The 144179-nt window shown below is 35.3% G+C and overlaps 3 protein-coding genes and 2 non-coding genes across 6 annotated transcripts; 1 reads left to right on the top strand and 4 right to left on the bottom strand.

The window, feature by feature from the left end:
• The first annotated feature begins 39164 nt into the window (after positions 1-39164).
• On the top strand, positions 39165-104430 carry LOC149578345 (tRNA (guanine(26)-N(2))-dimethyltransferase 2-like). Of its 2 annotated transcripts, XM_089828349.1 has the most exons (14): positions 39165-39355; positions 39440-39487; positions 39655-39776; positions 58197-58568; positions 70071-70158; positions 70838-70959; positions 101349-101488; positions 101590-101662; positions 101758-101846; positions 102047-102152; positions 102395-102607; positions 102851-103045; positions 103472-103549; positions 103635-104430. In XM_089828349.1, exons 1-14 carry the CDS (start codon positions 39214-39216, stop codon positions 103875-103877), a joined length of 2031 nt encoding a protein of 676 aa, XP_089684475.1. In that variant the 5' UTR covers positions 39165-39213; the 3' UTR covers positions 103878-104430. The 2 variants fall into 2 exon arrangements, with proteins under 2 accessions (XP_089684475.1, XP_089684476.1); XM_089828350.1 differs by lacking the exon at positions 39440-39487 and having other exon boundaries at positions 39167-39355.
• On the bottom strand, positions 50460-51470 carry LOC149578347 (uncharacterized). The gene is made up of 2 exons (XM_089828352.1): positions 51062-51470; positions 50460-50954 (listed from the first exon to the last, which is right to left on the bottom strand). Exons 1-2 carry the CDS (start codon positions 51446-51448, stop codon positions 50613-50615), a joined length of 729 nt encoding a protein of 242 aa, XP_089684478.1. The 5' UTR covers positions 51449-51470; the 3' UTR covers positions 50460-50612.
• On the bottom strand, positions 51514-52320 carry LOC149578346 (uncharacterized). Its single transcript, XM_089828353.1, has 2 exons — positions 52094-52320; positions 51514-51965 (listed from the first exon to the last, which is right to left on the bottom strand). Exons 1-2 carry the CDS (start codon positions 52226-52228, stop codon positions 51606-51608), a joined length of 495 nt encoding a protein of 164 aa, XP_089684479.1. The 5' UTR covers positions 52229-52320; the 3' UTR covers positions 51514-51605.
• A 29356-nt stretch (positions 104431-133786) lies between the features above and the next one.
• TRNAP-UGG (transfer RNA proline (anticodon UGG)) lies at positions 133787-133858 on the bottom strand. Its single transcript has one exon. It is a non-coding gene; the product is annotated as a tRNA-Pro (tRNA).
• A 124-nt stretch (positions 133859-133982) lies between these two features.
• On the bottom strand, positions 133983-134054 carry TRNAQ-CUG (transfer RNA glutamine (anticodon CUG)). Its single transcript has one exon. It is a non-coding gene; the product is annotated as a tRNA-Gln (tRNA).
• Between the last annotated feature and the right edge of the window lie 10125 nt (positions 134055-144179).

The raw sequence follows: 144179 nt of genomic DNA, 5'->3' as shown, positions 1-144179 counted from the left end.
TCTGCACAACATTCAGAATAACACCAACAAATTGGATATAGTAATAAACCAAGATTTTTGGCTAATGGATGAAGTGCACACCTAGGCCAATGATTTGGAGGCATTGAAAACTATTAAAGGGAAATGATATTGAATATTGATGGAAGTATCTATGGTGGAGGAGTTAGATAAAATAGATGACTGGATAGAAAAGGTGTCGGCAGGCAATAAGGTTATGGGAGGATTATATGATGATATTCAAGAGATAAAGAATAAAGTTTCAGAGGTAGTTTTTGGAAGTGGATAAGTATTATAATTCCATCAGCTTAGAGATTTATGGGGATGAGTCAAGGACTCAACTTTCTTCAGTAGAAATAGTCATGCAACAATTTAGATCATTATTTGAGGTAGCTTCATCCAAAGATGATGTTGGACAAATCTTCAAGGCATAAGAAGCATTACTAAAGTTGGATTCCAAATTGGAAGATTTTGAGGATATTAGGCTAGAAATCAATAATTACTGCAAGGTGGTGCATAATAAATATGAATCCTTGGATTTACTAGAAGCTTAAGAGATTACAACTATTATCCAAAAGTTTAGAAGGAAACATCCAAACATCATTTTGGTCCAGAGGGAAGAAAATCTAGATGCTTGAAATTGAGTTTTGACACTTGGAAAATTCTTGGTAATTTTGATCCTATCAGAAGGTGCACTTTTCACAAGGTGTGCCAACAATTTTGAAGATGAAGTAGTGTGCCGATAGTTAACTACTAGTTGTTATTTTTGAGTATTCCATGCATTAGAAACACATTTTGATGACAGTTCAACTCCCAGAAGTACCTAGAGAAGGCCAAGCTTGCATTTTTAGAAGTCCCAGTGGCTCTCAAATCATCTCATGACTTCTCTCTTTTTATCTTCTTCTTATTTTATTGTTTTAATTCATGGCTCATGCACCCATTAATTGATATAAACCAGGGTGGAGACCTAGTTAGTACCATTTAGAGAGTCAGTTTGTATGTAATTAGCTTTATTTTATTAGTTTTTAGCATAATATTAACATTAGAAGAGCTCTCACTCCTAACACAAAAGGAGGAGAGGGTTTATTTTAAGTACATGGATATAAAATGTACTCTAGGCTGATATTTTGATGCAATAATAAATGTTATTTGTGCTCTCATAATAAGTGTAGTAAATATTGTTGGAGTGTGTTGTTTTTTTCAGAATTCATGTTTATGAATGATAATGGAGATAATGGTTTTATTGTGTTGTTATAATTGTGTGATCTTTTAGTTCTGGTGTTTGCCTTATGTTAACAAATTTTGTAGTTGTGATGAATTGGAGAAATGATTACTATTGTTCTTTTAGAGCTTTTTGTCTCATCTACACGCTCTTTCTGTGGCTGCATGATTTGATGAATCGTGAAACATCTTTTGGTATTCATTAAAGTTCCCATCGATGATTGCATCAGTGGAGTTGAGGAAGTGTTGTTCCTAATTTCATTAGTTTCTTACCAGATCCTTTTGACAATTTAATTCACAGACATGTTGTTACTTTGGCTTATGTCCATTAGGAATTTCCCTTTTAGTATTTTGTTTTAATATCTCATTACTCAATCTTTGTTATTTTATTTTCAAATACATGGTTAAAATAGGAATTCATATAATTGTATTGATTAGAAATTTCATTCATCATAAAATAGAATATACAAAAATATATTGGTTTTGTGGTTATATTTTAGCAAATTTGTGCAAAATTGGTGGATAACAGTAGAGGCCTCCTTGTGAGCATTCACGTTTATCTTTAATTGAGCTACCTAGCAGGTTGAAAAATAACCATCTAGAAACTTGGAGTTGTTCATTGATCAGTTTTTCAGGAGAGATATTCAAGATAATTTCTATCATTAGTATCATGCAAAATGACTGCTCAACAAGGCTCACCAACCTCTTGCTATGCATCCAAGTTCACTATAATTGATTCTCCTTTTTCCTTCTCATGATCGACCAGTTCTTTTGCCTCCTTCCTCTAACACCTCAAGTGGATGATCCTTGTTGATGATTGAACTTGAATTGGAACATTCTTCTATACAAGAGGAAATTACAAAATTTCATCAATACGCTTGAGGGGTAAGGATGAACTAGAAGTTATTGAGTCTATTTGGGGATTTTTCCCTATTTCTTTGATTTTCAAGATCTTATTTTCTCTTAGTCATTCATTTGTCATGTTCACAACATCTAGGGGTAGTATTTGGAGTTCATTCTCCTCCTTCTTGCTCCAATTGATTTGGGTATGGGAAGATCCTCACTTTGTTCAGTAAATGTTGGGATCAACCACTTTTTAACCCTCAACTTCTTCTATTCTAGAGATATCCATAGGCAAGTAAAAATCACCAATTTGCCTCAAGGTGAACCTTGACCATAACCTCTTCCTCACTTCATAGTTATCTTCATAGTCAACCCAATGATCCTCCATCTGAGGCTCATGTGTAAACACAAGATCCAATTCAAAATGGGTTTGAGCAAAACCTTTGCTATCAAATTTGGGTCTAGCTTGGTAAAGCATTAAATTCATAGCTTTTATTTTAGGTTCTAACTTGAAGGCATCTTGAATGTGTTTACAATGGTAGTGACCCAAGTCAATAGGGAAAAACATACCCAAAACCCCTTCTGGCTTTGCATCTTTTATCTACATAAGTATTTTGTCTGGATATCTCAATTAACACATACCTATTCAAGAAATACCTTGGAAACTTCAAAACTTCACCTTGAAACCCACCAATCCTTAGTTATGGGAACTTAGGAAATTGTATGAAGAAGCTTCCATCAATTATGACTAATGGAATGACTTCTTTAGATAGTATCTTGCTTTCTTTTCCTTGCAACTCAAAAACAAGCCTTGTCAAGAATGTGTCCTACAATTTTCTAAAATTCTCAAAACTCTTCTTATTTTGTAGTAGAGGATAGTAATCATAGATGGCCATATTTTTGGACAAAAGCTAGCATAGAAAACTACCCCATTCTCTGTAATAGGATAGGATATGGAACAAATAGGAGGACATATAGAAACCAACCATCCCACAAACTTGTGAAAGTTCTTCATGAAGCTTGTTTGTGATCATTTTTGCCCAATCAATATAGTTGCCTTCATCTAGGATGTTTTGGATGAAAATTTACATCTAATTCTCCCATAAGAATGTGTGATGGTTTCCTTTCACCCTATTCATCAAAACAATGATATCCTTTACTTTTGGGATCATATGTTCTCTAGTTAGGGTACATGGTAGGTGGGAACCTCCTTTCTCAGGTTTTAATAGCCAATTCTTTGCATGATATTGTTGAAATCCCTTGTATTGGTAGTGAATAGAAAGAAAGAAAGGTTTAAAGTCTAGTCTTCATAGATCTCATTTAGTGGAATCCTAAGAGCACCCATGCCAGTAGTACAATTCACATAAACTAGGATTTCACCATTGTGTGTTCTAATACATCTTTTTGTACCATCATACTTCTCTCAGCACTCAAGAACTAGCTCTAGACACAATTTAGCTTTAGGGAAACCATTGATTTTTATTAAACCATTCCTAGCCACTTTGTCTTCCATAGACCTAGGTTGAGCATTATCAATCATTATAACTACCCATTCAATATTTTCATCCACTAGTGCAGTATCCCCTAATTTTGGTAAGAAGCTCATTAAAGGAACATGTTTCTTTTCTTTGGGTATTTTAGGATGAGAACTAGTTGTTAGCATGAATGTTGATGATATTCCTCTGGGAGAGTATCCTAGAATTTTAGGAACATTAGGGAGATTATTAGCATGATTGTATGTTGCATTCATGGCAAAATTTTTCATTGATGTCAACATATTGGTAATTATGTGAAGAATGATAGAGAAATTGATAAAGATCTAGGCCATGAGGTTTGAGGCATGCAAATGAGATATAGCATAGTTAAGGACATGTTCTACAACTTGTCCTAATGATGTGGTTAAGTGCACATGCAGAAATTCAATGTTTGGTGACATTTATTCAAGATTTACTAAAGATAGTATCCAAACAGAGTTTATGAGAAGTGGTTTCTGGTAATTAGATTATATATCCTAGCTAGGATAGAATATAGTTAAGAATGGTTAGACTAAGGTAGAATACATCATGATGATGATGTGGTTGAGTGTGTGAAGTCTGAGGTTACATGTGTGAAAATTTGTGAAGATTGTAGGATGACAGTGCTATGTAATTATGAAAAGATGTAATCTAACATGTATAGTTTTATCTTAATGAGGTCCTATTATACTTGTAAATTGAGAAAGCCTCAAGGCCGACTCAATAAAATATTTTGAGGACTTAGTATAAATGAAAGTTGTTTTCCTTGTGGTTATGAATGATGTGAGTGAATGTAAACAAATTGTAAGTGTAAATTACATGCAAGTGAGCGATCTAAGAGATTTATGTGATTCAAGTATGTAGATCTGGTATTGAGATTAGAGAAGTGTTTGGTACAAAAGAGGCACAATGAAAGAGCAAAGTGATTACATTTAGTAGAGAGTTTTGGTGGACAATTAATCATTTGGTATTTTTCTGAAAGGAATAATACAAAGACCAGTTGGAGAGTGAGTTCAGTGGTCTTGTCCCTAAAGTTGTTTGGATAGTGGGTCCTTATGCCTTCCACAACTCCTAACAAGGATTCAAAGTCTCCTAATTAGAACTAATATGTACTAAATGCATTTCATTAATTCCTAATAGGGTTCATCCTTTTGCAAGGAACTTATGTATTAACACATCATTTTTTAGGTACCATCCCTACCAAGATTTTCCCTCTGATCAAGGGTTTCCCTAGTGAACAAATATGGTGTTGTTGTGTATGGTTATCTTCTTATGGTTATTGCATTTGTTGATTATATGTTTCAAATTTAATAAAGTTAATAAGAATTATTTTAATTGGATAACTGATTCGTCCTCCCCCGCTCTTAGTTATCTTGGTGGACTTTAGTTTCTCACAATTGGCATTAGAGCATCAGGTCCTTGAAGGAAAATCTTAATGACTTGGAGATCTAAGGTGAGTCATTTTAGAAAGGATATTCTGAAGTTTGATGGAACCAACTATGACGCTTAGAAAAAGAAGATGAAGACACATATTCTAGGCATGGCTTCGAGATATTGGCTCATTTCAAAGAATGAGAAAGAAGTGATCGAAGAATAAAATCTTGAAGATTATACTGAAAGATAGAGATAATTGTTCATGTGTAACATGCTTGCTAGGGAAGCACCTTTGACAAACCATCTTGATAATGAGTACATTGAGATAAAATCTTTCAGATTATCATATGAAATTTGGAAAGCTTTGGAATCTACTTATGAAGGTGATAAGCATGTTAATTAGATATGTTTATTTCAAGAAGCTAAAATGATGGAAGATGAATCTGTAAGTGTACACTGAAAAGGTGTCACACTCTAAACCCTTCTATCCAAGTGATTCCATGAGATCAAAATGCTTGGATGTTGGCTTAGAGCTCCCAATCCACAGAGTGCAAGAAGGTATGTTTCAAGTTTATGAGAGCTCCCAATTGAGCCTTAGAGATACTTTTCTTGCTGGTAAACCATGCAACGGGAGGTTTCTTTGAGACAAGATACAAGAATACAAGTGTCCACAAAGGGATTCCTCAAATATGCAATGCAAGCATGAATTTACATGAGAATGAAATGAACAAATGCAGCTAGATTAAGCAAATGAGATGTTTACAAAACCATCCTAATTATGCTATGTGAGCTAGATTGTAGTAAAGGAAACTAAGCTATATGATATTCCACTAAAATGCCATGGATGATAGAAAGTAGACAATAAGTAGAAATTCTCCACAAAAGCTCTCAAGGATTTGAATGGTAAACCTATAGCATAATAGTACTCAAGAGTGTGGATCCTTTAAGAAGGGGAGAGCTCTTTCTTTTAAAGATGTACAGACAGTGGAGATCAAGATCAAATGATGGATGATCAAGGGTGGAGTTTGAAAATGAGATTGATCCACGTGCACACACAAGTCAACCAATAAACAAAGAGTTGAATTTGCATGTGAGACAAAAAGAGTCATTTCCTTTAATTTGCAAAATAGAAATAATGCTTTATGTGTGCACATTGAGTGGGTTAGAAGAATGGGGGCTTTTATTTAATTAAAAGGGGACATGTTCTCTTACTCAAATAATGAACTTAAGATAGTATAGTTAAACTATAGGTTATAATCAAATTAATTGATTTCTAGCAATTTGGTTTAGACAAATGATTAATTAATTAAGTGTAAATGCTAAGAAGGGGGCTAGTAGTCTAGTCGACCATTTTTAGGTGATTATATTTGCCCCACTTTGACTAATGTGTGATCAATATGGGAACACATTACATTAAAGAAAATAAAAGCCAAGTAGGTAGCAATAGATATAGATATATGATTCTAAAGAATGAAATACAGAAAGAGATAACATCCTGAATGTACAACTTGATAGCACTAGTACTGAACACTAGGAAAGAGACAATGTCAAAAATAAAGAAGAGTGCTAACACCAAGAAAAGTAGATAGATCAAGAGCAAATGAAAAGATCAAACATATGCTCCTAAGAAATAGATAGATGTACCAAGCGATGATAGAGTATTTCTACCCCCTCAGGATCGAAATCAAAATGAGGTAAGGGCGATGTAGAAATGAGCTAGATATGAGAAAATTGAGATATAGAAAGTCCATGATGACAGATATGTGATTATAACCAAAGAGTGACCATACAACGGTGATAAAATGCCCCAATTTGACCAGATTTGATCACAAACGATAAAGTATGAAAATTAGATCAAATCAGGAAAAAGTATGATTTAGAAGTGAAATGTGTGAATTAAAGTAGAGATGAAGTGTAGAAATGATGAAGATATGAAGAAATTAAGATGCCCAGTGTAGATTCAAAGATTAGACCTTAAAAGGTCAACTAACTGCATAGAAGAAGGTAGAATTTTGAAATGCAATTTGGACTATCAAGATGAACTCAAATTTCAATTTTGATCCCAAAAATGGATCCAGAACGTTGAAATTAGCTAGGGTGCAATTTTCACAAAATTTTGAGGAGTTTGAAAAATGAGCCAACACGAGTTTGGAAGGCTATATAAGGTGTCCAAGTGTCATTTAAAATTCATTTGTCTTTTGTGATTTTGAGAAATTTTGAGTGGTCTGGAGAGAGAAACATGGTGTTAGTGAACATTCTGATCCACACACACCATTTCGAGCACAACCAGCTACACAACTATCCCCTTGGTTACAAGGCATTAGTAAGTTATCAACATTTTGATGCTTTTGATTCATTTATTGCCTTTTTTCACACATTTTAAGGCCATATTAAAAAATATTGTACAATATTTTTTAAAAGTCTCACAAAGTTACTTTAAAAAATATCGCAAGATATTTCGCACAAAAAAAAAGTATCGCATGGTTTGAAAAGTTCTACCATATGGGCTATACCCAAATCTCATGTGAGCCAGTGCAAAATATCGCCCAAGCGAAAAGTATCACCCGAGTATAATAAAAAGTGTTGCATGATACTTTTTCAGCAAAAAGTATCACCAGCATATAACTAGAAGTATCGCACAACTTGTATGTTTAGTACTTTGAGTTGTATTTTGCATTTTTTCATCAATTTTTCAATGTTACTGATGTTCTCTTGACCTTGTTTGGTAGATTGTGTTCCCCACATTGATTATCAAGGCCCCCAAAGTGATGGGGTTGTGTGTTTTAGGAAACCTTACTAAGGATGTGAAAGTCACCATAGTGAGTATAGGGCTGAAGTGGGTCACTTGAATGCCCCATTTGTAGGTGAACCATAGGTTGTTGAATGCACTAGCTGAGTGATGGCATAACGAGCACAAAACCTTCCACCTGCCTATTAGAGAGGTGACCATCACCTTGGAGGATGTGTACCACATCCTTCAAATACCATGTTACGATGATCTAGTAAGTTTTTATGTTTTATCTCTTGTTTGCATTGTAAGTTTATGGTATCCATGTGAGGCGTACTGACATGAGTTTTATATGCCATAGGTGTACTATGATCAAACCCTAATGAAGGGTAGAGATGTTGTGCAGGAGATGTTCCAGAATGTCACCATCCTAGATTGACATTTCAGTTGGGAGTGACTCATTGATGAGTATAGTGATGAGTATCCACTATAGTGCTTATTATGTTCATTAGTTTCCCAAGCTCTAGTTACCGATAGGGATCAGAAAGGTTTCTTGCTAGGATGGGGCACATTGGTAGGGGATCTGATTGGGCATCCCCAGAGGATGGAATGGGGACCAGTCATCCATACATATATGTATCATGAGCTACATGAGGTGGCATACTATGACATACATTCTTGGGCATGCAGGGTAGTGCTAGCACAGATATAGGCGTGGGAGCACATTGTCATCATTTGACTGCGAGTTTAGTTGCGAGAGTGCAACCAACCCTTTATCTTCAGATATATAAGGTTCATACCATAGAGCCATGATGGAGATGTCACTTAATATCGGCAAGTTTTGGATGAGCTTACCTCTTTTGTGTGGCGGTCATATCAACAGTGCCATGGATATTTTGACTCTTGGGAGTTAGAGTATATGCGTTATAGTTGACCACTAGTTAGGAGATATGCAGACATAGTGGAGCAATTTGTGATTAGCCAGGCATGGTACCAATTTGCAAAGCAATAGGTGGTCTCATTAGAGACTACTACCTATGTGTGGTACCATGGGGAGGAGGCAGATGGATGGTTGCATATGCTAGATTATCAGACAACCCTCTTGGGGACAACAACCTTGGTGTGTGAGCCTTGGGATTATATGCCAGAGGTAGCAAATGTAGATATAGACCCAACATATTTATATGAGATGTAGAGGCATCCATTCCCACATTTTACATGACCAGATGCCCCACTCACAGCAACAAGATAGGGAGGAGATGGCAGTGGAGGCAGAGGCAGAGGCAAATGAATAAAGGTTGGGAGCAGTTCTCGAGCTAGGAGGAGGTGGATGTAGGCCTAGGTCACGGGGGAGGAGGAGGAGGAATTTCCACTAAGACATAGGAGAGTTGAGCTAATGGAGGTACAGGCGAAACAGCCAGCTGTAGATGATGATCAAGATGCTAGATTTTGGGCTATGGAGGCAGAGTTGTAGGCAGCTCAAGTGATTATTGTTGTATGTGACAAACAATTGTTGGATGTACAGTAGAGGCAAATAGGCAAGATTGAGCTCTAAGAGATGATTTAGTAGAGGCCTAGCGAGAGGTGGAGCGATAGATAACTAGGGTAGCCTACTACCAAGGGGTATACAATGTTGTAGTTCCTACGGATCAACGAGTACGTATGTACTCAAAGAGACATGGTAGATTGGATCAACCACCCTTGATGGCACTAGTGGCTCCTCCCCTAGCATAGCTGACTCATGAGGGGGGAAGTTAGTCATAGGTCTAGGTTGATGTGTCATGACAGTTTTTTATTGTACCTCATATATTTTGATCTAGATATCCAGATTTTGGATCTTACATTGTATACGTATATGTGACACATTTTGATATATATGAAATACTATATTGGATTGATAGTCTTGTGTACTTGTCTCATTTTATGGATGCTTATGGATGTTTCAACATTTTACGTTTCCATGTGATGTTTTAGTTTCTTGCTCGTGTATGTGTTTTTTTATGCTCATGTTGATATGCTTGTGGATTTCTCTCATGTTTAGCTCTCATGTGTATGATATAGACTTATGCTTTGAAAAATGTAACACTTGGATAAATTAGATGTGATTTTTAGATTAACCCTAATGATGACATGATAGCAAAGAGGCGAAGTGAAAGATCAAGAAGATGAAAAGAAATGATTAAGAAGAACAAAAAGAAGGTATGAAAGTAGTTAGCTGACATGTCCAAAAAAAGATGAAGAGAGAGCTCTCCCCATATGCAGGAATGCAAGACTAAGCCAGAAAATGAACCTATAATGAAAACTAAAATGCATTAGTTTACCAGAAAGGAATGCATAACATTTAGACTCTAATTTCATCATTGAGCATTTATTAGGGACATCATTAGATCATTCAACCATCACTAGTATAACTATGAGGATATGAATATGATCGATATCATATAGGAATGTGGAAATCCCATCTAAGCATCAAAGACATGTAAGTCAAGATGGCTACGTGATTAGATTCCCTAAGCTTAATTTAGCAAGATTATGCCTATATCAAGGCATAAGTGCCAGGATAACCCCTTAGTGTGGTATTGCAAAAATAGTCAAAGATGATACATTGTAAGTCAAAGTGTCAAGTAGGACAAGCATGAATGCTCTAAACATTGTAGACTAACAAAGTATACCCACAAGCAAAAAGCAAGTAAACATGCCCCATGCCCCCAGTCTTCTAGTCCATGACATCCTCGAAAGACTATTAGTGAGGGAACACATAGCAAAGAAATCATCATAGACAATACACAAAGAAGATAAAGTTCATCATAGCTCAGTCGTTTAAATGTTTAAGTGTGTGTGTGTGTAAGTCACTTGGCCATTTCTTCATGGCTTGATTCTGATAGTGATAAATATTGTGACATCTAAGACTGTAGATAGACTATCTAAAAAGTGTTGAGAAACACTTGATGTCAAAGTGGGGTAGTGTTGAGCAACATTGTTGTGTGAGTTGCCAAAGAAACCCTCATGCACAAGGAGACGTCAATAGGCTAAGTAGTTGTGCCCCCAAGATGAGGACAAGGGACAATTCCAAACTAGGAGATGTGTTGCAGAGTGGGTGATTGGGACTGATAGACATAGGTGCAAGGGTCTCAAGTAGTGCCTATTTCCAGGTTTTCACCAGTTGGCAGATTTTTTCAGGACTTTTTTCAAATTTTTTTGTATTTTTTATATTCTTTATTTTTTTGGTTATATATCAAAGCACCTATTGCTAGGTTTTCACTAAGATGATCATTTTTTCCAGACGTTTTTTGATTTTATGGATTTTTTGAAAATCAATAGATATGTACAAATAGTTGAGCGATGAGCCTTTAAGCATAGAATTTTTTCAAATGTAGGACATTGATAGGCTTCACCAATTGTTCCCCTTCTGAAGTAGAAAGATGATAAGCACCAGACCCAAATGTTGCTATGATAATGTAAGGGTCCAACTAGTTAGGTTCGAACTTCCCTTTTTGTTCTTGGTTTTGCTAGTTTTGAGCGTTTTCTCTACGTACAAGCTCACCCACTTATAACTTATAGGGATGAAATTTCTTGTTATATTGAATAGACATCCACTTCTGATAAGCCCTCATATGATCAATGTTAGAGTAATAAGATATTGACTTATTAATCAAATCATTTTGATTTAATTATTAAGTCACTTATTCTCTCTAGTTTACTTAAGCTAAACTTTAGGCATATAATAATTAATCATTTTATAAATTATTATCATGCAACCTAGGTTTTACTCTATTAGGGTTTTAATCTCCTTTTATAAGGATTGACCTCTTTGTAATTTATTCATTCACTTTTGATAATAGCAATTTCTCTTTTTCCTCATCAAGAATGTCTCATCTATGGATCTGGCAATTTCAACCTCCATAGCTTTTTGCTTCTCTCTTTCTCTGTGATAGGTGTTGCATGCAGGTGATTCTTGGGAGTTGTGGGGTTGATCTTTCATCAACTTCAACATGGTGTTAGAGCTCCAGATCTTCATGCCCCTATTCTATTTATGAGAAGTTTTTATTGGCTTTTAGATATGTGCTTTTTGTTTAGAGGGTTTCATCTTTTTAGAGTTTTTTTGTAATGAATTTGGGGGTCACCATTTTTCGGTTCACTTTGAGCCCAAACGGATATCACCGTTGAGCTCTGAGCGCCCAAAAATCATTATTTTCATATAATATTTGTCCAATTTTGACATAGTTGGAATTTGAGGCTAAAATTTTTTCTTACAAATTATACACATTTCTTGACGTGATGATTTTCTATTTTGGCACGTTTCTTGAGGCAGCAATTTTTAGATTTTCTAGCACACAAACTAAGATTTTGGCACATTTCGTGAGGTGATGATTTTGTGTTTTTTGTTGGGGCACACAAATCAAGATCTTTTGAAATTTGATATTTTGGCACATTTCCTGAGGTGATGATTTTGTGATTTTTGCACAAAAATCACTATTTTAAGGTACACAAATTGAGACAATTTTGGTACAAAATTGGCACGCTTTCTAATGTAATTTTGTACTATTGGGTACAATTTTTGAGACATTTTGGCATGGATCCCAAGGCAAAAAAATTTTTTTAACTTTTCTAGTGCTTTTTTGACCTGCATGTGGTTTTTTGGCCATAACTTGCTCATGTGGACTCCATTTTTCAATCCAAAAGAAGCATCGAAAAGTTGATTCTAAGCCTATCATGATGGTGCAGCTTATTTGGATTTTTGATGCTATTTGATGCTTAATTTTGGCTGTCAAATTCACATGTTCTATTTTGCACTCTGAGAGACATTTTATTTTCCAGATTCTACTCCAGGCACATCCCATTCAGTTTTTTGTTTTTCTGCATTCTAATGGATATCTTGGTTGTTTCAAGTCTGGGGATCAATTTTGTTGTTTCAGATGATTTTTCATGGGTTGTACTCTCTTGTATCAACCTTATGTCTTTTTAAAAAAAATATTTTTTGGCATCCTTTTGTAGTTTTTTGCAAACACACTGAGATAAAATGTCACTCTATTGCATTTCAGGATTTTGGACATCTTTGTGTTTTGTTGTACTTGCACAACATTATAAAGTGTCTTGAGGGGTTTTATGTTGGTCATATTCATCATCTTCCTTTTTCAAGTGAATGTTCCTTTCATGACATTAGCCTCATGATGTGTCGAAGACACGTGCTCGTATAGGTGTTTGTACTTCTTTTGCACTCTTGATGTTCCTAGTTCTTCTTTCTCCATGAGATATTGGATTCAATTTCAGTATTCATGTCTTACCTCTCAGCATTAGAGGGGGGTTATGTTGGTTCTATCACTTTCTTGGTTCAATAGAGTGAGCTACGTATTTAGTATTTGATTCTATGTATTAGGCAATTGCAGTGGCTAAATACGTATGGATTTTGGTGAGATGGATTATTTACCATCTAGACATTCTTTCATTCCTATTTTTGGAGGTCATGAAAATACCTTCCATCTTCGATTGATTAGCTCTTCAAACTTAGTCTTCTCTACCTGGTCATGTTCTATATAGTGGAGGTTCTTCATATCAACAATTTGGCAGTGTTTGTAGCTTCATGCTTCAGTGGTGTTCTTCATGATCATCTTTTGTTCCTATCTTCTGAAAAATTCTTTCCATCTCTTTTTTGAGTAAGGTTTTTCCCATGTGGTTTTCTCTATTTCTCCTCTTTTCAAAGATTTGGTTGTACCTCATTAGGCCTTGTGTCAGGACCCAATTTCCTTTCAATAGTAGTTTATAGGTTTTTAGCTACTCCCTAAGTTTATCTTAAGGGTGGTGTTAAAGTAATAAGATATTGCCTTATTAATTAAATCATTTTGATTTAATTGTTAAGTCATAAGCTAAACTTTAGGCATCTAATAATTAATTATTTTATTAATTATTATCATGCAACCTAGGTTTTACCCTGTTAGAGTTTTGATCTCCTTTTATAAGGATTGATCTCTTTGTAATTTATTCATTCACTTTTGATAATAGAAATTTCTCTTTTTGCTCATCAAGAATGTTTCATCTATGGATCTAGCAATTCCAGCCTCCATAGCTTTTTGCTTCTCTCTTTCTCTGTGATAAATGTTTGTGTGCAGGTGAATTTTGGGACTTATGGGGTTGATCTTTCATCAACTTTAACAATCAAAATTAGCCTTGTGGCATTCATCAAGAGTATCCAATTCCTATACTTGCATAGCCTTATGGTCTTCATTGGTTATCAACCCATGTAAGCAGACTCGCAATGAGGGGATCTCAACTTCTAAGGGGAGGACAGCCTTAGAGCAATAAACAAAAGAAAAGGGTTTAGCCCTTGTAGGAGTACGTATGGTAGTTCTGCAGGCCCATAGTGCTGAATTGATCTATAGGTGCTAGTCCTTCCCTGATTTGTGAATTTTTCTATGCAATATTTTCAACAATGTTTTGATAGAGGCCTCAGTTTGGTCGTTCCATTGAGGGTTGTATATTGAGGACCAATGTTGTTTGATTCTAAATTTCTTGCACAGTTGTTTAAGGTCCTTGTTCTTGAATTGTCCTCCATTATCAGTAATGATGGAGGAATGAATGCCATAGTGGCAAATGATGTGGTTGAGTATAAACAAGGTAACATGTTTTCTTGTAGTAGCAGATAGTGGCACAACCTCAACCCATTTAGTGAAATACATAGTCGTTGTGATAATGAACTTGTGGCCACTAGATGAACTTGGGTGAATTTTGCCTACCAAATCAAAGGCAAGTTGTTGAAATGGCCAGTATGTCATAGAGGGAATAAGCTCACATCTAGAAGCATGAATCAAGTTGCCATGAAGCTGAAATTTCTTACAAGACTTAGCATAATGAACATTGTCAGCTTGCATGGTTGGCCAGTAATAACCCACCCTAAGCAATTTCTGAGAAACTGCAAGACCATTGGAATGTGCCCCACAAATGTTGTTGTGGAATTTGGCTAGTAACTTTTTGGACTCTTCTAGCTCTAAACACCTAAGCAGCATTTTGTCTAGACTCTTCCTATACAAGTCACCAGAGACCAAAATGTAATGTGAAGCATTGTGAAGGAGTTGACATTTTTGGTTACATGTGAGGGTTTAAGGAATAACCTGATCATGCAAGTAGGAGAAGATAGTAGCATATAAGGAGGAATCATGACCTACAATAGTGCAAATTGTATGGTTATCTAAGGAATCATAGGTAGGATGACATAGTTCTTCCACCAGGAACTCAAATCATGATTCATGTTCTTATAACTAGAACATAGATGCTAGAGAGCCATAGCATCAATAGCCTCGTTTTCTACTCTAGGAATTTGTCAAAATGTCACAAAAGTGAAATATTTCCTTAGAGCATCAATCAACTTCTTGTAAAGTACCAATTTGTCATGTTTTGTTTGATATTCATTGTTTACTTGATTTATGACAAGTTGGGAATCTCCATAGATGTGCACTTCAATGATTCTCCAGTCAAGAGCCATTTTAATCCCATTTTTTAAGGCATCATATTCTGCAATGTTGTTAGTGCAAGGGAATAAGGGTTTGTAGGATTTTGGGATTATATAACCATGTGTTGAAATAAACAAGATGCTTGCCCCAACCCCATTCTATGTATGAGGACTGTCAAAGAATATTTTCCAAGTTCTCTCAGTGATGTACATAATTGAGGCTTCTAGAAACTCAATCTACATAGGCATTGTATCTTCTAGTGGAAAATCAGCCAATTGGTTAGCTATGGCCTACCCCTTGATAGCTTTGTGTTCAACATACTGAATGTCAAATTTTGAAAGAATCATCATCCATTCAGCCAAGCGGCCGGTAAGCACAGATTTACTTAACAAGTATTTTAAGGGATCAATTTTAGTAATCAGGTGAACTATATGTGCCAACATATAATGTCTGAGTTTTTGAGAAGCAAAGACAACTGCAAGGGAAGCCTTCTCAATGTTGTTGTAGTTTATCTCATAGGCCACCAAAGTGTGGCTGATGTAATATATTGCATGTTCTTTTCTTGTCTCATCACTCTATGCCAATAATGCTCTTAGAGAGGAAGTTGTAGCTGAGATATACTAAATCAAAGGTTTTCTCAGTATGGGTGGCATTAATATGGGAGGTTTAGCCAAGTACCCTTTGATTTGGTCTAGAATTTGTTGACAATCTATGTTCTAGATATGAGTAGAGCCTTTATGCGAATTCTTGTTAAAAGATTGAGCTTTGTCAACCAACTGAGAAATGAATCTTCTAATAGATTGTAGATGTCCTTGCAGACTTCTAAGTTGACTGATATTCCTTGGAGGAGGCATTTTTGTGATTGCTTGTACTTTTTCAAGATCAACCTCAATGCCTTTTGCTGATATAATATAGCCTAGTAGTTTTCCAAATGTGACACCAAAGGCACACTTTTTTGGATTTAGCCTAAGTTGAAATTATTCGATACGGTCCAATATCAAACTAAGGTCATCAAGATGTCTGTCTCTTTTTTTAGATTTTACTAGGGTGTCATCAACATAATCGTCCATATTCTTATGCATCACATCATGGAAGATAGTGGTCATTGTGCATTGATAGGTAGCACTAGCATTTTTTAGCCCAAAGGGCATGACATTCTGGTAGAAAGGTATTCCATGCACATGCAAAGTCTATCTTTTCTTGATCAACTGGAGCAATCTTAATTTGGTTATACTTGGAAAAGCCATCCATTAAGGAGTACATTTCATAACCCATCACCATATCCACTATCATGTCTATGTTGGGTAGTGGAAAGTCATCCTTAGGGCATGCCTTGTTTAGATCTCTGAAATAGTACAAGCTCAAATGGATTTGTCATGTTTAGACATAGATACAAAATTGGAAATCCACTTCACATAATCAACAGCTCTAATGAAGTTTGCACTTGGGAGTTTTTCCAACTCTTCCTTGACCAAGAGGGCTACATGTGGATGCATCTTTCTCATTTTTTTGTTTATAGGTTTTACACTAAGAGAGATAGATGAATTATGCATGATTATATCTGTGCCAAGTCCTAGCATAACTGAGTATGTCCATGCAAAATTGATCTTCTTTTCTTGAAAGAACTTGGCAAAACTCTCCTTTTCTTCAATTGAAAATGACTAAGCTACATGGATAATTTTGGAGATTCTTCTGTACCCAAGTTGATAGGCTATGCAAGTTCAATGAGAACTGAAGATTTGTCCTGAAAATAGCTTGGAAAACTACCAAGTACCTCATCTGCAAGCACCTCAAGGAGGTTTTCACCATTGGATACATCTTTATTTTTACTTTATTTAGGTTTAGATACTACCACATGATTTTTTCCATCTAACCATTTTCTTTTCTTTTAAGTTTGTGACTGAGGTACTTGATATTTTCTTCTATCATGTTGATCACAAGTTCACTGGTGGAAGAAGTCATGGGTTCAATGGTGTTAAGATAGCAAGTGATCTCATAGTCATTCTAGAAAGATGGTATTTCAAGTCTTTGATGTTGAACTAATCAATTTATGAGATTAGGAAGAATCAAGGAGAGGGATGTGGAAGCTTCAAGGTTGTTGATATGAAAGGAGTCATTTTTGGTGATATGAGAAGTCAAGCCTATAGTGAACATTGCAAAGGGATCCAAATCGAGAATAAACCTAGAGGGACCAGCATGGTCCACTAAAGTAGTTTATGAACCAAACTAGTCTAACCCTACACTAGACTCTTCAACTATATTTGGTTGGGTTGCATAGGTGTGAATGACATCCACCCCTAATTCACAAGATGCATCTAATATACTTTCCCATTCATACTCACGGGAGTCTGTACTATAATCCCTAGCAATTAAGTGAGCAATATTTTGTCTAATATGTCATTTGTTTAAGTCTTCATGGTCGAATTCATCTTGTTCATGTTGTCTAGAAGTAGAAGCTTCAACATCATTGTGAGTAAGTTAGTGTTTCTTCTCCCTAAAGGAGAGAAGTGAGAGGCATTAAATTATCATCTTGCAAAGTGGGAGCAACAAAGGAGGATCATCATCCTTTGAGTCGCTAGACATGGGAGCTCTTCTATCAAATGTTGGTATTTCATCTTCTAGTCCAAAACCTAGTCCAATAGTATCTCGAGTCTTGCGACCCTTAGTATGACTTAAAGGTTCTACTAAAGATTTTTTGTTACCAGCTAAGGACCCGCGACCCTAATAGTCCATATTTGTGAGAATTTTATATCATTTGTCATAACATTTAGGAGAGATGGGAGTAGTGACCATGACTTCCTCCTCATCTTCCTCTTCCCTATATATTCAATTTTTGATTGCTTGTTCTTCTTTATATACTTCTAGGGGAACTGAGGATTGAACAAAGATGCCAAAAATAGTCATTTCAAAAGTTGAAGGCTTTATTTTGGCAGAAGGTTTCCCATAAGACTAGGGGAAATAGGTAAAGAAACAATAAAGTACAGGGTGTATTTTCCCATGCTTGGGCTCATCATTTTAGTTTCTATTCACACTCTGTAAAGGATGGAATTAGCTCGTGAGAAGAGTGATTATGTGGAACCAATGTTTCTACAACAAATAATGTATTGATAGACATTAAGTTATCTTCGGGGACAACTATCTAGATATCATTGAAAGGGAACTTGATACATTGATGATACATGGAGGATAATGCTTGCATTACATGAATCCATGATTGTCCCAGCAACAAATTATATTTGAGTAGTATGTCTAGGACTTGGAAAAATCACATCTTTTTCAACTGGACCAACTCGAATTGGAAGCATAATGAGACCTTTGGAAGGTCTTTTGAACTCATCATAGGCTTTGATAGTGATCTTGTGCCTGGGTTCAATGGCAAATTTAGACATGCCCAATTGTTGGATTACATTGAACAAGATGATGTTCAACCCTGCACCATTAGCTATTAGGACTCAATTAATGTGAGTATAGAAGATTTGGACTTCAATGTAGAGGATGAGATTATGGGGATGTCTGAGAGCTCTGTCATCTTCTTCAAAAAAGGTGAGATATTGAGGTGAAGAAATATGGTTCACCATAGCTTGAAATCACTTTGCATCAATATCCGTGGGGACATTGGCATAATGTAAGGCTTTTTCAAGGATGTCCTTGTGCAAAGCCGATAATTCTAACAACTCAAAAAAGGATATTTGAGTCGGGGTATGTTGTAGCTAGCTAATAAGGTCATAATTGGAGATCCCTGAGGTAGTTGCTTTTTTGGATGATGAAGCATTCTTAGGATCATTAGAAACTTTTAGAATGACTTTAGATTTCCCCTTAGTGACAGTGTTAAGTGGCGCACTCTAGGAGGAAGAAGATTCTGCCACTCGAAGGACCACCTCAGGTTGGGTATTCCTATGTTGTTGAGGAGCATTTCTTGTTTTGAGGAAAACCTTAGATCTTTCATCCTCAGCATTATAGTTGGGTTGATTGTTAGAATTATAATTCATTATACAAAGATACTCAATAGGTTCAATCATATTTATAACATCATCAGCATTACCATAGGCATAGTTGATCTTAGCATCATGATTTTTCTTAGAAGCCTTGGAAGATTTGTCTTTCTCATATTTAGGCAAGGGTTGCTTGAAATCTTTGTGGTCAAAATTTTTGATGAGACCATTTGTGACAACTTTACTAGCCTCTATGAGATCTTGAATAACGTCTTTGAGCTTAAAACAATGTTCAGTATTATGGCCTTTGCTTCTATGATAACTGCAAATAAGATCCTCTCTCCACCAAGGAGGTCTGACGGGTGGGTCATAGGGGTGGGAATTTTCTGGTAGCATAACTGTTTGTTTGCAATTAAGGTCTTTAAGACCACTTTGTAAGGTTCAACCATCATAGTATAAAAATGCCTTTTCTTGACAAACTTGGTGTTCTTGTTAGATGTTTGTGGTTTCGAATCCTCTTATAGTGTAAATAGAATTGGAAAGGATGAATGCAATTTCCTTTGTCTTAGGAGCATCACTACTCCATCATTGACAATATATTTGTCTTTGTTCCAAGGTTTTTTTTTGTCCTTGCCATTTTATGTTTGTTCACAACAATATCACCCCTCTTGATAGCAACATCCTCAATACAATATGCACTCTTAACCATTGCATTGAAGGATGTGAACAACTATTTTCTTAAGTCAAAGTATAGTTCTAGTACAAGTGTGTTGAGAATGATGTCAATTTTTTCAACCTCAAGAACTTGTCGAGGGTACGTAGAGTATGGGGTTTTCCATCTTTGAACATATGTTGCAAAAAGTTCTCCCTATTTTTGTTAGATGTTGTACAAGTCCAACATAGTTTTGAGATGTTGAATGTTATAAGATTATTTTTGGATAAAATGCTATGCAAGTTTGTCACATGTCTTGAGAGAAGGAGTCAATTTTGTGAATCACTCCATAGCTTGCCCTCTTAGACTCCTAGGAAACAATCACATAAGATAGGTGTCTTCATGCATGAAATCCATGCTGAAAGCATAAAACTGCCTCATATGATTGTGAGGGTCACCATTTTCATCGTATTTGTCATAATTAGGAACCTCTATATCCTTAGGAAATGGAAGCATGTATAAACTCCTATCAAATGGGAGAGTACATATTGATTCAACAAATGAAGTTTTAGGTGGCTCTTTGGAAGTTTGTAATTGTGAAAGTTGTTTCCTCAATTCTTGCATTTCTTCTCTCAATATTTCAACCTCAGTTGGCTCTCACTTTTTTATTGTTCATTGCACATCAAAATCTTGAGGGGGTTTCCATCCCTTTATTGTCATATACTAGAAGTATTGGTCCCCATTTTACTCCAAAGCCTTGAGCATCACTTTTTGAGCAAGCTCATCTTGTTGAAATCTTATGACATCTTCACTAGTGATCTCATCATCACTTTCATGATGTGATTGTGATTGTCTAGGTGGTGATGGGCATGCTCTTGTGTTGACTTTAGGAGTCCTTGGGGGTGTGTTGTTGCCATCATTGCCACCGAGGGGAATGTGATCAAATGGATTGCGATAATAGCCTCTTCTAGTTTCCTCATTTTGTGCATGAGTGTTAGGCTCAACTTGTTGATAAGCTCTTTTTCTAACATGTATGGCATCCATAAGTCTTTCATTTTTATGTGCTTGCTCTTCTAAGTGGTGTTTGATCTCTTTGGGATGCATATTGGTCAGAATGTTGTCTTCACCCATAGGCGTGTCAAAGGGTGTACCAAATAGGTTTTCAAAGTTGTAAAGCAGATTGTGCTAGATATTGGTTGTTTACATTTGATTGGAGTTAAGATCTTCCACAGAAGGTTGTTCGTGAGGACATCTAGGTGGAGTTTCCATTGTGCGGAAATGACAGAGTGACAACTACCATTACCAACTTGGAATCTAGTTGTGACCAACATGTAAGGATGTATCTTTGCTTAATATGATGAGAGAAGTGTTTCAGACTTGAAGCTAGTACAATCAAGAATAATCACTTATCAAAGTAAAATAGATGCCTTGTCAAGAGTGTTTAAGAATTTACAATACTAGTGACTTGAGCCGAGAGAGCTAGCAAGAAGCTCAGTAGAAAATAGCTAGCATAAAATAGTAATTAGATTTCGACAAGTGATCATAAATGACATTTTGAGACTTACATCTAATGGGCTGAACTCATCTTTTCAACTTCGGACAGTACCTAACAGATTTGAGACCAGACCCAAGAATGAATGAAGTGACAAAACCCTAGATTAATTAAAATGCACTACAAGCTTTGTTTTCCAAGTAGAATAACCCAAGTGATATTTTCTAGAAGCCAAGCGATAGTGGGACAACAATTTGTATCATACAATAAAATTTATAGTAATCGGGTGACACTTTTGTCTTGAGCGACATTTTTTCTTAAGCAGGGTGATAAAACTCAGTATAACCAAACAATAGACCTTAAAGTAGCCAAGCGATACAATTTTGGGAAAAAAAGTATCGCGTGATATTTCTTCAAAGGTAGTGCGACAATTTTCTAGTGAAATGTGAAAAGAGACAATTTTGACTCAAAAAATTTGCATTTTGGTTTGATGGTCAAATAGTTTTCAGATCAAACATTTTAAGACTTCAATTTGTGTTAAAGAACAACAAGGTTTGCAAACAGTATTTGTATTTAGCATCTCTTAAACAATTGAACAATGGTCAAAACAACCTTACCAATATGCATTTGTGATAACATAACGACCTTCCTACCAAATTTATCGAGATGTTTGATTTGTGAGAACATTTACACAGGTTAGCACATTCAAAAACAATTGCCAAAAAATCTACCTAAAAGTCATGGTTCATTACTCAACAACTTGGCCCATGCTAAGTGCTCCCTTGCCTCACACAAAGTGGTTGCCCACAAGAGATATTGGCTTTGTCATGGAAGTGCCATAAGCACAACCAAGGGAACATAGATGGTGAGTGTAAAATCTTGGGGTGATCCAGGTAGTCCACTAGGGTCGATCCTTATACCAAGAAGTTGAGAGAAAAAAAAAGGTAGCTACTAACTTAGAGTGTTTAGAAAGAGCTTTCATTCATAATGTTCCTCTTTCACCCAATTAAGGGACACCCCACCTTGTGGTGGGTAACAAACCTCATGGCCACACGAGAACCTTAAGCATTTTTGCTTAGCATACTAAGAAAAAGATAAACAATACATCTACCAAGGTCTTATGTCCTTGATAACCTTGAGTTTATAGTGGGTTGGAATAACTGGGTTCACTTGTTCCCACTTGGTTCGTTCCTCTTGGTTGCCTAAGAGCAGGCCCTCTAAAGGATTCTAACTATAAAAAGATTGGATCCACTTTCAAGAGTCAAGTTTTTGGATTCACTGCGAGGGTGAAGAACATACTCTCCTATCTTAATCATTTCCCCCAAACATGCCAAGAAGCTTCAATTACCCCTTTGCTTTCAAAATTCAAAGGCAAGTCAAGATTTTTGATTCACCATAAAGGTGAAGAGCATACTCTCCTATCACCAAAGAAATCCAATCACTAGTTTAATGTACCTATAAAATGAAAGAAACTAGTATAGTGTCGCACATGGAATAAAAGAAATACAAGCAAGTTTGGTTTTTATGCTTTGGGCGGCCCTGCAAACAAGTGTTAGTAGCCCTTGTGCATTTGAAACTTTGACATGTGTTCTTTTTAAGGTAATTACACAAGCATTTCAAGGCAATAACCTATAAACACAACCATTAGTCCCAAAATAACATAAAATCTGCAAATGAACCTTTGTCAAACAGCCACAGACTTGTAAAATCCAACAAACAACAAGCAACAACTAAGAAACTAACCTAATCACCCAAACAACAAGAAAATTAAAGCAAGGTGATAGTTTTTGCTGGAAGACTGTCGTATGATACGTCACAAGATATTTGTGCGACAATTTTCTTTTATATGATATTTCTTCTTAAGCCAAACGATACAACTTACTATGTGGGGGTGATAAAGTGCAGTAAGAGCGTGCAATACTTTTACTAGAAAAGTATTGCACGAGTGTACAAACAAATGTTGCATGATACAAGAAGAGTATCACCCAAAATCTACAACTGTAAAAAAAGATAATACAAACATAATGTGGAAAATGCAAGAAATGCAACAAGATAAAGAGCAAAACTAGGACGTTCTGCCCCACAGTGGGCACCAAAAAGTGTACACTCAAAAGGTGTCACACTCTATACCTTTCTTTCCAAGTGATTTCATGAGATCAGAATGCTTGAATATTGGCTTAGAACTCCCTATCCATGAAGTGCAAGAAAGTATGTTTCAATTATACAAGAGCTCTTACCTGAGCCTTAGAGATACTTTTCTTGCTAGTAAACCATGCAACGAGAGGTTTCTTTGAGAAAAGATGCAAAAATGCAAGTGTCCACAAAGGGATTCCTCAAATATGAAATGCAAGCATAAATCTACACTAGAATGAAATGAATAGATGCAGCTAGATTAAGAAAATGAAATGTGTTACAAAACCAACCTAGTTATGCTAAGTGAGCTAGATTATAGTAAAAGAAACTAAGATGCCATGGATGATAGAAAGTAGAAAAGAAGTAGAAATTCTTTGCAAAATATCTCAAGGATTCGAATGGTAAACCTGTAGCATAACAATACTCAAGAGTGTGGATCCTTTGAGAAGGGGAGAGCTCTTTCTTTATAAGATGTACAAACAATGGAGATCAAGATCAAATGATGGATGATCAAGGGTGGAGTTTATAAATGAGATTGATCCATGTGCGTACACAAGTCAATCAGTAAAGAAAGAGTTGAATTTGCATGTGAGACAAAAAGAGTCCTTTCCTTTAATTTGCAAAATAGAAATAATGTTTTACATGTGCACATTGAGTGGGTTAGAGTAATGGGGGCTTTTATTTAATTAAAAGGGGACATGTTCTTTTAATCAAATAATGAACTTAGGATAGCATAGTCAAACTATAGATTATAATCAAATTAATTGTTCTTTAGCAATTTGGCCTAGACAAATGATCAAATAATTTAGCCAAAATGTTGAGAAGAGGGCTAATAGTCCAAACGACCATTTTTAGGTGATTACAGTAAGAAGTTATTTTGGTAGAATATAAAAAATTGTTGCAAGAATTAAGGCCTGTGATCGGAAAAAGGATGAAGATGAAATTATATGGAAGATCTTGAAAACTTTGACACCTACATATAGGTAGATAGCATGGATGATCGAACAAGTTATACCTTGCACATAGAAGTTCATGAGAGAGACTCTTCTTCAAAGACTGGAATCAACAGAGATAAGCCTAAGACAGAGTAGAGATTTGCCTAGAATTGAGACTGCATTTAGTGCACTAAGTGTTCGACCTACACTGACAAGGAGCACAAGTACTAGTGAATATTATGCTAGCAACAACAAAGGAATACTTGAGGAAGACAAAAAGATTGACGAAAAAATTGCCTTACTTGTGAAAAGGGAACCTGAAGGTAAGAAAATCTTTCAATGTTGGACTTGTAATGAATATGGTAATTTTAATCTAAATGCCCAAAGAGAGTAAAGAAGTATAAAATAAATTTCAAGCCTAGGAGGCCTAGAGAATGTATTTATACAAATGATGAAGATCTTGAAGCTAGTGTGGAAATATTCTTGAGTGAAAGTGATACTGATAGTGATAAACTAGGATGTGTTGCAATTAAAGAAGAAAGTCTTGAAAAGAAGAAGTTAGAGAAGAAAAGGCATTAGTGTCACAAGTTGAAAGAAGAAATCTTATTGTATCATAAATAGTGGTTGTTCACATCATATGACTGGTGATATGAATAAATTTGTTGAGTTCAACATTGCACTGGAGGAATTGTCAAAGTTGGAAACAATACAACTTGTCATATAAAGGGAATAGGATCTATTACTCTTGATGGTAAAAATAACACTGATGATGTTTATTTTGTTGATGGTTTGAAAATTAATCTTCTAGGTGTTGGATAGTTGGTTGACAAGGGATATTAGTTGTAGTTCATAGAATGAACATGAATTATCAAGGATAAACATGGTAAGCTAATTGTTACTAGTACAAGATCAAGAGGTAACATTTTTCAGTTAAATCCAACCGAGATGACATGCTTGGCTTCTAAAGTAGATAACAGTTGGTTATGACACAAGAGGTTTTGTCATGTAAATTTTGATAACATTGTGAAAGTGAGCACTACACTTGTTGTTAGAGATCTACCTAAAATAGTGAAGTCTACTACCATGGAATGCAAGGAATGTTTTATGGAAAAGTAGAAGAAAAGTTCTTTTCTGAGCAAGAAGTTTACTATATCAACCAAGTTGGAGATAGTATACACTGACTTGAGTGGTCCTACAAAGACAAGAGTGTTTATGGTGAAAGGTACTTCATGATTATTGTTGATGATTTTACTAGGATGATGTGGGTAGCATTTCTTAGAGATAAATATGAAGCAAGTGAGAAATTTTTTGGTGAGATGAAGAAGGAGTTTAAGATAAGCATGATTGGTGAGATGAAGTATTTCTGGAGTTTGTAGATTGTGCAGAACAATGATGGTATCTTCTTATCACAAACTAAGTATTTGAAAGACTTGTTGAAAAGATTTAGTTTGGAAAGATGTAAACCTATTGGGAGATTTCAGGTTGATCCTAAAGAATCACATTGTGCAGAAATAAAGAGGGTTTTCAGATATTTGAAGGGTACACCTGATTTTGGATTATGGTATGACAAATTAAATGACTTTATCTTATGTGCACATACTGATGCAGATTGGTCTAAGAAAGAAACACGATTGTATCTCATAGAGCACAATAGTAGCAAATTATGTAGCATAAACAAATAATTGCAATCTGATCATGTGGATGAAGTAGGTATTGAAGGACATTGGAGTTGAGTTTACAAAGCGTATTATCATACATTGCGATAATACAAGTACAATGAGTATGTATAAGAATCATGTGTTGCATTCTAAGATAAAGCACATATCTACTAAGTATATGTTTTGAGAGAGAAAGTTGTAGAGAAGAAAATAAAACCAGAGTATATTAGTACAAAGGAGCATATAGAAAATATATTTACAAAGCCTTTGCCAAAGGATACATGTGAATATTTGAGAGGTATGTTTGGGGTTATGCCCCTACCTACTTCTAATTACATGATGGAGAGATTGCATCAATCTAGTGGTACAAAGCATTATTATTCATCTAGACTGGATGTTGGATGCTTCCTCTATGTGTCATGCCCTAAAATACTGGGGGCGAAAACACACAATTTTTTTTTTTAAATTAATAATAATTAGGTTCACTAAGGTTTAAGAGTTGATTCGCAAGTGAAGGAATAGGTTTACTACATTTCATCTTAAGTTTATAATCATGAGAAGGAAAACATTGTTAAAGTTAAATACTCGTTATTAAATTGGTATCAACATTTGATTCGTTATTACATTACTTTTACAATGTTATATTTAAAATTATTGATAACAATTTAAATAATCACCAAACTAACTATTTTGAAATATTTGAACTCAAAAAGAACTTCTAATTAAAATAACATTACATCCTCTGATAAACTTTAATTAACATTTCAAAAATTATATAAATCTATAATATAATAGAATTAAAAAAATTCCTAATTATAACACAAAATGAATTAAACTAAATGATACCATAAAAAAAAAAAATGCCTTACCTATTAATTCAACATATATTCACTACCATAAAAAAAACTAAATTAATCTATAACATTAATAACATTTTAATTCATAACATCTTAATTAAACTTAAACTAACTTAAAATTTAAGCAATCCTTAATTTAAAACTAAATTAATGCAAACTTGATCTTAAAATAAATATTAACTAAAACAAAACTTAACTAAATTAAATCTTAATAACACAAACTAACTTACAATAACTAATATTAACTATACCATTATTTAAAATAAATACTAACATTTTTTTTTTAAAGATGCTAATATTAATTAAAAACTTAAACTAAATTAAATCTAAAATTAACTTAAATTAACACTAACTTAAATTAAAACTTTAAAAAAAAAAAACAACTAAACTAATATCTAAACCATACTAACTTTAATACTAAACTAACAACGAAATAAATTCCGACATTTTTTTAAAAATTACTAAAATTAATTATAACCTAAACTAAATTACATTTAAACTACTTAAAATTAAAACCTTTAAAAGAAACCAAACTAAACTAAATATAAAAAAAAAACAAATACTAACCTATAAAAAAAAAAACTAAACTACTTACCCTCCATAAAATCACATGCACATATGTATATACGTATCAGGGAAATCACATAAATTAAAACATTCATCTTTCAAATAATAAGGGGTTTCTCTCGTTCTACTCATATTCTCAATCATTAAAATTGCATACTCAAAGTGTTAATTCTGCATTTACTTACTTCATCAACATACATGTTCATAAGCATTAAATGACGAAATTAGATATCTGAAAGTAAAACATCACACGACATGAAATAATATAATATGTTCAAAATATCTTATAGTGTCTCAACATATCCAATCATGAGTATCAAAATAATAATGTATCACTGTGCTACGATGGGTCGAGGTGAGGCCTCACACTATGGGGGAGTATCTGTGTTTGGGTTGAGTCGTGAATGACTCTTGGAGGCTAGTATTTAACAATGTCTTTGGACACTTGAGCTTGATAAAGATATTTTTGTAGTAGAATTGACATAATGATGCCTTTGTCATTGATGTCAATAGTGTAGAAGTTATACATGAAAAACATCCCATAATACAAGGGAGAAGATGGAAACAAGGGAAAAAGATGGAGAGAGTATTGATGTTAATAAGAGAAGTACATATATGGGAGAGTAGAAGTACTAATGGAGAATCGTTCCTAAGATTCAGATTTGATTGATAAAGAGGATTTGAAAAGAAAGAGTACACCAACAAAGTTGTATGTTTGGTATTCTTGGAACTTAGATGTTTTTCATCTATATTACCATCAATGCCAAAGGGGGAGATTGTTACCATGAATGTTGATGAGATTCCAATGGGGGAGTATCCTATCATTGTTGGAGTATTTGGGAGATTGTTAGCATGATTATATATTGCATTTGTGGAAGTGTTTGTCATTAATGTCAATATATTGGTAATTTTGTGAAGAGTGATAGAGCAACAGAAAAAGATTGAGGTTACAAGGTTCGAGGCCTATAGATAAGATATAGCACAGTTGAGGAGATGTTCTACAGGTTATCCTGATGATATGGTTAAGTGCACATGCAAAAAGTCAATGACTCGTGATAGTTATTCGAGATTTATTGAAGACAATTAATAGACAAAGTTCCTCAGAAGCAGTTTCTGGTAATTGGATTATATCTCCTAATAGGGATAGAATCTAGTTAAGCAAACTAAGGTAGAAGACATCACAATGATGATGTGGTTGAGTGCACGAAGTTTGAGGTTACACATGTGGATATTTGTGAAGATTGTGAGCCGAAAATGTTATGTAATTATGAAAACATGTAATGTAACATGTATTATTTTATCTTAATGAGGTCCTATTGTAATTGTAAATTGAGAAAGCCTCAAGGCCGACTCAATAAATCAATTTGAGGACTTGGTATAAAGGAAAGTTGTTTTCCTTGTGGTTATGAATAATGTGAGTGAATGTAAGTGAATCGTAACTGTGAATTACATGTGAGTGAGCAATCTAAGGGATTTATGTAATGTAAGTATGTGGATCTAGTATTGAGATCAGAGAAGTGTTTAGTGCAATAGAGGCATGATGAAAGAGTGAAATGATTACATTTGGCAGAGAGTGCTAGTGAATAGTTGATCATTTGATATTATTCTAAAAGGAATAATACAAAGACCAGTTGGATAGTGAGTTCGATGGTCTTGCCCATGAAGCTATTTGGAATTTGGGTCCTTCTGCCTTCTACAACTCCTAATAAGGTTGGAATCTCCTCACAGGGATTCAAAGTTTCCCAATCGAGACTAATATAACTGAATGTATTTCATTGACTCCTAATAGGGTCTACCCTTTTGCAAGGAACTTATATATTAGTACATCATTTTGTGGGTACCATCCCCACCAAGGTTTTCCCTTTGATCAAGGGTTTCCTTAGTTACCAAATCTAGCGTTGTTGTGTATTGTTATCTTCCTATGGCTATTGCATTTACTGATACATGTTTTCTATTTAATAAGGTTAATAATAGTTGTTTTAATTGGATAACTATTTCATCGCACCCACCCCCCCACTCAGTTATCTTGGTGGACTTTACTTTCTAATAGTAGCCATAGACACATTTGTAATGTCCCCGTTTAGGACATTAGATTATAATTCTAATATTTTATACATCTTTCCTTTGATTAATATGTATTTCCCAATCTCTAGATATATTCCACTTCATTTCCTGATCAATCAATGATTTTCCCCTTTGTATTTGTAGTCATTTATATATTTCATAGTGCAAATGGATGTGTTTATTAGTTTTATTATATATTAATACTTTAATATAAAAATATTATTATCATATTATAATTATAATGAAATATCATATTATATGATAATAATGTTATTCATATTATATTATTATTACTATTTCATTTATTAATAATATGACCTTATTATTTTATTAGTATTACATTAGTAATATATTATTATTGAATATATATTTTTATAATTATATTTATTCATCATGAAATTATAATAATATTACTCTAATAATTTAATATATTTATTTATTTATAATAATTAAAACTATTTTATTTCGTTCACCTATATTACTCTAATTAGGGGACATGACAGTCCACCCTTCCTCAAATTGCTTGTCCTCAAGCAATGACCATTTACACTAAACCTTCCTTGTGAAGTCAATATACAAGTTATACACTAAGATGAAAGAATACATAAGGTATGCATGTAGTGAATGTTGTAATGCGTGAAGTAAATATATGAGTACTTGTAGACACAAGGCATACATGAAGAAAGCACATTAATGCATGAAGACACAAAGCATACATGATGAAGACACACAATACACATGTTATGCAATTCCTTGATCGTGAACCTACAACCACAAAGTCATTAATACACATTCATATACCTGTGCCAAGGAATACAAGTTAGTACGTATAAGAATACTTTCAAACTAGTTGCTAGTTTTAATTAGGAAAAATAGCTCTATTGTAATGTTCCTACTTGTAAGGGCTTATAATATTGTCCTGGTTTTCCAAGGAATCAATTATTGCATTATTTAATCAAAAAAATTCTTCATATATGTCCATATTCATGTCTTGTTGATTATATTGTATGTATAGGCTAGGTCACTCGGGGATTGGATAAGGAAATCACATTAAAGGCTTGACAAGACCTTGGTCCTCGCCTTTCAAATGGATACCTTCCATCCCTCACCGTGCCTAGATGCTATACCATATCATAGTCCTTGAAACATCATGGTGGGGTCCCATAGCTCAATAAACCTAAACCCAAGAGTTGGTATATACCCATCTAGCCTTAGGACTCAGCCCTACCCTCTTACCCACCTAGTCTCTTACTATTTAACATAATCTTGGGATCATTTTAGAATCATTATTTCTTAATGATTGCCTTACTAGAGTACTTGGGTATTGTAGTGGGGTCCCATAGGTCGATAAGCCTAAACCCAAGAGTGGAATACATCCCTCTCTTACCTTAGAAATCAGCCCTACCCTCTTACCTACCTAATCCTTTCCTCATCAACATACATTTTCAATCTATCATTAACCATTATCTTAATAGTTAATTAACAAACTATTATTTCATGCTATCCCAATATATATTTGTATAATTTTGATCCAAACATAGTAATTACATTTCCTTACAATATGATTGCCATTTATATTTCCCTCTATATGGCTTGGTTCACTAATTTAATATTTATATTTAAAATAAATGATTCTTACCTTTTCTTACCTTGACTCATGGGCGGTTGCTTTACTCCACATTCATTGTCATTGATATTGTATTATTCCCAATCTCCATTTAAATAAATTATTTAGTATAATTTGATAATTTGACGAGTGGAAGCTTTATTAATTTTCACCAACTTTGTTTTGTTGTTGTTCCTTTCTAGCCCTTTATCACTATCTTCCACCATATATAATCTGTTGTGCTTCTCTTTCTTACCCAGGTCTATGGTGGTTATACTAACATGAGTACTATTTGCCCCACCTAATAGCCCGTGGCTCAATGGTACTGCACTTTGGTTATTTCATCTTCATATGCAGTTGTTTATCCTTATTCAATAAGGAATATTCCTCTATTATAGGGACCACCTTAGGGATTCAGTGCCAATTGTATAGTTTTGTTGATTGTTTTGATATCTGATTATCTCTTCATCTCGTTGGTTGCTGATCCATTCGTAAGTTTTTATCATATCTAAATTTTGGTAATGAAAAGATTATTGATTGTATAAAATATTTTTCCCTGTCTTATTGGCTAACTAGGATGCTTGAATTGAACCTATATAATGTTGATTGTCGTCTCTTTCCTTTTAGTGCAACGTTGTTGTCAGTTCTTTATTTTATAACTATAGCACTTGATATTGACCTTTGTATCATGTTTCATTTTTCATATATTGTCTTATTTCTCCATTGTACTCCATGCTCTGGACTGAGATACTAATGGAATACTTCGATAGCTTGTAATGTGATAAATTTATTTCTCTGTCTGATAATCTGGATTGGGATAGTTAGCATCATTTCACTCTTATGTGGTTTGTATGGGAGGATAGTTAGAGAAAGTACTCCATTCTTCCCATTCGATGGTTTATATAGTCTAGTTTTTGCATACACGTGGGCATCCTTCTATTAATCATTCTTCTATCCTACAGGATGGCAGAATAATCACAATAGCCATTATGATTGTGAACCGTACATTTGGGATGAATGGGAACCCACAAAGAATGAAGTATGTTTTCTTCTCATCCAAACTCTATAATGTTTACAAGTTTTTATTGTCTACTGGTAGTGTTGAGATCACATTATGTCGCCATCTGGAGGTTCTCCAAGGGACAAATTTCCTAATGAATGTGTGTTCCACTTTACATCGCCAAAAGATCAAAGTTTTGTCACAAAGTAAATAGCATTGCATTTCTGATGATCCCATTCTAATCACATTTGACCCGTAGTTCTAGTTGGCAATGTGTCTAAGATTAGGGTTCCGTATTTAGAAGCTTCATTATATACTTCCAATCATTTCTAATTCTTTACTGTAGACAAATGCTTCATTAATTTGATGCGTATATTGTCTGTATGCTGAAGGCAGTTGTCCATTACTCTTTAATTCACTATCTACTAATGTTATTTCCATTAGGATGGTAGGAACATGCTCTGATACCACTATAATGTGCTTGTTTAAGACATTAGATTATAATTCTGACTCTACATATATTTTATATATCTTTTTTATTAATCTGTATTTCCCAATCTCTAGATATATTTCACTTCATTTCCTGATCAATTAATGATTTTCCCCTTTATATTTGTAGTCATTTATATATTTCATAGTGCAAAGGGATGTGTCTATTAGTTTTATTATATATTAATACTTTAACATAAAAATATTATTATCATATTATAATTATAATGAAATATCATATTATATGATAATAATGTTATTGATATTATATTATTATTACTATTTCATTTATTAATAATTTAACCTTATTATTTTATTACTATTACATTAGTAATATATTATTATTAAATATATAATTTTATAATTATATTTATTCATCATGAAATTATAATAATATTACTCTAATAATTTAATATATTTATTTATTTATAATAATTAAAACTATTTTATTTCGTTCACCTATATTACTCTAATTAGGGGACATGACAACATTGCAAGGTTTTAACTTGTAATTCACACAAGGACACAAAGAGGAGAAACCAGAAATGTATCTAATTACTAAAAAGAGAAAATGAAAATAGGAAATTCAAAAATGAATTTTACACTCCACTATGCTTCGTCTCTTTAAAAACCTCTAAAAAGAAATGTTACTTTGCCACCTTTCCTGTCACCCCCAAGAAATTTATAGGCAATTTACAGCATGTATGCAATTGCGTCTATTTAAAGGAAAACATGGTTTATTTAAAATCAAACATGAGGGGCATGCTATGCTAAGTGATAGGAAAAGTATTGATTTGGTGACATGTCATAATTTTAATGAATAACCTAATCTATTGCACATAACAAATCTATTCCACCGTCACTTTTTCTAATCATCATTTAATGGGCGTCCTTAAATATTTTGCAGGAGGCATTCCAAGCTATCATCTCGCCACGTATTTTTCAACAATTTTATTTATGTTGGAAATTGTAAACCTTGAACCACAAAGTTTAGATTCGAAGTTTCAACTGTTAGAGAGAAAGGTTAATTTCATTTCATTTATTCAATTACCTTTTCTCCCTTATTAAGATTTCACCTTTATGCACCTTTTGCATTCTCATTTAATAATTAATTAGTAATTGTTAAATAACATTTACCTTTTAGGTTACCCTTTTCGAGTTTCGATCTCCTTCTATAAGGATAGATCATTTGTAATTATCTTACATCTTTTTCATTTCTAAGAATACAATTTGCATATTTTCAAAGCAAATCCTTGCCTCTTCTTGTTTTTTTCTTCTTTGTCACAAGTTTTTATGTGTAGGTATTCTTCAAGTTTTGTGGATTTCTATTGCGTATTACTCAAACCCTTCGTGGTATCAGAGCTAGATCTATTGTAGCTTTCTCAATATTTGGAGAAAAAAGAGAAAGGAGAAAAAGGGTTTGACAAAACATATCTGACATCTTTTAGGCATTTTTCTTTGATTTTTAGAGGTGCGATGGCGGCGATTAAAAAATAATAATTACAGAGGTGATTTTCAAATAGCAATATCTCCCTCATACGAAATGCTTTTTCCAAGCAATTTTTTTGTTTTGGGGTAGAATTTTGTGATCTACACAATTGATACAGGTTGTTTGTGATCTCTGTTTTTTATTTTTTCTGAAAATTACAAATCTTGATTTTTACAACTTCAAAGGTTTCGTTCGAGCTCATACAAACACATATTTCAATGCTATTTAAAAAAAAAAGTGTATGATTTATTGTCTACTTTCCAAATCTGGTATCAATTTGGAGTAATATTGAGTGGAAATAGTACTTTCAACATTTGGTCATTTTTTGGCCTACAAAAAATAGGTATTTGTGATTCATATCTGAAGCTTTTTTGCTCTTTTCTCGTTTATGCTTTCCTTCTAGCAATTGGGGTTCAATTTTTGCATTATGGAGGGTGTTTGGTCATATTGTTTCTATTATTTACTTATGTAAACCATAACTAAATTAAAAAACAATTCAACACCTTCTAAAAACAATGGTCAAGACCTCTTCTTGTCTAGAACTTTTGACCCCTCGTAATTATCACACATGGAAGATCTTGATGACACGGCTTCTCTGGTCAAAAGGGTTGTGGTCTTGTTTAGATGGAGTGCAACCAGTTTTATAGAGACCTTTTGAGGTCATGTAGCACATGAACATGATGGATGAGGCTATAGGATTGATTACTTTATAGGTCTCTGATAGTCTATAGTTTCATCTTGATGGGTGCAATACCCCTCTAGCTATGTGGACCAAGCTTGAAGGCTTGTTTGGTACAGTGAATGAGTTTAGGGAACTTCAAATTGAGGCAGAGCTTACCTCACTCATACCGGATTCTTTTCCCTCCATTGAGGACTTCTTGATGAAATTCAAGCAACTAAGATCTTTATTGCAGGGGTGTGGGAAAATGACGACTAAGACTGAGTGTATCTACCTGATTCTTTCTAAGCTTCGTGGAAACTTTTAGATTTTTTCTTCTACCTTCTATTCCACCAAAGATGCTTTGGGTAATAGATTTACCATGCCATCCTTTGAGCTTTTTTGTGATCGGTTGACTCAAGAGCAAGCTAAGCTCTCTCAGTTGGATTCTCTTACAAGCTCACATATTCATGCATTGGTAGCTTGACCATCTTCAGGGATGAAGGAGAAGACTCAAAAATCTCATTCTATAGAGTTTTAGATTAATTCCAACACTCACAGTTCATTAGGGCTACCTCCTCCTAAAGGGGGTAAATCAAAGCCAAAAGACCAAAATGTGCTTATTGTAATAAGTCTAATCATGATGAGTCACATTGCTATGAGAAGAAGTTAGATGGCTATGCCAAATAGGTTTTAGATTTGACAACTCTCCTTCAGAAGAGTGACATTGATATTCCTTCTACTTGTCACATACCTTCTTCATCATCATCATTTAAGTCAGATGGTAAAGATGTGGGAAAGGGTCATGCACTATGTGCAACTACTATCCCTCTTTCTTCTGGTTGGTTACTGGATTCAGGTGCTTCACACCATATGGCATCTTCTTAGGATTTGTTCTCTTCTTTTGAGGCTTCTCCTACTCCACACATTTTGATGGGGAATAATACTATTATGACACTATGTAGGAAAGGTTCTATTGACATTGATGATGGTACAATTCATGATGTACTTTGTGTTCCATCTTTGTCCTCTAACCTTCTCTCTATTTATTAGATTACACATAGTGCAACAGGGAAGACAGTTGAGTTTGCACATGATTCAGTATACATCAGATATAGTGAGACATGCCATATTATTGCTAAAGGGATTGTTGATCATGCTTCCCACCTATATTCCTTCTCGCATTTTGGTCCACCATCTCCACTATCAAAGACTCACTCTCTTTTTTCACGAGAGTCTACTGAGGTGAAGTCAAGTTGCTTGAACTTATGTGTTGTTCTTGAGACCAGTGTTGTGACTTCTACACCTCCACCTCCTATTTAGATTCCATCTCTTTCACATGACTACTCTTCAACATTTCCTACTACTGCAGCTCCATTCATCAAGCCACCTATCGCAACTATTGAGGATATATCAGAGGACACACATCCCCTCTCAGATGATAGATTCAACACACTTGTTTTTCCACCTCCATTTCAGGATTCTCATGCTTTCTCCTTTAAGTATCAACTAGGACTTCTAGCTGCACCTTACATACATGGGTTTTATCATCCTTGTCTACTGCCTTTGTTTCCTTTAGATAGGAGTTCTGCCATTCTGGGGGGCTATGGAATCTCAAGATTCTATCATGGAGGTTTTTATTGTACTTATGGTATTGAGAGATTCTCTTGAGATGTTTCATATGTGCATTATTTTCTATCTCTTTTTGCAGTAGAGTTTTTCGCACTCAGTTTTCTCTATTTCTCCGTTTCATAGAGATTTGATTGTGATTGGGTACCTCATTAGGCCTTGTTGCTAGGACCCAAGTTTGCTTTTAGCATTGCATTGCAGTTTCCTTTCTCTTTGTGCATTGTTTGTAGTTGCATTATTGCTCATCTTAAGGGAGGGTGTTAGAGAAAAAGGTTAATTTAATTTAATTTATTAAATTACCTTTTCTCCCTTCTTAAGATTTCACCTTTAAGCACCTTTTGCATTCTCATTTAATAATTAATTAGTAATTATTAAATAGCATTTACCTTTTAGGTTACCCTTTTCGGGTTTTCATCTCCTTCTATAAGGATAGATAATTTGTAATTATCTTACATCTTTTTCATTTTTGAGAATACAAATTGCATATTTTTAGAGCAAACCTTGCCTCTTCTTGTCTTTTTCTTCTCAGGTTTTTACATGTAGGTATTCTTCAAGTTTTGTGGATTTGTATTGCGTATTGTTGAAATCCTTCATCAACTTCCCTTGCCTTAAAATATAAGATGAAATATTCTAAAGACTAACACTTTTGACACACATGTTTAATGAACCATGAACCCTGAACCATTAAGAATGTGGTTTAAGGTTCAACTTTGTCGCAAAACAATACCATCCATTGCACCTTGGTTGAAAATAAGGGCGCGACGTGCCTATAAGTTTATACACGATGCTACATGAACTTTGAACCTTGAACTTTGCAGTTTGACTATTCAAGTTTATGAGGTAGGCGGGGTAACTGCACGACACAACATGAAAAGTGATAGCAAGGGAGAACTAAATAATCTTTGCCCGACTTTGGACTGTTGAGGCTCAAGCTCAAGGTTCAATGACTAAGAAGATACTTAGTAATTCAAACATTTAAGTAAAATTTGACAAGACTAAAACATGGGTAACACAATGTAACCTTTTTCAATAGGACTTGTGTGTTGAAGCACATAAATAAACCACATTAAGGTTATTATAATCAAATCCTTAACACATAATTTTTAGACCCACTTTTTCCATCCTTTAAGAGAATCAAATCTTTAACAAACTATTTGTATATGTAGACTGGGGTTATTGTAATCTAATCCTTAACATATAATTTGTAGATCCACAACAATTTTGATAATACAAAGTCAACCACAAAAGAGACACTTAAAATACATCTTTTTTTAAGAACACAATACACCTAGAAGCTTCAAAGACCCAAAACTAATATATAAATTTAATAAACCATTATGTACATTTTAAACAAATTGGGGTTTAATTATCCAAAATAGTCATATTCAATTGTTATTTATCTAATAAAGGAACTCAGGTTTGCAAAATTGAATAAACTTATTAAGTGAATCAAGAATCCGAATAGATTTTTGTTGAAATAAAATGTAAAAAACCTTAGAAAGAGAAAGAAACCATTACCAACAAAGGAATATACGAATGCAACAAAATAGCTCACTAATGTGAAGGAATGAATGGAAAATGTGAAAGATGTTAATTTAATTGCAAATGAAACTGACAAATGCAAACGAAACCCATTCATATACCTCCATGCAATAAAAAAATCATATGAAACTGACAAATGTGAAACCGTTACCAATCATGCAGAACTCTTGTTATAACAGTGGTTAAAAAAAGCCATGCATGAAACTTGCTAAATGAACAACCCTTATTTGATTGTGACATAGAAGCAGAGGAGTATGTTTCCCTTTTGGACATTAAATTGTGTACAAACATTGTATAATGTGTTCATAAACACGAAGACCCAATATAATTTTTGCAGATAGATAGAAAATGCAAATTATAAAAACTCAATAAACAAAAGCAAGAACCTAAATTAAATAGCCTTTTCATATCAATGGGTGAACTTAGTGAGGAAATAATCCTCACCTGAATCAAATAACATCCATTTGAAGCACCCTCTGTAGTCCTCATGGTCACATACCACAAATGCCAAAAAATGACATGCTTCTATGAAGGAATGAACATAAAACGTGAAAGAAGAGAAGTTAACTGCAAATGAAACTGAGAAATGCAAAAGACACATTCATATACCTCCATGCAACTGAAAAACCATCTGAAAATGATATATGTGAAAGCAATTAAAATTTTTACGTTTAAAATTTTGATTGACTGTAGCATCAATTATAGAAACTAACAGGTGCATGAGAAAGTTTCAGGGTCTAGTTCTACTTATGTTTCAGTCCCAAATGGGTAGAACTCCCTAGAAAAGGTGAGATATAAAGAGATGAAATATAAGCACAATTCGCGAGGATGCATGTATTGTAAATAGTTTGTGCATTGTTTAACATAACAAGGTTGGTGGAATAAAGGAGAGGTGACACATTAAATATGGTGGGACGTTCAAGTGTTATGAGCTAGTGATAAGATAAGGTGGTGCATACAAGTGGATTTATGTGATTAGCGAACATGAAACCGCCATGACAAATACTAATGGAAAGGCAAACACTTTGTTGTTGAGCCCACACCCATCCCAATCAATGTACCAGAAGGGCCCATTTTCAACATGTTGACGTAAATTGACTAATTGACATTGTAGAGGGATGACCAACACCACAAAAAACTGATTTGAGGTTGCTAATGAGATGAAGGAAAAAAATAAAAATTAAATTTTACTGTACACCTTGTAGCTCCCCTCCCCTAGTTTTACCATTTCAGATATAATAATCATTAAAATAGAAATGTGTTATATAATATAATCCAATACCTAATAATCATTAAAAGAGAAATGTATTATGTAATATAATCCAATGGGATGTTCAGAAATGTGTTTGTAAGAATTAGGCATTTAGCTTAAAATCTTGAAACCTTTCATGTTTAGTTTATACTTGCTTGCTCATTCTTACTGCGCTCGAATTCGACGACTCGATAAGCTATCGACGTTGGGGTTTAGGTCGTCTGCAGGATTTATTCAATTTTGTTTACTACAATCACACTCTCTCAACACTGCTTCAGGTGAGCTTATCTGCTTCTTTATTGGAGAAGCTTTAGGCATCCTATATTTTTTCACAGGTTTTTAACTTCTTTAATTTGTAAAAGCTTTCGGAACTTTATTCATTGCTGTTCGGCAGAGGAGCTGCGCGCTGCGTAAGTTTGAGGAGAGCCTCAATACGTATTGTATCAGTTTTAAATGTGGGCTTTTTTGTAGTATCGAACTGTCTCTGTTTCCTTATATATTTTGATTGTAAATGCTCATCCAGATCATCAGAGAAATGATAAGGTAGCTTGATAAAATAGTAATGTTTTTTTGGCAGAGGAAGACATGGGAAAGCAGAAGCAGGAGTTGCCCTCAGATCCAAGCCAGTACACCATCCTCACGGAAGGACAGGCCGATATTCTCATGCACGGCAATGATGTTTTTTACAACAAAACTCAGGTATATATCTAGCCCTTGTCATCTTATATAACTGTTTTTTGAGATTGCCTTGTTTATCCATTGTCCACATTTAGGTCATTCTAGCTACCGAGTGAACGACGTACAGGGTTAAGAGCCCTTTTCAAAGTCTAATATGGTCCAGGTTATGAATAACAGCATGACATGAAAAGCTTGAAATTTTAAGACCCGACACATGTGATGCCCTACAAATAGAGGCTAGAGAAGGATATTCAGATCATATAAACTGAATTTTGATCCATCATTTGACCTTTTTGTCATTCCAACTGTCTTAGATTAATGTCAACATGAATTTTTCTTTCTCGAGGAATATCAATTACTGGAAGAAGACATTACTTTTATTTTTCTTTAGGTACCGTGTGGCACAGCTTTTGAATATGGAAACATTTTAAGGGAGTGAATGTCATACGTGGACCCTGGAAACAATTTGTTCTACAGTGACCGGGGATGAGAGAAACGAATTTTCTTACAGTTCTTGATTCAATTGGTTATTTTTGTTGAGCACAAATTCATTGGAAACATACAAATCAATCATTCTGGTAATCTGCGCTAAGTTTCCCCGACCATTGCCTTTGAAATATCCAAAGACATACTCCCATAATTTTTGAACTTACAATATAAAATATTTATTGTAGAGTGTCAGATCTTTTTTCTCATTACAGCAAGGATACAATGAAATAAAACATAGAGTCCAAAATATAAATCCTCTGCTGTACCTGCAATCTCTCTTAATGAAATTATGTCAGCTCTATCTGGGGATGCATTTCTTCCGGCATAATTTGACCTGTCCTGGGAACGAGGAGGTTCTGAAAACCCAGAAACTTTAAGGAACCAGTCCCTGGCCGTCCCATATAATTAATGTTTCAATTTTGATAATTTGTGAACTCTTAATTTATATTATTTAACACAAATGTTATATGTTAAGGTTCTCTATTGTATATAAATATCTAAAACTTCCCTATATATTTTAAATTCTCCCTAGTTTTTATATAGCTGTCTCCACTGCCTTCCCCTTGTGTCCCCTGATCCTAGAAAAGAAATGATTGTCCCTGAAGCTCTCTTCCTGGAACCCTGTTCCCCATCCCCCCTCCCCTGTCCTGGAAATCGGGGATAACATAGATTTGTGCTCAGTTTTTGGCAAGTTCAAGACTTTGAACCATGACGCTGGCAATGGGAAGAGTAAGGTATAACAATGTATCCATTTAAGTGAAGGCATCTATTGCCAGGGCTTTAAATATTCAACAAAAGCTGTGCTTGTTTGAGCATGAATGGTAGAGTATCTTTCTGTGTAATAAATACAATTTTACAAAAGAAATGACATCGTAAGGATATAATCGAAATGAAATGATGTGCTCAGTGCTAGATCTCAAATGGATATTTATAGCTGTGAGTAGCAAAAAAAAAGAACAATGCGATATTTTATTTAAGTCAATTCACTTCACAGAAAGGAAAAGTTTCTTAACTACTACAAAACTCAGAAGGCTTAATAATTGATGCTGACACATTTCCATTTCCTGTCCAAAAATGCAAAATGTGAACAATCAAGCCCATTACCAATGTAAAGTTGTCCTTAAGTACAGTTAATTTTGCACATGTAGAATGCTTTACTTGTAATGACATTGCATAATCTTTAATATTTATATGTATAACACATGAAAATGTGAGCTGTATGATAACTAAGACACTTTCTAAACATTGTAACAAATAGGAAAGACTTACAAAACTGTGGTGAATCTCCTGCTGTGTCCAAGACAGATTTTGCATCTTTTTATTTATCGGGAAAAAGATAACTAAAATCTCTAGGTAAAAATAATTAAACTGACATATTTAGAGTTGTTTGTTGAAATCATTATCTGCTGTATACGGATTTGTAGATATTTCAGAATGTTTTTCTGCTGTTTGCAGAGTTTCCAATTTTTCTTAATTACCCACTATATCACAAGTTCAGAACTCCATTATTTATGATTCTGAAAACTCATTAATTGCCATGAATACCCATGCCAAAACTTTTGTACCATTTCCAGAAACTTGTGTACTGGTAGGCATAGGAAAATCAAATATCAGAACTGATTGAGAGTATCTATTCAGGTATTATTCTTGAGTTCTTTCTAATATGTTATTTAGGAAGGAAAGGAAAATGACATCTTTTCCTTTTCTGAAGTCTATATAACATATCTTCTACCGCAACAATCGTTTACTTTTTCAAAACTATCAACCCGTATAACAGCAGACTCCAATTTTTTAAAATTTGATAAATCAGCATAACGGCAGTCTTTTACCTTTCAAAACTTAATCATCCATAACAATAACACCTGCAGGATCTAGCAATAAGGAACACAAGACAAATACATGACTGGCATTAAGAAACACAAGACATATACATGATTTGAATGAAAACTCTTGGAGGAGAAAACAATGGCAAAATACTGCTTATGTAGAACACTTCTTACAAACTTTGTAGTCACCAACCCACAGGAGATGCCAATCTCCTCTTTTAGGTTTTTAGGCACCAACTCACTGGAGACACCAATCCCCACCACTGAACACCAACTCGGCAAGAGAGTCCAATTTCTTCTTTTGGGAAGCACCAACTTCCAAATGGGTAAGTTCCACCTTTAGGATGTTACTTCTTCAGTGGATGATGAGCATCTGATTTGCTCTTCCCGCTCTTTACAATTTTGATCCATCACTTTCTGATATTCTCCTTCTTAAATTGGCATAAATCTCTTCCCAACTGCGCTCTACATTGTCTTACAACTTACAACTCTGCTTCATATTCCTTAACAACTCTGCCCCAGTTTCCTTTACAACTATGCTCTGAAGTCCTTTTAAATCTGTTCTATATTTATTATCAAGTCACTTTCAATTACTTAATAAATCTGCATGAAATCCTCTTGGAAGTCTGCAATAATTCTGCTATAAATCCTCTATAAATTCTTTTGCAAGTCTACAATAATTCTACTCAAAATCTGTTGCACATCACCTTTAGTTCTGCTCACGAACTTTTTAATCTCCGCCTGTTGACTTATTTAAAATCTGCTTCTGAAGACTGATTTTTTCTGTTCTTGTATCTGCTATGAAATTTGAGAGATATTCGTTATGTTTTAATCCTCAAAACATCTTGTATATATTCCTTGAAATAACACCCCTTCACCAAATGAGGAGACTCCTCCGAGGAGGTTGGCCAAGGCAGCAATAATATATATATTTATTTTATTTGCTTGCACAAGATGGGCACTCATGTCAAGGAGGTCTGCATTCTTGTAAATTTATTTATTTTATTTTAATGCCACAAGCAAATGGGTGCCACATTTGGGGGAGAAAGGCCCCACAGAAAAAAGGTAATAATTTTCTTTTTAAATCCAAATGTAGATACCGTAAATTGCAGGTCAGCCAGCATATAAAAGTTTTAGTTCATAAGCAAAACATAATAACCCTTGTTTCCATATATAGTACGAGATTGGCTATCATTAATGGCTTCTTTTTTCCAAACATATAATCATTGCTTTATATGTATCACTTCTCTTTTTAAATAATTTAAGTCACTCCCTTAATTTGGTAGTGGCTGCTTATTTTCATGTCTTTAATTGCTGCAACCCCAGTGACTCCTTTACTCATGATCAATGTATTTACTTTCTCTATGATATTAATGACAATGGTATGATGACAACAAATGACAATACTGCGAACACATCAAACAGTGGTAAGGTGAACAAGTCAGTAACTTTGAGTCTACCATTCGAGTGGGTAACCATAAGGTGCTTCAGGATAGAGTGTGAATCCAGACAAATGGTTGCAGTACAAGCAATTGGTGATATATTGTACCACATAAATGTACCCTATTGTAGCAGGCTCTTGCAACCCAGGCCAAGTGGAAGAGTGCCTCATCTTTAAATTTGAAGAGAGGGTCATGGGCTAGAAATTCCTAACCCACCTCTTAACCTCATCTTCAGAGTCCTTTGCCTCTAAGGTTTGCAGAATCCAAATGGAGGGTCCATCATGCACCCTTCAGAAATTGCTGCGCCATCATGCCCAGGAAACACGTATATAAATTAAGAGATCTTCAGGCCAAACAATTAAAATTTGGCTTCAAGGATCAGTCCAAAACAACCCTGCAAAGAAAGGGGTTAAAATACTTTTTCCCATGAACTAAAATAACTGAGGTTAGAAGAGAACACTACAGAAATCCATTAGAACCATAACCAACCATAATAGGAAAATGAAGGCATAGAATACTGAGTATCACTTTGATATATATAGGCTTGCAGCCAAGAGGGAGATGAGCGTTAGCTATAAAGGAGAACTCCACGAGCCAACTCACTTCCATTGGCAAGTGCTTTGCTATGTTATATGAGATGCACACGCAATCCTTCATTTTATATGAGCTGATATAATAATCAGGCATGGGAAGTGAGCCAACAATGAATGATGAAAGCAAGGGGGAACATTTAACATGATTATGTATTTATGAGAATAGGGGGCCTACTGTAATTCGCGCCTAGATATTTTATTATGAAGTAATTGGAAACTATTTGCTTGTTAGTAATAGTGATCAAGAGATCAATTTATACAAGAGACTGAATGATGTTTTCTTAAGAAACAATCGTGAAGAATAGAAACATTCTACTCTAGAAACATAAAACTAAATATTAGAAACATTCTAATATTTACAGAAGATTACAATAGATAACCACTAGATACTAAACAGAGATAATAGAAACTATCTATTATCGTAATACCCTCCCTTAATGGTTAATCTATCCAGAGCACGAAGCTGTCAAAAAGCGTAAAAGGCAAATTTTGTCTGCTCAAGGTGCTCTACACTATTCGCTATGGGCTGCGAACTAGATTGCTTAGATAGGGCAGCTAAGTGCTTTCAACATTCAACCTTCATGTGCCCAAACTTGTGGCAATAGTTGCATTGAATGTTTTTCTTCTGGGAGCCTTCTGAATCTAGAGCAGAGGATGTCTGTTGAGAAGACTGTTGATGGTACTTTGGGTAATGCTCCAAAACTTTGTAGATGAGCATAATGATACCCAAACTGCAAAAAGCCATGATTTTTAGGAGAAAATCAAAAGAACTAAATACGATTTTTGGGGTGAAAAATCAATTAAAACCCAACATGATTTCTGAGGTGAAAAATCAATCAAAACCTAATAATACAAAGCTTCATTTTTTAGGAAAAAAGGTAAAACCCAACAAATAATTTTGAGGAAAAAATTTCAAACCCACAAAGGAATCCCACACAACTTTGGGAATTACAAAATCAGAAAATTTTAAGGGAAAATTTATAGAAACCCATAAGAATTTGTTTTTTAGGGAAAAAATTATGAAAACCCATCAGATTTTTTTTTATGAGGAAAAAAATTATGAAAACCCACCAAATTTTTTAAGGGAGGCAAAACACGAGACTTTGCATAGTAAAGCAGCACATGCAAACAACATGCAAGTACAAGTACATGCAACCCTCAAAAAGTGGAGACCCCCAAAATTTGAAAGGTGACCTAGAAGAGAGCTCGAAAAACTCAGAAAGAATATGTTGTTGGTTTTGGGATTGACTGCCTCAAAAATCGAGGCACCTAGAGAAATCTGATGGCAACCCAGTTGAGCTCTTGAAAGACCCATCAAGAATCTGGAATCTGAAATTTTTTCCGAACCCAAAAATTAGGGTTTTGAACAAAAACGGCCCTACTGCGAAAAAAAAACAAAAAATGGTAGAAATGAGCAGAAAAAATAGACGGATCTGGACAAAAACGGGTTGCAGAACTGAACCAGAAGTTGGCCGATTCAGATCTCTCAGAACAGAAACCCTAGTCGGATTATAGAGAGAGTTGGAAGCAAATATGTATGTAAATAATTTCAAAAATAAAAGGCAGATAATTTCAACCAAGAAATTATAATTATTTTTGAAAAAATTTAGAGTATTGGCTCTGATACCATATTACGAAGTAATTGGAAAATATTTGCTTGTTGTTAATAGTGATCAAGAGATCAATTTATACAAGAGATTGAATGATGTTTTCTTAAGAAACAATTTTAAAGAATATAAATATACTATTCTAGAAACAAAAAACTAAATATTAAAAACATTCTAATATTTACAAAACATTACAATAGATAACCATTAGATATTAAACATATATAATAGAAACTATCTATTATCGTAATATATTTAACCCTAAATTTCTTGCAAATAATTTCAGAATTATTAACAGATAGATCTATTCAACAGTTCTCAAAGTAATTAGTAAATAACACTTTTAGAATTGTTATTGCATTTTAATAACCAGCAATACAATAACATAATATAATTCAAAGGAACTTGTAAATCTATAAATGAACTCTGTCGTGAATTTGCCACAAATGATGAGCCAGGTTTGGGTCCAATCCACCAAGAGCCTAAAGGTTTCTGTCCTCAAGTTCTGAACATGAAAGCTGAAAGCTTTGCAAGTTTCTCCAAGAGAAAACTGAAATCCCAAACAATATCCAAGTGTACCAAATGAGTCTCCATTCCTTCTTTTAATGCATCAAGCTGTGATTCTCAATTTCCCTTCTCTGTGTTTCATCCTCTTCCCCTTTTGTCACCTTTTCCCCTTTTAATTAAAATGACCTTTTAAATAATTTGTAGCTAGCTCGAAATAAGTCACTTTTTAATTATTTAATGAAGTGGATTTGTAATTTCCTAACGTCCCAAAAAGGGCAAGTATAGTCTTCCCTCCTTAAGTTTGCTTGTCCTCAAACAATCATGAAATTTTAAATCAGTATCAGGATCCCATATCAATCTGTAAGCCACTCTATAGCTCATATTGGTATCTTTGAAATCAAGACATGCCATGCTGTGAAGCCAAAAATAAGGATGCAAATCATCCATTAGTAAGATCGCTAGATCCCAAGTCAACCTGAAAAACACTGCTGTACCTGCCTGCTGCGTTACTCTAAACACATCTGCACCAAGTCTCAAACAATGAAGCAACTCGTCATAATCCACGAAATGCAAAGCACTCACCCCCGTCAACTCCTAGATCCCAAATTAGCCTATCAAATCGGTCCTGGGAGCAGAAGTAGATGTCCATCAATCCACCATCCACCTGAATCAGCCAACTGAACAAGTAGATCACTCCAACAATGCCAAATACATCTCCATTGTGCACAAAGATCAGCACATAAGACCACCATATGTTGCTGCTATAAGATATGATGGCATCAAGAATGGTGCTGAAGGCATTGCTATTCCTGTGTATAGAAAATAATTCCATCTTATTTGCACTATCTAACACATTCATATCATTACAAATGTCCGTGCGATTCAATGACTTCTGTAGACTAAGATAAATCTGAAAATGTCATAGTAGACCAAGCAGGGCAGTAAACCATGAATAAATGGAAAGGGGTAAAAATAAAGTCACCAGTCAAAGGATGACTGCCATATTATAAAAACTGTGTGTCAAATCTCTAGCCGAACTGTAGAAGCTCTCAGTATGCATTGGGGACAACTCTGAAATTTGTGATTCACCGCAAGTGTTATCAATCAAATCTTCACTTCCATCAACAAAAGGATCACCATCACATGAAATTTTGAAACTACTATTACTCGGTTAATCTTTATCCTCATGACATTGTGAAGGTATATAACTGCTGATGTGAAGATCTTAACTCTGGTGGTTCCTTTGTGTCATATCTACACTCATCTCTAACTTCTTTCCGCTGAAAATGTTATGGCCACTACTTGTACTAAAGCTACCATCACTAGTAGACCCCTGATTATTTTCAATTTTTTATGTGTTAAAGCTGCAATTTCATGTGAGCATGGCGATAAACCTTTGCAGTCCCATATCAAAAGTTTAGACTTCTCTTGTAAACTTTCTTTGGGCTCATTACAAATCCTGTTACCTTGGCTTGCCGTATGTCTTTCCCGAGTGATCAAAGGTGGTGATGCATCACTTAAATCTCCTTCATCAGATGTCACAAGGCTGCAAGGTGTTTCTTTGTTGATTAGTCCATTCATCAAAATTTTGGATGTCTCTAGTATGTAGTTTGCTGATAACATTGTCTCCTTTCTTCCCTCAAGCGTTCATCAACACTCTCTACTATTTGTTTGATCTCCATCTCCCTTGTGTCCGCTTCTTGGCCTTTGTTTGTAGATGAAACAAACTGATTTTCTGATTGGTATAGAGAGAAACAAGCCATGTTAAGCTGGTAAAAAAGATCATGAACCTCATTTTCCTTGTCTTCCCCAAATTTGATGGCAAGATTGCTATGCATTAACAGCTGCAAGTAGTCTATTTTCATTCCTTTGAATGCTTCTTTGATAGTGTAACACCTAAAAACTCTTCACAATCAGCTGAATTTCTCAGAAGACCATCATTATAGGGTGCTATAGGAGTAGTTATTCGTGTAATCTCACCAAGACATGTAGCAACTGCAAGCCTAACATCTTTATCCAGATTTTCCATAAACTTTTGCTGACCCAAAGTGAGCATTGAGGGCTGCAAAACCCAATTAATAAGCCTCTAATCTGATTGGTCTACTTTGGATAAATATTTCTCTAATTCCTCCAGCATGGAGAGAACACCATCTAGGAATTTCACCAACTCCAATTGTAATCCAATCATGTACAACCAATTACCCACTCGCTTTTATTTCTGCAAGTCCCTTAGTTGCTCACTATTAAATGTGTCATTAAATTCTATTGAGAAAAGATTACTTTTCATATCTGTCATCGTCTTCATTTTTTTCTGGAATTTCACCAAACTGATGCATGCCTCACAGGCTGGCAGATTCAGTACACGTATGTCTTGCCCCAAATTGCAACCAAAAGTTTTACAAATTCCCAATCTTCTATGTATAGGTATTTCATCAAACATTTCGCATACCATTCTGAATTTTCCGAGTTTTGCGTCATAGGACAGCTTGTCTCAAAGTTTTGATCATAAACTCACCATGGTAGTTACAAAAGTTTGCACCCAGACTGCTGTATAACGAGATGTTTGTATGTGTTTTGGGTTTTCATTCATTTAAATTGCAATATAACGTATAACATACCCAATCTGTAGCTACTCATTAAACATTACAGGAATCTCTCCTCAATAAGTTGAGACTCCAAAAGATTTACAAAACTTCTAACCTCATAACTGGTGAGAGAAGACTTAATAATCTGCTAACCTGCTACCATTTTGACTGGATATATATGTTGCAGAAGTTCAAGTTGCAGTACTAAACTATTGACGTAATTTTCATCCCTTCAACACCTGGGCAGTTGTTGGAATGGACAGATTATTCCTTGTAGCACCAATGCACAGAAATACAGGACATACCCTCAGCTAACGCCAAATCTCAGAAATCTGGAAAAGAATTTTCCCAGAAGTGAAGAATAGGCTCTTCTTAATCCTCAGACCCACTCTTTAGCAATTAAAGCCTTGGAGTTCTTACCACTTTCCTTTGCATAGACTCAACAATAGTTTTCTCTAATTATTCCACCTATTGGAGTGTTGTCATCTACAGAACCTGATGCCTCCAATTTTCCCTTCCAACTTCAAAGTCAAAATAATAACCACGCTTAGACAGAGGACTTCCACCTCTGTAAACAGCCAGATACTAACTTGCTTGAGCAAAAGTTGTTTGTGATTAACAACCATAATCGCATAGCCAGTCTTATCTATCATTGATTATGGCAGTTTGAAAGCCTGCGGATTGTCTCAACTCTAAGAGATTTAAATACCTGCAGCTGCCCTCTTTGAACCAACCAGTCTATATGATCACAGAAAAACTCTTCAACAAAAGACATGATAGAATGGTGCCCTTAAGAATTCCGTTCAGACTCCTTGGGTTTGACTTTCACTTCAGCGGCGAACTCTAGGCTCATGCTCAATCAATAAGATGTGGAGGACAACCTTGTAGCTAATCTCGTGTCTCTAAGTTTCTAACAGGCCATTCAAATTGGGCGACGTCTAAAACACAATCTAAAACATAAATCTTACCAAGGGAGACACTTGTTTTCTTTTTGCTTTTCAAACTTTCAATTGTTCCCTTGGCAAGACTTATGTTTTAGCCAATACCTTCAAATTGCACCAACGGACTGTGAACCTCAGACCTTCAACCCTGCAGTAAGATGATGGCACACCACAACAAAGTTCGATTCTACTCTCTCTGCAACCATGAACTTGAGAAGCACATAGGGAACTCCACATCTTTGAGCCTGTAAATAACATTGGAAAAATTCTTTTCAAGTGTGATGGTGGACTCCTTGGGTTTGACTTTCACTTCAGCAGCTAACTCTAGGTTCGTGCTTAGTCAATAAGATGGCGAAGACAACCTTGTAGCTAATCTTGTCTCTATAACAGACCATTCAAATTGCACCAACAGACCGTGAACTCCAGACCTTCAACCCTGCAGTAATATGATGACATGTTGTGGCTTAGTTGCCGATTCGTGACACGAATCCGATTCGGGCACGTGAATCGGATCCGTGGATTCGGGATTTTTTTTTTTTTCCCAATTATGATTCGTGGAGGATTCGTGCATATATATATACTAAAAAATAAGAGAAATATACATAATTCTAAAACTAAATCATTTCATCGTATGAATCTAGTATACTTGATCAATGACATTGATAATTAATCTATTTTCACGATTATAAAGAAAATCAACACATTCACATTGAATTATTGAAAGTGAAAGCTTGTAACATTCAAAATATAGATCATTAAACTTAAAGTTTATAACATGATTTACTCATAAAAGAGTCAAGAGTCAACACTAAAGTTTTTTATTTAATCATCAAATGGATTTTCAAGAAAATCCGCATCAGAGGGGTACTAGTGAGCTGCAAGTGCTGCATCTGTATTAGTAGAGGAACCCAAACCACTAGTAGTAGAGGGGATTGTTAACTCATAATCCTCCTCCTCATCATCCACATCAATCAAAGTGGATCTAGCAAGATCTCGGATGGTCATATCTAAATCAGGAGTCTCGGGTGCTACATCCCAAAGCTTTTCGGGCCCCTTCTTGTACTTAGGATCCTTCCGTGACAACAAGCGCAAATTGTTGTGAATGAACACAAGGTCTTCTGATTTTTTTGGAGCCAACCAGTTGCGTTTGATTGAGTGGATAAAGGAGTAAGTACTCCAATTCCGCTCAGCGGCAGAAGAGCTGGCAACCTAAAGAGAAATTAAAAATTATCAATACAACAATCAAGATAAATAAATTAAATAATAAATTCAAGGAATTGAGAATGTTAACCTTAAGCTTAATTTTACAAACTTACTTGGGATAGGACCTTTATGGCAAGAGGTTGGAGGTATGTGAAGGCTTGCCCATGAAGGTACCACCATTTGATGGCACCCATCCTGCTTTGGTCTGCTATGGCAATAGGGTCGAAATCCTCACCTGAGTTGAAAGCAGCAAATTCACTCCTCACAATTGCCCCAATCTCTGGATCTTGGAATATCTTAGCTAGTGCCCTCTTATACCCATCTGCAACCTCTGCATCTCTAAATGGTGGCACTCTACCTGGAAGGCGAAGTACATCTGCACTATAGTACCTGGGGATAACAAAAGACAATTGAACACTATCAAATATCAATAGCACAAACATTGGATAAAATAAGCACAAACATTTGATAAGAACTACAGTACCTCGGGGATAGAGCATATGCAAAGAGGTGCAAAGGTGTGGTCATCTTGTTCCATCGATGATGAACAATTTTTTCCACCTTCTTGTAAAGGGTGTCCTCAGGATCATTCTCTCTCCTCTGTATGACCTAAGATATGAAATATGAATAATAATTATAATTAGTGAATATGTCAATTTAAACTTTAGAATTTAGATATCTCTCAAATAAAAAATTGTTGTAAAAGAGCGTAAAACTTACCATTTTAATTTTTTCCAGCATACTATCCATGGAATCATAAATATCCCCAAGGCATGGCTCATCACTATCTGCGAAGCGAAGCATTGCCATTATTGGATCGGTGATTTCCAACACATAACTCACAAGACCCCACCAATCCTCATCTAGTATCATTCTTCTCACATTTAAAGCCCTTGCTGTATTGGAATTCTTCCAAATGCCCCATTGGGGGCTAATGACCATATGCTTCAATGCTTCTTTTACCTTCACAAGTCGTCTCAAGACGATTGTGTGAGAGGCAAAGCGGGTTTCAGCAACCTAAGAACATGTTAAACTCAAGTTAGTAAAACATTTAAAAATTAAAACATGTTAATGTAAACAACAACAAAAATTAATAATTGTGGAATCCAATAATATTCAATTATATATTAAATATAAAAATTTACCTTCAATAACTCCAAGTCCGAGAAACTCCTAAAAATTGCTTGTGACATGTGGTGATTTGTCACAAACATTTGAATCTCTTCAGCTTCCTCATATATCCTTTTCACCCAATCTATTTCGGTGCCAATTGCTTTCATCACTAAATTGAGAGAGTGGACGGTGCATGGTGTCCAAAAGATATGATCATATCTAGACTCTACAATTATTCCTGCAGCCCTGCAAACTTTTGCATTGTCCGTGACCACTTGAACAACATTATCAGGACCTACTGACTCTATGGCATCAATGAGAATGCGTGAAATAAATTCTGCATCTTTCACTTGCCCTTCACAATCAACTGCCTTCAAGAACATTGCCCTCTTAGGGCATACAGCAATAACATTGATCAATGGACGGTTTCTACAATCTTTCCAACCATCCGAAATAATAGACACACCCAATTGAACCCAAAAATCTCTTATTGGTTGAAGTTGAGCCTCTACATTTTTCCTCTCATCATGTAATATGGTAGTGCGCAACTTCTCATAACCAGGCGGTTTGTAACCATGGGGTGCATCATTTATTGCTTCCACCATCTCCCTAAAATAAGGTGATCTAGCAAAATTAAATGAAACACCATTTGCAATTAAACAACGTCCAATTTTGTGATCAGCAATGTCTCTCTTTTCAATTTGGAATGCCCTATCTAGTGGGCCTCTCTTGCGGGTGAGTGGAGATGGGTCTTCATCTTCATCATTTGTAGTTGGCATAGACAAAAAAGGATGTGTTCTTGTGTTTGTTTGATCAAATGATGGTGTTGGTATATTTGTTTTTTGGGAAGCACCACGTTTTGCTTTTGCAACTGCTCTATCAACATCATCTTGCTCTTTTGCTAATGCTGCTATTTGTGCAGCTGGTAATCCCTTCTTATCACTACCTTGACACATGTGAATTCCTTCACCCGTAGGGCCCAAAAAATGTAGTTTCACTCGGGAATAGGAGCTTCTATGTTGTATGTTGCAAAAATTACATTTCCATATGTATGCCCCACCCCCAGGACATTGTGCAACTCTTGTTGTGTGTCTCCATAAAGGAGACCCCTTATCAATTTTGAAGCTTGGTGATGCAGCCCCACCCCCACCCACTGAGCTTTGACTACTCATTGTTCTATTCTTGCAATCTAGAAAAAGTGAAAGAAAACCATGCTTCACACTTGCACAAAAACTTGAAAATTTGGAAAACTAAAAATAAATCAATAATCTATGAAAGAATTCAAAAATATGGTTGAAATGCATACCTTAAACACTTCTTGCAAGGTATTTGAAGCTCCACAACTGATCTCCTTCGAATCCAAGCACTTCACTTCAAACTAGCAAGTATGAGAGAGCAAAAGAGAGCAAAATAGAGAGCAAATGAACTTGCATTGTGATTTAGAGGGTCGTTTTTAGGGTTTAGGGCCTTTAGGGCAAAAAAAAAATATTAAAAAATGATAATGGGCCCACGTTTTTGCATACTCCTCCTGTCATTGCCGCGGATTCACGCGGATCCGTGCGTGGATCCTCGAGGATCCGGGCAGGATTCGTAATCCTGCCTGTGGATCTGTAAGGATCTGCAGGCCGCAGATCCTTACGGATCCACAGGCAGGATTACGAATCCTGCCCGGATCCTCATGGATCCATACGTGGATCCGGATCCGAATCGGACTCGAGCCCGGATCCGGCCTTTTCCAGGCGAATCCGGTAACTAAGGCCACATCGCGGATCCTTACGGATCCACAGGCAGGATTACGAATCCTACCCGGATCCTCACGGATCCATACGTGGATCCGGATCCGACTCGGACCCGAGCCCGGATCCGGCCTTTTCCAGGCGAATCCGGTAACTAAGGCCACAACATAGTTCAATTCTATTCTCTATCTGCAACTGTGAACTTGAGAAGCAGACAAGGAACTTCTCATCTTTGAGCCTGTAAATAACGTTGGAAGAATTCTTTCCAAATGTGATTAGACCAATTATGGATATATTGAATGATGCATTTGTTGGCACATACACCTCTGGATGACATTCCACTGAAATATTTAATCTGCCGTGGCCCTAGGAAATTTATATATCTCAACACAACAAAGTTCAAAATTGCCTAATGTGAGCTGTCTGTTTCAATATATATATGTTGAACTTTATGAAAGAAAACCCCTCAGCATGAAGTGGGGGCTTCCACGGTAATGACAAAATAATAAATACCAACCTTTGAGTCCTGTATTTTTTCAATATACAACAATTATTTAAAGAAACTGGGCTCTCTATCGTGCAAATATGAATCTACTTCATCAATATTTATCTACAATATTGAGTAATAACATTATGATTTATTGGCTGTTAAACAACCTTATTATTCAGAAACCGTTTAAATTCGCAATGATCAGAATCAATGTATAATTATAAACTTAATGAAACCCCCAATATTCCAAGGTTCTGAACACAATAATTCTCCTCTTCATCCACACGGTAGCATGAGATAATGAAATATATATTAGGCTTATGTCTTAGTTTGTATATTATTGCCCACAAATTATTTCCACGCCATATATTTTGACCACTAAATAGTTTGTCGCCAAAACATTAAAGCCTAATAATATTTGGAATCGAATTATCTTTTATCAAGGGAGCCCAAAACATTAACTCACGACACCGCATTTTTTATTAACTTCTGCAAGGCCAGTATTGATGGCCATGTAATCGGGAACAAATCTGAGATTTGTCTTTTATTTATTGATTTGCAGAAAATATATCCTGAAGCTCTCACAATCTTCACAAATTGTTCTTGATAATTCTCCGAACATAATCATGCTGCACTTCTGTCACTCATGAAATCTCATAAGCTGGCAGGAGAACCAGCTCTGATACTACTATAATATTCTGCCTGGATATGTAACCCCAAATTTCTCACAAATAATTCCAAAATTATAAACATATAAATTTATGCAACTATAATTCAACTTATCTTGTCAATAACACTCACATAATTGTTCTTGCATTATAACAACTAGAATAACATAAGATAATCCAATCTTAGAAATAACAACAATAGTCAGATTGGAAAAACACTAGAAAGGAACATGTAAATCCATATGTGAACCTGTTGAGAAGTCACTACAAATGATGAACAGGGTTTGCATTCAATCCACCAAGAGCTTGAAGATTTCCACCTTCAGGGTCTGAACATGAAAGCTGAAAGCTTCCCAAGTTTGTCTAAGAGAAATCTGAAATCCCAATCAATATCCAAGCATACCAAATGAGTCTCCGTTCCTTCTTTTAACACATTAAGCTGTAACTTCAGTTTCCTTTCTCTGTCTTTTGTCCTCTTCCCCGTTGTTACCATTTTCCCCTTTTAATTTAAAATGACCCTGTTAATAATTTGCAGTTGGCTCCAAATAAGTCACTTTTTAATTGTTTAATGAAGTAGACTCGTAATTTCCTAATGTCTTAAAAAGGGACGTTACACGTACTGTACATAGATGACCCCAAGAGTTGATGACGAGGAAAGCCCATCCAGTCTGATCAATTTTTGAAAAGATAACCCAAATCATCCCAAGCTTCATATGGTCAGACAGAAGGCAAGAGATATGAGAGAGGTCAACATTTGTTTTAGCTAGCATATCCACTGCCTTGTTACTCTCATGATAGCTGTGGGTGAATAACTTATTAATGAAACTTTTATGAATAGCTAGAGCTTTCTCGAAGGACAACTTAGCCTTCCAGTTTGGACAATCCAGTCTAGACAACACCTGAATGACCACCGAAGAATCCCCTTCTACTAGCAACTTCTAACATTGCAATTCTTTTGTTAGATGAAGAATTTCCACTATAGCCGACCATTGTGCTTCATTGTTAGTGGGAGCACTTGGAAGAAATGAACCAGCTTTAACAAATGTGCTTTGATTGTCCATTAGGATGACCCGTATTTGCAGCATTTGGATTCACCTTGGACGTGCCAACAATGTAAGCTTTAGGAATCCACTAGGGTTTTTGCTTCACTAAGCATGTTACCTAACATCTTATCTCCTACTCCTTTAACATGGTAGTTTTTTCTGATCACTGTTGCTTATGTTATTTGCCATGATGCTAATGCATTTGTCGTAGAGAATTTTACAAGCTCAACCCAGAATTATGAGTTTCATTGTCAGCATCTACATGTAAATAAAAATGCCAACTTCAACTTCGGCTGCCTAGTTGAACAGGTTTGTAATTAAGAGCATTAAAGTTTTACTGATACTAACTGGTAAAGAAGAGATTGTTTGTCTAATTTTATAGTTTACTTTGGTCCATGACCTGGTTTTCTCCACCTTTTTCAAATGGTGTATCAACAAAGCTGAATCTTGCTATTGGCCAACTCACAGGCCAAACGAAAAAGTATAAAAATGTGTAAATGAACCCTTTTTAGCTCACCATGGTTGATGGTTTGGATTAGCCTATCAGTGGCCCTTGTAGGCTAAGTCGGTTAAACAACTCACAGGCCAAACGGAAAAGTACGAAAGTGTGTAGATGACCCCTTTTAGCTCACCATGGTTGGTGGTTTGGACTAGCCTATCAGTAGCCCTCATAGGCTAAGTCATTCAGTTGAAAGGTCCATGTCAGCAGTTCAGTAGGCCAATTCCCTTCCAAAAGTTAAAGGTGTCCAGGATTGCTCTTCGATTGGGTCAGTTTAGTATATTTGCTATTTATAATAAGTCATTTATCAGACATTTTTGTATGTGGCATGGCACCTGGATTGGCCTTATTTGCAGTGATGACCTTTCGGCATCTTTGTTGATCAGGCATTCAAGGATCTGCCAAATATAGAAAATCAGGGGTTGTTAGAGGTGGATCCTTACTATTTTTAGTAAGGAAGTTGGATGCATAGTGGGAACAATGGTGGATATCCTGGTTTTGACAAAATCAAGTAATAATGAGTATTTTCGGAGTTATAACACTTTAATTATTATAAAGTAGTACTTTATTAATAATTAATCAAAAAGTGCACATCACTAAATGTTATTTGATTTTATTATTAAAAGAATTATCTAATGATTATAAAGTCAAATTATAAAGTGTATATGAGGAATAATATGAAGTGCCAATTTAGAGGGAGATAGTGTTTATTAAGATATACTTTATATTATTTTGTTGTGCACCCAATCGAGGGAAATGTAATAAATAATTATATTTTGAACTTTGTAGCAAAAAGCACATAATATTTTAGAATATTTGCACAGTTTGGTACTGCAGGGAAGAAACGTGTGCTTGTAACTTGGCCCTTAATACCCAGTAACAGGGCAGCATTGGAACTCTATGACCTTAGCAGTAGATTAGCATTCTGCTCATTACAATATGTTTCTACGAGAGAGAGAGAGAGAGAGAGAGAGAGAGAGAGAGAGAGAGAGAGAGAGAGAGAGATTGTTATATTTAAATTTCTATGCATATGTAAATGGATCAATACAGACAATCATTGGGTTTCAGGTTTTATTAGTGAAGCATCTGCAAGAGCTAAATAGAGAATATACCTTTTTGTAGATTGTTATGTTTATTTTCTATGAATATGTAATGGATCAATTCAAATAATTCATTGTGTTTCAGGTTGTGAACAGAGATTTGTCAATTGCAGTACTGCGGACTTTTGTGGCTGTTTATTAAGATATACTTTATATTATTTTGTTGTGCACCCAATCGAGGGGAATGTAATAAATAATTATATTTCGAACTTTGTAGCAAAAAGCACATAATATTTTAGAATATTTGCACAGTTTGGTACTGCAGGGAAGAAACGTGTGCTTGTAACTTGGCCCTTAATACCCAGTAACAGGGCAGCATTGGAACTCTATGACCTTAGCAGTAGATTAGCATTCTGCTCATTACAATATGTTTCTACGAGAGAGAGAGAGAGAGAGAGAGAGAGAGAGAGAGAGAGAGATTGTTATATTTAAATTTCTATGCATATGTAAATGGATCAATACAGACAATCATTGGGTTTCAGGTTTTATTAGTGAAGCATCTGCAAGAGCTAAATAGAGAATAAACCTTTTTGTAGATTGTTATGGTTATTTTCTATGAATATGTAATGGATCAATTCAAATAATTCATTGTGTTTCAGGTTGTGAACAGAGATTTGTCAATTGCAGTACTGCGGACTTTTGTGGCTAAATGTAATGAAGAGTATGCTGAAATATGTGCTAAGAAAAAGGGCAGAAAAATGGGTGCAAGTAGCACTCAGGCTGCTCCTGAACTCGCAGCATGTGGTTCTTCTGAACCTGTGGCATCTACACCTGCTGTTGATGATGTAATAGGTGAGCCAGCTACTGTTGTGAACACAGCCCATTTGGAAAAAGACAACGGAGTATATAATTTCTCAAATGGAGGGGTTCAATCAGAAATCACAGATAAAGTACATGAAGTTTCAGATGAAAGAGCTAATCCAGTCATAAAGAGAGTACGTGAGGAACCAAGGCCGCTTCGCATTCTTGAGGTCAGTGTACATATATCTGAAATAAAACTCTAGTTTTAGCTTTGCTGTTAAGATTTCAAGAATTAACTATCAGGAACTAATTTGGCCAGTGTTATAGTTTTGAAAGTTAGCCATTGCTTATGATTCTGTCCTTAGTTTCGTTCTTTATGTCAGTAGCAGCATGGGAAAGAAATCCTGGTTGCATGAACATTTATACGATACTGTTTAGATATCAGACTAGAGGGATGAAACCTTATGAGGGGTTTTACATTATTGGTTATGAATCTTGTTGTTCATATGGCATTTTTTATGGATATGGGAATGGTGAGATATAGTCATAGTAGTAAGATCAATGCACTTGCTTGTTGAAGGACCCTCTCTCACTTGTGAAGTAATGGTCATGTTCTTTATTAGAAATTTGAGAAGAATAAAGGCGAAGGCATTGTTTCAACAGCTCACACTTCTTGGGGCAGCATATGCCATTGCACAATATAATCTTTGTACTATAGTTCATCCTTGCATTGTTCCTTTGCCTCCCCAGGGGAGTCATTAGCAAATCTATCTAAGATTCTAATTTTGGAGGCATTGTTTTTTACTTCCAGGTTATTGCTGTTATTGTTCTCGTTCAAATTTATATTATCATATTGTGTTGGCTATGAAGTGGTCCTGGGAGGAGATAGACATACTCTCAAAAGTTTTCTTGCTGTTCATCTCTGATTGTTGGCAAAGATTACTAAACGGTACTTAAGAATGACGAACTTAATTTTGAAACTGGTTGGATCTGTGGTCAGCTATTTCTGTCTGATGACTTTCAAAATTAGGTTCAATCCTCACATATCCTTCAATTTTTTGTAGCAACCTTGGTTTTTTTCAGTTGGACATATCTGACCCCAGCCTAACCATTCTTCGTAGGGAAGTAAACTTTATTTGACGTAGTTTCTTACTCTTCTCTGACTAGTCTAAGAAACTCGGCACTGAACGTCAATGTTATTCTAACGATGGCCAAAGGTGGTTTTTGGTGATAGCTTGTGATGGGGACACAACCCAAGAACAAAATGGACACAACAGAAAAGGGAAATTATATTAACTGAGAAAATAAGCTAGTACAAATAGTACAGAGAAAATAAACTTCAGAACATGCCCTAAGGGCTTACAATAGCATAAATCTGGAGAATATTTCTCCTTTTAGCACCTCCTCTCAAACTCCACTCCGAACTGCCTTTTACAATGCCAGAAATCTCCTTAAATAGACCCCGAAGGGTTAAGGACTAGGAGTACATTCTAGAAAGTGCTAGTAGGCATCCACCGATGAAATAGAAGGTTCCGGAAGCTGCGTTAGAAGTCGGTGCAAATCTAGAAGAATCCAGAAACGGTAACCGAACTTCCGGGAGGCATAACTTTTGAACTGTAGCTCCGATTGACGAACCGTTTACATTTTCGGAAAGCTCTCGAAGCGCTCTATAGCCTTATGGACCAGCTTCGCTCGTCCCCCATTTTTCGACCCTTTTCGAGGTCATTTAATGCCCCAAACCTGACTTTGAAGCATTCTTAGGTCTCCAAAAATCGAAAAACTGCAATAACTTTCAAACCGTGGGGCCTATTGACCTGATTCTTTTTCTGGAATGCTCTAAATCATGATTACATTCATCTGGCCAATTCACACCTTCTAGTTTACCGAAATGATGGCCCAAATACATGCTCCTATTTTTTCGGGATTTTCAGACGCACTGATAGTTGAACTATGAGAGTTGGAACCTTTATTTGAGCCAAATGGGTATCCAAAAATGTAAAGACATGAAACATAAACTAAGTCTAAGTACATCTTTTTGGGTGACACAGGATTGCCCTTATACCTCTGGATGCTCCTGCATCAGACACCCAGGGTAGATTGAAAAGTGACCCTGTCACTTTATGGATGGTAGAGGAAATCCCAAATGGGAAACCTCAGCTGTTGAAATCCAAGTTGAGTCTTCGATCGGCCGTCCTTTCCATTTGACCAAATACTCTTCATACTGCCTGTTTCTGGTACTCCTACCCACACGATGATCTAGAATGTCTTCTATCTACTCCTTCTTAGAAGCAGGAATTGGACATGGCTCTAAAACCAGCTCCTCATCTGCACCATCATCATGATACTCTGTTAAATCTGCAATGTTGAAAATGGGAGAAATGTGAATACCATCTGGCAGCTCCACCTCATATGCATTTCCTGAGTCATGTTTCTTCAAAACTTTGCAGGGGCCAAATTTCTTCATTTTCAGCTTGTTGTAAGTACCAACTGGAAATCTTTCTTTTCGTAAGTGCACCATGACTAGATCCCCTACTTGAAATTCCTTATGTCTTCTCCTTTGATCAGCCCTAGCTTTATACTCTTGATTCATCTTGATAATGTGTGCTTGAACCTCCTCATGTAGACGCTTGATGTGTTCAGCAAATTCCTCAGCTTCAGCACTTGTCCTCTCCCCTTGTTCTATCTTCCTCAATTCTGGTGCAGTCCTTGGGCTATTCCCATATACAATTTGAAATGGTGATTTTCCAGTACTCCTATTTACAGAGTTATTATAAGCAAACTCTGCCTGTGGTAGAATCAAATCCCATCCCTTGGGCTTATTTCCAACTAAACATCTCAGCAAATAGCCCAGACTTCTATTTACCACTTCTGTTTGGCCATCAGTCTGTGGGTGATGCGTGGAACTGAATTTCAAGTCTGTTCTCAACTTCTTCCACAATGTCCTTCAGAAATACCCCACAAATTTAGTATCTCTGTCAGAAACTATACTCCTTGGAAGACCATGTAGTCTTACCACCTCTTTGAAAAACAAGTCTGCAATATGGACAGCATCATGAGTTTTGTGGCATGGAATGAAATGTGCCATTTTGGAGAACCTATCAACCACCACGAATACTGAGTCATTACCCCTTTGTGTCCTTGGCAATCCAAGAACAAAATCCATACTTATATCCTCCCATGGCCTTGATGGAACAGGCAATAGCTGATATAGGCCATTATTTTGACTAAACCCCTTGGCAACTTGACAAACCTGGCAACTCTGTACAAACTTCTTCACATCCTGTGTAATTTGAGGCCAAAAATAATGTTCTCTAAGAATGGCAATGGTCTTATCCCGACCAAAATGTCCTGCCATCCCTCCACTGTGTTTCTCCTTAATCAGATTTTCCCTCATGGAACTCCTTGGAATGCACAATTGACTACCTTTGAACAACATGCCATCCTGAATCAAATAATCTAACCACTTTGTTCTATCTACAGCAACAGGCTCTTTACAAGCTTTCCATGCTTCAGCAAAATCAAGATCCTCGGGGTACAAATTCTTGAGTTCATCAAACCCAACTACTTCAACCTGCATTACTGTAAGCAGTGACTGTCTCCTACTTAGTGCATCTGCAACCCTGTTAGATTTTCCACTTCTATGCTTCAACACAAATGTATAACTCTGCAAGAATTCTACCCACTTCATATGCCTCTGATTCAATTTACCTTGGCTATTTAGGTATTGTAATGCCTGATGATCAGTATACAAAACAAATTCCTTTGGCAATAAATAATGCCTCCATTTCTTTAAGGCCTGAACTATTGCATAGAATTCTTGATCATAAACAGAATACTTCTTCTTTGCATCATTCAATTTTTCACTAAAATATGCAATAGGCTTACCTTCTTGGCTTAATAAAGCCCCAATAGCGCTGCCATTAGCATCACAATCCACCTGGAACACTTTTCTAAAATCTGGAAGTGCCAACACAGGCTGTTCTATCACCTTCTTTTTCAGCAATTCAAAACTTCTCGCAGCTGCTGCAGTCCATTTGAACTCTTTTCTATCCCCTCTTATTGTATCAGTTAGGGGTGCACATATGCTACTGAAATTCTTAATAAATTTCCTGTAAAAACTAACCAGACCATGAAATGATCTTACCTCAGTAGCAGACCTTGGAGTAGGCCATTCCAAGATGGCTTTTACCTTCTCTGGATCCATTTTGAGACTTTCAGGTGATATAACAAATCCCAAATAGACTAACTCCCTTTTTGCAAAGACACACTTCTTTAGATTAATTAACAGTTTCTCTTCCCTTAGCCTTTCAAGGACAGTACGAATATGCAGTAAATGTTCTTCCAAAGTCTTGCTGAAAATTAAAATATCATCCAAATAGACAATAACAAATTTTCTCAAGAACTTCTTAAGTACCTCATTCATGAGCCGCATGAAGGTGCTTGGGGCGTTCGTCAATCCAAAGGGCATGACTAACCACTCATAAAGACCCTCCTTGGTCTTGAAGGCTGTTTTCCACTCATCTCCTTCTTGAATCCGTATCTGATGATAGCCACTCTTCAGATCTATCTTTGTGAAGTACTGAGCTCCACTCAAGCAGTCCATAAGATCATCCATCCTTGGTAAAGGAAACCGGTACTTGATGGTTATCCTATTTATAGCTCAAGAATCTGTACACATCCTCCACTCTCCATCCTTCTTTGGTGCAAGTATTGCAGGTACTGCACATGGACTCAGGCTCTCTCGAATCAAGCCCTTTCTCAACAACTCCTGAACCTGTCTATTTAGCTCCTCTGTTTCAGTAGGAGTCATCCTGTGAGCAGCCTTGTTAGGCAAACTAGCTCCTGGAATCAGATCTATCTGATGACTGATTTGCCTTACTGGTGGCAATCCATCTGGAACATTATCAGAGATAATATCTCCAAATTCCTCTAGTAAATCTGAAACTTCAAATGGTATTTCACTACTACCTTCTTTATCTTTCCTAGGAATCAAAGCATAGCACATATGCTGATGTTTCATGCCATCTAAAAACTTCCTTCCATCAACAAGACAAATCCTAGCACTGCTACATACCTTTTCACCTTCCTTTTTCATGGTCTTCAATTTGTGGCGAACTCCATCCTTTGTCAGAGAGTATGTGTTTGCATGTCCATCATGTATTGCATGTCTATCAAACTGCCATGGTCTACCCAACAATAGATGGCAAACATCCATCGAAATAACATCACAGAGAACTTCATCATGGTAACTCCCAATTTTGAATTTTACTAAACATTGTTCACTTACCAGGACCTTATGATCATCTTTTACCCAAGAAATCCGATAGGGTTGGGGATGTTTCTCCCTCTTGAGCTTTAGCTTAGAGACCATCTCTTCTGATACCAGGTTATCAGTGCTACCACCATCAATGATCACGTCACAACATTTATCCTCACACTTGCATTTGGTACGAAACAAACTCCTTCGTTGTCCTGGTTCATTCTCACCACTTAGTAGGACTCTTTCATTTACCAAGGTCTCTCCTTTTTCTGCATCCTCTGAATGTGATGATTGTGCATCCTCATCCACATGAGCAACCCTAGCTTGGCCCTCAGCTCTCCTATCCGTCCTTCCTTGTCGTTGAGGGCATTCAAAGGCACGATGACCTTCTTCATTGCAATGGAAACAGGTACCACGGAAGCCTCCTCTTCCTTGTCCACGTTCTCTACCTCTTCCTCTTTGATTTCCAAAGTCTTGATCATGAGAGCGGTTGAAACCCTCATTCCTCTGGTTTCTACTAGTACCCACATCTTCATTTTTCTTTTGGGTTTCATTGCGGCCTCCATATGATCTACCGCTTCCCCTTCCTCCTTGACCGCGCCCTCTTTGTCTTCCTTCAAACCTTTTATTCAGCTTCTCTTCAACTCGTAGGGCAAACTGGTATGCCTCTTCAACGCTGGTCATTCTTACCAGACTTAATTCCTCCTGGATGCTAGGTCGCAACCCACTGATATAACGAGCAACCTTCTCCTTATTTGCTTCTGCATGCCCCGCTCTAATCAAGAGTCGGTAAAACTCCTCTGTATATTCTTGGACTGATCTTCCTGCTTGCTTTAACCCATGCATCTTCTTAAACAGATCAAGCTCGTAGTCCACAGGAATGAATTGCTTCTTCAATTTGTCCACCATGCGATCCCATCTTGTGATCTTCTCCTTTCCTCTTCTAAGTCTTTCCAGTTGAATCTCTTGCCACCAGATTTTGGCATGGCCTTTCAGTTTGGCCTTTGCAAACTTAACCCTATCTGGGTCCCTTATATCCTCATACTCAAAGTATTCTTCCAGTTCATTGATCCAATCGATCAAGTCATTCGGTTTCAGATTTCCTCAAAATATACCCACTTCAATTGTAGGTCTTTTCCCAAACTTAGTAATGGCCCTAAAAAGTCTTTCCTCTACAGGATTCAGAACTTCCCCGTCAACTTCCTCTTCTAGTCCCATTACTTCCTCTTCATTGTCATCCTCACTATTGTCACCTGCGGCAACATTTGCTCCTCTACGAAGCTCCTCTTGCAATGCTTGTACCTGCCTCTGGAGGGCTCTAACCTCCTCAGGATCAATAGCTCTGGCCCTTCCGCCACGCTCTCTTCGTGGAGGCATCTTCTAATTCGAACCCACAACCACACAGTCCTGGTGCAAACTGCCTCACAGTCGGCGCTCTGTCTACACACTCAGGAAAAACCCGCTCTGATACCACTTGATGGGGACACGACCCAAGAACAGAATGGACACAACAGAAAAGGGAAATTATATTAACTGAGAAAATAAGCTAGTACAAATAGTACAGAGAAAATAAACTTCAGAACATGCCCTAAGGGCTTACAATAGCATAAATCTGGAGAATATTTCTCCAGATTAGCACCTCCTCTCAAACTCCACTCCGAACTGCCTTTTACAATGCCAGAAATCTCCTTAAATAGACCCCGGAGGGTTAAGGACTAGGAGTACATTCTAGAAAGTGCTAGTAGGCATCCACCGACGAAATAGAAGGTTCCGGAAGCTGCGTTAGAAGTCGGTGCAAATCTAGAAGAATCCAGAAACGGTAACCGAACTTCCGGGAGGCATAACTTTTGAACCGTAGCTCCGATTGACGAATCGTTTACATTTTCGGAAAGCTCTCGAAGCGCTCTATAGCCCTATGGACAAGCTTCGCTCGTCCCCCATTTTTTGACCCTTTTCGAGGTCATTTAATGCCCCAAACCTCACTTTGAAGCATTCTTAGGAGGTCTCCAAAACCCGGAAAACTGCAATAACTTTCAAACTGTGGGGCCTATTGACCTGATTCTTTTTCTGGAATGCTCTAAATCATGATTACATTCATCTGGCCAATTCACACCTTCTAGTTTACCGAAATGATGGCCCAAATACATGCTCCTATTTTTTCGGGATTTTCAAACGCACTGATAGTTGAATTATGAGAGTTGGAACCTTTATTTGAGCCAAATGGGTATCCAAAAATGTAAAGACATGAAACAGAAACTAAGTCTAAGTACATCTTTTTGGGTGACACAGGATTGCCCTTATACCTCTGGATGCTCCTGCATCAGCTTGAGGAAAAGAAAGAAGGCACGAATGAGACAGAACAGCAGATAGAGGAGTAAATCGAATATCTTAGTAAGCATACTTGAAGTAAAGTGTGCCCCATAGACAACAAAGAGATAAAAGACTTTAATTATAGATAAATTTAGTAAGCATACTTGAAATAAAGTGCTAGGGAGAAAAAATAAATGTTATATTGAGTTCAATCCCAGGTGGTCTTTTTCAAAAAACATACATAAAGGCTTGTACCCTGCGGAGAGACAAGATTGTTATTGCTTAGTTAAGTACTAGCTCTCATCAACTCCAATGTGAAACAGGGCTGTGGAAAAGGGCGAAAGAAACTTGGGAATAAAGGGTGTGTATTTTTTGCACTTCTAGGGCAGTCAAATCTGAAAGACACTTCATTTTGGAGCATTATGCTTACATATATATTACAAGCAATTGTGTTAGTGTCTTGACAGCTGGTTCTTGGTATAACCTTTTCAGTGAGGGGGCTGTGGAGAAATTGGGGGAGCTCTTCATCATCTTTATAGAAACAGAACTGAACTGCAAAAGTCAAAGATGGGAAGGCTGACTGTCCCATAGGCTATTTTATGTTTAGCCTCCTGTACATTAAATGTAGTTCGCCTTCTTCTACTTTTTTGCTCCCTTAGCGAAGATTCGGATAGCTGAAATGAAATTGACAGGAAAGGCTTATAAAACAGTTCTCAGCAATGGTAGTGTATGATTTGTTGTAAGTAATTACCAATTTTCCATTCCGGTCATGTAACTTATTCTATTACTGGTTCACTTAAGGAAGCCACTGGATCCATGTCTGGTTTGTGATGCTCTAGCCTAGTATCTCCATGTATTAGGCTTGTTTTGTGTAGGTAGACAAAGTGTTTGATAGAAGGGTGAGTGGATGGGTTTTCCAATAGATGAAAGCTGTGGATTCAGATTACACTAGACTTGTCTAGTCCCCTGGGGTGAAGTTTGGAAGTTTGGGGTGAAGAAAACCTATATTTGCTTTGTACAAGAGGCCTAATTGCTGATTACCAGTCAATTGTTTAGTAACATGGTTTAAAGAAACCCTATCCAAGTTTTATATATGTTGAAGAAGGGCATAAAGGGTATAGTAAAGGTGACCAGAGTGTCAAGGTTGGCCATTCCATGGGAGATATGTTTCAAAACCCTGTTTTGAAGGGCTCCTAGGAAGGCTAGGCTTTAGAAAATGAATTTCACCATTTAGGAGTTTGGAATTTGTATTGGATGTTTGAAAACCTTTATAATTGTAAATATGGTATCAACGAAGCCATAACCACCCCTGCTCTTCAACAATTGGTATTTGAGCATAGGTCTGATCTGGAAAAGGAAAAAGGTTGAAGTAAAGAGGGCCTTGCAAGGGAAGTGAGCGAGTTGAAGGATAAGCATGCTTAAGGAGATAAAAGAGTTGGAAGAGAAGTTAGCTGCAAGACGTGAAGTCCTAGAATCAAGCGAGAGAAGAGATGACATCACAGAGATATAAATGGGAAGAAATCTACAAAGATGTTGACTTTGTGATGAAACACAACTTGTAACCCATTTTTCTGGTGATTCACAAATCTAATGTGCTCAAGTAAAATTTCTAGAAAATCCTAGTTCAATCTGTTGCATGCCTTGGCCAGTACAGATTGTGCTATCATACCAGGTTGGTTGTTCTTAACATTCTTAACAGTCGAATGAATTGACTCATGATAAATATGATTCATTAAATGAATTGGCTCATGGTTAAATATGATTCATCTATTTCTTGGTAAACATTAAAAAACTCTCATTGCTATTCAGAGATAAGTTTTCCTAGGTGGTTGAGATTATTGCCATGATCTTGGAAATAATTTTTTACGCATCTCACGATGATTAGGTCAGTAAGCATAAAAATATCCATGGTGTTGGCATAACTGATATAACTGGTGGTAAGATGACAGGTGATGTTAGTAATATCATGGTATCGATTTGATTACATGATGATCAGTCATCGAGATGTTATTGATGTCAACTATTGACCCAGTGTTCCTAGTATGTTGACGAGCATAATCATGACGAGCAGTGTGTTGCAGTAAGGTTCAATGAGTGTAATCATTAAGAGAGCATGGAGATGTCTCTTGAAGTGCATATGCTGACCGCTGTTGCTGAAGTAAAGATTAAGGTGATTGTTGAATTAGCAGTGCAACTACTAAAACAGTTAGTGACAAGTGATAGGTGATCTGATTGGTTTGTCAAATCTATGTTGAATGGAGTAGAGCGGCCATAGGATGACGCGAAAAAGATAGTTAAGTTGATGTAGTTACGATAACAACTCATTATCATTACAGGTAAAGCAGTTCTATGATGGAAAGGTGACCAGTGAAGTAGTGACAGGTTTGTTGAACACATTAAAGAAAAAAGAGTTCTAGAGTAACAATCAGTTAGCCGATGATCAGTGATTGGTTTCAAGGTTGCAATGAATCTAGATGAGACAATCGTAATCCAACAATGTGGGTGAACATCTGGAGGTGATGATTTGGCATCACATTGTTTAAGGACAGCGTATGGAGAAGATTCTAGAGGAAGAAAATGTTTGATCAAAATGTGTTTGACCTCTTGGCACTGAATTCTATGAATCAGTTGGTGTGGTCTTGCAAACAAGTTTCCTTATTTAAGATTTGTCTTATGGCTCGTTGGATATGAGCGGGATATTTGAATTTCATATCAGTAACATGTTTAGGGTTTGATTAAGGCCATGGACTTGGAAGTCCTATATATACTAGTGAAGGATGAACAATGTATTGTTGGTTGTGGTCGAGCAAGTGCAAGGTGTGATCGATCCAGGAAGAAGTTAGGTGTGTTGAGAAGTGAGTTTGAGCTTTAGGGGATCCGATCAGGCAGAGGTAGTGTTGTTACAGCTTCCTTTTTAAGTTTCACGAGTCTCGAAAGTGCTCCCTACCAGACACTGTATTGATTCTTTTGTTAAAAATTTCTGGGGGACAAAAGTTTTTTAAAAAGCTTGGTGTTATGCTGTCTTTTTTCAGACACTAAAATCTTATACTTTTACTTTACGATAAGCTATTTGTAAGAAATTGTTTAGCATGCATTAAATTACTGAGTTTAATCATATATAAATACATATGGTGAAAGTGATGCTATTGTAATAATTGTTTACAGTCGTCATAATTTAAATTAAGCTCTCTATAATACTTTCTGTTGCATTTTCTTTTCAAAATCTTAGACATTGAATTTGAAGCTGAACTTGAACCAGGTGACCTAGTTTTCAAATAATATCAATAGATATGACAGATAGGCGAAATCTATATTTAGAAATAAAAGGAATGCAATCTTAAAGTGAGATTTAAGTTACCATAGATGATTAGCTTATATATCTTAATAAGGCCGATGAGCTTTGCAATGCCTTATTACACATAAATAATCTTTTTACAAACATAGACTATATTCCTATGCATAACATGAGAACCGACACAATATTATAACATTTACAAAGTTTACGATTACAACAAAATAGCTAATTTAGTGTATACTTAACTATAATATCTTGGTAGATTGGGAGATGGCATGTCAAAAGTAATCAATAGACATGTGAAGCAGTTTAAGCTCAGTTAGCAAGCTTGAAATGATTTTCATTTTATAGATTATCTGGGTTGTCTGCTATGATTGTTCAGTATTTGAGTTTTCCAAATGTAAGGTTGTAATCTGTTCTTTTTTTGCATGATTTGTGCTAAACAGTTTTATTGGATTATATGTATCTTTTTTTTTTATGGCATGCAACAGCCTACACATTGTGATTCCTAGATTAGAATATCACCACATTAAAGCAGTATTAAATGATTATACTGTCTTAGATTTCTAAAAGATATATTTAACTACCAGCTCTTTTTGTCCGAGGTGGAACCATTGTTATTGAAGTTGACAATCTCTTTGCTTGAAGTTGTGGAAGTAAAAATGAATTTATTTTCAGTTATTGGCATGCCTAGTTTTCATGGATGTCAATAGAAATAGATACGTTGATAAATTATTTCCTTGAGTGATTCATTTCAATTAACGATCATGAACTATCAAAGTTGAAACCATTTATATTGCATGTTGGTCCTTTTATTAGTATTATCTTAATTTTCCAAGAGACCAAGACATTATTTTTCTTTTGTAGGCATTGGCTGCTTCAGGATTGCGGGCATTGCGTTATGCTCGTGAGGTAGAAGGTGTCGGCTCAGTTGTAGCTGTTGACAACAATAAAGGTTTATCCCACTTGTAATCGACATTTCTATAAAAAACACATAGTTGATTCTCTACTTGGAATGATATACATGATGAGTTTCATTGTTTACATCATGTATTGTTTTGTATCTACTATTTGAAGTTTTACTTATTTAGTGAATGATGGTCAAAATTAATCTATATGAAGCATTGTTAAAAAAATCTCAGAAAGCTCACCAAACTAAATTTACATTCTGTCCAGACTCCTGAGTTTATGGCCAATATCCTGCCAGAAATTCATGAAATTGAGACTTAAGCTTGGCTTGGCTTTGCTATCATAAGTTGATTCCACTGATAAAAATTACACGTAGTTTTTGAAGCATTTGAGCATGTGTTGATGGCATGTAAAAAATGTTAAAAAGTGTTTTGGGCCCATGTTTTCCATCGATGACACATGTAAAATCAAACTATTAGTACGGATATGTAATTTGTAGTAGTTTTACATTGATGTGAATTGAGGGAAAAAACTTGCTTTGTATTTCAGTTTTATGCATTGTTTTTATAGATAATTTGACAAATATATGTGTTTTGAGTGTTCGGAAAATTTGTTGTCTATGTTTTTGAATATTTTTAGGATCACCAAGATTTTGCTGGAGTTTTAAAACTATGATTCACAATATCCACCTCGAAATTGCTTATATTTGTTATCCTCATCTGCAGTGGCTGTGGAGGCCTGTAAGCGAAATATTAAATTAAATGGCTCTGTTGCTTGTTCGAAGGTTGAAGCACAACTTGCTGATGCCAAAGTGTACATGCTTACTCATGAGAAAGAGTTTGATGTGGTAAGTTAATATTCTCTGGTGAAATAGGCTGATCTGTTTCTTGATGGAGCTTATAATCTATACTGTTTACAGTTACCTTGTGTTGGAAATTTAATGCAGATTCCACTACCTATACTAGAACTACATGAGTTTTATTTAAATGGCAGCGATTTAGTGCATCTTAAGAGTAGTTGCATTTGTAAATATTTGCATGGCCATGAGCAATATATAGAAAAGTAAAAAAATTCTACTAGCATGAAGGAATTTTTATCCCTGAAATTCTAAGGCAGGGAAAATAAATGTTAAATTATATTAAAAAAAATTGTACCTGATGGAGCCTTATTTTTTAGCAAAAATTAATGGCCTCCATTCAAGAGATGATGTTGGAGACTTGATGCAGTATTATGGCTTGACAAATATATTTACTATTATCACTAGATGTTTCTGGTGCATCCTACTTCAATAGCTTAGTTCTTTACCAGTATTCTGCTAATAAACAGAGTTGGATATCATTAATATGATTTCAGAGCCTCCATTTAACAAGCAGAGGGAGAGATGGTAATGAACAACATAAATACAATAACATTCTCAATATCAGAAGCAACACTGAATATGACTCCATGCACTTACTTAGGCGACTTTTGAATTCATGCAGCAACATATATAAGCATTGTATTGTAAAGACAACAATTTGATTAGACGAGTAATCTTAGCTGTAAAAAATTCAGAAACGATTAAGGGGAGATGTGTTTATAGCAGTGATAAATACTTCTATGCTAACAAATGAACCAAAGTCTATGGTAGTGCTTATTGCAGTAATATGTATCAAAATCTGGATGAAGATATTATGGAGAAGTCAGTGACTGAAGGCATTAGCGATGGAAGGGCAGATATCCACTTCTGAATTTCATTGAAACAGCAATAAAAAACAATGCGCTCATATTTGCAAATCCACGGGAGAAGATATATTAAGGTAGCAATTCTGATAATTAAAAAAGCCAATAAAATAAGTTCAAATGTTATCGGGAGGTGCCTGCCTGTGCTTTGAAGATGTCGTCAATACACATATAATAGAAAATAGTAGCAAATATATGGTGCACAAGAAGGCAATGGAATGAACCCATACGGAAATAATTCTCTTGTCTCACCCTATGATGTCGTCTGAAGTTATCCAGTTTCAAAGACATAAATAAAGGATTAAACAACTAATTGCAATACCATTCAGCAGATGAATCGATACTGTTGCACAACGAACATACTTGCGATAAGTGATGGAAATTCACAAATGTAAAGCACAAATTTGAAGCATTTTGAATTAAATTTTGCATTGGAAAAGGCCCAATAAAACACGAAGTCATCAGCGAGAACCATGGTTTGCATGAATTATGTAACCGATACTTTTAAGCAGCGTAAGAAGAGGATAAATGAATGTCATTATCATTCCTCTAAACATACGGCAATGAATATACTTAGTATACATGTATCCATAGAGCGGTATCACCAGAAAGAACAAACACGTCAGTTGTAGAAGACAAAAATTACGATGTCCTTAATGATACAAGGGATGTTTGTGGTGTAAGGAGTCTTCGGCGTTTGTTGATATATGAGTTTTGAGAGTCAAAGGGGCTTCCACGTTCTATAAAACGAATGACATGGTGCCGTCTGTAGACTCCAACCTGAATCGGAATCAAGAAGAGTCAATTTGGCATTTGAAAATATTAAAATGTAATGTTAGAAGACTTTGCACGTGCCTGGCAAAATATTGTTACAAAGCAAATTAAGCTGAAGCCTTCATCAAACATAATAATATGGTTAGGAAATAATTATTGAAAAGGTGCGATTACTATAAGAGGTGCCAGTTCAAAATGTTCGATTAAAATAATAATAAGAGATTTATTAATTATAAGAATGTGTTCTTTCTTTTGAAAGAGACAACTTTTAGAAATAAGTGATATAAATAAGAGATTCTCTTATTCAAAAAATAAGAACAAGACATATTCGGATTAAACATTCCACAAAGAAGATCAATTTTATATATATTTGTACAGAGGAATAAAGGAGCAAAAATATGGCTTTATAATGTGAATTCATTTATTTTATTTTAATAATAAAATAAAAGGCCCTTTGTTTATTTTATTTAAATGCATGGAGATTTAAATTGCGGTTGATTCCTCCTTTATAATCATTTTTAATTCTTTAAGCATTTTATGTCAGATAAGTGGACGAGGTCATCTATGGCATTTTAAACTCGATCATCGCAAATATTGTGAAATACATATTTGTTTCCGAATTTGTGTCCAGTCTGTCTCCCCAACCTTAGGAGCTTAAACGCAATTTGAACTAGTTTAGAATTGCGCATATATATATATATATATATATATATATATATATATATATATATATATATATATATATATATATATTTGATTCGTCGCGTCTTGATCATTAAATTGTTTATAGTTTATGTGCATAAAACATTATAAAGTTGTACGTTATAATCTTCATTGTAGTTTGATGCATTGGTCTTTTTATCATTGAAGTATTCGATTTGTATTTGAAGTTAGAAAGTCTATAACTTCCTTCTTACAAACCTCAAATCCATTGTTAAAACTTTTATACAATTCATTCAATTCAAACACTTAGCATTCAGTTTCATATTAATCGAGTTCAAAGACTTTGCCAACTGAAGAACTCTCGAAAGCTTAAATTTGCTATAGAAATGGTTTGAACCAAGTGATCAGGTTTGAGGAGAAGGTCTACCCGCCTAGGTGTAGCAGAGCTTGAAGTGCAGGAGAATCAAGGTAATTCTTGTTCGTTGGCCAGGATTGATTGTGGGATCTTGTTGGAGAAGTGGCAAGCTCTTGGATTTCTAATTTTCAGTTTTGGGAACCAACAGTACCCAAGTAACTTGTCCCCTATTCTGAGAAATAGCCATACTTGTACTTGTACCCAAGTATCCAAGTACCCTTGTCCCCGTGTAAACTTGTTAAAAACATACACATGCACCAAATTTGTAGAACATGCACAGATTTGAGATATCCATCATATATTAATCAAAGTTTTGAGTTAAAAACACAGTAATGCCAATTACTAATTAGAACTTAGCAAATTAAGTTTTAGCGTAGAATCATATACCAAAAAACAAGTGTAACATCTAAATAAAATTGAGCTCAATACTTATCAAAGTCAAATTCCATGAAACTATATCTTCTGAATACATATTAAGTTCAAGTTTCAATATCAGTGAAAACTAGAAGTGGAAACCTAGACAATCTAGACCTTTTAATTTTCTTATAAACTAGAACAATTTTGTTCAATGGTTGTTCTGCGAGCTTTGAAATAAAATTACATGAAATTCTAAATTTGGTGTTGTAGAAGGAATTGGTTTTTGATTTAGTATAAATTCTGCAGCTTCTATTAATTTGCAAGAGATATCATGGATTCCAAGACATACATTGTATTCTTATCAAGATAAGTAACAAATACGTAATCTATTTAGTACCCAATGGAAAATGATTATGGGCTAGTATTGCTTCACCCAAATGTTCACAAAGGAACTTAAACATTCAGAAACATAACATGCATAGATGATGTTCAAGTAATGTATCACAACAAAACTTTACCCGGCAACAATTCTTCAAATTTGCAGAATTATGAAGGAACACAACAAATAGTAGAGGTAATATGGTGCAAAAATAGCAGCACCTGAAAATTGTTTTTGCCAAATTTGTAGCTATGACTAGTGTCGTCTAGTATTGGCTCCAAATTTGTAGCTATGACTTGTGTCGTCTTAGTATTACTGTGGATTGCACTCTTAGCAACATGTAAGGTACGAGATGATAACCAATGGAGTGGCTCGGTTCTATGGCAAAGAGGATCATCGTGTTCTATAGATGCACCATGATGCAAACATTAGCACATGCAAACCATTCTTTGTCCCTGTAATCAACAGTAGGTTGGTTAATAGTGACAATGCCATTGTACAATCACCACAGACATCCCGTAACATCCAAATCGTATGCCAAAATATAATTTTTCAGGCCATGATATAACTACACAACTCGCCTAATTCTAAACCAATGGCACACATCACCCTTCCAATTGCAGTTCTTAAACTATGAGTTTGGAAGTTCAATTCTTGCATCAAATTACCTAGTATCAATCCTTCTGCTCCATAGCACTCTTCCTAGCAAGTTATGCACGATGGCAAGCTCAGATGTGGAGATTGGGTTTGCATGTAATCTCAATCCTAAAGGCTTTTTGTCTTTAGAACAATTTGCAGCCACAAAGCGACAATAAAGTATTCACCCTTCGAAGTCTCATGCATACCCATTAAAGGTAAATTTCCGCTCATATAATTTCAAATGGCCGCCCCTTGAGCATTACATATTGAGCGTACAACAACATTCAAAAAATATTGGGCACTTTATGAAGTCAATATCGTATATATAACTATATATTTTAAGTGACTTAAACATTACAACATCAAATAATATAATTTTACATCATAACTCCACAAACAAAACTATGATTGCTTGGCATCCCTCCCCAACCAAATATGAGCCTGCCAAGATGGGAAAATAGGCTAATCGTGCTATTGTAAGGATTATGCAAGAGAAGGGGACATGACAAAATCATAAATTGCATCTATGACTAAAGCTCAAAAGTGATCACTGTCGTTGGGTGGGTGGTGCTGAAGTAGATGTAGCATCCTTAACGGGTGCCTGAATAGGTGCCTCAATAGAAGCCTTTGATGGATGACTAAGCTCATGTTCCTCCTTACGTGTTGCCACTTGTGCATCTCAGTCATCTTCCTCCATCTTGAACTCAGCTAGTTGATCATTAATCAAGAATACACATGCACATCCACATCATCTTAAGACGAGCAAGCCAATCTGCTGAATATGGATCAATCTCATATGAAGCTTGCCCTTGCACCTCCTTTTCATGAAACTAAAGGTTGTAATGCACATAAACCAAGGTTGTAAGTCAAGCATCTCAAATTCCAAGATTTTCACTTTTAGCTGAATTTCAAAACATCTTCAATGCATTTGGCTTCTTTTGCTTGATACTTGTCTTCTTGGGCTCTTCACCATCTTCTTAGATTTGGTCTTTCAGCTTTAAGTTCCTCTTTTGAAGTCTTTGGATCTGATCAATGGGTAGTTCTTCCTTAAGATCTGAAATAGTATCCTCTCACTTTTGGTCCTTTCACTTTCTAATGTGTTATCTAATAACTAGTTTAATAGTTAACTTATTTCCTTTAGAAATTTGCATTTATACTTATGTGATCAATGTAAACTTGTGTATGTGTGGAAAGTAGCATCTATTTATCTCAATTATTGTGATTTTGATGTTAATTGATTGAATGATGCATGAAAAAGTTTTAAATCCTTAAAAATCTTCGAATTTCTTGGGTTTTTCATTTCCCTAGTCCTTGTCGAGTCCAGACACCAAGTCCGAGCCTAAATCCAATGTGTTGTGTTCGAGGCGAGTCTGAGTCTTTTAACTATGAAATCGACAACTAATCTCCAAATACATGTGTACATGCTAATCTGAACTTTTGCAGCTACTGTGGAAGTGTTGGAGAAATAAAACTTGGGGTTTAAGTGATAGGCAATAAAATGAATATGTTGGTGGAGTTGTTGGTTCCACCTACTATTGATTATGTTCCATATGGGTCTATATTTGGTCTCATTTAACCCATACAACTGTTGAACGACCTCTTTGGCCCTATCCATGGCCTCATATTGATACCCCATGGGGTTTATATCCCCATCTACCATTTATAGAACTCCCACCAATAGTTCTGACACTTGGACATAGTTTTGCAATATCCGAAAATTACATAATTGATCATTAATCAGGGTTTGAAAACTTACATTGATGATCTCCTCTATCAACTTGACAAAATTAACATAAGAAACAACCTTCGCAACCTTCTTTGCTTTAGGCTTCCTCGCACAATTATTCGTCAACCATCTCTCACTCACAAACATCTACTTTATAGAAATCATACTGCCACCTTATCAAATTAGTTTTGAAACTTATTGTAACCATATCTAATGTGCACAGGAAGAATGATGAAAACTATCTTCTACAACATTGTGATGTTTATATACATATTACGATTCTTAATTGATGCTGGAATAGTGATGCAAGGAGGGATTGGAACAGCTAGGGCCAGAGGCACACTTAACTATCCAAACACCTTGTTGAGTAAACACAACGAAAGATAACACACATAGATCAACACCAAGGATAGAGAGAGAGAGTAAACACTTTTATTGATTCATCCAACTATCAACATACATGCCTAGCTGTAAGGCCTTTTGGGTTACGACCAGATAAATAATACAACTTCAAAATCCACGATCCAGCTTCAAATTCGCTTTTCCAGAAACATCTACTTTGAACTCCCTAAGTCTTATCTAAACTAAACCAAATACCCCTAATTATACTTGCCAAAATGCCTTACAAAAGATTTTAGATCATTACATAATAGAAAGGACGACCTTAAAATGGTCTGCACACATCTCAAGACAAGATCCTATCATTAAATTCATGATCTAAATTAAATACACAAGTGGACTCAAACCAAGAACCAATCATAGACAAACTTGGTCAAAGAAGGAACCGAGCATCAACAAATATAACGTTCACTCGGTGAACATTGGAACTCGGTTGACACTGAAACTTGGTTAACACTGAAACTCGGTAGAATGAACCAAAAAGAGCATGATAGCAAGGCAACCCAGGATGCTCTTGCATCAGACAACCGGGGTTGAAAAAAATGATTCTCTTGAATCATTGAGAGGTCACAACCTGAGCTGAATCCAACTTAGAATGAGAAATCCATGTAGCATCTTCAATTGGTCTGTTCTTCCACTTTACGAAATATTTATGGTAATCTTTTCCTCTTGTGCTTTTACCAATTCTCTGATCCAATATCTGTTCAACCTTTTCAATCTGCTTCTTAGGGTAATCATCTGATACAACTACTTCATCATCTGACTCATGATACTCATACAAATTATCAACATTGAATATAGGAGATATATTCATGTCATCAGGTAACTCAACTTCATAAGCATTACCACTGTCAAACTTCCTCAAGATCTTACAAGGTCCAAACTTCTTCATTTTCAGCTTACTGTATGTTCCAACTGGAAATCTACCTTCTCTTCAAATGAACCATGATCTCATCACCAACTTCAAAAACATGATGTCTCCTAGAGTTATTTGCATTCTCCTTATACTTCTGATTACTTTGTTCCAACTTCAACTTCAACTTCACTTCCTCATGCAAAGATTTCATAAAACTAGCAAATTCTTCCCCTTAAACACTTCTCTTCTCTTCACCAGCAACATCCATTAATTCTGATATTCCTCTAGGTTGCATTCCAGTAACAATTTCAAAAGGTGTTTTCCCTGTACTCCTATTCACAGAATTATTATATACAAACTCAGCTTGTGCCAATATCATAACCCAATTACTCGGCTTATCTCCAACTAAACATCTCAACAAATTACCCAAGCTTCTATTCACAACCTCTGTCTGTCCATGTGTCTGTGGATGGAATGTAAAATTAAACTGTAGCTCAGTATCCATCTTCTTCCACAAAGTCCTTCAAAAATAACTAAGAAACTTACTGTCTCTGTCAGAAACAATATTTTTGGTAATCCATGCAATCTAACAATCTCTTTGAAGAAAATCTCAGCAATATGCACAACATTTGATGTCTTCTTACATGGTATGAAATGTGTCATCTTAGAAAATCTATCCACAACAACAAATATGAAATCTTACCCTCTTGCTGTCTCAGGTAATCTAAGAACAAAATCCATGGTGATGTCACTCCAAGGTTTCTCAAGAACGGAAATAGGTGTATACAATCCAATATTCCGACTTACTCCTTTTGTAACTTGACAAATTCTACAACTCCTTACAAACTTTTGAACATCCTTATACATCTGTGGTCAATAGTACTTATCCTTCAACAAACTCAATGTCTTATCAATTCCAAAATGTCTAGCCAAACCACCACAATGCTTTTCCTTAATCTCCTTAATCAGGTTAACTCTCATAGAACTTCTTGGTATACACAACTAAATTCCTTTGAACAACATACCTTCTTGAATAAAATACTCATCAAACTTACTCATTTGACTTGATAGATTTGGTGCTTTGCACTCTCTCCACGCCTCAGAAAAATCAGGGTCAATATCATACAACTTTTTCATCTCTTCAAAATCAAGAACTTCAACCTTCATCTCGGTCAACAAAGAACATCTTCTGCTCAGTGCATCAACATCTTGGTTAATAACTCCATTCTTATGCTTGATCACAAATGTGAAACTCTACAAGTACTCAACCCAATTCACATGTCTCTGATTCAATTTATGCTAACTTTCCAAATATTGTAAAGCTTTATGATCAGTATACAACACAAACTTCTTAGGAATTGAATAATGATTCCACTTCTTCAAGGTTTGAACAATAGCATAAAACTCTTGATCATACACATAATACTTCTTTTTAGCACTATTCAACTTCTCACAAAAGAAAGTAACAGGTTTACCTTTTTGACTCAACACAACTCCTATTGCACTACCACTTGCATCACATTCAACTTGAAATAACTTATTGAAATTAGGCAAAGCCAATACAGGTAACTCAACAACCTTTCATTTTAAAGTCTCAAAACCCTTATCAGCCCCATGTGTCCACTTAAAATCCTTTTATTTCCTCTCATTGTCTCAGTCATAGCATTACAAATAGAACTGAAATTCTTTATAAACTTTTTGTAGAAACTAGCCAAACCATGAAATGATCTTACCTCACCCACATTCTCAGGTTTAGGCCATTCCAAAATTGCTCTAGCCTTCTTAGGATCCATTCTCAAACCATCAATTGAAATCACAAATCCCAAATACACAATCTCCTTTTGCATAAAGGAACACTTTTTCAAATTAATCAGCAACTTGTCCTCTTTCAATCTATGCGATACTTGTCTAACTCGCTCAAGATGTTCTTCCTTAGTCTTATTGAATATCAAAATATCATCCAAATAAACAATCACAAATTTACCCAAAAATCTCTTGAGAACTTCTTTCATCAACCTCATGAAAGTACTAGGTGGATTAGTCAAACCAAAAGGCATAACCAATCATTCATACAAACCATCTTTTGTCTTGAAAGCAGTCTTCCGTTCATCACCTTCTCTAATTCTGATCTAATGATAACCACTCTTCAAATCGACCTTGGTAAAATATTTTGCTCAACTCAAACAATCCATTGTCATCCATCTTCGGCATAGGAAACCTATATTTCACTGTGATTTTGTTAATGGCTCTGGAATCAATACACATTCTCCATTCTCCATTCTTCTTAGGTGCTAAAACAACAGGTACAACACATGGACTCAAACTTTCTTGGATCAAACCTTTTTGCAACAACTCTTGCACTTGTCAATTAAGTTATTCATTTTTTGTGGGTGTCAATCTATATGGTGCTTTTCGGCAAACTAGCTCTAGGAATCAAGTCCATATGATGACTTATACTTCTTACTGGCAGTAAACAATCAGGTATATCTTCTGCAACAATCTCCTTGTATTCATCAAGTAAACTTTAAATTGCTACTAGCATTAGGTCAACATTGCCAGCTTCTGCTGTTACTCGGTTACTGCTATTCTCTGACACTCGGTCATTACTGTCTGCCACTCGGTCATCATTATTTTTAGTTACTCGGTTACTACAAACACAACTCGATCTTCTAGGAATTATGGCAAAACAGATTTGATTCTTCTTCATTACCTTTTGAAATTGTTTCCCGTTGACCACACAAACTTGAACAATAGTACAATTAACCTCATCATGAGACTCAATCAAAGGCAACAATACTTGCTTCTTCCATTCACCCAAAGAGTATGTTGATTCAATCTTCCATCATGCATAGCATATTTGTCATATTGCCAACGTCTACCCAATAGAATATGACAACAATCCATGGGCATAAAATCACACATAACTTCATCAAAGTAATTTCCAATCTTGAACTTCACAACACATTGTTCACTTAAGAGCAACTTATGTTCATCCTTGATCCATGAAACATGATAGTGTTTAGGGTGTCTCAACCTCTGCAACTACAACTTTGTAACCAGCTCCTCTGATGCCAAAATTGCTGAACTTCTACTGTCAATGATCACTTTGCAACATTTTGAGTCATCTTACATCTGGGCTTGAAAAGACTTCTCCTCAGGATAGGTTCCTCATCAATTCCCTTATTACACAAAGTTCTTCTCACTATCAGATTTTCTCCAGCCTCAGGTCCACTTGGTGAACCCTCAAGGTCTCCTTGAATCACAACATTTCTTTTACCTTGTTCATCCTCACCAAAGTATCTACACTTATAGGATCTATGCTCTTCTTTTTCACATTTGAAACAATTACCACGAAAACCACCTCTTGAATAAGAATTACCTCTTCCTCGGTAAGAACTAGTACCTCCTCGGTAAGAATTACCACTTTTCCATTCGGTTTTGCCTTTGTCATCACTTTTCCATTCAGATTTGCCCTTATCTTGCATATGATTGTCAGCTCTGTCACCTTTTCTATAAGTCTGGAATCTACCACCTTTACCTCTTTGTCTTTGTTAATGCTTCTTTGTCAAAATTTCCTCAGCTTTCAAGGCATATTAGTATGCTACTGACACACTTCCCAATTTCACAAAACTCATTTCATCTTGAATTCTAGATCTCAATCCATTCAGGTACCTTGCAACTTTCTCAACCTCATCATTTACATGTCCAGAGCTGCTGTCCAATCTATAGAATTCCTTAGTATACTCCTTCACAGTCATGTTCTTGTCTCAAATTTTGCATATTTTTCAACAAACTAACTTGTTAATCAACAAGAAGGAACTTCTTCTTCACCTTGTTCACCATTTTCAGCCAAGTTTTGATTTTCTCCTTTCTTCTCCTTTGTCTATCAGTTTGCAATGGCTCCCACCACAGTGAGGCATGACCTTTCAACCTAGTGACTGCAATTTTCACCTTTCTATTATCAGGAGTGTTTTTAGACTCAAAGAACTTATCCATATTAGAGATCCAATCCAACACAACATTAGTGTTCAATTTTCCATCATAAGGAACAACTTCTACTATAGCGTTTGTATGTGCCCTAGACAATACTCTCAACAATCTTTCTTCATCCTGATCTTCCTCATGTTCTGCAATAGGGTTTGGTGCCATTGCTTCATCATCATTCACATCATCAAGATGTGCTCCTCTCCTTTGGGCTGTCTGCACAACATCTAATCTGGCTGCAATTTGTCACAACATGTCCATAATAGTAGTGTCAACATTTCCTTTGCCTCAAACCATCTTTACAAACAGGCTCTTGCAAGATCGTAACCCTCTGCAAGTTATAGGTCAAATTTGCAGATCTGCCACCCTACAACCAAATTCAACTTAGGGTTCTACACGATCCAATCTCCTCAAGGACGAACCTCAATCTCTGATACCACCCGACACAAGGAGGGATCTAAATAGCTAGGGCCAAATACACACCTAACTATCCAAACACCTTGTTGAGTAAACACAACGGAAGCAAACACATAGAGAACAACACCAAGGAGAGAGAGAGAACACTTTTATTGATTCATCTAACTATCAGCGTATATGCCTAGTTGTAAGGCCTTCTTGGTTATGACCAAATACATATTACAACTTCAAGATCCACATTCCAACTTCAAATTCGCTTTTCCATAAACATTTGTTTTGAATTGTCTAAGTCTTATATAACCTAAATTGAATACCCCTTCTTATACTTGCCAAAATGCCTTACAGAAGATTTTAGATCATTACATAATAGAAAGGCCGACCATGAAGCGGTCTGCACACATCCCAAGACAAGATCCTACCACTAAATTCACGATTCAAATAAAATACATAAGTTGGCTCAAACTAAGAACCAATCATAGACAAACTCGGTCAAAGAAGGAATCGAACATTAACGAAGGAACTTGGTTAACGCTGAAACTCGGTTAACACTAAAATCGGTTAATACTAAACTCGGTAGAATGAACCAAAAAGAGCAAGATAGCAAGGCAACCTAGGATGGCTGTGAGGTGTTGGGGGGCAGCATGTCAAAATGTGGGTGGAGACAAATAGAGAGAATTCAAAAACAATTAATCACAAGTAATCTCAAAGTTAAAACTTCTGTGCCTTATGAAATTCTTTTGGCCAAGGCCGAGGCTTTTCTATTAGAGGCTTAAGTGGTAATTCGGTTACTTAGTTACCTAAAGAAGATTGAAAACATGTAGAATTATCGCTGGCCGAAAATCGTGAAAGGAGAAGCTCTTGTTCGAAGGAAGAAAATTTGGATGAAGCAAAACATTAAATGGATATCTAAATGGAACATCAAGTTACAAGAGTGCCCGAACACAAATGTAGACATAAGAAAGTTTGTCAGAGAGAAGTGTCACAGTGCCATGTGGAATAATAACATTGGTAGAAAAAGGCTTATTATATTAAAGAATTCAACCCAAGCGAGGAACTGGGCGAAAAAGCTGCTATTCAAGGAAAGGCAAGGTTATTAGTGACACAACTGAGGATGGGATCTCATCACCTCAGGTGCAAGACGAGAAGATGGAAGAGGCCCCAAGAGGCTTGGGAGGAGGGACTTTGCATATTTTGTAGGTCGGGAGCAGTTGAAATGGAATGACATTTTTTTTTAGAATCCGCAGCATACGACAGCATCCGAACTCACTATGATGTCATCTTGAAGGTGGACAACATACATAGCTTATTTGAAGTGGACAAGATAAAGTAGACTGCAGGATTTTTGGTTAAGATCCATATCAGAAGATTAGAAATGGAAAGGAATTTGGAAATTACCTAGTGCACCCGTCCTTTGGTCCCTTAGACTGCTTTGGTCTCATGGACTTCATTAAAATCATTCATTTATTCATGTTAGAATGGTTGCCATTCCAAATTGACTTGATCTTGCTGTGATAGATTGCCAAAGGACAAACAAACGTGCTGGAATCATTTAGAGAGAGCAAACCAACTTCTGCCCATGTAGCAATGCTGCCCTATTTTGTCAGTTTTTTCATTAAGAGTTGATGACAGCTCTCTTGCTAGCAATTGATTCAATTTCCTCTTTCCTTGCCATGCCATGCCATGTTACTGGTGGATGTAAGGGCCCATCACAGACATGAAATTATAAATGCTAAAAACAATCTCACTTTATGGCTATACAATATACTCATATCTATTCTTCCTTATGTCTTCTAGGTGCACATGCTCCTTATGCTCGTTGCCGAAGAATGGACACCCCTTCCATCTTCCTTAATCATATGGAGTTAGTTTCCCGCTGATCCATCAGCCATGGGAAGCATACATTTGAAGAGCTACTAAATGACAATACGTATGAATGTTACTCAAAGCCACATTCTTTGCAAATAATGTAAATGCTAAATTTAGGGATAAAATGAAATTATTCCCTTATTACAGCTTGCTTTGTAATAATGATGAAGATTTATATGAGAATTGTGCTTTTGTATGCTCTTCTCCCTTTTGCTTGTGGCTGCAATTCTTTTTTCTGGTATCTTTATAAGCAAACACAAGAAGGGATCAAATCAGACATCCCACGGAAATCTGTAAACTCTGGGTCATAGTCAGATTTCAGAGATGAGTTATTAAATGATATATATTTATATATCACTTAATATCATTATATATATATATATATATATATATATATATATATATATATATATATATATATATATATATATATATATATATATATATAACTTAATATTATATTATATAAATATATATCTGAAATATGAAAGTATTTACAGAGGTATGCCTGCATTGATTATACCAATAACATGTTATTTCTATTACACAATAAATTTACTACATGCTAATTTCGCACTGGACCTTTACACATCAAACATAGCTATGTTATCAGGCTCTGCACATTTTAATTGCTATATATATTTATATGATGTAAAGCATTTGCATAGTCATATAGTGTGTGGGACTTGAGTAGAATACTGTTGTATTTATACTCTTAACTGCATTAGATTATTACCTCTTAAGATAGGTAATTCTTGCGGTGGAATGGACCATGCTTCATCATTCAAAGACACTAGATAAGGGCTGCGGAGGAATAAATCTTGGGGCAGAATGGACCACACAACGTCATACAAAGACACTAGATAAGGTCTGCAGTGGAATGGACATAGGCTACATCATACCAAGGCACTAGATAAGGCTTGCAGCGGAACTCATCATACAAAGGAATCATTTATGAATGAAAGCCTATATAGATGAAAAGCAATTGCAGTAAGGAGGAATGGTGAGGCCTCAGTAGGTACACCAACCCCATGAAGCATGGGGTCAAGGGGGCCATAACTTCCGTCCTTGAGTCCAAGTTGATTGAAGGGCACCCTGTTGAAATATTTCTACCAATCCACATGTATGTTAAATACTATGAGCGAGTTTCTTTCATATACATTATATGTTGTCACCTAAATCTCTATGTTAGGTACTATGTCTCATTTATTTATCAATTTGTAAGCATCACACTAACAATACACACACACCCCCCTTACCTAACCTTAATCATTGTAATTGTGTTTGTAGGGTATAAAGCATAGTTGAAAATTTCGGCGAAATATCGCCAAATTCGCGGATTTTCGCAGGTTGCTAGCAAAACCGAAATAAATGCTCAATAAACTAGGGCCGATATTTTATTAAACTCGTAGAGATTTCACAGAGTTAAATTCGTGCATAAAACAAAAAAAACCGCCATTTAAATCGTTGACTAGGTCTGCACGATTTTGTTTTAGGTTGAATGTTAAAAAAAATTTATTAGATCTACCGCGTGGGAAAGACATAAGATGCCGTGCGGGAAATACATAAGCAAAATAGAAGATATTTTCGCAGTCGGAAAAGTTGCGATGACTCTTTGAGCAGTCGGTAGTTGGAACAACTAGAGTCTTGGATGCAACATTCACCATTGTTTATAACTTGCTTGGACCGTTGGACATAGTGACTGCACCATTCACCATTGTTTCCATTTCCAAGCTTTCAACACAGTGGGAAGTTTGTTTATTGACGACAGAGAGAAGTTGTTTTGAACTTTTGCGAGCTCGTGATTCCATTCTCTACAGAGTGAGAAGTTTGTTTGGCCAGGTCAAGATTCCATTTTTGTCATGTTTTCCGGCTTATATATTTTATATATTTTGTTTTTTTGATTTCATATTATATTAATATATTTAGTTAAATAAAAATTGTTTTTAACTTTTTTTAACATTTTAGTAGCATATAATAGTAAATTAGTAAGTCTGCAACTATTAAATTTTTGATAATCATTAAGTCTGCTAATATTCAGTAACAACCTTCCATTTTTAGTATTTTACTATATCAAATTATTTATTTACTATAATAATTTAATAAATATTAAAAAAATTAAAATAGTAATAACATGTATCAATAACTGTAAGTCTGTAACTCTTATTAACTTATACTAAATTTTACTAATTGTGATTAAATTTTAATTTATAATCTTCAATTTCCATGTATTTGATAATTCTTTATCTTTCAATTTGCAAACTTGCAGTGCCAGTTTGTAACTGTACGAAATGGCTGGTGGCAGAAAGAAAGACCCTTTATGGATACATGGGATGGCAGGGGCAAACAAAGGAGATATCCAATGTATCCATTGCCTTTAAGAGATGAGTTCAGGCATCAGTCGATTGAAATATCATCTTGCCAAGATTCCATGCAATGATATTACACCGCATGAGATGTGTCTAGAAGAGGCTATGAGAGAGGCTTTGAAAAGCCTTCAAAATTATGCACAAAGTAAGGCAAATAAAAAAAGGACATTCGAGGCCATGGCAGCCCCAATGGGGACTTTTAGTTCTATAGCATCACAAACAGGTGGAGAGGCTTTTTCTTCTATTGGGCCTCGGATACGAGCATCAAGAAGTGTGGGTGGGTCCTTATTAGACTTTTGGGTTCCACGTAACACTCTTGACGCTCAACCTGGCTTGCTAGGAATTGCATGGAACAAGGAGATGCATGAGAAGACAAAGGTGGCAATTACAAGATTTTGGATCTGCAATGATATTCTCTTCAATTCTCTATGTAGTCCATATTGGGATGAAGTGGTCACCTCTATTTCTTTATCTGGTAAAGGGCTCAAACCCCAACTCGTTATGAGGTGAGTGGACCATTGTTAGACGGTGAGGTAAAAAACATTCATCAACTTCTGGAAGAGCAAAGAAAAGTTTGGGAAAAGAAAGGCTGCACCATTATATCCGATGGGTGGACGTATTGTAGGAATAGAACGCTCATCAACTTTATAGTTGCTTCAAGGGGGTAGTTAGTATTTCTAAAATCAGTTGATGGCTCTAATCAAGTAAAGAATGCAGGAAATTTGTGCAACATGTTGGATGAGGTGGTAATGGAAGTGGGAGTGGCTAACGTCATCGAAATTGTGATTGATAATGCAGCAGCGTATGTGGCAGCTGGTAGAATTTTGATGGAGAGGCACCCCATATTATTTTGGAGCCCTTGTGCTGCCCATTGTCTTGACTTGCTCCTTGAGGACCTAGGGAAACTGAGTTGGGTGGAGAAGGTGGTTGAAGATGGAAGAAATATTGCAAAGTACATCTACAATCATACATGGGTCTTGAGTCTTATAAGGCAACACACTAGCGGTAAGTATCTTGTACGAGCAGGGGTCACACACTTTGCTACTAATTTTCTAAACTTGCAAAGCATATCTGAGACATTGTTAGACCTCATGTGCATGTTTCTTGATAAGAAATGGTTAGAGAGTCCTTATGCTGGGAAGCCTGAAGCAGAGAAGATTGTGAGGATTGTGTTTGATGCTAGCTTTGAAAAGCTAATGGAGGAGACCTTCAAAGTAAGTTTTCAAGTCTTCATTGATGATTTAGTATTAAACTTTGAAATATTTGCATTGGCTGATTATTGTATGTTTTATTATGTCTAGGTGTTAGAACCGTTGGTGAAGGTTCTATGAATTGCGGATGGGGATAAAAATCCCATGGAGTTTCTATATGAGGCCATGGATAAGGAAAAAGAGGCCATTCAACATTTGTATAGGTCAAATGAGACTAAATATAGACCCATATGGAACATCATTGATCGTAGGTGGAACTGACAACTCCACCAACACATTCATGGAACTGACAACTCCACCAACACATTCAGGCAACTGCCTACTTCTTGAACCCCAAGTACTATTTCTCCAACACTTTTAGAGCAAATGTAGAGGTTCAAATTGGCTTGGGCACATGTATTCGAAGATTGGTTGCTGATACGAACCTTCGAGACCTCATACTTGATGAGTTGCAAAGCTACAAGAGGGAAGAGGGGCCATTGTTTTCTTCTCCTGATTGCAAACGTAGGAGATACACCTAGCAACCAGGTAAAAAAGAAGATGTGTTTAGTTTTATCATACCATTTATTTCACTTGTGAAGTTTATTGGAAGTTTTACCACATCATAAGTGATTTTTTTAATCCTTGCAGATCTGTGGCGGGAAGATTATGGTGCCACAACACCTAATCTTCAACAACTTGCCATCCAAATTTTATCGCAGCCTTGTAGTGCTTCTCGTTGCGAGAGAAATTGGAGTACTTTTCAAAACATACACACAAAGAAACATAATAGGTTGACTCAAAAGCGCCTGAATGACTTGGTTTATGTGAAGTACAACCTTCTCTTACAGGAGAATAAGGTGAAAGGTCAAGCTTCATATGAAGCACTAGACTTGGATGATATTGAACCATATTTAGCAGATTGGATTGCTCCTCCTGATGGTGAGGATGCAGATGCGGATGTGGGTGAACCTTTATTGACAGATGAGTAGCTAGTTGAGTTTGAGAGAGAAGCAGATGATCGGGATGCGGATGTGGCAGCACGTGAGGAGGAACATGAGCTTGGTTATCTATCAGAGGCTTTTGTCGAGCGCAAGACACCAATTAAGGCAACTATTGAGGATGTTGCCGCACAAACTACTTCAACACCACCCACCCAGCAGCAACGATCTCTTTTGAGTTTTACTCGTAAACGCAATTTATGATTACCACTTTTAGTTTTCATTGATACTAAAACTTGAACTTAATATGTATTTAGAAGTAGTTGTTTCATGGAGTTTGACTTCTATATGTATTGAACTTATTTATATTCAGATGTTGTACTTGTTTTTGGTATATGATTCTAGCACTATGTTAATCAATCAAGTTCTACTTGCTATGAATTATTGTTTAACTACAAACTTTGATTATTATATGATGGATATCTTAAACTTTTATATATTCTACAAATTTGCTGTATATGTATGCATTTTAAAAAATATTTTAAGAAATTGTATATTTTCAAATGTTCGATAAAAGTGCTGATTTATTGCCAATTTTTTTGCCGATTCCGATTTTTTCAAAAAATTGGACCAGCTGAGATATAGCCAATTCCAAATTTTTCAAGTATGAGGCATATCACCAAATTATCTTTGCATTGTTAAACAGATATATCAAACTCAGCATTGTAAGAAGGTTTAATGCGATGTTCTCTTGTCATAACAGAGAAGGCCAAACTATATATTTGCACATTACACTAATTTTCATTACACTAGCAGATTGTACATATATAATATAATATTAATTTTAGCAATACATAAATATATACTTAATCAACCTGTATAATTTACCTGTCATATTACAAATAGCAGTGATTTAGCTATTCAAAGCACTCATAAGTTAAGAAGTATCAATCACAGTAGTAATCTAAGGAAATTAGTCTCTTGGAATTAAGTTTGCAAAGCAATTGTCCCTATTTTCTGAGTTAGCCAAGAAGGGGTCATTACAATTGGTATCAGATTTTATAATCCTGCCAGTTTGTGAGAATAATATTACAGATGGGCGGAGTTTAGAATTATGCAAACTTAATGATAAAATGGATCCATCAACACGCTATAATAATATTCAAGAAAGACATACTCATTTATTTGGTGTACTAAAGGAAATAAACAGTGGCGGCAAGACAGGAGGCAATATCAATCTATCATCACTCAAACTACAACTTAAAATATGGCTACATCTAGTTCAAAATCAACATTTCCATCTAACGTTGAATGACAAGAAAACAGTGAGCCAACATTGAGGGATCTATGTTTACAAATTCAACAAAATCGGGTAAAAGCTGGATTGCATCATGATATGTCTCAAGAGGATCACATAGAGCTAATCAATAAACAAGCCCCTAAAGAACGTAAAAATCATTAACTTGACCTGAAGAGACAAATTGCAAAGAGTGATTATAAATTGGAGTCAAGAAGTTCACAACCAATATCATTAAAAACTTTGAAGGTTGTCACATCAAGGAGGAAGGAATAAAGTGTGACGACAAATAAAAGATTAGTATAATTCATCAAAGGTAACATGAAGCAGATAGTCAGAGCATGAGCACAATGCACTTCAAGGAGTTTAAACTTTTAAAGTACCAGAAGAGATAATAATTTCTGAGCCCTCTAAGGGGATGGAAGCAGTTGACTCTTCATGCATATCTTTTATCACAAATGAATCATGTACATGGACTCGTGAAGATCCTGAGTTGATCTTACATCATCGCAAGGGTCATGCACAAGAGGTGATTATAGTAAAGGTTAAGTCGAGAGATCATGATTCAAGATATGTAAAATTGTTCAAGGATATCAACCACAAGTTTCTTTCATCCATAATTGTACATGAGATGAATAATGCTTCTTGCACAAATAAACCCCAAGTTACCTTGTGTATCCAACTTCATCATCTTGAAGTTGATAAACAAGGGAAGTTAACATTAAATGCATGGAAATATGAACACAAATGATGGCAAATAAAAATAGAACGTCTAGAAATGAAACCCTAATACATCATGAAGAAGAGAATAAGTCCTTGATTATAGAAGAGATGACAACATCAAGAAGACAAGGCAATGTAATAATGCACTTCATGGAACCTAGTAACTACAAAGGAGATGATGAATTGTTCCAAGAAATCAGATAGGGAAAGGTTGGGATAAGTAAAACTTAATCTCAAGAACAAGGCTAACCTTGTAATTATTCCTAACCCTTTAGTTTGAAGTTGAAATGGAAAAAACTTATGACAACTCTCTTTTTAAATGGAATGATAAGACTCTCTTTGACTTTTATGATACTGGAGGTGGCACAGAGGTGACTGATGCCAATTGCTACCCAGATTGCTGAGGCGTCAGTCAACAATATCACCAAGGCTGTGTGGTATTATAGGTCCAATAGTACTCCCCTCATCAGTGGACAGACTTGTCACAGGTGGCCTAAAAGTAAATAGAGATCAGAATCCGTCATCTTGGAATGGTTTATCATTTGTGGAAATCTTACCTTCATTGTTGTTCAGTGGCATAAATGACCCTCATGGAGTGACAATCAACATCAGATGTAATATAGGATACGCCATACTCTTCTTCCCAAACATCTCCTTGAAGAAACCATAATTAACTCTTTCCCCACTACCTCTGACCTTGACACTTTCTCCAGACAACTTGTTAAGTCCACTTGGTTAAGGTGTACAGGGCAGCAGTCCATGTTGTTAAATTTGATGCTCCTTAGATCGGGAAACAGGAACCAAGGCATCCAGTTAATATGCATGACAACTCAAGCTCTTACACATGCCCAGTATCCCTTAAGTTATAAGCAATGCGTTTCAGTGTCTGCTTATATTCATTGTTGTATAATTTGGACAATGTCACTTATTTCTAGATACTGCTAGTTAAAATGATTTCTATGCTGACTGTTTCTAGTTCAAAATAAAATTGTTCTTATAGCTGGAATTTACAAATTCATGCACCAGAAGGTGACTAGGACATAACTGCTGATTAATGAGAGCAACTGCTTGGTAATGTCCCGGTTAAATTGACTAGTTCTTTTATTAACTAACCAGCAGAATAATAATGTACCTTTAGATGAGATGTTTAGAAGTCCCTTATTTCACCGAAAAGAGCTCCCAGTATATGATAGTAGGAATTGAGTCTTCGACTGAAGGCACAAGAGTGGAGAAAGTGTTAAATGCAAGCGATGTATACCTTCTACTAAGCTAGCATTCTCTAAACAATATCATTTGAGTAAAGTTGAGTAGCTTTGGAATGCACATTAAAATCTGCATTAAATTTCCATGGCAAGGAAGTTGTAAGGAGGAAATTACATATCACTGGTATCAGACTAGCAAGTTTCTTGTGTATGTAGAAATTTCGGTAAGTATACCAAGATTGTCTGCAAAGTCATTTAACAAAGTGTTGCAGGAATTGTATATGCATACAATAGCCATGACCAAATCATTGCGAAGAAAGACTTTAGAAACTCCAAGATTTGTGTGCAAGTAAAACAGAAGAAAAAGGCACTAAAAATTTCTTCATTGGTACCCTTGAGGAATGGCAAGATCTGTTGGCAAAGGAAGAACCATTCGTAAAATTCCAATGAGATGTTGGAGGAGTGGAAGGAGAGAAGAATCTACACAGGAAAGGGGACTACTCTCTACTTTAGATGTTTGAACCATGAAAAAGGCATTCATAGAAATTAATCTATCACAAGCTTTTTCTTTACTTCTCACACTGAATCAAGCTATTGGCAATTTTGAGCATGCCAGAAGGTATTGACTCTGAGTTGCTGACATGATTACAGTGGAAAAGGTCTTAGCTAAAAAGGCCGAAGGGTTGTCAATTTTATTATGGTTGAGAAATAGCTTCAGTCATCTGAATCATCATGTTATGGTAAAATTTTGCATGGTTGTCTTGCCAATTGTTTACTCAATTTTATTTGATTCTTCATTTTCTGTTTTTATATACCATCATTCGAGCTTTAAAACTGGCTGTGTGAAATGATTGCCTGCAAAGGTACTCTGTAAAGGACTGAATTGGAAAGAATCAACCTATCAGATATTAATTATGAGGCTTATCACAAATTTGGAAGAGCTTTTATTATTCTTTTGGATTGGCAGGCGCAACCCTCTATTTGCAATGTGCAGGTACCCATAATGTTTTATCTCGGTATAATGGTGTGTAATGTTCCATTCTAGGATTTGCTGTAGTTTATACTATAGTTGAAAAATTCGGAATCGGCAATATCTCAGCAGGCCCAATTTTTTTGAAAAATTCGGAATCGGCAAAAACTCGGCAAACAAATCGGCAATAAATTGATACTTTTATCGAACATTTGAAAATATACAATTTTTTAAAATATTCTTTAACATGCATACATATACACCAAATTTGTAGAATATTTAATAGTTTGAGATATCCCCCATATAACAATCAAAGTTTTTAGTTAAACAGTAATTCATAGCAAGTAGAACTTATTTGATTAACATAGTGCTAGAATCATATACCATAAAACAAGTACAACATTTGAATATAAATAAGTTCAATACATATAGAAGTCAAACTCTATGAAACTACTACTTCTAAATACATATTAAGTTCAAGTTTTAGTATCAATGAAAACAAAAAGTGGCAATCATAAATTGTGTCTACGACTAAAACTCAAAAGAGATAGTTGCTACTGGGTGGGTGGTGTTAAAGTAGTTGCTGTGGGAACATCCTCAATAGTTTCCCTAATAGGTGTCTCATGCTCAACAAAAAGCCTTTGATGGATAACCAAGCCCATGTTCCTCCTCACGTGCTGCCACATCCCCATCCCAGTCTTCTACTTCTTTCTCAAACTCAGCTAGCTGCTCATCTGTCAATAAAGGTTCATCCACATCCGCATCTGCATCCTCACCAATCAGGAGGAGCAATCCAATTTGCTGAATATGGATCAATATCATCCAAGTCTAGTGCTTCATATGAAACTTGACCTTTCGCCTTCTTCTCCTGTAAGAGAAGGTTGTACTTCACATAAACCAAGTCATTTAGGTGCTTTTGAGTCAACCTATTACGTTTCTTTGTATGTATGTTTTGAAAAGTACTCCAATTTCTCTCGCAGCCAGAAGCACTACAAGGCTGCGATAAAATTCGGATGGCAAGTTGTTGAAGATTAGGTGTTGTGGCACCATAATCTTCCCACCACAGATCTGCAAGGATTAAAAAAATCATTTATGATGTGGTAAAATTTTCAATAAACTTCTCTAGTGAAATAAATGGTATGATAAAACTAAACACATCTTCTTTTTTAGCTGGCTGCAAGGTGTATTTCCTATGTTTGCAATCAGGAGAAGAAAACAATGGCCCCTCTTCCCTCTTATAGCTTTGCAGCTCATCAAGTATGAGGTCTCGGAGGTTCGTATCAACAACTAATCTTTGAATACATGTGCCCAAGCCAATTTGAACCTCTGCATCTGCTTTAGAAGTGTTGGAGAAATAGTACTTGGGGTTCAAGAAGTAGGTAGCTGCAGGAATGTGTTGGTGGAGTTGTCGGTTCCACCTACAATCAATGATGTTCCATATGGGTCTATATTTAGTCTCATTTGACCTATACAACTGTTGAATGACTTCTTTTTCCTTATCCATGGCCTCATATAGAAACCCCATGGGGTTTTTATCCCCATCTACAATTCGTAGGACCTTCACCAACGGTTCTAACACCTAGACATAATAAAACATACAAAAATCAGCCAATGCAAATATTTCAAAGTTTAATACTAAATCATCAATGAAGACTTGAAAACTTACTTTGAGGGTCTCCTCCATTAGATTTTCAAAGCTAGCATCAAACGCAATATTCACAATCTTCTTTGCTTCAGGTTCCGGGCATAAGGACTCTCTAACCATTTCTTATCAAGAAACATGCGCATGAGGTCTAACACTCTCTTAGATATGCTTTGCAAGTTTAGAAAATTAGTGGCAAAGTGTGTGACCCCTGCTCGTACAAGATCCTTACTGCTAGTTTGTTGTCTCATAAGACTCAAGACCCATGTATGATTGTAGATGTACTTCGCAATATTTCTTCCATCTTCAACCACCTTCTCCACCCAACTTAGTTTCTCTAGGTCCTCAAGGAGCAAGTCAAGACAATGGGCAACACAAAGGCTCCAAAATAATGTGGGGTGCCTCTCCATCAAAATTCTACCAGCTGCAACATATGCTGCTGCATTATCAGTCACAATCTGGATGACGTTAGCCACTCCCACTTCCATTACCACCTCATCCAACATGTTGCACAAATTTTCTACATTTTTTACTTGATTAGAGGCATCAACTGATTTTAGAAATGCCAACTGCCCCCCTGAAGCAACTATAAAGTTGATGAGTGTTCTATTCCTGCAATCTGTCCAACCATCGGATATAATGGTGCAGCCTTTCTTTTCCCAAACTTTTCTTTGCTCTTCTAGAAGTTGATAAATATTTTTTACCTCACCGTCTAACAACGACCCACTCACCTCATAATGAGTTGGGGGTTTGAACCCTTTACTAGATAAAGAAATAGAAGTGACCACTTGATCGCAATATGGACTACATAAAAAATTGAAGGGAATATCATTGTGGATCCAAAATCTTGTAATTGCCACCTTTGTCTTCTCATTCATCTCCTTGTTCCATGCAGTGCCTAGCAAGCCAAGTTCAGCACTAGGAGTGTTACGTGGAACCCAAAAGTCTGATAAAGACCTGCCACACTTCCTGATGCTTGTATCCAAGGCCCAATTGAAGAAGAAGCCTCTCCACCTGTTTGTGATGCTGTAGAAATAAAAGTCCCCATTGGGGCTGCCATGGCCTCGAATGTCCTTTTTTTTATCTGCCTTACTTTGTGCATATTTTTGAAGGCTTTTCAAAGCCTCTCTCGTAGCCTCTTCTGGACACATGGTGTAATATCATTGCATGGAATCTTGGCAAGATGATATTTCAATTGACTGATGCCTAAACTCATCTCTTTAAGGCAATGGATACATTGGATATCTCCTTTGTTTGCCCCTGCCATCCCATGTATCCATAAAGGGTCTTTCTTTCTGCCACCAGCCATTTTGTACAGTTACAAACTGGCACTGCAAGTTTGCAAATTGAAAGATAAAGAATTATCAGATACATGGAAATCAAAGATTATAAATTAAAATTTAATCACAATTAGTAAAATTTAGTATAAGTTAATAAGGGTTACATACTTACAGTTATTGATACATGTTATTACTATTTAATTTTTTTTAATATTTATTAAATTATTATTGTAAATAAATAATTTGGTATAGTAAAATACTAAAAATACTAAAAATGGAAGGCTGTTACTGAGTATTAGCAGACTGTTAATGATTATAAAAAATTTAATAGTTGCAGACTTACTAATTTACTATTATATGCTACTAAAATGTAAAAAAAAGTAAAAAACAATTTTTATTTAACTAAATATAATAAAATATATTAATATAATATGAAATCAGAAATACAAAATATATAAAATATATAAGCAGGAAAACAAGACAAAAATGGAATCCTGGCCTGGCCAAACAAACTTCTCACTCTGCAGAAAATGGAATCACGAGCTCATAAAAATTCAAAACATTTCTCTCTGTCGTCAGTAAACAAACTTCCCACTGTTTTGAAAGCTTGGAAATGGAAACAATGGTGAATGGTGCGGTCACTGTGTCCAACGGTCCAAGAAAGTTATAAACAATGGCGAATGTTGTGTCCAGGACTCTAGCTGTTCCAACTGCTGACTGCTGAAAGAGTCATCGCAACTTTTCCGACTGCGAAAATATCTTCTATTTTGCTTCTGTCTTTCCCACACGGCATCTTATTTCTTTCCCATGTGGTAGATGTAATAAATTTTTTTAACATTCAACCTAAAACAAAATCGTGTTGATCCAGTCAACGATTTAAATGGCGGTTTTTTGTTTTATGCACGAATTTAACTCTGAAATCTCTGCGAGTTTACTAAAATATCGGCCCCGGTTTATTGAGCGTTTATTTCGGTTTTGCTAGCAACCCTCGAAAATCCGCGAATTTGGCTATTATTCTCCGAAATTTTCAACTATGACGTGCCTGATTTGTCAATATGCTTGAACAATCACAAGGTGCTGCTATATCTGATATGGCAATCTGTGCATGCAACAAAAGATGGCGATATTGCTTTAGAGCGCTGAAGCTACTGTGTTAAATCTGAATATGTGTTAATCTGAATATGTATTCTTGCAACAATAATTGTGCTGTCTTTGATGTATATTTAGATGCTTGCAACTGGATTTGACAATAAGGCAAGTGCTCAATTTAAGCAGATCCAAATAGGATGGATTAGGATAAGTTAAATTCTAAATGATAATTTCCGTGAAGGATTGTGAACTCCTTATACATTGGAATGGGAATGAGGAGTCACATTACCAAAGGTCATGTCATATGACCATTTATCTAAGTTATCGGTTTGGGTCCAGGTCCAGGTACAGATGTGGGTACAAAAGACCGATAGGTGAATTTTTTTTGAGTTTTTTGGGATGCATTTGGGTATGTGTGTGTATGTATACAAATTTATACATGTAAAAAAAGTTGAAATTTACAAAATTAAATCACTTGATAGTATGATACTTCTTCATTGATCAATGCCAAATGCCAAAGATAAATACCAAATGCTTTTTTAGGTTTCAATGCAAAAGAACAGTTAAAAACACTTTAGAATGTGTGAATTGTTTTTGAGTTTTTTTTGGATGCATTTGGGTATGTGTGTATATATACAAATTTATATATGTTAAAAAAAGTAAAGAAATTTACAGAATGAAATCATTTGATGGTTTGATACTTCATCATTGATCAATACCAAATGCCAAAGATAAATACCAAATGCCTTTTTAGGTTTCATTGGAAAAAAAACAGTAAAAAACACTTTAGAATGTGTTTTTTTTAAAAGTTAAAAAAGTCACTAAATGGCAGAATGCATTGGGATGCTGTCTGACTGCTCATCCATAGGGAATCCTAACACATCCTCCACTGCATCCATACCCATTCGCACCAGGATGTAGGGGCAGGTGGTGTGCATCCGGTATTGTAGCCTTTAATTATCAACACTCTACTTCATTAGCATAATGATCAGTGACTTAATCACATCCTTTTATGAGGCTTAACTGTACCATATATAATTGATCTTAGTATTATCGATTAGTTTTCTTCTTATCACCACATAATACTATAATAGTTATCACATTCTTTCATTATGAGAGCCTTCATAATTGTCATGGCTAATTAAATTGAGATGACTTGTGCCTTCTCTAGGCTAATCTATTCTTTAATTATTTAATCAATGATACAAAGCCATTAACAATTATCAATAACAATCTCCACAAATTATGAAGATGATAGGATTGGCCAAGTTCGCTGGAAATGATAATCAATCAATATCCTTGGTACTCATTGCTTGTAACCTTAATAGCCTTTTCCTACGGTCAACATAATCATTGTTAAATCGTTTGATTACTTCAGTATCACTTAAACATATTTTCTCGACCATTGTCTTGAAGTATGTGATTATAACCTTTGTTGGGATTAAGGTGTCTCAACCTTAGAGTCCTAACATGATGATTTATATAATTGATTGAAATATCTCAAGTTATTGATTTCATAAGTTGCCATTCACTTTGTGGGACCCCTTGGTGAGGTGGCATCCTACATGGCAGATGATGAGATAGCTTATTCCTTATTTTCTAGGAACTTGACACCTACTTGGAAGATGCTAAGTTATAGGAAGATATTGTCATATATTTTCATTTGGTGGGTGATGCATGAGCATCTTGCATGGAAAAATTATTGAAAAAAAAAAAAAAAAAATCTGGAGGAGAGAGAAAGTGACGAAAATTAGAGGAGAAATAATAAAAAAATAAAAAAGGGGAAAAAGGAGAAAAGAAAGAAATAGAGGATTTTTATTTTCGAGGTGCATAGGTGGCATAATAGGAAAAAATAAAAAAATAAATGGTTGTCATTCCATTTATCGAGGTGTGTGGGTAGAATTCTAGAAAGTTATGAGTATTGTAGAAGGTTATGGAAGTTGTAGAGGGTTGTGGAGGAATTCTAGAAGGTTGTGGATAAGTCATGCATGGGATGGTAAGTGCCTATTTAAGCAAGGCATATGAGCATTTCTAAATCAAGCTCAAGGAGAAGCTCGAGGAGTAGAAGCTCAAGGTGAAGTTTGAGAAGTGGAAGCTCGAGAAGAAGGAGCTCGGGAAGTAGAAGTTGTGGAAGGTGAAGCTTGGAAAGCTTGGAAGTCTTCAAGGTGTGAAAGAGGAGGGAGTGAAGAGTGAGTTTTCTTGAGTCTGTGGATAGAGCGCCGAATGTGAGGCAGTTTACAACAGGATTATGGTGGAGTTGTGAGTGTAGACAGAGCGCCGAATGTGAGGCAGTTTACACTTGGATCTTGGATAAAGTTGAAGAAGAGCTAGTGGCTGCGGTTTAGAAACAAGGAGATTGCTTAGTGGCTTGCGAGCACAAGTTGAGATCTCAGAGGTTTCTACCAGAGTGTGGATCTGGGCTAGCTTGGGCTTGGATTGGATCTTGAGAGATCTTGTAGAAAGGTTATTGTAATTGCTAAGGATTTTCAAGTTTAATAAAATTGCTTGGGAAGTATTTTGTCATCTCTTTTTCTCCTTATTGTGGCATTTTTTGGTTATGAGTTGGTAAGGGTGGTGCGTACCTTCGTCAGTGGTATCAGGGCGTATCTTCATTAGTGTGGAAATTGTTTTGGCAATTTCCTATATCGACTAACGAGTCTTGGTTGGCAATTACTTTTGTGCATTGGAGTTGTATTTTAGCAACAGACATGGTGGGGTTCACTTTTGACAAGTGGTGTGAGGTAAGGAAGGTGCCCGATCCTAGTCATGGTAATTTCAATGTTATGTGCATTGTATTTGGCAAGATGACTGTTATGGATGAGATAGGTGTTGTTTCCTTGGAAGTTGCCATGAGCAATATGTCATGAAATTGTCAAGTTTCTTATATTATGACACAACTTATCTCTTATGTGTTGAAGATGGTTTTGGAAACCATGGGAACACACCTCTTGTGTTGAGCTCTATATATACTGGTGCCTTTGTTGATTTACAATGTGAGAGAGAGAGTGTGGAGTTTATTTCATAGGGTTATGCTGTGGGATTTTTTGTAGGATGTAACAAGATGTAAATATCCATGTGAAGACGTAGATCCTGAAATGTATTGTAACTTGTTGCTGAATAATACATCGGCTCAATGTTTTGTAGTGTGGTGTTTTTCACTTGGAAGTGTTTTCCCCATGTATATCTGTGTTTTCTGTTCTGTCTTAGTTTTAAGATTCTAGAATACTAAATCTTTGTCGTAATGCTGCTGAAATTTGTTTGATCTGTAAATTGCAATCGCCTTCCTTTAAGGTTTTAATTGTGGGAAATCAATTCTGTTTGTTTTCACTTTTATGACACAGTAGTATGTACTTGTATTTGTTTGTTAGAAGTTATTAAAGTAATCATTGGATATAAGGATGTGCATGCTGATTACAGATGGTTTTTGGGGATGTTCTCATTTCCCTTCAGTCTTGACATATCTTGGTGCAACATCAGGTTCTCCTTGACTGATGGCTAATCTCAACAAGCTTCATTTCTGCTTTATCAATTATGCACGATCACTTTGCCCAGTGCTGTTCTTGGTCAATGGAAAGTTGAAGATTACCATATTGTAGTTGCCAATCATAGGCTTCATACTATCCTCAACTCCAGAGTTTTCCTTGAGAGTATTGACCATGGTTGATACTGATTGTTAATGCTACAGCTTGGTGTGATTGGGTTTACCCAGGCTAGCTGAATTAATTGATATCATTGACCAATCAATGATCTTGTGATGCCTTAGCTCCTAACAGAACTTATTAATTCAGAATATTCGCTTGGTATATTCGACTTATGCATTCCATTTCATTGTTGGCATTTATCATTCTCCGTTTCTTTGTTTAATTGTTAATTGCGGTGACAGCCTTCTTGGCTGGTGCTTTGAAGTCATTTATCTATTAGATATTGGTCTCTAGATGTAATTGATAGTGTACTCGACTCCTTTATATAGGATCTTTATTGCATTTTTCTCTTCAGAGACTTAACAAAATTAAGCTCCTTGGTTGACAGGATGGGGATATTACACAGGGCTACCATGATCTTATCCTATGTTTCTGCTTGTTGTCTGCAATTTCCTATTCTCTTTCATACTTGTAAAATTTCTGAGTTATACAGTCTTTCATTGTGTCCTTTTATGAACAATTTATTATTTGAGCTAATTTCCAATGCTTTCGTATTTGCAGATATGGCTTGTATAGGTATAATGATGTACTATCTACAGATATACTGTTTTGTGTGAGCTGTGATATGCTGTGGTATTTTAATTAAACTCATTCTTCACTGTGATGGTTTTCTGATTTATATTTGTCATTTTCAGGTTGATCTTGATCCTTATGGTTCCCCTTCTGTTTTCCTGGACTCAGCAGTCCAGTCAGTTGTAGATGGAGGGATGTTAATGTGCACAGCAACTGACATGGCAGTGCTTTGTGGCAAAAATGGGGAGGTTTGCTATTCTAAGTGAGAAAATTTGTTAGCTTATTACCATTTGATTTTTATTTTGCACTGCAATTTTTTGCCTATCGCTAAATTTATACTTAATGTTTGTCTAATAATATCAGATACGGTTCATATCCTACTCGTGCAGAGTATTGCCATGAGATGGCTTTGAGAATTCTTCTAGCTTCTATTGAGGTTTGTATTATTAGTAGGGTCTGCCTTTTTGCATCTGTGATAATACTATTTCTCTCCCATAATTTGATAATTGTAATTTTAATCATAATGTGCAGAGCCACGCAAATCGTTACAAGCGATATATTGTTCCTGTTCTGTCTGTCAAAGTGGATTTCTACATTCGTGTTTTTGTACGTATATTCACGTGTGTATCCTGCCCTTTCTCTAACTAGTCATAATTTATTATTTCTGCTTAGAAATGCATAGCATGTGTTCTACGCGTACATTTTTCACCTTACAGTTTGATTAGAAATCAGACAATTACAAAACTTGATATTGCACGACTTATTGTTTCTTCCACACATTTTAATGGTAATAAATAACTAAATTCTTGATTTTTTGTAGTTCTGCAAATGCAATGAAAAATACGCCTCTTAAATTGTCGTATATATATCAGTGTGTTGGATGTGATTCCTTCCACTTACAGCCTCTGGCTCGGACTGTGAACAAGGTATCTTTAACTTTACTTTTCAGGAAATGATACTATTTTGTTAATTTTAATTAAAGTAAATTTCTGGGCAAAAATATTTTGATATAATTTTGGAGCTCTTTTTAAAAGGCTTGATAACTTAACTTATTAATGAATACTTTTTAGAAGACTGCTTGCTTGTAAGAAATTTGACAGTTGATGTGGTGTGCCTGATCTGCCTCAAGTTTATGCTGATTCTGATGTGTTGTTTTGGTGTCCTAAAGAATAACAGTGTGCGATATTTACCTGGTTGTGGCCCAGTTGTTCCTCAGGAGTGCAGTGATTGTGGTAAAAAATTTAATATGGGTGGGCCTATATGGTCTGCTCCAATTCATGATCCTGACTGGGTTTCCTCCATATTATCAATGGTCACCTCCCTGAAGTCATGCTATCCTGCATATGACAGGATATATGCTATCATGACATCTGTGTCTGAGGTAAGGATCTTTTCCATTTTCTGTATTAAATGCTATCTGTGCAGGTTGGTTTGATAAATTTTAATTGGCTACCATTTTATGAACATAGTATTCTCTATGGTTAAATTGTGAACAGTTCTATTGTTTCCCTACTAAGTAATGCATAGTTAAGTGATCGGTGGCACTGCCTTTTCTTTGTTCTTCAATTTTGAGTGCATAGATTATTGTTAAATTATTAATTAAAGTGGAAATAATATATTGCAGGAATTACTGGATGTACCTCTTTTCCTTTGTCAACACAATATATGTGGTACGTTGAAATGTACCTCTATAGGAGCAAATATGCTTCGATCAGCAATAGTCAATGCAGGATATCGTGTTTCAGGAACTCATACAGCCCCATTGGGCTTGAAAACAGACGCTCCCATGGATGTCGTCTGGGATATCATGCGCTGCTGGGTAAAATAGCTGATCATTATTTGTTTTTTTCGATTGGCAAGAGGCTGGAGCCAAGATTAATTATTATGTGTCGTGATTAATTATTATTATTTATTAAGTGTGAGTAGGTTCGAACCCAAGACCTCTTTGATAAGAGGCTCACAATTTACCATTGTGTTGTAGGCTCTTACCTAAATAGCTGATCATTATTATTCTTGCATTTCTTTGTCTTATTTCTTTTCGTCACTGGTAAATATTTTCATCCCCTCCTTGAAATCCCTTCATTGATTATTTCTGCTTGAGTTAGTTGGCTTACCCATATTTGAAATTTTGATTATTTACTTGAAGGAACTTGTGATGGATCTTCTTTCGCTCTAATATGATGTTTATATGTATTGGTTTTATATCAAAGATTCTTATAGTTTACCAATGTCTGTTTACCTCCAGGTACAATTGCATCCAGTGAAAAGCCAACCTTCTGATCAGTCAGGAAGTATTATCCTTGCCAAAGAGCCTACTCTCAAGGTATGAAGATTCTTTTTGAACTTGGGACTTTGTTCACCATAATTTTTTCAACTTAGTGATACCATTTGTTTGGATGCTTTTCCAGGCCAATTTCACACAGGCACAAGCTGCTCTCAGCCATGCTCAATGTAAAAAAGTTCCTCGTTTTCTTCCCAATCCTGAAAGTTACTGGGGACCAAAGCCTAGGGCTGGTCGTCAAATTACAAGCAAGCATACTTCTCTGTTGGGACCTGACTTCATCAATAATTTAACTTGTCAAAGAGAAAGTGAGTTGCCTGAAGCAAAGCGCCAAAAGTTGGACAAAGCTAACTGTAAAGAAGATATTTGAAGTAGGATATAAAGTTAGATAGAGTTGCACGTATTGTTATTGTTAAATAATTGTATTACTTCGAGAAAGACTGCTAGGTAATAGGCCTGTCACCTTTGCCTGCTATGTGGCAATGTGCATACTGTCTGATCTTAAAAGAGTTCATCATTTTCTTTTAAAACATCATGTCTGCTTGGGTCCATTTTAGTTTGGCCGTTTTTGGACAGTTAAATAATTGTATTACTTTGAGAAAGACTGCTTGGTAATTGGCTTGGTACCTTTGCGGCTATTGTGGCAGTGGGCATACTGTCTGGTCTTAAAAGAGTTCATCATTGGACAGTTAAATAATTGTATTACTTTGAGAAAGGTTGCTTGGTAATAGGCCTGGCACCTTTGCCGGCTATTGTGGCAGTGGGCATACTGTCTGGTTTCTAAAAGAGCATCATTTGCTATTAAAACATCACATCTACTTGGGTCCAATTTACTTTGGCCGTTTTTGGACATGATTATAATTTCTTTCCTTCCTCTACTGTGCTACTTATTATATGCTATAACAATAGTGCGTTATATTACATTTCCAGAGATTCTGGAACAATTGTGGGGGTTTTAACCTCAAATTTGAATACACTTTTGTTGTTCTGGCTAAGGTTATCCTACATCACACTCTCTTTTAACAGAGATGCAATAATGATTGGGAATCAAGACTCGCGTTTTATAGCTGCATTAGAAACTAGACTGATTCTGGTATCCATAATATAAAATTGGTGAAGTCCAATGCCATGTTTTTTATTAGTGAATGAGAAAAAGGGCTCTGTCTCATTAGTGCAATGCCATGTTGGTATCCGAGAAATATGCAGTTGCCACCCAATAGTTTCAATCTAAGGGAAAGTGAAACCTAGAAGAGGTGGCTTGATAGAGTTTTCATAGAAGGTGCAATGAACACATGTTATTATGAACATGAGTTATGTAACTACTAACATGAAGTTTATTCTATGGCTGACTTGATTGATATCTTTATTTGATCTCTATGTATATGTTAAGCTACTTTTCTTGTGAACTATCTTCTATGGCCTGCTTGATCTTATTCTTTATTTGATTTCTATCTGAATGGAGGGCGGGCGGTGCTTTGTTATCTTTTGAAATACCTGTTGATGTGTGTTTTATGACTCACCAAACAGTAGAACAAAATACCGAAATATCTTATCCTCTCTTGAATAAAGTCTTGTGTATGCTAAGATTGCTAGAAGATCATACAATGACTTCAAGGTTCATCTAATGCCAGGTCTTGACTGTGGATAAGATCGGTGGTTGATGTGATTTGCTGATGATCACAAGGGGCCGTACGTGTTTATTTATATTCATTTCAAGCCATCCTGGATGTGGGAGCTATCTTAAGGTTTTGCAATGAAGCGCTTTTTTTTGAATTTTTCACAGAATATGCAGAAATTAAATAGGATGGGGCTCAGGAACTCTATTCTAATCCCAAGGGTAGTGATAACAAAAAATAGTATTTTAGTGGACAAATTCCTCAATTTACTGAATTCAGCTTCGCCAAGTTATACTACAACTAAGCATGAACCAGTGCAATCTTCAAGGGTTATGCCAAAGATTTTCATATCACCGCATACACCATCATAAGGAACAATGTATACAAATGATAGAAGTTGAGCATATGCATGAAAGAGGTTCAAGCTAACTTTACACAACGAATTAGAATCACTAAAACATCAAAAGTATGAACCAAAGGAATTCATCAATACACCATCATATTCTCCATTGTAATCACCACACATTGACTATGCTAAACTTAATCTACTTAAAGAAATTTTAGGAGAACAAGCAAGCATTAAGACACGTCAAGTATTCACCAAACTCTAATGAAAACTTTATTATCTTAGTAATTCATAGCAACAATCTCATAAAAATCTCCCCTTTACAAATGAGAAATGAGGCCTTTATATAGGTCCTCGATTACAATGGGTGGCCCGGATGATCACAATAACCGATGGCTGAGATCATGCCACATCAGCCCTAATTAGGGTTAGGGCAATGGAAAAGAATCTACATTAATGCCATAAGGAATCCACTACTGTAGTGGGTAATAAATGCCCATCATGCATGCAAATTAAAAAAGAGTGGGGTGTAATAAATGATCCCTATGTACACGCACTCTGCATTTAATGCATCTATCTTTGATTTCTTTGCCTGAAAGATCGAAATCGATCTAATACTATTTCCAACTCCTCTATACTGATGCTTGGTGCAGATTCTTGCTTGAATTCTAGAACTGCAATTGCTCTTTCTGCTTTTCCCAAGCTTTCATCCCAATCTGGTAGTAAGTCCTTAGTAGTGTGCATTGTATTTGAGAAGATGGAGAAGTTCTCAAAATCATCTCTTCCATATACGTTTAGCTGAAAGAATTCCTCTAACTTGACTTTCAGATTATCAGTTGTCATTTCCTCTTCCCTTAATCTTTGTGATAACAAGGATGCAACTACATTTGATATTCCTTGCTTGATGTTATCAACAATCTTTTTCCATCGACTGGATTCCCTGGTAAAGCTTTCAAACATTTCCTTAGCCATGTTCTTGGATTTTTGGATTTGAACTTTGATCTTTGAACTTTGAATCTCTGGGACCGGATCATTTAGTACTTTGATTTTGGTACTAGAATTTTGGATTTGAGCGTTTTTCTTGAATTTCTAGAACTAGAGCTTTCTCCTCCTTTTTCTTCAAATGCTTTCAATTCACTATTATGCCTTTTCTTACATTTTGAAGAATTCCCCTTTTTTTTTTAATCATCATCAATCATTTTTCCAGTCTTGGGTACACACTTGAAGAGGGTGAAATTCAAGATCTGGAGGAGAAATTTCTAGCACTTAATCTTTTTTCATTTTTCCATGAAGGAGAAAGTTTCCAACACTTAGCCATTTATTCTTCCATGAAGGAGAAATCTTCAACACTTAGCCAGTTTTTCTTCCATGAAGGAGAAATCTTCAACACTTAGCCAGTTTTTCTTCCATGAAGGAGAAAGTTTCCAACATTTAGCCATTTTTTCTTCCATGAAGGAGAAAGTTTCCAACACTTAGCCAATTTTTCTTCCATGAAGGAGAAACTTCCAACACTAGCATTTTTTCTTCCATCAAGGAGGAATTGCCGACACTTGGCCAGTTTTTCTTCCATGAAGGAGAAAGTTTCCAACACTTAGCCATTTTTTCTTCCATGAAGGAGAAAGTTTCCAACACTTAGCCATATTTGCTTCCATGATTTCTAATTCTCTTGCTTGTGGAAATTTTGAGTGGTCATGGATTTTGTCCATGATGGAAGAATTTCGCAACAACAATTTTTCTCCAAGGCTGGATTTTTTGAGAGATCATGGATTTTGTCCATGATGGAAGAATTTCACAACAACCATTTTTCTCCAAGGTGAGACTTTTTGAGTGATCATGGATTTTGTCCATGATGGAAGAATTCCGCAACAACCATTTTTCTCCAAGGTGAGACTTTTTGAGTGATCATGGATTTTGTCCATGATAAAAGAATTTCGCAACCACCATTTTTCTCCAAGGCTGGATTTTTTGAGAGATCGTGGATTTTGTCCATGATGGAAGAATTCCACGACAACCATTTTTTCTATTATCTTCATGCCTTTCTACTTTTGGATATTTCATGGGTGATTCCAGAGTTGAGCATTTTTTTCTTGATTGACTGTCATGCTTGCTCATTCTTTTGGATATAGACACATGTACCCTTTTGGCTCTTTATCAACCATAGCTCACTTGTTGCAGAAATAGACCTGCCATAAATAGACAATCTAAAAATAGTAAGTTGTCCCAAAGTCAAAATAAGGCCAATCTGAGAGGTAATGAAATTTACTAAAAATAGACTTTCTAAAAATAGTAAGTTGTCCCAAAGTCAAAATAAGGCCAATCTGAGAGGCAATGAAATTTACTAAAAATAGACTTACTAATAATAGAAATTCTAAAAATAGTAAGTCAAGACATTCAATTCTCAAACAAGCAAATAATTTTCATTCTCAGAGCCACATGGACAACACTTTTCACATCTGGCCAATTTTACCAATTCTCATTTGAAAGAGCGAACTTTAGAAGATTTAGCCCAATACTACCAAGAACTAAAGCCAAAAGGACAAGACCAAGAAACAAAAGGGGGCCCCAGGCTTGGGCGATGATGTGACTATTGGTCACAACAACACCAACCTGTTTTCATTAAAAAAATAAAATTAACTTTTTTTTTCAAGTACATCCTGTGCATATAGTCAAAGGGTAGGTCGGAGATTACCGTCATTCGGAAAAGGAACTAATGTTCTATGCCTCCTACGTAATGCCACGATTAATAGAAAATCATTATTAGTTGTAACTGCAGAATAATGTCCTAGATCATATTGTCGCAGGAATAATGTTGAGTGCGTTTTGAGCCCAAGATGACTCTAATTACTCAACAAGAATGAAATACACAATCATGTTGATTAAAACATGTAAATACCTAAAATTTGGATAAAGTCAAAATTTTCTAGAATTCAAATATGATTTTTTCAAAAAAACATCTGCAATGAATTTGAAACCACTCTCAAACCTCCTGAAAGTATAATTTCTTCTACTCAAATGCTACAATTTATGTACTACCCTGGAGGTGAAATCAGATTGTAAAGGTATTCTAGGGAAAAGGATATCCAAAGTAATTGGTTAAAAATACATGTTAATTGTTAAGAACCATGAGAAAATAAGCCCAAAAGCATAAACGTCTCTTCAGACTTCGAAAATTGATTGGGAAGCCAAATTGGGCACAACTAAGGTATCAAGCAGAAATGCTAGTTGAGGAGTAAATCTTGATTCACACAAAGATTGACATGTTTGTTACAATTTTCAAAAAAAAAAAAAAGGTCGCTCTCATTAATGAATGATTTTAATATCGTCCATGAGGCCAAAGCAGCGTAAGGGACCACCTAGAAAAGCACACCACCTGAGAGGGTGGGAGGACCCTAAGTTTTTTGAAATTGCTTCTTGAGGTCCATTCTTCTACAAGGAATGCTGATCATTAAATTTGCTGTCCTGCCCAACTCTGTTTTCTCAAATATAGAATCCAAATTGTCGGTTGCTAGGATATTGCTGTAGCTAGAGTAGATGTCAATGTATGTTGGGCATTCCATGATAAAATGTCGTTATGTCTCCACCATTCCCATGCTGCAAAATAAACATTCTTTCCTCCCACTCTTCTTTTAGTAGTGTCCACCTACCCGTTTCACACCTCAAGTGATGGGAACCCGTTCTAAGTTGAGCTATGAACATTTTTGCTTTTCAATTGATATTTGCTCCTATGTATGTTTTCTCCACGTGCTCCCTCTTTAAATTAAATTCTTTGATATAATAATTTTTTTTGCATCATTTTTGTTTTGACCATATTAGACTCCTGAATTTTTCATTCACATACTTTTTTATTTCCTCATTGTTATTTGGACATTCTTACCTACTAATATTCCACTCTTCCATCCATTTACCATTCTGTTTCATCCATGTGTTTTTTCTTCTATCAAGTCTTTCTTCTATGATCAATTTAGGCCATTGCTCATTTTCCATTCTTTGAGTTTTCTTTAAATAACATAATAATCCAACCATGGCAGCCGCCTCATAACAAAAATGTACCCGTTTCCGCCAATAAGATCTTGTAAGGAATGATGGTTTTAATTTTGAGATTACAAAAGATTAAATGTTTTTGGATTCTTTCTATTTGTCTCTATTTATTATCTGACAAATTGCTGTCCCAAATTTCACATCCATAAAGATTCACCAGAGTAACCAACAGACTGAAGAGTATCTTTTTGGTTTTCCAGTCCCATAATTATGCATTCCTACATTTGTTTTGTAAAGAATATAATCCTTTCCATTCTCCCTGAATTCTTTTTGCTCTACATGTTTCCAAACTGAGTTTTTTATGGAAGTTGATTCTGAGATACTTGTACTCTTCCATAGTCTCCAAAGGGCTGCTGTAAAAAAGAAAACTGTTTTGTTGCTTCTTATTTCTTTTCAAAGAAAAAAACATCACTTTGGTTTTGCTAGTGTTCACTTGCATCCCAACCAACTGACAAAAGGTATTAAGCGCATTCAAGTGTTCCTTCAAACTCTTAGCAATTTTAGCAATTAAAATGTGGTCATCCGCATATAGTAGTAACTTTATTACGTAATTAGTTAGTTGAACCCCATCTCCATTGTTCTTGTCTAAACATTCTTCTGGCTTGCCGATGTATAACCCAAACAAGGTTGGGCAGAGGGGGCAACCTTGTTTGACACCTATATCGCTCCCAAAGCATTTTGACATCCCATCCATAGTTCTGATTTTAGCCTTCATTTGCTCATAAATTCTCTGTGTCGTAACTCTAAGTTCAATATAATTTTTCAGTTCCTCCATTCTGAGTCAGAGTTTGTCACGTGACACCATGTCGAAGGCCTTTTTGAAATTCACAAAGCAAGAAAAAGCCTCAACACCCTTTGTATTCCATACTTTTTCAACTAAGAATCAAAGAGTAATCCCATGGTCAATAGTGGAATGATTTGGTTAGAAACCAGCTTGTCCTTTAGCTCTTTTACCTTCTGATTCAACCCATTTGTTAATTTCACGTTCAACCATGCTACCAAAGAGCTTCCCTAAAAGAGTATTCATCATAATAGTGCGATAGTTTGATGGATCATTTATGCCCCCACTTTTGTGAATGGGGATCACCATGCTAGTAGACCAATTTTTAGGAAACCCTTTGTTATTTACATTATTAAAGATGCCATATATATGTGGTGTCAAGATTTCTCTGCCCCATTTTAGATGCTCAACTTGCATCCAATCAACATCTTGAGCCTTTCCCTGGCTAATCTTTTTATGCCTTCCGAGATGTCTTCAATTGTAAAAATTTAATTTGTGTTCTTGATTATTGAAGGTCTATGTTTATCTTCCTCCCGTTTATATAATCTCCTTACATATTCGAGCCATTGAGGTCCTGTGATATTGTTCTCAATTTGTTTTCTCTTTTGTTGCAACTCTTTTTAGAATTTCTTAGGATTTTGTTTATTAGAGTAGCCAACTCCATTCCTCTCATTCTCACATACACTTCTTTTTTAATTTTTAGGAACTTCTCGTACTCTTTTTTGTTTTTATCACTCTTATTTTTCCTCAAATTTCTATTTGCTAACTTGCAGTCCTCATCGAACCAAGGATTTGTTGGGAATGAATTTTTTACACTTCTCTAGAGCCTTGTGAATTATGGGAACTAAGCAATCTTTGTTTACTTTTTGCTATTCCTTGTGTTTAGATGTACTTTTCGGACTCCCGATCAACCTTTTAAGGGTCTGGTTGATTTTTTTTTGATTTTCTTCATTCACTAGAATTCTGCCCTGAAACAAACATGAGTTGTATATGCCAATTCAAGTTGTAGAAATGTTGAACCACATAGGCATTGTTTGAGACAAAATTGACCAAAAGGCTCGAGAATAAAGGCTTAACTGACACACTCGAAGCATTGACACTTTGGAGGCCAAGCCCACTCTTAGCCATTGATTTGACATCTTCTGTTCACAACGCTTATGTTATCAGATTTTTGCTTTCCTTTGTTTCTTTTTCTTGACGTCTGTTCCATGCCGTCCGTTTGGTCTAAATAATAGTCGCTGTTAACATACATTTGAATTTCATAAGTTCCCGCTTAGAATTTTGAATGTGTTCGATGGAATGGGCATTAAAGAAAATTGGCACTATCATTGAAGTCGCTGCTCCCATGGAATATTTCAGGTGCAAAGACTTTCGTTCTTTCCAAATTTTTTGTGAGGTATTTACATGCCCTTTCTTTCTTTATGGAAGTGAATTTTGCAGTGGCTTTCGAACAACGTATAGGCATAAAATAAGGTGACTGTTGTCAGCTCTTACAAGGGTAAATACTCCAATAGACATGTAAGCAAAATGTGAAAGCATTTACATGGAACATGAACTGTTTGGGCAGATACCTCAAAGGAATGTGGTGGCATGGAACACTGTAATTGCAGGATATGCATAGAATGCATTTAGAACAAGGTAGTCATAAGCCGAGACTCCACAACATTTTCTTCCATCATCCTAGCCTGAACTAAATTGAAAGCTTTATAATAGGGCATAGACATCGACCATGGGATACTTACTAAAAATAAAATTTGTCTAATGTAGTAGCTATGCAATCATCTGGGTCGATATTTATGTAAAATGTGTAAGCTTTAATAAGTGCATGAAATGCTTAACAAAATGTCTTAAAGAATTCTTTCATATAGTGCCATAATTTCAAAATGTACAAAAATATGGAAGCATAGGTAAGGCGCGTCAACTGTTTTTCAAAAGGCCTCAAAGAAATTTGTCCCATGGAACTTCCCGATTGCCAGTTGAGGACATCTTCTTAGATTCATGGGTTGCCCAACAAATATTTGAAAATATTAAATATTTAAATTCTTTATTCAATATCATGTATCCAGTCTCACTGCTTCAAGTAATACAAATCCAAATACATTTACTGCCTTCAAATTCTTTGAATAGTGTTATCAATGTTTGCTTCATACTCTTATTCTAAATGTAATACTATCTTATTATCTTGTTATACACGTCACACATAAATATGGAAGATGACATCGTGTGAAATAAATCTTTTGCTGAGATCTTTACCTTTAATAATGCCAATGCTACTCAATTTCTATCTTTTGTAATTTCAACATAAATAATATCCTTACTGTTGCTGTCTTTGATGCTATAGATGTTGTCTCTAAGGCGGCTTTTGTTCAGAATGCTAAGGTTGTCCCTACTTTTGCTATTGTCTTTGTCTAGAACATTGATGCTAGTGCTAGTTCAACTATGCGTATTGATGCCCATGTTTCTTTTAGGAGGGTTTTGGGGGTTAGCTGTGGCGCTACCCCTTTCCCTTCTGTGGATACTAATGTGGTATGCCCTTTAGTGGGTTCTTCGGGTTTATCTTTGGATTGGTAGATGGCTGTTGAAAAGGTGGAGGATGGATGGACATTAGTTAAAGGAAAAAAAGTCAAATCCTCCAAACCTTCGTTTGATATGTCAGTACAACATTTGGGATCAAATTACGACAACAATTTGCGATGATGGTGTAATCTGTGGTGATTTTCATATTTTTTTTTGCAATTGTCCCCGATGTCATCGCTATACCAATGTCTGCATCGTAATTGCGATGCCCGTGTGAGTATAAACAAAAAAAAAAACAAGACAAAAATCATTCCCCATTTATTTTGATTGTGGAGAGCTACACACGAAAGAAGGTGGAGAGCTTCGAATGAGGGTAGAGAGCTCTAAATGTTGTCGTGCCCTTGTTATTGGTGTATTTCATTACTGTGATCTTTGCATTTCATTGACGTGCCCTTGCTCTATGATTTCATTGCTGTGTATTTCTACATCTCGTTGTCACGCCCTTTCTCTGCAATTTGGTTGATGTGCCCTTTCGGTCTCTACATTTCATTGTCATGCCCTTGCTTTGTAATTTTGTTGCCATGCCCTTGCTCTACGATTTTCTTGCCATGTCGTGCCCTTGTGATCTCCGTCTCGTTGCTCTACGATTTCATTGTCATGCTCTAGCTCTACAATTTTCTTCAAGGGAGCTATGTAAATGTTGGTTTCTTTTCCTTCTAAATAGGTATCTCTTTGTATTTCCTTCTAAACATGTATATTTAGAGATCTTTTTAAGGTGCTTATTACATCTTAGCACAAAAAAAAAATTCATCTAGCTGCAAACATATTCCAGAATCCAACTAATAAAACAATAAAACTCACTCAACCCGTGCTAAGTGATTTACCTCGAGGTCCTCCACAAAAATAATGTAGACTTGGAAAAATGGGCAGAGTTCGCAAGAAATTTTACAAAAACATATCATAGTAGATATTTTTATAAAGAAACTAGCCATAACCTAGTTAAATGGGTCTAGTTGATAATTAGCTGAGTTGATTACAAATTCTTGTAGAACTGTCATCAGATTAGGTCAACACCCTCACTTGCAGACCTCTCATGTGAAGCACTTTCTGTACTGTTTCAACACTATGTTCTTGCTTCTGAGCTAACAGTTCTTCAGGTGCATTTTCTTGTAAAACATTAATTTTGTTGAACAATTGTAAACTCTTAGAAAGTGCATTATTGTTTTCATGTATGTGTGTATATATAATAATGAATAGTAATAATGTTTTCATGTTTTCCAAAATAATAACTAACATTACCATTGGATCATATAGTAATGAAGTAATCAACCCAACTAATCAGCAACTAGACCAATTTAACTAGTGTTTCCAATGTCATAGTACCTACAACAAAACTTTCTTGGATTCTATCTAGTGGCTCCCATAATATTCTCTATATTTTCTAGCTATTATTTCTTCCATGCAGTCTCTTTCTAAAGCCGCTCCTTCTCCTTCTCTTTCTAAAGCTGCTCCTTCTCCTTTGCTCTCCTGCCTTAAGTTTTGATTATCAAACTTTTGAATATCTACCTCTCGTTAAGTCAAGAAATTTCTGTATTGTTTCAACACCATGTTCTTGCTTCTGAGCTAAAAGTTCTTTAGGTGCATTATCTTGTAAATTATTAACTTTGTTGAACAATTGTAAACTCTTAGAAAGTGCATTGTCGTTTTCATGTATGTATGTATATATGTATGTATGTATGTATGTATGTATGTATATGTATGTATGTATGTATATATGCAAAGAGATCTTGTGGATTGTCGATTATGGACTATAAACAAGAAAGAAAAGAAAAAATGACATTAATCATTCCCCATTTGTTTTGATTGATTGTCGAGAGCTGCATGCGAAAGAGGGTGGAGAGCTCTGAATGTTGGTGGAGATCAGTGGAGATATAGGATTTCATTGTCATTCCCTTGTGATCGCTGCATTTCATTGCCATGCTGTGCCCTTATGATCTTCGTGCCATTGCTCTATGATTATCTTCAAGGGGAGAAGAGGTACCTATGTAAATGTTCTTTTTCCCCTTCAGAATATGTATCTCTTGTTCATATATAATAGCTTTGGTCAGATTCGAGGATAATTTATTATGATGATTGTATGCATATGTGCATTTATGTATGTATATCAGTTTACTATGTGAATTGATTTACATGCATACATACACACTTGCATAGTGCTCATGCTAAATTAAATTAATCATTCATGTCTTGAATTCACACAAGCAATTATCCTTGCATTCAATTGAAATTATTCATACCAATCTAAGTATGCAGAAATCTATACTTACATATTATATTATCTCTTGGTGATTGAGTAAAGATCTCATGCATAATATCGTCTAGGTAATGATCATATGCATTCACATTAAGTCATAATAGGATCGAGCAAATGATCCATTTATGTTACTTTATACTTGTTTTATTGAACATTTTGTTTAACATAATCAGTAATACTAGAATTACACAACTACAAATAGTACTCTTGTTTATTTTTTTTAATCATATAAATTTAAAACTATTATTTTTCTTAAATTAGACAGTATATATGTTATCACTAAAACACAAATATAGATATCTGATAGTTATCTTTTTAAATTTCAAGAACTTCATATTTAACATGAAGAGTTTCCACTATTGGTTAGTGGAATAGCCATAATGTGGAGCCACATAGCTCATGGCTTTTTCCACCAAATAATATTTTTATTATATTTTTGTCCTTCAAAAATATTATAGGTGAATGTTCTTATGATTTTCCATACATTTAATAATTTGTTTCTTGTCGTTTGTCATTTGAGGTAATTTTCTATTATGAGATAGAGACATCTATCATATGGATGGACATGCCAATTTTGATCATCCCATTTTCAAAGTTGATTCCCTTATCAAATTAATGAAACTACTTGCAACTAACAATATTTTTTGCAACTTGCCATATCAGCCATTCACACAACCATCTTCCTCCTACCCCACCATAGCATGCAACCCTTGTTTGAGGTTTATATCTTAGTCCCTCTTGGGTTTTGAACCTTATTTAACCTATTTCAAAATGGCTCCATTGGTTCAAGGAAGTTCATATGTTCGATAAGTTCAGTGTCCTAAGCAATTTAGTGGTTTCAATGTTTAGAACACTCTTGGCTTGGATCAGGGTACTAAGATTCAAAGACTGTAATTTAGATTGAATGGTTCATATCAATTTGTGTAGATGCTTTCATATGTCTCCAAGAACATTTAGGTGTATTTTGGTTCATAATAGTCCATGGACCACAAATCAAAATCAAAGTTCACATTTTAAAGGCCAAAGGTTATGAACATGATACTAGTGATTCAAAGTGTTGGTTCATCAATCTGAATGTACAGTTCAACGGTTAAAGTTTGACAATTCCAAGTAGCCCATACCATTTCAGAAGACCAATTCTAGTGATTTGTATCTAGCAATTTGATGATATAGAAATTCAATATGGAGGAGGATATATTGGCATCACAAATGAATCATCCCATATCGATAAACATCTAATCTTCTGTAAGCCTCTCTCCTCTAAAGACCTAATACATGGAGCCATTATCATCATGAGGAGACTCACTCTCCTTAGATGAATTCAATCAAAACTATTCATAACAAACTAAGTATGCATAACTATATACTTACAGATTATATTATCTCTTGGTGATTGAGTAAAGATCAAATACAATTTTCCAAGGTGATAAAATTGCATATGCAAATGTATATATGTATGTATGTGTGTATGTATGTATGTATATATGTATCTCTGCATCTAGTTGCCGTGCCCTTATGATCTCTGTATATGTATATATATACATACACACAGATAGAAACACACATAGATAGATCCTCCATATATATACATACACACATAGATAGACACACACATAAGTGTGTGTATGTATGTATATATACAAATACATATACATAAAGAGAAGTTTTTCTAATCACCTACTAGGGGAAATATAAAGAGATACATGTTTAGACGAAGAAATCATAGAGCACTACTACATTTGGGCCCTAATACACCACAAATTATACCGCTATCACAAATTGTTGTCACAATCTGACCCTAAATGTTGTAGTGAAAAGGGCACAGAGATCACAAGGGCATGACAAGACAACAAAATCATAGATCAAGGGCACGAATATTACAAGGGAATGACAATGAAATGTAGAGATCACAAGGGCATGAATATCACAAGGGAATGAAAACGAAATGTAGAGATCACAAGGGCACAACAATGAAATGCAGTGATCAAAAGGGCACAACAATGAAATCATAGATCTCCATTGATCTCCACCAAGGGCACGAAAATGAAAAGAAGAGATCACAACAACGAAATGCACCAATGATAAGGGCATGACAACGTTCAAATCTCTCCACCCTCATTCGGAGCTCTCCACCCTCTTTCACACACAACTCTCCACAATCAAAACAAATGGGGAATGATTTATGTTGTGTGTTTTTTTTGTTTATATCTAAAATCAACTTTACATTGTGTTATAACTTTGGCATAGGTGTTTGATTCTAGACAACTTTCATTTCAGCATTTCAACATTCAAGTTTTCAAGTTTCCTCTTTATTATACAATCATTTCCACCCTAAAAGCCACTTTGTTACTTCATTAAAATCATGACTTGAACAAATCCAATGATACAAAACCTGCTGCTTCTTTGAAAAGCATGCCGCCTCCAACATTGAAACCATATGATAAATGAGAATAACACATGCCCAAGCCATAGTTAAATTGGTCTAGTTTCTGATTAGCTGGGTTGATTACAAATTCCTGTAGAATTGTCATCAGATTAGGTATGATGAAATGAACAATCAACTGTTCCCAGCCAGTAGGATCAAATACAATTTTCCAAGGTGATAAAATTGCATATGTAGATGTATCACTTGAATGCCACGCATGAAGCACATTCCAAACCTTGAAACACTCTTATAAGCAATGACAAAGCAAATACAAATGCAATAGATGACAAATTGCACAACTTGTAGTCTTTATATATACAAAGCGATCTTTTTTAACATGCTTATTACATATTAGCCACAATAGAAAAATGATCTAGCTAGATCCATATTCCAGAATCCAAATAATTAAACAATAAAATTCACCCAACCCGTGCTAAGTGACTTAGCTCAAGATCCTGCACAAAAATAATGTAGACTAGAAAAAATGGGCAGAGTTAGTAAGAAATTTTAGAAAAAAATATCACAACAAATATTTTTAGAAAGAAACAAGCCATAACATAGTTAAATTGGTCTAGTTGTTGATTGGCTGGGTTGATTACAAATTCTTGTAGAATTTCCATTAGATTAGGTACAATAAAATGAACAATCGGCTGTTCCCAGCTAGTAGGATCAAAAAAATTCACACACAAATGTGTGTGTCTATGTGTATACATAAAGAGATCTTGTGGATTGTGGAGATCAGAGGAGATCTAGGATTTTGTTGCCGTGCCCTTGTGATCACTGTATTTTGCAGTCGTGCCCTTGCTTTGCGATTTCATTGCCGTGCCATGCCCTTGCTTTGCAATTTTATTGCCGTGCTATGCCCTTGTGATCTATGTGCCCTTGCTCTACAATTTTCTTCTAGGGCGAGAAGAGGTATGTATGTAAATGTTCTTTTCTTTTCCTTCTAAAATGTATGTCTTTATATTTCCTTCTAAACATGTATCTCTTTATATATTCAGAGAGATCTTTTTTAAGGTGCTTATTACATATTATCTCACAATAGAAAAAATGATCCAGCTGCATACATATTCCAGAATCCAATTAATAAAACAATAAAACTCACTCAACTCGTGCTAAGTGACTTACCTCAAGATCCTGCACAAAAATAATGCAGACCACGAAAAATGGGCAGAGTTTACAAGAAATTTTACAAAAACATATCATAGAAAATATTTTTAGAAAGAAACAAGCCATAACCTGGTTAAATTAGCCTAGTTACTAATTAGCTGGGTTGATTACAAATTCCTATAGAACTGTCATCAGATTAGGTTGAATAAAATGAACAATCTGCTGTTCCCAGCTAGCAGGATCAAATACAATTTTTGAAGATTATAGAATTGCATATGCAGATGCATCACTTGCATGCCGGGCATGAAGAGCATTCCCCAACTTATAACGAATGGTTGGATATGAAGGCTCCATATGCTGGTCCAATAGTGGAAGCCAAGGATGTAATCATGCATGTATTGGAGTCTCCCTGCGAGGATCCCAAGTATCTAGTTCCAATTTTAACTATGGGTAGTTTCATTTTGAAATGTGGTTTGAAGGTAATGGTTTGTAAGCATGGGTACTCTCTTTGTTCAACTCTCTCTATTTAGTTCTTATACATGGCGATATCTTGAGAGTTGTTGGATATCATTATGTATTTGGATATGGCCTATTGGGACCCTTCCTTTTTCAAAACTTTATGCAGGACATGGGTTTTCCAAGTTAGTCTTCCAAGTGAATGAGATACAGATAAAACTAATATAATATTTAAAATTAATAGTATGATATTCTCTTTCTCATTGTCTTGTTATTGATTTTGGTGTGGACTAACAAAATACACAGAATGATATTACATTGTAAACAAGGTCGTATTTGATATTATGTTTACTTCGTAATTATAGTTAGATACTATATGATTCCCTATTTGAATTTTGTTCCCTCTATTTTTTGCTGAAATTTTATGTACCAAGATCTTACTTTGTGCATACTTTAATCGTTATAAGTATATGATGATTAGCTAGTTTAGTATTTTAATAAATAGCATCAGACACACAAATTATTTATTTAATTGAACTCCTTTTTAAGTTCTTTATTCATATATTTTCAACCATTTTCCTTAGTGTTATCCTAAGATGATATGGACTTTTCTATGCATCATAAAAACATGGAGAAAGAAATTGAAAATATATTCTAGAATATATAATAATAGAGAAACAATACAGTTGGGAGAAGAAAGGATTTAGGTTACTTAAAGATGGAGAAATAATTTTTCAATTGAAAATAATTTAAACAATCAGCTGTTCCCAGCTAGTAAGATCAAATACAATTTTTCAAGGTGATAAAATTGCATATGCAAATGCATCACTTGCATGTCAGAAATGAAGTGCATTCCCTAACTTATAATGAATGGTTGGATATAAAGGCTCCATATGCTGGCCCAATAATGGAAGCCAAGGATGTAACCATGCATGTATTGGCACAGTCTCCTTACGAGGATCCCAAGTATCTATTGTTGTTGTTAATTTGGGCATCACTATATGATCCAAAATGTTATGAAGTATTGAATTTGGTAGTAACTTCTCCCATGTCTCTAGAAAATGTAGCAAAGGTGTAGGGTCCCTTGGTTTTTAGGAATTTGTAGCAACTATTCTCACTGCTGGAAGAATAAATTCAATGAAGAGTTGAGTGATAGGAGTTGACGAAGAAAGTTCTACTTCTGTGTAAATGCCATAATCACAAGGCTCATTTCCTTGCAGAAGCCTTTGCCACAATTCCATTACCTATAAACCATGCAAAGGATGTTAAAGTGGTTGCCAAGCTTGAAACACTCTTATAAAGAATGGAAAAGAAAATGTAGATGCAATACATGACAAATTCCAAGGTGATTAGATGCTATTTTCAAGGTGATCATGACAAATTATAATATCTTAATATCTTAAATGCAATAAACTAGAGGGTAAGAATCTTGTGAGAAGTGTGTTTTCTTTAAAGATCCCATGCACACAAACTTTTAAAGGAGAAACCAAATAAAAAACATACACAAAAACCAAAAAAATGTTTCAAATGAACAAATATGAGAAACCAACATTTAAGATATTAGGATATGCTAGTTTAAGCAAATGTAGATACTATTTCCAAGGTGATCAGGACAGAACAAGAAAGAATGTAATTCTTGCTATAGTTTGGTCGAACAAAGATGAAGTTTTGACACAATAATGACTAATGTTTAACACCATTCACTCGCACATGGATAAACCAATAGATGGATAAGTTGAAGGAAAAATGAATTCGATTGAAATATGAACTAATGAGGAATCATGTGAACAACTCCTTGAATGTTCAAGAAAACAAGAAGGCCAAAACAAGAAGAAGAATGGAAGGAGCGACTTGGAGTTACAAACAAGAGGAATGAAGGGCATAGGTGTTTGAACCTCGATAGCTTTAAAATTTACATTGTGTTGTAATTCTAACATAGGTGTTTGATCCTCAATAGCTTTCATTTCAACATTCAAGTTTTCAAGATTGGTCAAAACCCTCACTTGTAGGCCTCTCATGTCAACCATTTTTTGAACTCTTTCAACACCATATTCTTGCTTTTGAGCTAACTGTTCTTCAGGTGCATTTTCTTGTAAAACATTAATTTTATGAAATTTCAAAACCTAAAGTATTTGCCACCAAACCATAACAAACATGCATGACTTTGTTAATTTGATGCATTAAGAAATCATCCAAGACCCTTTAAGAAAATCCATGCAATTCCTAGCCATAAAAAAAAATCTTTAAACAATTGGAATCCTTATAAAATCCAGTAATAACACAACTCTTTATTCCATGCAAAGGTTAATTCATACTTCCTCAACCATCTCGTTGACCCAAGAAATATTTGGCTGATCAACAACAACACAAAAATTGTACTCCTGCTTTAGTTGGTCTTTTTAAAATTTGTTGAAGATCTTCGCCCTAAGCTTCTTTGTCATGTCTAACCGCATGACTTCACAATTAACCCCTTTCCAATAACCTCTCTATGTTGCACTGATCCCCACCAACATGGTTTTGCAGAGAGGACTTATCAAAATTGTAATTGAATTCATCACCATGACTCAAATCAACATTCCTTAAAGAAACAATAACATCTCCAAGGTCACAAGAACAATCCACCTTAAGACCCTGCAGAGACCCCGATGAAATAGAGGTAGCACTTGGAGAGGGAGAAGAAATGTAAGAGGAAGAATTAGGAATCATCCTTGGCACAAAAATTTGTGTAGATAAGAAGCCCAATGCCGTGATTATTTCTCCATGCAGGAAGCCATGGATTCAACATACATTTTGTGTGCAACATTAGTTTATTGAGGACTTGACATGAAAGCCATGACTGTAATTTGAATCCATGGGTGCAAGAATTTATTCCTCTTGTAGTACAATACATGACTCTCCCTCCATGCCCATCCACTTTCCCAATCTCATTAAAAAAAAATATTTCAGTAGGCTATCCTAATTACGATGACTTAATCCAACGGAACGTCGTTGCACCAACAACACTATGTTGCATGCCCATCTCCATTGCAATGAATAAATCCGATGGATAAATCTGATAGATAAATCTAATGGATTACCATCACACCCACGACATTGCTGTCACATGCCGTCGCACGTGAGACGACCCTCTGAAATTGTAAGATGTTTTACTTGTGACGGTTGCCTATCACAATTACGACATTGTGACGGTGAACTCTTGGCCTTGCATTCTTCCAAATTGCAATGAATCTTTGAGTTGTAATCAACACATATGAGTTTTTCGTTGCAATGTCCACTCCAAAAGTCTGATGCTCATCTGAAAGGAGCTAATTCTTGATACTGTCCCTTGGGTGATGAACGAGCATCTCAATTGTGATGGCTTGTCATCGCAATTCACGTCCAAATGTAGTAGTGCATGTCTTGACATTTTCAAAAGATTGGGCCAAAATGTAAATCTTGATGGTCCTTTGTTGTGTTTTACTGGCTAGTTTCTAGCCCTCTTATTGGGAACTATGGTGAGTTCCTCTAGTTTGTTGGGTGGTGTTCCACAATTGTGTTAAGATCCTTCATTTCTATATCTTTATTTTCTCTTTGTAAAAGGTTTTGGGTCCTTTCAAAACCTATTTTTACTTAATCAAAATATCAATAATACCCATATTTCCCCTTAAATACATTAGTGCCTAGTTTGATTTATCAATTGAAATTTGTGTGTGTGTTTGATTAGGACTCTACTCTTCACTTTCTCTTGGTTTTATTTTGTGTAATGGTGCTCATTTGTCAACAAGATGATTCCTTCGTTGGCTCAATCATGGAGTTTATTGTCTTCTATTTCTATTGTGCATTCCTTCTCTTATGTATGATTACGTCAAATAGTATTTAAGTTTGAGATATTATGAGAAAAAATCATAACTTCAAAAATAAAAATCATGTGTATTATATTATAAATGATCGATAAAAGTTTCATAAAGAAATCCAATAACTATTTGATATCATCGATAACTTCTAAGAAAGGCGGTTGGAGAAAATAAAATGTGAGGATATCTTTTATTCAATACTAGAGAATATAAGTTTTGATATTTGTGAGGCCCCTAAATTGTATGCTTTCTTTATCTTATTTTAATACTTACATTAAACCCAATAATATTTTTTAATGGCTCCCAATTACTAAAATCATCAAAAACCCACAAAAGATACTAAATTATTTTAATCTCTTTTCAAATTGATCAAACATATAACTATGTAATCTTGAAAAACTTTATTATTTCTTTTAGGTTAAGGTGTTTGTTCTTGTATGAAAAAGGGTTATAAGTTCATGAAGTTATGTTATTCATGTGAAACTATTCTCAAGAAGATTACAACCTTGCAAACAATATGTTAAATATAGGCATACTCAAGTATTTATTCATCATTAACATTGAGAATGATTGCAAATTAGTGAGAATATATTATTTGTTCCTTACACATAATTTGAAATGTTATTTAATGTGATTGTAAGAGTGTATCACTTGGATAAGAAATGTATAGACGACGTGGAAAAGTATTTTAGAGTTTTTTTTTTTTTGATAGGTAATTGGCCGAAGTCTTGATTATTTATTAATATTTTTTTGTTATTGTTAAGATTAACTATGATTGTGTTAATAGCGAGTAGATTCAAACTCAAGACCTCCCTGATGAGAGGCTTGCAATTTACCGATGTGTTGTAGGCTCTTGCCTTATTTTAGAGTAATATTTAAATCGCTTACGATTTTAATTATAATCTACATGCTCCCTTCGAGTTAGTAGGAATTTGTTGGGGGACACCTAAGATGAAAATACAATGGAACCGGACGACCACCCTCAAGTACTTGTAAATAAAGTGTCCTTCTATTAAGCTATTACCATTTAAAGAATAATCATACAATATGTAATCATAAAATAATATCTCTGAAAAAAAACATTTAAGATTTTCATGACATGATCTTGCAGATTTGTATTGGCCATTAAAACACTTCGATATGAATGTCAAAACTAACATCAACAAAACATAAATCCAAAATGACTACAACTTCTAAGTTAAGTCTGAATTGGATAAACAATATCCCAAGAGTTTAACATGTAGGGAAAGGGAAAGGTCTGAGTATAATAACATTGCAAGTATCTTAGAGTCACTACTCAAAGCTATAAAGGCTAACATGTAGGGACTTCAGGTCGAATGTCATTTTTTGGCTTGTGGTAGCCCAAATAGTACTGAGTCTCAAGTCAACACTCTGAGATTCCAAAAAACATTATAATGTATCTTAGATCAACACCCTCAAACAAATAGATATACAACTAACTTAGCTCAACATCCACAAATGAAAAATTATGCATATTAATTCTCCTTTCCTTTATTATGTGTTTTTCCATAGTTTATTTATATCATGTTTTCACATATTAAAAAACTACTTCATTTGTATTGTGTTGGCTACTTGTGGTTTGGGGTCCACATAAGGAGCCACTCCACTCTACTATCCAAACACTAGGTTCATGTCATTCTACAATGAGGTACAAAGCAAACAATGCAATAAGGCAAAGGCCACAAAAACCCAAAATGAAGCATGGAATCCAATTACTCTCAAATCAAGAGTGTGGGTCCCTTGGAATCTAAATATGAGACACTTATGTATTTGTGATACAATTTCAAACACCAACAACATGTAATCTAAATGTGATCTCAAATCAAGCATTGAATAAAATCACAAGAAGGGGAAATCAATTCCAAATACTCATGACACACTCAATTAGGCACTTTGGAAGGAGTACAAATTCAAGAAGAAATCCCAAAATATCAAAGTAAAACTATAGAGTGGTTGAAAACATGGAGGATTATACATTTTAGTTTTTGAAATATACTGAACATGCCCATGGAAATTCCGAGTGGCACACAAGACAAGGTGAACTAAAAAATGCCCCAAAACCAAACAACATAAAAAATAAATTTACAAGCCATTTTCCCTAAGATACCCAATAACACATTTCTATAATAAAAATATCATTTCCTAGCACACACAAAAATCTAGGAAGCATAACAACTCTAAAACCCCAAATCACCAAATGGAAAACACATAGATGCTTATGCAAATCTAACTTAGTAAATAAATCAAGCAGGACTATGGGTTGTATTCTCAACCCACTCAATTAATGTAATGAATTTTGTTTGAATAAATGTTGTAAATGAAAATTATAAGATGCCCTACCTCACACAAAGTGGAGAAAAACCCCAGTGAACAACAAAATTCCCAAACTCAATAGAAATGGATGAGATCTTTGACAGAATGGAGGAATCTTTGCATGAAACTAAAGAAGAACTCCTTATGAAGATCTAACACCTCAATCAAACATAATGAGAACAAATGTGATATTCTCAAGTCAAATTTGGAGAAAAATCCAAATTCTACCTAAAGATCAAAGTGGTAGTGTGTAACAAGAATTCACTTTTCCAACATAAAAGAACTTTTGAAAATGTTTTTTTACAAAAAAGTCACTTAAATAATTTAAGTGAAATATTGACTTCACCCTAAAAATAAAATAAATCAATCCCAATCATATGGAATTCAACTAGATCAAATTGGTTGGTAAATTACAACATTAAATTCCTCATTTGAATTAAATCTCTTTCGTGATAATCCTAAAGCTCTAAATGCATAGACATGCTCACGAGTCTCACACAATATATATATGAAGTCTAGATTTACTGATACATACTAGAGGGAATAAAATCTTTGTTATGGATACATTGTCCATATAGGTACATTATTGCTTAAACATGAAAGGTCGACAAAATTATCTCGTGTGTCATTGTTGGGGATATTGAGAGAATCAATTTCTACAACTTAGACAAAATGTTTCTGGTGCTTGTTCACTGAAACATGAAACCATCAAGTGTAGGTGCACAAAATATAAATAGTTGAAGCCCATAATAATAACAATAAAATGCCTATTGGAACATTGAAACTCTAGTGACACAATAAGAGAAAGAATATCATGACACTAGTTATCCCATTTTCTACTCCTCAATGTACATATAATTTAAATAAATATCATAGTCTAAAATAAAATATTTTATCCATATATAAATATTTAAATTATTCATTTACAAAAATATGAGCATAAGTCATCAAAGATGAATAACTAAAATATCCAACAACATATAATGCACAATATAATAGGGAATCCAATAAAAAAAATCATAATACCATAATCAATAGTCTTGAATGCAAAATACAATAGATATCTTCATAAGGCCTCATGTCACATCAAATAGCATCATCATCATATATATATATATATATATATATATATATATATATGATCAAAACTATAAACAAAAAAATCATCTACCCATATGTCATATTGACAACTGAAATAATATACTATCATCAAATGCATCTCCTCCTACGAGTAACCAAAACATCATGAGATGCACCACACAACATTATCCTTGAGTTTGATCCATATTCAAATGCATTTTATCGAGGATTGCTAAATTTAAGTATTATTTAAAAACTAATTCAACAATAATAAAATTGAGATTATTCAATCTTACACAAAAGAGAAACTTTGAGAATATGTATTTTGTTGCTAATTATGCACTTTTCCTGATATACTTAGGACCAAACTTGAAATATTCAACTTTTTTTAATTTCTCTTTGTGTTATGTTTGTGCCTACTTACCAATCTACATTGCTCAAATATGAGCACACAATTAGCTCTCTAGGAAGTAATTTTGGGCATTTGTAATTCCTACTACGGGTTAGCAAAGAATGCTTTATAACAATACTTTAACCTCATTTTTCAAAGATGTATATTTAATAGCTATATAAAATTATTATTTTTTGATTAAGGTAAAGATAGGTTTTGAAAGGACTTGAAACCCTTCATGTTAAAGATTGTATAGGATATTTTATTGTAGTCCACCTTAAAAAATAAAAGAAACAATATGGGAAGAGCCAACAAGTGAATTAGTATTCCAACGCTTTTTTCCCAATTATAGATTTCAACCTATAACCATATACTTGCACAAATAAATAAACTGGAAAGTAAAGTGCACAACACAATGAAACTCATGACACCATATTTGTTAACTAGGGAAATCCCGACCAAGGGAAAACCCAGATGGGGATGGTACCCAAAAAATGATGCACTAATAAAAAACTTTGTAAGGAGTATTGTCCTTGTTAAGAGTCTATTAATACACTTGGTACATCAATCCTTGTTAGAGGACTAGGCCTTGTTAGGGGTCTCAAACCTATTAGGAGTTATATTACAAAAGGATCTCATTGTTCATACAATGAATTGCAATTTATATAAGAGATATAGATTCTACACCAAAATCAACTATATTGATATCTTCAGTATCCGATTAGTCCTTGTGTGTTCCTCTCATTGATCATGACCATGCATCAATTGATCACATGTGATTTCCAAAACATCAATATCCTAACATATGTAAAACTCACATAACATAATGATAACATTGTTTCTCTTAACGTGTCAAAAATGCCTTATTATAAACCTTTTACATTTGTTTTATCTAGTTAGATTGAATTACAAAATGTGTAAACACTTATTAAAATATTTTATCAAAATTTTCTAAGTGAGGGTTAACATCTAGGATGCCATCCCTACATTGCTAAGTTCTTGAATTCTCAAGACATTTCAATTTCTTAGCCAAATTATTTGTTCTTTACCACACACTCTTTGTGATAACAAACTGTCTTCATGCTTTCCAACTAAAAATCATTCCAACTATCATACTAATACTGGAAAACATAACTATGTCATTTATTGTCTCTAATATACCATTTTCCAAAATTGTGGTCATATATCTGCTTCTAGTGAAGCTCGCTGACTAAAACTGTTCCTTTGTTGTCAGTAATCGTCTATTAGACAATTTCTTCATCAATAAAATTAAAAATGTACCTTTCTTCATGTGACCTTATCTTATGAGAGTGTTTCCATAAATGAAAACATCCATGTATCTATACTAGCCAACTTGCCAACAATCTCCTCCTTTGGCATTGATGAAAACACTTAGTGAAAACCTGGCTAAGTATCAAGACTTCAAAAGCTCAAGACTGATCAAAATCTTTTATCCATACAGAAACTTATACTTTTATATCTGTACTCCCCCTTAGTTCATTCTATACTTAGGTTCATATACTTACATGCATACATTAAAACCTTAACTCTATATATTTTTCACTGACTAACTCCCTCTTTGACATCAATGGAAAAGGTGAGTGACCTATTTACAAATCAAAATTGTAGTGAATGTAAGATCTCTAAATATACCTCATAATATTAGATAAGTTTCTTCTTTGAGTCTCAAACTTTGTATCCCAAGTCTTTTCCATGTTTTCTGCAACATGTTTGACAACACAAATGGCATATGCTACAATTTTATCTCCATTTAGATCAAGTTGCTTGAATGCCCCATAAGTCTTCTTTGAAGATTCCAATAATTCAAGTTCTTTTTGCATCATGTCTAGTTTGGGGGTCAAAAGACTTTGCAATAGTGCAAATCTTGTTAGAAAGTAAAGTGTGCTGATATTAGAGGGTGTGTGTGCATGAATTAGTTATGCACTTTCAACAACTTTCTACCCAACTATGGATATCATTTACAAATCTTAAACTTGAATAAATTAGTAAACTAAAAAGTAAAACCATGCAAAACATAAATAAAATCATAACACCATGTTTTGTTAACTAAGGGAAATCATGGTCAAGGCAAAACCTTGCTAGGGATGGTACCCACAAAATGATTCACTAATCAAAAGTATCTTGTGAAAGATATTGACCCTGTTAGGAGTATATTACATCCATCTAGTGTATATATCCTTGTAAAAGGACTATTCCTTGTTAGATCCCTCAACCCTATTAGGAGTTGTTATTATAATACAAAATACAAGCCGAGACCACTGCCCAAACATGCATATATACAACTTTACAAGTTATGTATATAGATACAAAACCTTAAATGTGCCAATATCTTCAATATCTAATTTGTCTTGTAGTTCCACTTCACAAAACATCATACACCTTCTTTGATTTGTTTCTATCATCAATTTTGCATCTATATAGAGCATAGAAAGTGCACATGTACCAATTATACCATTATAATAACTTCGCTAATCAAAAGAATCTTCCTTTATACCATAATCTTTGAATTGTTGACCTTGTACTACCTTGCACGTACCAAGTCATCATATTAAAATGTTCCATGTGAGGGTTAATAACTAGGATGTTGTCCCTATCTTGTTAAGTAATTATTTTTCAAGCCAAAATAATTCCTTAACCAAAAACACGATACTTTGCTAGTTTCCTTGTTCTACACTATCATACATGTCTCTGGAAATCCTTCCAAAACTTATGCAAATCATAACATAATATTTAGCAACCTGTACATGTCATTTACAATGTCCATAATATCTCCCTTTAAGCCACATAACTTGATATGTTTCCTGTGAAGCTTGCCAAACAAAATTGTACAATTATTTTTTGCTGATCAATATTATACTTAAACAATTTTCAAAGTACACTTATTGCCATCTCAAATTCAGTGTTATGTTTCCATAAATGACAACCTTGACAACTACCCTTAGCCATATTTCCGAAAAACCTCCCCAATATACCATCTCTTTCTCTTTACAACACACTGATGGCATCAAGTTTCTCTCTCACTACCTTGTCCATTTCTGTTATACTTAACTCTTTCTTCTCGAATTGATTAGCTAGCTTCCCTGGCCTTTCTTCATCTTCTTTAATACACTTGTTCACATCTTCAACATACTATAGATTTTTCATGTATTATATAGACTTGTTTACCCTATTATACACAACCTCTTAAGTCTTTGACGCATTTATCTATGACTTATACATCATTTGCAATGTTCACAAAAATTTCATGAAATTGTTCTGCCTCAAGTTCTCTTTCAGTTCTAGTCTCAGCGAATTCTGCAACTGCAATGTAATGAGAATAAAATTCATCTATTACCTTTGACAAATTTTCCACAACATTAGTGCTTTAAAGTACCCTGGGTACTGGAAAGGCATTTTCTAACCTATCAAGTTTTTACTCCAAGATTCTTGCATGTCTTTTTGATTTCTTCTCTGATTGCTCTTTTTCTTTGGAAAATGCAATAAGTGATACCATTACTACATTTCAACCCAATTTCTAACAACAAAGACACTCTTGTGATTTTTGATTTTTGTTTGAGTTCATCAAAATTTTGATTCGATCGCTTAGTGGTTGTCACAATTCCAATGAAGACTACTAACTTAAGTAGACGTCAAAATTTTGATGAACACAGACTATTTATAGAAAACAAATAGAAACCACGACATCATTTTTACTAATGTAGCCAAAGATTTAATACACTAGCCGTAGACTTTCATGCGCAAAGAAGCCCGAACCCTAATACAGATCTGTCATTTCCCAGCACAAAATTACATTGGAAAGATCTAGATGGCCTCACTGCAATCGAGAAGGTGATTGGTGGGGTCTTTCAATATGTGGCTACAAGGAACACTAATGAAAATATTGTCAGTCCACAACTTCTCGCCCCTACCCTCCTCATTATCTACATTGTCCTCATGTAAGTTTTCTTGCTTGCTGATTTATATTTTAATTTTGGAAAAATAGAAATGGGTAAAACTTTAGTGGAAGCACTTGTGGACACTAACCCTAATGGTAGTAAATATGAGTGTTGTGGGTTACATGTATGCAAAATATATATGGGCAAATAATTCCAAGTCAATGTGGACCCACTACAAGTTAAGAAATTTATAGAAAAGAAAAAACTAAGTTAGTCGTTGAGGGAAACAAAGTTGTTGTCCCGCCAAAAATTAGAAGCAACCCACATTAGCAACATATATATGTTGATGATTTGTTAGATTTTATTGAAATGTAAGGAATATTTCATTGATTTTCTAGATTTTAGATGGCACACCTAAGAAATTTGCTAGATTTTATTGAAATATATGGAATATTTTAGTTGCAATTATATAGAAAGCAAAATTCTTTGGGAAATAAAACAAAATTATTTTCTTTTCTCACCTAGCATCATGGGAATAAAACTTAATTATTTTTAGTTGCATTGATATGGTCCCTACTAAGTCTTGTACACCATGATCCTCAACTCACACACATTAAGAGCCTTCAAAGTTACCTCTCAAATGCAATGCATCATTCCAAGTCAACAGAAGCCAAATAAAAGACATGAGGGTTTGCACACCAAAAAGTTGCATAAATACATATGGGTGTGTGCACCAAGATGTGCACCGAGATGGTGGGTAGAAAAGTGAACACCACAAAAAAAAACTAAAAAACTTCAATAACCCTATCGAGCTATTTAAAATTTCAAAAAGTGGGCAGGCTTGATTACCAAGCTTAGCCAAAATATATAAAAAACAAAACCCGATCGAGTGATCATTGTCAGTAGAAAATCGATATCTACAAGTGTAGGTGGAATGTCCAAATTATGAACAAATATAACATGGTAGTCTAAATGGTCTCCAAGGATGGACAATTCCTTTCTGCACTCAATGGTCAAATGCCTTAGTTTCCCACATTGATAACATTTGACAAGATCACTATCTTCCTTCTTCCAATGATATACCATTTTCCCAATTATCAGTGTTCTAGTTCTACAGTCTTCAACTTTGTTTCCAAAGTGGTTGCATATGTAACAATACATAGAAACTTTCTTAAATGTTCTACTAGTAGTTTCAGGTCTACACTTATATGCTTTGTGTCCATAGTTGTAACAATTATAATACTAACCACTGAATGATGTGCTCTTAGGAGCACTCACTTGTTTTCTTCTACAAACATTTGCAGTGTGAACATATTTTCCACAATTGCATCAGGCATGCTTGTAGGGTTTCATACCTTGCATTTCAATTAATTTTTTAGAGGTTTGCTGTCCAGATTTTGATAATTCTCCTTCCTCCATTGTGTTGTTGTTGATATATCCTAAGCCAGTAGTATCATATGATTTTCTTTGATTCTTCAATTGTTCATCAATTTTCTACATGCTCTATTAAAATTTTGTAAGACTTGCATTGATTTCGTTTTCAAATTTCAGATTGTTTTTCAGTTCATTATTTTCTTGCTTTAGCTTCTAATTTTGATTGTAGTTGTAAGTTCTTATCCTCTGTTTTCTCTTAGTTCATTCCATGCATGGATCTCTTTCTTTTGTCTTTCTAGCAGTAAGTCTCTTTCAAAAATCATCTCTTCAACATCACTTTTTTATCTTTCAAGAACTTCTTTAGCATTCTCGGTAGTCCTCATTCTTTCTAGAACTTGTGTCATTCTCAAGGCTTGGTTTTCATGTTCTCTCTTCATTTGGCTGAGTTTCCCAAGTAGTTCATTATTATTTTTCAATAAATTGGCAATATATCAACTTCCTAAAATTTCATCAAGTCTCATCTATAATCTTTCGACTAGTTCCTTCCTTTTTGTAAATTATGTCGTTAGCTTTTTTTTTTCAGATCATGTATTTGTTCATTAGCATCCTCTAGGGATTCCTCTAACTATTTTTGATACTTGTTTACTTGAAGGTATTAAACTTTTTTTTTTAGAGAACCAAACACTTTGGTACCAATTGTAGGAAAGATTCAAGTAGGGTGCTTACGAGGGTAGGGAGAGAGGGCTAGGGGATGACTCTGTACCACACAAATTTCACTTATTCAAATTTCTTAACACAAACCAATAGTCTTAGATTTTGGAATGCTTAAATGTTGTGGCTTTGGGCTTTGGATTGAGGATCCGCGTTACCATATTTTATGTTTTAATTTGTTACATTTTTTCTTTCATGTTTGGATTGTTTAGATTTTAATGGTGAATTTGGGGCTCCAAGTCGAAACAATCGTGAGATCTTTGGTAATGATAACCATTGAGTGTTGGCTTTAAATCCGTTGATTTTTATGTTGATGTTCTTCAATTTGATTAAAGTTTGGATTATAGAGCTCCTATGAACTTTGTGTTTATAGCTTTTTAGATATTATGATTTTGGATATTTAAGATTTTGTATTTTTGAAGTTGCAAGGGTGACCTTCAGCATATGAGATTATTTGATCCATGATGATGCATCCAAGTCAAATTCAAAGCCCATTATATGATCCCTTATTTAGGGCTTTGAAGTCCGATGTAGGCCTTAATCTTGGAAGATGTCGAATGCATTATTCTATAAATTTAGGCTAAATGATTGAGAGGATGCGGATGTTTGAAGTCATTGATGAGAAAGTTGATAAAAGATTGGCAATCTAAATGATTAGAAAAATCCATTTTAATGTTAAGAGAAATGATCTTGACACTAATTATGATAGTAGTTATAAAGCAATTGGAACGTGTCAATTTCAATACGCTTACTGTTTCTTTCTCAATCTATTCTCAATCGATTGAGATGTTTGTAGTTTCAAATGACTAGATGTGAATTATGTATCAAGTAAATGCCGTTAAATATCAGTATAATAATACCACAAATATCAACTCTTTACAACGGAAATATAGCGAAAAACAAACAAACTTGAATTTGGGAATAGATCGATGCTCGTGGGATCCGTCTTGGGCAATGTAAAAATAGACGAAGGAGAAAATAGGAGGATTTGGACCTTGTGGAAGACTGGCCAAAATGTTTTAGTCTTATACTTTATACTGTTCATAAATTTCAATTAGGGGCATTCCGAGAATCGAACTCGGGACCTCTCGCACCCAAAGCGAGAATCATACCACTAGACCAAATGCCCTCTGACATTTAATTAACGAAACAGAGGATTAATTTAGAATATGCTCCGGAACATATTATTCCAAAACCAGAAAACTTTGCTTTTGTTAACAGTAAAAGTTTCTCGAGCTAATTAAATGAAAAGAAGGTCCCACCGAGATTTGAACTCGGGTTACTGGATTCAGAGTCCAATGTCCTAACCACTAGACCATGGGACCATTTATTGATTAATTAGATATTTTAATTTATATTCCTTTTGCAGCTTCCATCCAGTGCTATCATATACAGATTACATTGCTCCTCAAATCCTGACATTCATTCCTCACCAGCTTCTTGACGTTGACATCTCCAAATAATCATTGTAGAGTATTTGTTTTTACTTCCAAATTCCAATGATTTTTTTTCATAGTCAAGTGAGCTTTGACTCGTTTCTATAACTTAGAAACTATTAAACTATTAAACGTCCTTTTTATTATAAGAGTGGGCCGTTTTTCATTTGAATCTTATTGTACTTGCTGTAGGCAATGTACTATTGCATTCACTATATCTATAACATATCAATTATATGCAAGTATTTTTACCACATTTCAATTTTTCTAAAATTTTCATATTTTTTATCAATGTAATATGTTATGAAAAAAAAATTTATTTCCGTTATAATTGGTTGAATTCATTTGGTCTTATAGAACCACTTTTCTCGGAGCTCCCACCATATTGCATTTTTAACGGCCATGAAAGTAATTTATTGTTTTAATGTCAATATTTCTTCTATAAAACACAACATTTTTTTTTTTTTAAATGTATATTTCATAGTCTCTTTTTAAACTTTTAATTTTATAAATTCATAATAGTAAAATCGAAATACAAGCACCCTTTATATAAAATTTAACATTATCATTTAAAATTTAAAACATTACCATTAAAAATTTATTTATTTATTAATTGTTGATGAAGAATAATAATTAGTAAGTTCTATATTACATTTTCTTTAATATTTTACTCTACATAGTGCAAAGTAAAAAAAAATGTTTAGTAAGGTCAATTTCTATTATATTATTTTATAATACATATTATAATACAAAAATATTATATAGTACATAATTAAAAAGTAATAATTATATTATATATCTAAGTTTTTAGCTTTAATTTCTTATATATATTCATTCTTATAATATTTAATGATTTTTTCTATTACAATATATTCTAAAGGCAAGTACATGTCACTATGTGGCACTTGTTGTTACATGATTCATTCCATCCCTGATGAATGTTGAACTGCAAATTAAAAAAGAAAAAAAAAAATTGTGTAAAAAAATTATCATTATAAAAACACGGTGTAGTAGGTTAGTTTTGAATTTGCATGAGAGGTTAACTTTCATTTATGTCAGATCATGAATGATAGGAACTATGAAGTAAGTGATAGATGGATATAATAAATTGGAAAGCTAACTAATAGTCATTGCTACAATTTAGAATTGAAAATAAATTCTAATAAGAAATTGATATTTTTAAAGAAACATTACATTCTCAACTCTTAGAATTCACATTTAAATCCCTATGAAAAGTAGCTCTTGCAATGATTAGTCTAAAAGTATCCTTATTATAAGAAAAATTCCCCTAAGTACTACAAAGGTAGTCTTGAAATGATCTTTTGGTCTAATTGAATCTAGGGAAACCATCAAAGTATGACATCATCTTTGATCTAGTAGCAATTTGCATGATCTGAATCATCTTTGAAGATAAATTTCTTTGGATATTAGGCTCTAGTTGTGAAATTCTATATGAGCCAATCTCTTTGTTCTTCTTACATAAGGATAATGTTCACCATCCAAGTATGTTGCCTTGTCGAGAAGATGATGCATTTACCCAAAAATTTCTTGACCCTTGTTCATATGGTCAATGTTTAGCTTTTAGTTTATTTTCTTTGCCACAATGATTGACTTCTAGTTCAAGTAGGATGGTATGACCCAACTACTGTAATTGAAAAGATTTTTAAGGTTATTGTAAGAGATAAACAATTTTTTGTACTACTTAAACATGCTCTCAAAATGATATGAAAGACATTTCCTTATGTTGACACATCTAAGTTCTTCCTCAATTTGAAGATTAATTTTCTCATATTATTGCGTACATGTGGTTCAATTTTATTTTTGATGTGTGTGCCATGATGATGAAAAATTTCCTCAATAGAAATAAGACCTTTAGCGATTTTATTACCTTCGAGTTGTATGATGTTATCTTCTTCATGTTTGATGGTGTTCATAGAAACATATCAGCATAGTTTTTATACAATGCTTTTAAACTCACTATTCTTGGGGAATATGACAATGTGCAAGCATCTTCTTGAAAATATTCTCAATCCGAAGCATTTTCAATTATTATTGACTAGCATAGCATTTTGATGGTAGATATAGAGTCATGGAATCACTTTTTGGAAAGTGAGCTACACAAAAAATGAAATATGAACTCGTCATGACCAAGAGGCCTAGTAACTTAGTGGTAGGGAACGCCAATCGAAAATGGGAGGTCTTAGATTTGACTCCTAGTTGGTTATAATTTTTTAAAGCATGATATCATAAAATAAGTCAAATCTAGGCCAAGCTAAAAATTTCAAGCATCTATAGTGTCTTCTCAAAGGTGTTAGAAATGGAGCCACACTACATTCAAACATGGACCAATCACCGAGAAGGTTTATATCTTAGTGGTAGAGCACCCCCCAGAAAAAAGAGAGGTCATAGCTTTGAATTTCATAGTTAGTACATGGAAATTTGAATGAATTTTCATTAAACTTGATATATATTGTTGCAAAGATGGCCAGAGAGTTAGTATGCCAATTATAGTTTTACAATACAATGATAGTTGAAAAGACATTGATAATTTGGTAATGTTCTGTTGGCAATTTGTCTAAGAGGATGTATAAGAATGATATAGAATTTTCATTTATGGCAACATATTCCTACTATGAAGAAGGAAAAATATACTATGGAGTTTGGGATACTTGGACTTCAAAAATTGTCTAAGTGTTATTCAAAAAAAATGTGAACACTCAAGATATTTGTTTTAGCGCGGTTTATTAGAAGCACTTGAGGCTATAAATAGTTGAGGGTGTAATGTTTCGACCCACGCAAGACTCTAACAATCTCTTTCTGCAATTCTAGAAGGCAGTACGGTGTGAGGAATGGATGTATGGGTGCCAATTGAAGGATGAACTGTGGCTAGATGACTAGAGAGAGTGATAATATGGAGATGGAAGGTGACCATACACCTAGGATGGAAAAATCTATATGACATGATGTAGGTGAAGTTTGTACAAAATATAGGCCATACGTGGTGGATGACACAATGGCCATACAGAGGAGGCCATATGATAGGAAGAGAGGGCCGTATGGTAAGCCTAGTTGATTGTATAGTGGGACTATGTGTCCATACAAAGGGTGAGGAAGATGCATGGTGTGGGGGTTGAGTGCGTACGATGGAGGGGAGTGGAAGGTGTTGAGAATGGCCTTATGAAAAGTGGAGGGAGGAAACAAGAAGGTACGAAGTGTGGAGCAAGATGTGTGGAAGAGGGAAGGGCGTTGCCTGGATGGGAGGTCGTACAGTGTATGGTGGGGACTGGAGATAAATGGTCAAAAATTGTAGGTGATGGACAAAGAACTTTGTAGACTAACATATTGTGTAAACAAATAGCAAAATTTAATGCAAATAAACAACAATCGGAAATACACAGGACAAAAGAGTAGATCAAACCAACATAATGGATATTCACAATATGATGGTGCTCCAACTTGCCAAATCTGAGCGAAGTGTTACAAGTGATGGAATAGGGTGAGGGTTGAACCCCACCGAAACTGGACAAACCAAATAGGGAAGGTCTTTCACTTTTGAAATAGTGAACAGAGAACTCCAACAGGAATTCATAGTACATAGAAAATAATCCAAATTGCATACCTAAAGACTACCTACAACCCGTGCTTAAATACTCATTGGAAAACTTTTTGAGGGTGTAAAAAGATAGCCAATGGTGACACAAACTATGAAAACAAAATAAAATGGGTTTGAGATATATTAAATAAATCGACCCATTAACAAGGTTTAATTAAATACATTTATTTTATGACGGGGACATTATAGTTCTCCCATCCTAAAATTTGCTTGTCCTGAAGCAAATGCAAATCCGGTTCTAGGAAACCTTCCATAATCAGCTCCTTCAGTTCCAAGTTAGGCACTAAGTAGATCTTCCCACTGGAGTAAATGATGTCATCATTAACTTTGTATCTTTCATCATGTACATAACCATCCATCAACTCACATGCAAAAGTGTGCTTGGAATACTCGACCAATAGATGGGCCTACCAATTATCCAAGGAATGTGGTGAGGTGTTGACTGTCTTATTTTTACTTGTAGTATCTGGGGCCAAATCTTGTTTAAAAATTGTCTCCATCATCTTGATTGTGAGTTCCCTCGATCCTTTATTTGACATTCCTCTTAGCAACACCTTCTTGCCATCCCTCTTGAATGAAAAGTCCATCTTTTTGAAACTTTGCATGTAATGGTCAAGAGTTTCCAACCACTGGATGCCCAAAATGATATCAGTATCAACCAAATCTATGACAAGGAAATCATCTACCATGGTAAAGTTTCCCATGGAAATTTTTGGCTGTGGGATCACATGAGTGTAAGGTAACAAGGTTCCTCCTGCAACCTTAACCTCAAACCCTCTATGCTCAACTGCTTGCAGGCCTTTAGTAGTGACCAAAGATGAATCAATGAAATTGAATGTGGCACCAATATCAATCATGACTGGGACTCATTTTCCATGAAGTGTGCCATGAACCCTAAAGATACCACCTCCAATCGATGTAGTAAGGGTAGCAATGGAACCCCCTTTTTGTACCAGGGCATCTATTCTCTCCTGCTGGGTAATGTCTTCATTAGTTGCTATAGGTATTTGTCCTTCGTCATCATCAGGAATCACTTCAACGTAATGAGTTTTTCCCTTCCCAAGGCAGAAATGACCATGTCCCCATGGTTCTTTGCATGTGAAACATAGCTTTTTCCTTCGCAGTTCTTGCCGAGAATCTTCATCAATCTAAGGTTTCTTTTGAACTGTCTCCTTGTCCTTGTCTTCTTGTGGGGCTGGTGTTGGTGTAGCTACATGAGTTTTGGAGGAAGATGTGGCCATGTCATGGACCTTCTTAATAGCTTCGTTGAGTGCACACAGGTTGAACCCTTTGATCCAACCTCTCAAAGGCTCCCTTAGCTCATCCATGAGTAACACAATTCAGTGCCTTTTAGAGATGTCTATGACTAGTACTAATAGCCTTTGGAACTCAATGATGTAGTTTTCTACCATGCCCATTTGATTTAGTTGAGCTAGATCTTTGAAGTTTAGCTTAGGATCTTTCCCATCGAAATGGTCAATGAGTCTCTTAGTGAACTCAACATAAGAGGTCACTTGGTTGCGACCAAGAGTGACCAATCCATGATGCCACCACTCATGTGCCACTCCTTCTAGATGAAGTGTTATGAACTTGATTTCTTCTTCTTCAGGCATTAGATTGAGATGGAAATAGGTATCTGCCTTTAGGACCCATGACTGTGCGATAATGACTCCAGATCCATCAAATGGTGATAAGTTTACCTTTCTGATCTTTCTCCTGAGATCATTATTAAAATAACCATGATTTCCCCTACTAGAATATCTCATTATTACATCAACATATTCTCTATAAGATATATCACCTTCCATATTAACGTTTTTCCAATCTTCCCAAAGTTTTCCTTGAATTTCCTCAAAAGTGGGCTCTCTTTCTTTGCATAGTGCTTTTGTCCATGGAAGGAAGATGAGTATCAATGGTCGAGAGTGAGAGGGTTGAAAGTTTGTCCTTCCCAAAATAGAATTGTCACTATGCCCATTTTGTTCTCCCATATTTCCCTTGGCCAATTTTTGTAGAGTTTCCTACATAAGCCTTCGAGTTTTTTTGATTTGCATTTGGTTTCTATTCAGTTCTCTTAAAAGGTTCATAAGTTCTATCATGGAATCTTGATGATTTTCCATTCTATCAATAGGGTTATTTTGCCTTCTCCTTTGATTGTAAACTTGCATTCACTTCCACAAGTAGGTAGGATCAAAAGCTTTGATACCATTGTAATGTTCCGACCCACACAAGACTCTAACAATCTCTTTCTGTGATTCTAGAAGGCAATATGGTGTGAGGGTATGGATGTACAGGAGCTAATTGAAGACTGAACTATGGCTAGATGAATAGACAGAGTGATAATATGGAGATGGTAGGTGACTATACACATAGGATGGACAAGTTTGTACGATGTGATGTAGGTGAAGTTCATACAAAAGATAGGCCATACATGGTGGATGGTAAAATGGTCATACGGAGGAGGCCATATAACAAGAAGGGAGTGTCGTATGGTAAGCCTAGTTAACCGTATGGTGGGACTATATGTCTGTACAGAGGGTGAGGAAGATGTATGGTGTGGGGGTTGAGTCTATATGATAGAGGAGAGTGAAAGGTGCCGAGAATGGCCGTATGAAAAGTGGAGGGAGGAACCAAGAACATATAGAGTGTGGAGGAAGATGTATGGAAGATCAACATAAAAATGTGCGCATAAAAGTGTCACACTTCTATAAACCATTATTCTTGAGAGAACCCATGGAAGAGGGAGTCTCAAGAGCCAGCTTATAGCTCTCTATCTATGATGTGCAAAGGCTATGAGATGGTGGCTCTCAAATGAACCAAACTATGCAACCCTTGCAAGGTGCACCATAGAACGAGATATTCAAAGAGCAGAGGAAAGAGTGCCAATATCCAAGAATCTAGAATAAAATGCAATGCGAATGCAAGCTATTCTAAATGAAATGCAAGCTAACAAAGAGAACTGAGCTAAAGCATAAATGAAACTAAGATAAAAAGTATGCCATAATGTAAGTAGAATGAGAGCTAAGCTAAAATGCAAAAATGCAAGAATGCTCCAAGTCTCCAAAATCACCATGAAAACCTACAACATAACAATAGCATGAGAGACTAAGATTTTTTGAATGAGGAGAGAGCCCTCCCTTTTAAAGAAAAATGGATAGTAGAGATTAAGAGGCAAAAGAGGAATCATCAAGGGAGGAGAATGCATATTGAGTGATCCATGTGTACAAGCATCTCAACCAATCTTAATTAAAGGTTGAACTTTGAGAGGGTTTGAAATGTGTGGAGGATAATTAAAGTTATTTTAAAAGTAGAAGATTCCTCTCACATAGAAAAATGTGCATTCATGTGTAGACAAAAATGCCTTTTCTTTTATTTCTAAAATAGGAATAATGCTTTATGTGTGTACACTTAGGATAAGAGATGAGTAGGGAATTTTATTTGATTAAAAGGGGGAACATGTTGTTTTAAGTAAATATGAATTTAGGATAAAGTGGTCATACCATAGGTTATAATAGAATAAATATATATATATATATATATATATATGAAGATTTGATAAAAAATAACCATTAGATAAATTATGGAAAATTTCTAGAAAGGGGGCTCATAGTCTAGATGACCATTTTTAGTTGATTACATTTGCTCCTCTTTGACTAATGTGCGATCGATCTAGGAAAACATGACATCAAAGAATACATAATTCAAGTACGCAACAATAGATAGAGAAATCTAATTATGAAGAATGAAATGCAGAAAGAGATAGAAAGTCCTGAATGTACAATCTAATAGCAAGAGTACTGAACACTAAGATATAGATGATATAAGAAATCAAGAAGAGTACTAACACCAAGAAAATTAGATAGATCAAGAGAAAATAGATAGTTGTAGAAGAAAGTAATTTGCAACGTCAATGATAGAATATTCATCATGCCCCCTCAGGATTGAAATCAAAATGAGATAGAGGAGATGCACAAATATGCTAGATTTGATCAATTTAGAACAAAGAAAAGTTCATGATGATAGATAAGAGATTAAGACCAAAGAGTGACCACCAAGCAATGAAGATATGTCCCAGTTTGACTAACTTTGAAAAAGAAAGATAAAGCATAAGAATTAGGTCAAAGAAAGAAGAAAGATGAAATAAAATGAAAGAAAAGAGTGGAAGAGAGTAGAAATGATGAAGAAATGAAGAAATTATGATTTCCCCTAGAAGATTCAAAGATTAAGCCTCAATAGGTCAGCCAACTACATAGAAGAAGGAAGAAATTTTGAGTAGCAAGATGAACCCAAATTTGGATTTTAATCCCAAAAATGGATCCAGGATGTCAAGATTAGCAAAGATAGGTCAAATATAGGTCAAAAGAATAGATGAGATGGTAAGATATAAAAGAAGTGAGAAATAAGAAAGAAGAGATAAGATAAGATCGAGAAGACGCAAGAGAAGGATGAATGCAGTTAGCTGACAAATCCTTGAAAGATAAAAAAGAGAGCTCTCTCAACATTGAAAATGCAAAGCTAACCTAGAATGAACCCTAGAATGCAAGCTAGTATGAAAAGGTGCAATTGCAAGGGTTACATAAGTAAGTCCTAGTTTTTTTATCATCGAGCCTTATTAGGGACATCATAAGATCATAAAATCATCACTAGTAAAACTATGAGGTTATGAATATGATTTATGTTAGATAGAAATATGGGAATCCAACTTGAGTATCAAAGACATGTAAGTCAAGATGACTAATACAATTAGATTCCCTAAGTTTAGTATAGAAAGATTACAATTGTATCAATACATAAGTGCTAGGATAACCCTCGAGTGTGGTCTTGCAAAAATAGACAAGGATGATATGTTGTAGGTCCAAAGTGTCAAGTAGGACAAGCATGAGTGCTCTAAACACCTTAGACTAACAAAGTATCCTCACAAGTAGAAAGAAAGTAAAACATGCCCCATGCCCCTAGTCTTCTAGTCCATGACATCCTCAAAAGACTATTAGGGAGGGAATACATAGCAAAGAAATCATCATAGACAACACACAAAGAAGATAAAGTTCATCATAGCCCAGTCATTTAAGTGTTTAAGTGTGTGTGTGTTAGTTACTGGGCCATTTCTTTAAGACTTGATTCTGATAGTGAGAAATATCGTGACATCGGAGACCGTAGGTAAACTATCTCAAAAGTGTTGAGAAATACTTGATTTTAAAGAGGGTAGTGTTGAGGAACACTATTTTGTGAGTTGCCAAAGAAACCCTAATGCACAAGGAAACCTCAAATAGGCTAAGTAGCGGTGTCCCTGAGACAAGGGCAAGAAACAATCCCAAGCTAGGAAGTATGTAGCAAAATGGGTGATTGAGATTGATAGACAAGTGCAAAGGTCTCAAGTAGTGCCTGTTTATAGATTTTCACCACTTGGTAGATTTTTTTAGGACTTTTTTTCATTTTTTGATTTTTTTAGTGATACATCAAAGCGCCTATTGCTAGGTTTTCACTAAGATGATCATTTTTTTAGGACTTTTTTTTATTTTTTAGGATTTTTTAGCATCATATATGAATTTTTTGGATTTTTTAGAATGATTTAGAGATTACTAGTTCTCAAGCAAGATCACATCATTTTCTCCCAATGTCTAGCAAGGTGTATAATATGGAGTAGGAAGCTATTTGATAGATGAGATGGATAGGAAAGGAATATGAAGCAAGTGAAAGTGATCCTCAAGGATTGACTCCTCAAGAGTACCCAAGCTAGGGAAAGATAGCCAAATGAATAAGGTTTTGGATAGCAATGGAAGCAATGAGAAAGCTAAAATATAGGATAAGCAATGGAAGCCACTAATTGAGATAGCATATGGGATAAGTAATGGAAGCTAATAAGTGAGATAGCATGAAGTGTGTAGTCTAAAAGAGTAGCCATATCAAGAGACCTATGAGTACCATGTTTTATTTACTGTGATCAAGACCAAGGGGTAACTAGATAGGATAGCGATGGGATAGAGCAATAAGAATAAAGTTGGATATGAATGAATGAGCAAGCATAATAGAGAATCTCATGTATAAGATAGCCAATATGCAAGGATAGCTCAACAATGTCAAGATCAAAGAGGAAGAGGGAAAAGGGGATAGATGGATGATGGAATAATTGGGCATGATGCCTGCTTATTAGGTTTTTGATCATGGTACTTATCCAAGGTGCCACAATAAGTGGTTTTCACCATAGAAAATTTTTATTTCTCTTTACTTTTTCTACCAGGCTACCACAAGAAGTGGTTTTCACCAAGGCACATTTTTGTTTTTGAATTTTTATCCTATTTCCTTTTAAATTTTTAGAAAGAGTTCAAGTTGTTTGAATGTAGATAGTGCTCCTATAGGAAAGATAAGTCATGATAAGCCAAGACCATAGAAAGATATGCTTAAAG

Source organism: Cupressus sempervirens, chromosome 1, assembly GCF_028749045.1.
Source record: "Cupressus sempervirens isolate cs-2001-9-10 chromosome 1, ASM2874904v1, whole genome shotgun sequence".
NCBI lineage: Eukaryota > Viridiplantae > Streptophyta > Pinopsida > Cupressales > Cupressaceae > Cupressus > Cupressus sempervirens.
The sequence above is the reverse complement of the archived record's forward strand: the minus strand, read 5'-3'. Positions and strand labels throughout refer to the sequence as shown.

What these genes read in the sequence shown, in the direction of transcription:
- LOC149578345 (XM_089828349.1), top strand. Translation starts at nt 39,214, where the DNA reads ATGTTTAGTTTATACTTGCTTGCTCATTCTTACTGCGCTCGAATTCGA. An exon ending in TTTTTTACAACAAAACTCAG is followed by an intron (nt 39,777 to 58,196) that starts GTATATATCTAG and finishes ATTGTGTTTCAG; the next exon opens with GTTGTGAACAGAGATTTGTC. An exon ending in CCAAAGAGCCTACTCTCAAG is followed by an intron (nt 103,550 to 103,634) that starts GTATGAAGATTC and finishes ATGCTTTTCCAG; the next exon opens with GCCAATTTCACACAGGCACA.
- LOC149578347 (XM_089828352.1), bottom strand. Translation starts at nt 51,448, where the DNA reads ATGCTCTATCCCCGAGGTACTGTAGTTCTTATCAAATGTTTGTGCTTA. An exon ending in CCATAAAGGTCCTATCCCAA is followed by an intron (nt 50,955 to 51,061) that starts GTAAGTTTGTAA and finishes ATTTCTCTTTAG; the next exon opens with GTTGCCAGCTCTTCTGCCGC.
- LOC149578346 (XM_089828353.1), bottom strand. Translation starts at nt 52,228, where the DNA reads ATGAAAGCAATTGGCACCGAAATAGATTGGGTGAAAAGGATATATGAG. An exon ending in CGGACTTGGAGTTATTGAAG is followed by an intron (nt 51,966 to 52,093) that starts GTAAATTTTTAT and finishes ACATGTTCTTAG; the next exon opens with GTTGCTGAAACCCGCTTTGC.